At 37.6% G+C, this 144,179-nt stretch overlaps 1 long non-coding RNA gene across 2 annotated transcripts; it reads right to left on the reverse strand.

Moving 5' to 3' along the window:
* Window positions 1-11,741: 11,741 nt before the first annotated feature.
* On the reverse strand, window positions 11,742-112,345 carry LOC117979096 (uncharacterized). Of its 2 annotated transcripts, XR_004669740.3 has the most exons (8): window positions 111,768-112,345; window positions 51,174-51,235; window positions 50,886-51,036; window positions 49,722-49,861; window positions 27,706-27,805; window positions 22,827-23,019; window positions 17,081-17,201; window positions 11,742-14,440 (listed from the first exon to the last, which is right to left on the reverse strand). It is a non-coding gene; the product is annotated as an uncharacterized LOC117979096 (long non-coding RNA). The 2 variants fall into 2 exon arrangements; XR_008624411.2 differs by lacking the exons at window positions 11,742-14,440; window positions 17,081-17,201 and adding an exon at window positions 17,226-18,512 and having other exon boundaries at window positions 111,768-112,340.
* Window positions 112,346-144,179: the final 31,834 nt, after the last annotated feature.

Consider the following 144,179-nt stretch of genomic DNA (forward strand, 5'->3'; position numbering starts at 1 on the left):
TACTCATTAAGGTGTGGTAGAAATAGAACTGAGTTCACTGGAAGTTACCAAGAATTATATTGACATGCTTTAGTTCATTGAAAAGTTAGTTCTAGGAATTTAAGGAGATTTTCCTAAGCTACTCATGTGGCTTCTAGAGACTCTGTAATAACAAATACGACAGCCCCAGCTAGTTTATTTGAGTCTTTAGTTGCTATTCCATCCCTGGGTTGCATGGTATAGAGGGTTAAGGAGCAGCTGCTTTGATTTGTGTTAGGAAACTGAGGGGGCATAGGAAACAGACACTTCCTGCCTCAGGAGGGCTTATGTCAAGAATACACACTGGAGTGGATAGTTTATTCTCATGAATTGAACAGTGTACCTAGCTGTACTGTGAACTCCAGGATAATGGAAACTTTAATCTGTTATTCCCCCACATTTCTCACAGAGCTGACCAAGAGAAGGGTCAGTAGATAATTGATAGCTGCATTTGTTGGTTGGCTCATTAGTTGGGTAATTGAAAAAGCCAGTGAAATAAACAAAAGAAAGCAACCCAGACTGGCGACAGCACTTTTTTTTTTTTTTTGTATTACTTAGATCTCAGAGTTTGAATCTGGAGTTTCTGAAACCTAAATTAAGTAGTTATTAAACTTTCCCTGGTCTAGACTCTGAGACCAACTAGTAGGTAATGTATCTATTTGCAGATACAATAAATTAACTCTGGATGATGTGAGCACAAAAGACAGATGGGTGGAGAGCCAGAGTTAGGGACATGCTGAAGTCACCTGCAAACTTGCTATAGTGAGGACACCACCACCAGCGAGGACCCTGGGCACTAAGCACTAAGCCCTACAGCTGACACCATCTGTACCCCCAGCCCTGGGCACTGGCAGTCACCAACAGCAGCTACCACTGCTGCCCAGGAGGCTGTTTTCGCTATACCCTCTTCCTCTCAAAGCCTGTTATTAAGATTTCTTGTGTGCCCTTTATAGCTAATCTTCTAAAAATAGTGTATTTCATTTGCTGGATTAATTTGTTCACCTCACCTTCACTTTGCAACCCAAAGCAACTGGCTTCTTTCTCCACCACTCCACTGCTGCTGCCTTTTGGCTAAGATATCAGTGACTTTCCAATTGGTAAATGCAAAGCACATTTTATTCAACTGAGCTCTGATAAGTGTAATACTCTTGATCACTCCCTTTTTCATTGGCACCTATTTTTCTGTTCATGCCTTAAGTGCTAGGATCCCAAGGGCATAATCCTTGATGCATAAATCCATTCACTCTGCACTTCCCAGGGATCTAATCCACTCTTGTGATTTTAACTGCTACCTACATGGTTAATGACACTTATATCTTTATAGCCATAACTTGTCTTCTGAGCTTCATATGTGTATGTACAAACTGCTGGTAAAATCTGTAATTAAATATATCACAGGAACTTTGAAATTACATATTTTAAACTCAACTTATCCTACACCCCAAATGTGTTGTCTTTTTATGTTCCCTGGATCACTGAATTTCATAATTTTTCACCCGGTTTCCCCGCCAGGAAGTTGGTAGTCATCCTTAAATTTTTCATCTTGCTTAGCCCCAAAATGAAATCTAACAAGTCTCATATATTGGAACTTTGTACATTCTTTTGAATCTATTCAATTATAACTAATAATCTCTTAATTCAGGATTTCACAGTAATTTTCAAGTACTTTTTGACATAGTCCCAAGTCTAAACAGTCATCTCTGGCTCTCTGTTCTTCAGGGTCTTTCCTCCCACCTTTTTTTTTTTTTTTTTTTTTTTTCTGGAGATGGAGTTTCACTCTTGCTGCCCAGGCTGGAGCGAAGTGGCACGATCTCGGCTGACGGCAACCTCTGCCTCCTGGGTTCAAGCGATTCTCCTGCCTCAGCCTCCCTAGTAGCTGGGATTACAGGCATGCGTCACCACCCCTGGCAAATTTTGTATTTTTAGTAGAGATGGTGTTTCTCCATGTTGGTCAGGTTGGTCTCGAGCTTCTGACCTCAAGTGATCCATCCACTTTGGCCTTCCAAAGTGCTGGGATTATAGGCGGGAGCCAACGCACCCAGCCTCCCACCTCCTTTTATCAAGTTCCTGACTCCGTTCCTCTACACACATCCCAAGATGAAAGATGATGTCATTAAAAATGAAGTCACATAAACTTTATCGCATTTTTAGCCATTCAGGGGGTCCTGTATCTTCAGGCACACAGGCGTGCCCCTTCTTTTCCCACTGCACCCTGACAATATGAAGCCAGCATAGTTGCCTGCACATTCCATGTGGTTTCAACTCTCTCGCCATGTTGTTCTGATGCCTTGAACGAACTCTTCTTTGATATAAGCTCTATTTAACCTAATTTACTGTTGTTCATTTTTCAAGACATAGCTCAAGTATTACTTCCTCCAAGAAGTCTTCCTGGAACTCTCCAAAGTGGGGAGATTTTTTCTGTCCTTGTTTATCTGTATCAAACTATGTATATGCTCTGATAACACTTACGTTTACTCACAAGTATTCGCCACCTGACATCTACTCACTGAAGAAAAAGTAGTTATTTAAAGACAGTGCACCCACATACCCTAGTGTGAATCATATTCCAGTCTTTATCTTTTGTTGTTGTTGTTGTTGTTCTGGGTACTTGTTCCATTTTCTGGCCTCTGAATATAGAAACCAGCAGCTAGGATAAGGTCAGAGAGCCCCTCCTGGTAACCCCTAAGTTTGGATTGTTTGTACATTTTCCTGGATAGAAAATCTAATACAAATAACAGTTGTTTGTTAGAATTCCCATGGAGTCCATAAGTAGATTATGATAAATAGGCAAACAAATGAAAAGTTTGACAGCAGGATACCAGGGCTTCTGGGAACAAGGGCCCCAAATAAGGTGGGTGGCTGAGGATGTTCTATTTCTATCTGTAAGTAGGTTGTTCATAGCTCCTTACTCTCCTTTCATCCACTTCATTTTTCTCTCTTGCCATCAGATCATTTTTCCCTGCTCCTCAGTCCACATGGAGAAACCGAATGTCATAAGCGTGCAAATTTGAATGACCTTTGTTTCAGCTAGTCAGAGCAGAATACACTTCCGTTTAATCTTTGTTCCAAAATCCTAGAGAAGAACATTGGCATATTATGAGTTAAGTACCTCCCCTGGGAAAAAATAGCTCAGGAGGAATGGTAAGTTATACTATCGTGGCAGGTCAGAGGCAACATTGGGTGTTGAATTGAGAGATTTATTTACTAGATTAAAGAGGAAGGAAGTTGTGCAGGGCTAAAGAATAATAGCTATCCCCTGCACTGGTAATCCTTCATATATGTGCAGTATCCTTCATAGCTTACAAAGTTATTTTTATAAAATAAATTCACAGCTATTTTCGTATTTATTTCCTGCACAACTCCTGTGATTTAAGGATACCATCCTTATTTTATAGATGAGGAAACTAAGAGTCAAAGAGAATAAGAAATCTAATTTGACTTAAATAGCCAGTAATGCTAGAGATAAGGCATGAATCATTGCCTTCATTCTTGAATACAAGTGCCTCAAAATATTGACTAACTTGTTGTGGACATTGAAGACCTCCAAAACTCAGGGGTGACTCTCAGAGTCAAGGCTGTACACCCTACTAGGTGAGACATATCTTGCCTAATGGAGTACCACTTTCTCTGCTTCTTAAAGAGGAGATATGGTTGAAATCTTTGCCTCTGTAAAACTGACATTTCTGTCTTTGACTCTAGGTTTGTTTCTAAGACAGGCAATCCATGTTTATTAATTTTTATAGAAAAGTCATACCTCTGGAATGATTCATTCATTTGGCAGGTGTTTTTTGAGCAATTACAATGAAAACGGCTGTTCCTACTCTACAATTGAGAGAAAAATAAGACACTATTCTGGCCATCAAATAATTTACAAAAAGTTGGGCCAGAGGTGGATATATGTAACTATAAAAATATTTACATGTGATAAATGTCATAAAAGAAGTGCAAACAAAATATTATGGGGATTATGAAAAAGGGACATCACTGTAATAGAAGGTTAAGAAATGTATCACTGTGAAAGTGTCCCTTAGGGTGTAGGAAAGTGGAATTGAGTTAGTTACATGATTTAGTGAGAAACGGGCATAATTGTACAGAGCAGACTTAACAAAGCTGGGCTTTAACTTGAGCCTCACCTAGTTCCACCAGCTGAAGGCTTTAAGTTTATCCCCACCATGTCTGTGTATTCACAACTGCATTGATTGTTCCCATTCCCACTCTCTGATCCATTTGTCCTCCTGGAAATGTCCATAAATCCTATGCTATCAATACACGTCTACAGTCCTGTTTTTTTCACCAAGTATAATCACATGCATACACCAAGGTTTGGCATTTGTTATTATAAGTGCTAGAGTATCATAACTTATTCTTCTTTGCACTAGTAAAAATATTTCTTTTTAAATAAGAAAATGATTAAATTTTTAGTGCAATAGGATACTGTTATGGAGTTGTATATAAAAAAACTAAAAAGAGGGATGCATAAGTCTACAAAATGGTCTGATTTTTCACACTGTTTTTCCAGTCATCGATGCTTCTCAAGGACAAAGTGGAGGTGCAGCAGGCTGCCTGAATCTGGCTCAGGCCAAGCTGAAGCTGGGGTGAAAGGCTGCAGTTGCAGAAGTGCCTTGTGAATATCTATATCTATATATTAATAAGTATATGAAGTTTTAAATACGTAAAATTATTTAATTTAGACAACAAATATATTTAGAGCAGTGACTATGTACTTAATCCTGGGGATCAGAAGAAAACCAGAAAAAAAGTCTGTGGTCAAACTTGCGTTGTAATGGGAAATAGACATTAAATAAATAATATAATTTCAAAAATTAATACTTGCTGTCAGAAATATAATGTGTGAAGAAAGGTGATTTTAGGTAAAGGAGGTTAGGAGACACCCAGGGGTAATATTTGAGAGGAGCTGTGAATGAAGGAGTGCAGGGAACGATGTGGCATCTGAGGGAAAACACATTAGGTAAAAGGGAGGGCAAGAGAAAATGACCTAAAACTGGAATAACCTCAGTGCTTTGGAGAAACAGCAAGAAGAAGGTGATATGATTAGGCTTTGTGTACCCCCAACCAAATCTCACATTGAATTATAGTTTCCATAATCCCCGCATGTCATGGAAAGGACCCGGTGGGAGGTAATTTAATCATAGGGATGGTTACCCCCATGCAGTTCTCATGGTAGTGAGTGAGTTCTCAAAAAATCTGATGGTTTTATAGGGGGTTTTTCCTCTTTGCTCAGCTCATTCTCTCTCCTGCTGCCATGTGAAGATGTGCCTTCCACGATGATTGTAAGTTTCCTGAGGCCTCCCTAGCCATGTGGAACTCTGAGCCAATTAAACCTCTTTCCTTTATAAATTACCCAAATCTCAGGTATTTCTTCACAGCAGCGTGAGAACAGGCTAATATAGTAAATTGGTACCAGGAGTAGGGTGCTGTCATAAGGTGTCTGAAAATGTGGAAGTGACTTTGGAACTGGGTAACATGCAGAAAGTAGAACAGTTTGCGGAGGCTCAAAAGAAGACAGGAAAATGTGGGAAAGTTTAGAACTTCCTAGAGACTTGGGGGGCTCAGGAGATAGGAAGATGTAGGAAAGTTTGGAACTTCCTAGATATTTGTTGAATGGCTTTGACCAAAATGTTGATATTGATATGGACAATGAAGTCCAGGCTGAGGTGGTCTCAGATGGACATGAAGAAATTTTCAGATGGACATGAGGAATTTGTTGGGAACAAGAGCAAAGGTCACTCTTGTTATGCTTTAGCAAACAGACTAGCGGCATTTTGCTCCTGCCCTAGAAATCTATGGAACTTTGAAATTGAGAGAGATGATTTAGGGCATCTGATGGAAGAAATTTCTAAGCAGCAAAACATTCAAGAGGTGTGAAGAGCATGAAAATGGAAAATTTGCAGCCTTATTCAGTAGAAAAGAAAAACCCATTTTCTGGGGAGAAATTCAAGTTGGCTGCAAAAATTTGTATATCTAATGAGCCAAATGCTAATCGCCAAGACAATGGGCACGATGTCTCCAGGACATGTCATAGACCTTCAGGGCAGCACCTCCCATCACAGGCCTGGAGGCCTAGGAGGGGAAATTGTTTTCCTGGGCCTGGTCCAGGTCCCCCACTGCTGTGTGCAGTCCTTGATGCCCTGCATCACAGCCACTCTAGCTGTGGCTAAAAGGAGTCAATATACAGCTCAGACCATTGCTTCAAAGGGTACAAGCCCCAAGCCTTGGCAGCTGCGACATGGTATCGATCCTGTGGGTGTGCAGAAGACTAGAATTAAGATTTGGCAACCTCCACCTAGATTTCAGAGGATGTATTGAAACATGTAGATGTTCAGGCAGATGTCTGCTGCAGGGGTGAAGCCCTCATGGAGAATCTTTGTGAGGGCAGTGTGGAGGGAAATATGGGGTCCTAGCCTCCACACAGAGTCCCCAGTGGGACACTGCCTGGTGGAGCTGTGATTAGACAGCCACCATTCTCCAGAACCTAGAATGGTAGATCCACCAATAGCTCACACCATGCACTTGGAAATGCTGCAGACACTCCATGCCAGCTGTGAAAGCAGCTGGGAGTGGGGCTGTACCCTGCAAAGCTACAGAGGCAGAACTTCCCAAGGCCATAGGAGCCCACCTCTTACATCAGCATGACCTGGATGTGAAACCTGGAGTCAAAGGAAATCATTTCAGAACTTTAAGGTTTGATGACTGCCCTTTGAATTTTAGACTTGCATGGGGCCTGTAGCTCTTTTGTTTTGGCCATGTTTTCCCATTTGGAATAGCTGTATTTTCCCAATGCCTGTGCCCCCATTGTGTCTCAGAAGTAACTAACTTGCTTTTGATTTTATGGGCTCATAGGCAGAAGGGACTTGCCTTGTCTCCTATGAGACTTTGGTATTAGACATTTGGGTTAATGCTAGAATGAGATAAGATTTGGGGGGACTGTTGGAAAGGCATAATTGTGTCTTGAAATACTAGGACATGAGATTTGGAAGGGGCCATGGGTGGAATGATGTGGTTAGGCTTTGTGTCCCCACCCATATCTCATCTTGAATTTTAGTTCCCATAATCCCCTTGTATGGTAAGGACCCAATGGAGGTAATTGGATCATTTGGGCAGTTACCTCCATGCTGTTCTCATAATAATGAGTTCTCACAAGAGCTGATAGTTTTATAAGGGGCTTTTTCCTCTTTGCTCAACTCATTCTCTCTCCTGCCACCCTGTGAAGAGGTGCCTTCCGCCATGATTGTAAGTTTCCTGAGGCATCCACAGCTATGCAGAACTATGAGTCAATTAAACTCTTTCCTTTATAAGTTACCCAGTCTCAGGTATTTCTTCATAGCAGCATGAGAACGGACTAATACAGAAGGCTCCTGGAGCTGGAGAAGAATAAGTACAGTGAAAAGTAAAGAGATAAGGTATATGAACAGGAAAAGGCAAACTTATGGGAGCCCTTGTAGGCACAGAATTAGGAGTTTATAATGGATTCTGAATGTGATAGGAAGCCATGGGGTCTTACAAAGGACAATTGTAGTTACTGATACATGAAGTGATAACTGTGTTGGGTGTGAAAGGGAGCAAGAGTGGAGTATAAGAGAAGTTTGCTGGCATTTTTGAGGATTAGGCTTGAACTAAAGTAGTAGTTATACAGGAGGGAAGACAAAAAATTAGGATGTATTATGAACGTGAACTTGAAAATAAATGGGAAGTGGGAAGTGAGAGAAATAAAGAATCTCTAAAGATAATTCAGTGATTTTTAACCAAGCAACTGCAAAAATTACATTATCACTTAATGATATGGGGAACATGAGAGAAAAAGTTGGGTATTGTGAGTACATGGGAGGGGCATTGATTAAGATCTCTAGGAGGAGGTGGTGGCATTTGAGACATCCTCATGGAAATGTGAATTTCACAATTGGAGTGCAGGGAAGGTTAGGAAAAACTTGGAAGTCATCAGAATATAGATGGTCTTGAAAGCCATGGGATTTGATGAAATAATCTAGGGAGTGTAGAAAAAGAATTTCAAGGACTGAGATTTGAGACAATCACAGAAGAATTGTTTCATTTATAAAGTCAGCCAGGTTTAATCAAGCCTTCCAAACACCTTTGGGATTTGTGTGCTGTGTATCCTCAGAGTGCCCTTCTTTACTCTCTTCTTTCCCAATCTTAACACCAGGAGGCTGACATTGAAGGAATGGTTGAACTAGAGCCTCCTTGCTCTCTTGCTTCTGTTTTGAATTGTTTTGAATTAACCATTAGGAGGAACCAGCATGAGGTTGGAGAGCAAGAGGAGAAAAGTATTGGGATTTATTTCCCCTTTTATTTTTACCTAAAATCTTGGGATTTATTTCCCCTACTCCCTTAATAAAGGGCTGTTGTCTATGGTGAATGTCTATTCAGAACTAGAAGAACTAGAAGTAACTTTATATTTCCCATATGCTTGTTATGATATTAATCCCATGCAATGCAACAGGCATGTGTGAAAACACTTTCAAAAATCAGATCTACCGTTTTTCCCTGCCTAAAAGTTGAAGGGGAGGAATAAATGTGGCTTTCTCACTAGCCTAACAGCTTTATATCAGCAGTCCCTAATCTTTTTGGCACCAGGGACTGGTTTCCTGTAAGAATATTTTCATAGACCAGGGCAGCGGGGCATGGTGGTTTTGAGATAATTTAAGCACATTGCATTTATTGTGCACTTTATTTCTATTATTATTACATTGTAATATGTATTGAAATACTTATACAACTCACCATAATGTAGAATAAGCATGAGCCCTGAGCTTGTTTTCCTGCAACTAGACAGTCCCATCTGGGGGTGATGGGAGACAGTGAGAGATCATCAGGCATTAGATTCTCGTAAGGATTGTGCAACCTAGATCCCTCGCATGTACAGTTCACAATAGAGTTTGGACTTCTCTGAGAATCTAATGCCACCGCTGATTTGACAGGTGGTAGTGCTGAGGCAGTAATGTGAGCAATGGGAAGTGGCTGTAAATGTAGATGAAGCTTTGCTCCCTTGCCGTTCACCTCCTGCTGTGCAGACCTGGTTCGTAAAAGGATACAGACTAGTATGGACTTGTGGCCCAGGGATTGGGGACCCTGGCTCTATATTCTCTGATGCTTAGTATATGTGATGCAAGAATGACTGGGTGTTTTTAGTATTTTCCAGAAGACCAGATGTAATACTGTGTGGATGAAAAAGCAAATGAGACCAGGGACCTGGGTGGAGCAATTCCCAGGAAAGAGAGAAGAAAAGATGGGGGAAATAATATCTCCTTGAAAACATCTCACTGAAGGAATTAATCTGTGGAGGGGGAAATGACTCAGGGTGACAACACAGTCTATCTTGATTAACTTGGGCTTCTACCTACTACCAGATTCTTCAGTGTCTTACAGGAAAATATCACTAGAATTTGTTTTATTTTGAATCGGTTATGTAAGATAAAAACACTCTAAGGTCATGGACTTGGATTTCTTCTGCTGTCTATAATGTTTAAACAATCTTCCATGTTCATGTGGTAGGTAAGAAGTGTTATCTGAACTGATAAAACCAGTTAAAGCAAGAGAACCTCCAGAGGGAAGAAATAGTCTCCTTCCTGTCTAGTCTCATACACTGTCCTCCTGACAGGGTGATGCAAACTTGACCAAGTGGGAAAGTGCCATAGATATTTCCTTCTGTGTTATACATTAAATCTTGTGCTGGAATAGCTTTGCACCTCTCGAATATCCAGTGATAGTGATAGTGATCGACACCATTTCTGGGAGTGCTGAAGTATCTCTGATTCAACCACTAATGCATTCATGCTGATGGGCCCTGGACTTCAGGGCAGAAGCTCTCCAAAGCTACACTGACTTCACTCTACTTCCTGACAGCTCCAAGGGGTGGTACTAAATGGACCCATACTTAATTTCACATGACAATTATCCAGCCGTATTTATTTTGGTCAGAAGCTGATGTTCTTATTCACCATGGCTGTGTTAAATTTTCAGTATCATAGAAGATGCTGTCTGGCTGAATGCAGGATTGATGTTGAATTTTTGAAATTAAATCAGTTAGCAAAATAGATGCTTAGAAAGACTGTAAAAACTGGATGTATTGTCAGCTACATGTTTGCTCCAGGCCATCTCTCAGAGATGTTACTGTCTAGTAAAGTGAGTGAGGTGACATTGACCTGTGTATAAAATCCCTTTTATAGAAGTTTTGGCATATATAGTATCTGCATTAACCTGGCAGGTCTTTGTTTACCTGTAATATATCTGTGTTGAATATCCAATCTGTGCTAAACCATGAGGATTATTATTTTAACTTAAATTTCTATTTGATTAAAGCATTAGCCAAAACAGCTGCTGGCCCATCAGAAAAACAGAGTGAAGGTGCCAGGGTTGGATTTGAGTTCTGCCTCTTCCATTGACTGGCAATGAAGCTTGGTCAAATGACCCCACCGTCTTCATATATCAACATGATTATAACAACAATATGTGTTACTTACAAAAATTCCTGCTATTGTGAATATTAAATGATGTAGTTCATGGGAGAATACTTTTTAAGTACTTTTTTAGAAATGATGAACTTTATATATTTTTTAAAAACATGAAGACAGTAACATTTTAGATAAGACATTTGACCACAAAATACCAGAAGGCCTCTTTTGTACAATATTCAGAACAGAGTAATATGTAAATAGAGGGAAGTTAAAGGAATTTGATGTTGATGAACTAGAGAAAATAAACACACCTTTTTGTGGCAGCAGTTGGATAGAAGGAATTTAATTTTTCCTCACATTCCAAGATTCAGTAAGAATTCAGCAGGGGAGAGGCTACTTACACCAGCCTCATATTTTGAGGTCAGCAAAGAGGGAATTTAAGACATCTTTTTTTAAGTTTGATATTTAATCTGACAGAAATGTTACAAGATGGGCAACTTTTATGTTGCCTTTGTGTCTCTACTGGATGATGGTGGCCTTATGGGCAGGGATCATTTCATCTCTCCTAAAGCAAAGAGCACAGAAGAACACACAGTTAGGTGTTTGGTAACAGCTGGTTAATGAACTTGCTTGCTTCATTTCCATTTCAACCCTAAATAGAATGTAAAATGCCATTTTATGCTTGAAACATAGCAGCACAAATATTTTTATGGATTTAGTTCAATGTATCTCATGAAATGAGAGCCAAGTAAATTGCTTGAAGGACACCCTCCCATAGCGTGACAGTGGCTCTGTCCTGCTTTGTTCAGCTCACGTTAGCACAGACCTCATTCTCCAGCACCTACATTTATGAAAGATGGATGAAATAACTCCTGGTGCTTTCACCCAATCCTAAAATTGCTGCTGCACTACACAATAACTGTCTAGAGTTGCTTATTCCTTTTCTTCTATTAATAATACATTAAACCTCCGTTTAAAAAAAAAACTCAGAGAAGAAAAGGGAAAAGAAGATGATAATGACTTCTTGACAGATCTTGAATGAAAGGCTTTAATACAGCTTTAACTGAGCTTGACACACCATTTTTAATGTGCAAGTTCCTTCTGTTTCCCAATCTCTTCATACTTAATTGAGAAGTCCCACTTAGGGATGAGCGAAGAGTCTAATGAACCTCTTCTCCAAAATCATTAATTCAAAATATCTGATGTTGATTATGCATTTTTTTGGTGATAACGACTCTCCCTGTTGATGTCTGCATAGAAATAGGCTGAATAACCATGTTTTGCGAATAGAACCCACGCTGTTCAAATTGGAATGTTTTATTAATCACAGTTCTTAAAGATATTGAACATTGGAGGGGGTAGATCAGGAAATAAATAATACATACTTTTGAAATGTCCCTGAGATGAGTAGCTGTTCTCTTTATAAATATTACAAACCTCACATAATCCCTTAGGTAAAGACACAATATTCAACACACATAATGATGAACAACAACAAAACAGCATTTTAATTTGAACCACAGTAGCCCTGACTACGGTTTGCTTATCTTGTTAATTCATATCCCCTTGAGTTGCGTGAACTAGGCGATTAGTAGCCCCAAATAATAGATCATTATCCTGAGATAAAACAATCGACCCACATTTGGTCACTATCAGTGATTAATGATATAGAGATAAGCCTTATGCATGGAGGATTTGGGTATCATTTTAGTATCATGTCTAATACTTGCCGCACATCTAACCTAACATTTAAACTTATTTTGGGCATACATGGTTGTGTAGGCTTGTTAGTCATTTACCTATAAAAATAAAAACTAGGTATTTCTGAAATTTGGAAAATATTTTGTATTGCATTTATTCTTTAGTTAGAATTATGGCATACATTAGCACTGTAAAATTAATTGCTCTAATTAGCAAATGTTATCAGTGACAAACTAACATAGAACATTTTATTTGCTGCAGCTGTCATTAATATCAAAAAAAAAGTGAAGGAAAAAGATTTTTAAATAGTCATGTATGAGCCAATCAGGTCATATTGGAGTAGCCAACATCCCTTTTCCTCTGACTTTTGAATCCAGTTACAGAGATCAGGGATTAGCACTGGGGTACCTCGAGTCCCTGGAAGCCCCTCACATCTCAGCTGCTCTTATACGGCTGCTACTTTCCCACTGATTACCCACTACTTCTATAGCTAATTATCTGTTGGCATATTTCAAGCTTGTCTTTTCAAGCAGAAATGTGGCTGGAAACTGTCTTATTTATCTCTGACCCAAATCTGAGCCTGGGCTAGTGTCTTTATACAATCATAGGTTCAGAAAAAAGACATGTTGATTGATTGATTGGTATTTGAGTGGTAAATCAATTTCAGAACATGGCTTCTTTTTTAACTTATTCTCTGCAAAGTCAAAAAAAGCCACATCTGCTTAAGTAAAAAGGATGCATCATATATTTTCAATTCCTAACCTTGTTCAGATGGCAATAAAAGCAAATAGCCTTATATCTTTCTCTTCTAGATACTCATGAGAAGACATATTTTGCTTCATTTTACTAAACATTTTCAGCACCTATGATCAAGTCACTGAGGATGAAAAAATATGAGGGCACTGTCATCATGGTATAATTTTGGAGAAAACAGATGTTGATACATGATAGAATGGAAACAGATATAAGATAGAATTAAAGGAATTTTAAATAAATTCACAATAAACTATTGTCTGAAATGTAGGGTTGTTACACACTTTGTTGAACACCCAAAGCTCCTTGAGTACAAGATCTATGTTTCTATTTTCTGTTATATCCCAATTACTAACAAGTCCTACAAAGAAACTCATATTATTGAATATTTATCAATAAAGGAATGCTCAAGAAATAATTTTATTCTGATATTTTTCCTCTAGTTTTACAAGCCAGTGACTAGCACATACAGCCAAACTATATGGCAGGATTAACAGTTATATTCATATTTTTCTTCTCATTGTGTGACTGGTGCTGGAGTGAGAATAATACATGGAGGTCAAGAAGCAAATGTTCTCCTACAAATTGCTTAGCCTGTTCAAAATGAATACGGTATTTAGAAAAGGAAGAAGTCAATTCAGCAATTTAATGGTACTCTGAATATTTTATATCTTCAAATACTTTATTTTCACATAAATTGAGAGTTCCACAAAAGTAAAAATATCAACGTGTGTTGAATGAGTGGTTAAAAAATGGACATCCCATTTTGTGTATTACAGCCAACGATAGCAATAGGCTTGTAATGATTGCAATTCGTGGACTTTTGTTTAATTTCCTGTTAAATTTGCATATTTGTCTTGCTCTTTTATGGGGGCAGGAGAAAGAGAGGTGTGTGTGTGGGTTTTTATGAAACCAGTCATGTTTCCCTGTTTACTAAGGTTGTTCCTACACCACCATTTCCAAGCACTTCATGTTGAGTATTGTGTATGATATGGTTAAAATTATTCCCCCATCCCGTGTGTGTGTCTGTACATGTATGTGTTTATGTGAATGTGATTTAAGGTACATAAATCCTTCCCAGGAACTAGGCCAGAAGAATTGAGAGCTATGTCAGGCCTCTGGAAGGTATGCTGTTTCACAGTGAGTAAAACTCTATGTAGGTAACAACACTAAATGGATCCCCAGTGATTTGCCCTTTTAGAAAGTGAGCGCTCTCTGAGAATCAGCAAAATCATCCCTGAGTCTTTTGTTAAACTCTTCTTGAATTGTGCTTAAAGTGCTTGATTTGGTGTATGAGTGTGATTTTGCGTGGTATGTGCATTGTGCCAAAAAAAACAGGTGATCTGGGCAGTTCCTTGTCTCCCTTGCATTGTGACTTGTTATGTTCTGCCACTTCAGACAGCACGCACATTCTCTCCCACCTCACAAAAACCTTTTTCATCTTCAGGATGAATTTTCTCTGGTACCTCCTCAGCAAAGAGGTCAAAGAATGGAACTCTGACCTTGTGTGGATTCATGAATCTGCAGTATCCAGGCATCTTAAAAGAAAAAAAAAACAATTTTCTGCTGACCATGGCATTGCAGTTAGCATAGTGGGCAAGTTATAAAACCTCCTTGTATCTCAGTTTACTGAGGTATAAAATGATGCCAATGATGTACCTCCCTTCCATGATTGTTGTAAAGATTAAATGAGTAATAAAAAGTCTAAGGTAAATTCTGAGAACACTCCCTGATCAATATGTACCATCTAGAATATCTAAGCTATGCTGTTGATACTGCCAACTGAGATTCTGGTGTGGAGTTTGTAGGAGACTGATATGGTTTGGCTCTGTGTCCCCACCCGAATCTCATCTTGAATTGTACTCCCATAAATCCCACCTGTTGTGGGAGGGACCCAGTGGGAATACTTTGAATCATGGGTACGGTTTCCCCCATACTGTTCTTGTGGTAGTGAACAAGTCTTATGAGATCTGATGGTTTATCAGGGGTTTCCACTTTTGTATCTTCCTTCTTTTTCTCTTTGCCACCACCATGTAAAAAGTGCCTTTCACCTCCCACCATGATTCTGAGGCCTCCCAGCCACATGAAACTGTAAGTCAAATTAAACCTCTTTTTCTTCCCAGTCTTAGGCATGTCTTTATCGGCAGCATGAAAACGGACTAGTACAGTAAATTGGTACCAGTAGAGTGAGGTGTTGCTGAAAAAATACCCCAAACTGTGGAAATGACTTTGGAACTGGGTAGTAGGCAAAGCTTGGAAGAGTTTCCTGTCAGAAGATGACAGGAAAATGTGGGAAAGTTTGGAACCTTCTAGAAATTTTTTGAATGACTTTGACAAAAATGCTGATAGTGATATGAACAATAAGGTCCAACCTGAGGTGGTCTCAGATGGAGATGAGGAACTTGTTGAGAACTGGCGCAAAGGTGACTCTTGTTATGTTTTATCAAAGAGACTGGAAGTGGTTTGCCCCTTCCACAAAGATTTGTGAAACTCTGAACATAAGAGAGATGATTCAGAGTATCTGGTAGAAGAAATTTTTAAGCAGAAAAGTATTCAGGAGGCGACTTGGGTGTTGTTAAAAACATTCCATTTTAAAAGGGAAACAGAGCATGAAAGTTTGGAAAACTTGCAGCCTGATAATGCAGTAGAAAAGAAAAACCCATTTTTTGCGGATAAATTCAAGCTGGCTGCAGAAATTTGCCTACATAACAGGGATCCAAATGTTAATCCCCAAGACAATGGGGAAAATGTCTCCAGGGCATGCCATAGGTCTTCATGGCAGGCCCTCCCATCACAGACTCCAAAGCCTAGGAGGAAAAAATGGTTTTGTGGGCCAGGCTCTGTGTCCCAGTGCCGTGTGAAGCCTAGGAACTTGGTACTCTGTGTCCCAGCCACTCCAGCTGTTGCTATAAGGTGCCAAGGTACAGCACTGGCCATGGTTTCAGAGGGTGCAAGCCCCAAATCTTGGCAGTTTCCATGTGTGTTGAGCCTGCAGGTTCACAGAAGTCAAAAATTGATCTTTAGGAACCTCCACCTAGATTTCAGAAGATGTATGGAAAAGCCTGGATGCCCAGGCCAAAGTTTGCTGCAGGGGCGGGGCCCTCATGGAGAACCTCTGCTAGGGCAGTATGGAAGGGAAATGTGGGATTTGAGCCCCCACACCAATTCCCTACTGGGACACCATCTAGTGGAGCTGTGAGAAGAGGGCCACCGTTCTCCAGACTCCAGAATGGTAGACCCACCCACAGATTGTCCCATGCACCTGGAAAAGCCACAGTCACTCAACCCCAGCCCGTGAAAACTGCCAGGACGGGGGCTATAACCTGCAAAGCCACAGGGGTGGGGCAGAGCTGCCCAAGACTACGGCAACTTACCTCTTGCGTCAGTGTGACCTGGATGTGAAACATGGAGTCAAAGGAGATCATTTTGGAACTTTAAAATTTGACTGCCCCACTGGATTTCAGACTCACATACGCCCTCTAACCCCTTTTCTTTGGTCAATTTCTTCCATTTGAAATGGCTGTAGTTACCCAATTCCTGTACCCCCATTATATCTAGGAAGTAACTAGCTTGCTTTTGGTTTTACAGGCTCATAGGCAGAAGGGACTTGCCTTGTCTCAGATGAGACTAGACCATGGACTTTTGGGTTAATGCTGAAATGAGTTAAGATTTTGGAGGACTGTTGGGAAGGCATGATTGGTTTTGAAATGTGGGGACATGAGATTTGAAGGGGCCAGGGGTGGAATGATATGGTTTGGCTCTGTGTCCCCACCCATATCTCATCTTGAATTGTACGCCAAGAATTTCTACATGTTGTGGGAGGGACCCAGAGGGAGATAATTTGAATCATGGGGGTGGTTTCCCCCATACTGTTCTTGTGCTAGTGAATAAGCCTCACGAGATCTGACGGTTTTATCAGGGGTTTCCGCTTTTGCATCTTCCTCCTTCTTCTCTTGCCACTGCCACATGAGAAGTGCCTTTCACCTCTCGCCATGATTCTGAGGCCTCCCCAGCTATGTGGAACTGTAAGTTCAATTAACCTTCTTTTTCTTCCCAAGCATGTCTTTATCAGCAGTATGAAAACGGGCTAATACAGAGACCCACTGTATCATTATAGTAATGGTGACTGAGAAATCCCTGAATCCACGAAGACCCCCAGGAGCTTGACAAGTGCTTACCTGGATCCTGCTTTAGTAAGCAGAATCACTCCCTTCTCTAGGGTCATCTACCGCATGAATGTGTTTCTTCTTGAAGCCTTTTCTGACGACTTGAGCCAACATTGATCTTCTTTCTCCCACTCTGTAATGCAGACAATGTGCACAACACAGCTTACCATATGATGTCTTAATTGTTGGGGTGCTTCTGTGCTGCTGGCATGCCTAGGTGATGAGTTTCAGCCAGTTGTTTTGTTATATTTGCCTGAACTCTTTTTAACCTTGTGACTCATCCACACAGGGTGGAGTAAGACTTGTTAAAGTAGTATTTGAAGATATGTGTGTGTTTGGGGTGGGGGGTATTGGAGTGAGGATATCAACTCTCTTTACCAATCCGGGCATTACAATTTGACTATGATTGCACCATGTTATTCTCCTTACCCTAAAATCTATATTCAGTAATCATTTCAGGGGTTCTCAGAACTGTATATAAGAGCAATAAATATTCAATAACAATGGCTAAACCCAATTCGTAGAAATAACTCTACATAGTTTAATTTTTAAATTTTTTTTTTTTCTGGGACAGAGTCTTGCTCTGTCACCCAGGCTGTAATGCAGTGGCATGATCTTGGCTCACTGTAACCCCCGCCTCCCAGGTTCAAGCAATTCTCCTGCCTCAGTGTCCCAACTAGCTGGGATTACAGGCGCCTGCCACCACACCCGGCTAATTTTTGTATTTTTAGTAGAGACGGGGTTCCACCATGTTGGCCAGGCTGTTCCCAAATTCCTGACCTAGTGATCTGCCCGCCTCAGCTCTACATAGTCTTCTAACTTAATCAATTATGTATTTAGCAAACTACAAAAAGTGTGCATAGATACTTCTTTCATTGTTAAAGCACTGCAGAGACTTCCAAAAAAAATTTATTTTTGATATATTATTTCTTATTTTACCAACATGCCTCTTTCTTCTAACAAAATCTTACATTGAGAACCAAGTACATGAACAGAAATGAGATGAGGAGGAGTATGTGTGAGAGATTGGTGATAGCATCTCTAAAGACAGAACATTGGGTGGTAGTCCTAAGGCTCCTCAGACATCCCCTCTCCACCTCCGAGCCCGTTTTGTAGGTATTTAGATATGAGTGGCATCTATTGACTTCAAGGAAAATGAGTTGTGGAATGAGACAGGTCTGAGTTCAAATCTTGGTTCTGCTATGATCCACAATAAAATTATGAGCTAGTCTTTTGACATCTATGAGCTACAAAATAAGATAATATTCTAGTTATGATTATCTTTAAAGGGCTGTAAGAATTATCAGATATGTGGTCCAGAATATAGTATGTCTTCCTATAAGGTAGATGCTATTATTCTCTTCCGTGTTTCATGTCACGGGCACCTGATGTCAGTCTGTGTCAGAATAACTGCACTCTTAGATAATACGATTTTTCTCGGGTCCTAATGGAGAAAACAGAAATAGATCCATCACCATTTACACCTGATATTCATTGTTCCCAAGTCCCCAACTGCTTTGCTACAAAATCCAAGCTTTTATAAGGTTACCTCCCCACAAGACTTTCAAGTATTCTCCAAAGCAAAGATGTGCCCTCTGGTTATTATCTACTGCTGTAACTTAAGCTTCATATCTTAAGCGGACTTCCAAAGTACTGCTGTGGGTTTGTACCTCACATTATTTTTGTACTTTCACATTTCCCAAAAAATATCCTAAGTTGATAATGAAGACACACTACAAATGAACATTGGTATAAGATAAAACTTTGACTACCCAGGCAAAGGGGAAAAAAATAGTCTTTCATTATTACTTGTAGCTAGGGTTCCATAGAAGAGTTGCCTAAACTGAAGAGAATTGTAGTGGTGGCATCGTGTTCATGTCTGATGATCCCAGCAAGCTAGGGACACCAAGTCATGCTGGGGACACTCAGGTAGGTCAGAATTCTGCATTCCTCATCATTGCTGCCTCTAGACACCCACATGCCCTGCCACACTTCATTATAGAACTGATTTCAGGAAGTGAGTAGAATAGTGTGTTTTGGCTAAGCTCAGATGTGAATCAGAGCGAAGTTCCTTGCACTCCAAAGTATCACAGCATTAAGAAACACAGCTTTTCCAATGGCCACACCTAGCTCCCTCCTCCTGGGTACACACAGCTCACTGAAGAGATCAGAATAAGTTCTAGTATGAGGTAATAAATTTACAATGCATGGCTTTGTTACTCAGTTTGGCCCAAGAGATTTGGTCTTCCTGACTTCCTTGGTAATGAGTTTCCTTTTGGGACCTGCATTGTTGCTCCCTGAAATCTGGTCCCCAGTGCCCCCAGATAACCTCAATCGATGGTATAAATGATTTAAGTGGCATAGTCCTACTTCACTTGTCAGAAGTATCTGATCTTAGATTTTGCCCAGCCAAGATACGATTTTATATAATAGATCTGAGTGGATATATATACTAATTGTGGATAATTCTCCATCTCTATATGCACGTGGTCAAAATTTACCCTTTAGACATAAGATGCTTCACCTATGATGTTCACTTTTTTACTGTTACACAGATTCATGCAAAAACTATGTGATAATATTCATAGGTATATGTACATTAAACACAAACTATACCTTTAAGTGTATTTACATTTTCACCCTCAAAACAATCCTATAATGGAAACACTTTGATTATGAGTACAGTATAGATAAGGAAACCTGAGACTGGAAAAAGGTAAGAAACATGTCCACAGTCACAGTGTCATGGCAAGCCTGGGATTTAATCCCTGGTCTTTTTCTGAAAGACTATCAATTTGCAATAAATTAATTACTACATAAAGGTGACTTCTTTTTTGTAGTTGCATTATTAGTGTTTGTAAATTTTTTTATGATGGTTGCTTCTAAGGCATTCTTTGATTTCACATTCATAGAAAATACAATGACATGTAAATGCACTGGAAATACAAAGAACGTAAGTGCAGATTCATAAATGCTCATCACTTAAACTTTAGTGTGTATCAGAATCCCCTGGAGGGCTTGCTAAAATACAGAAAACTGGGCTCCATCCTGAGTTTCTGATTCACATTCTCTGGGGTGGGGCCTAAGAATTTGTATTTCTAACAAGTTCCAAAGTGATGCTCATATTGCTGGTCCCAGGACCACACCTTGTGAATCATTTCTCAATACTAAATGGAAAATCAGTCACTGTTATGATGTGAGCCCTATCATTGTTCAATAATTTTCATAAATACAGCATACTTTAAAACCAGTGGTTTTTATGCTCACTGTTACACAATACATGAGCTCTGAGCAGAATGCACAGCAAATGCTCATTTAGGACTCAGGAATGGATGACCACTTTATATCTGACTCTCAAGTATGCATTGTCTGGAATTACCAATGCATCAGGTGAGGCTCCCCATCCCACTCTCTTAGGTCGCTAGCTGAAAGGGAATTTGGGATGGACCACAAATTGATTACCTCCTCTCTCCTGTTGCCTTCCATAGTCCTAAATGGAAGTTTTTGTACCTTTGGACCTATTCGTGTATCTGGAGCTCTCCCAGGAGGGAAAAGAGAAGGAGATTAGTCAACAAAGAGCTGTAGCTCCAGGTTCCTCCCCTAGAAACCCACAGAATTTTGCCCTTTCTCTGGTTTGCAGAGGAGAAAGGGTAGGCAGAAAGCCATCCTGTGCCCAGTAGTCCATCCTATTTCCATTGGGCCCTTCTCTTCTGACTGCAATTTGCACCTCACCCAGGTGTGAAAACCTTTCCTGGGGCATGGAAGATGCAAGCCCCTCTGTCAGCAGCAGGTTGAAGCCACTGTCCTCCTTGTTACTGAGAAAGTGAGTCTCTAGCTCGGCCTCTGATTTCCCTCAGACACTTGAACTATTCATACTCTATTAGACACATATGAAGGAAGGAAATTGGACTTTCTCAGGTTTCAGATGTATCAGCAGGGATGTATGACTGAAAATTAATTCCCTGACACAGACTGATGAAGCCAGCGTTTTCCTCAAATACTGGGATATATTTTATATTTTTCATCACATATGATCTCAATGTTACATGTCTTCCCTAGTTCAAAATGCTGATGTTTTGACAATGGGACACAGAATCTTCCATTTTTATAAACAACTTTCTTGTTAATTAGTCAAAATGTCAGAAATTGGTCAGTTTGTATAGTAATGAAAAACTCTAATAAAAATCTGCATATCTTCTAATGAGTGCAGAATGTCATTTAGCTATAAAGGACCAGATGAACTAATGCACTATTAGATCTGGAGTTTGGCAATAACTGAAAACAAAACATCTCTTCTCTTAGTGTTTTTTTTTTTTTTTTTAAATCCCCAAGGTCTGCTTTTTTCACGTGATATTTTTTCGTCTCTCCTAGCAGTACTAGTTTAAGTACTGCTAGTCATACAAGCTTCACCCATGGGGTATTGGTGAATATATTCTTAAACCAACTTTGTTTATTTTTACATATGATATTATATCATTTTCATTTGATGTGTATTCATTTTAGTTTACTATACTAAAGTCTCATATGTAAGCTCTGGAGGTTGCATTTTAAATGTCCCTTATTATCCATGGTTTCTAGAGCAAGTTCCTTTATTTTTCGGATCCTTTGTCTACTTACTTGAAGAAAAGTATCAACTGCTTTATCTCACATGGTTGTGCTGATGGAAAGATGCCTGATGTATGTTAAAGAACTTAAAAACCTAGGAAATGTCATGCAAATTTGTAAGACTTGTCATTACTGTGTGATTGTACTAACCCATATAGAACTTTGTAACGGAAGAATCATCTAACCAAGATGATTAAAATCTATAACAAGGATAGAATCTAGAGGAGGCTCAATATATTGACTAAAAGATAAGACTGAAGGATTTAATGAGAGTTGACAGGACTCTCTTGACTGTACATTGAAGCCAAATAATTGGGATCTCTCTGCTATGAACACTTGACATCAGAGAACACTTCTAGAAACCAAGAAATATATTAAGCAGAAAAAAAGGAAAAACAAATATTCAACAAGACAGAGATTACCGACATCCTGGAAGTGAACCCAAAAACAGATTCTCTTCAGCTCAGTCACAGCCCACCCAGAGATTAAAAGCAGCAGTCCTTTGTGTAACTTAAAATACTGAATAATATTGGAGCTGTAAGTCTTGTGGTCCCCGATCAACCAACCCCCTGAATCTCCCTGGGTTTTAAACAAATTGCTTTGTAGAGTAAGTATTGAAAGAACTTTGAGTAGATCAGTCAATCTTACTAAAAACACGTGAAGGAACTCATTGCACCCCCAGTGAATGGCTTTTCAGAACTCAGTTTGGGGTGCGTATGTGCATATGTAAGTGTCTCCTTTTGGTAAAGGAGAGACAGTATAAGTAGTGGCTAGTATTTCTGGAAGCAGTTATCTCTGCACTTTAATTCCTTTTGTTAAAATTAAAATCTAGAATAGCACTTAAATAAAGCAGCCTGTGGTTTCTGGAGAGATGAAAGATGACTTATTTGGGCTTATTTGCAGATGGCATCAGGAAAGAAACTGTGCGTTAGATAGTGCCAATGATAAAGAAGGGAGGAAGCTACTGATACCATTCACCTGATTCCACGGTGCATTACTGCTGGGTTGGAAGAATTATTAGGAGAGCCAGTAAAGAAGGAGGGTGGGTGGTTGTAGTGGAAACATGAGAAAAATGTCGCCTTTTGAAATATTTTCAGAAAATAGCGTACTTACTCATTCGGTAGAATATTAAGACTTGCAGCGCAATACTCACCAAAGACTTTCAGAGTCCAAGACCCTGTCAATCTTGAAAATGCATTTGCCTTGAGCTTTGAGTGTGCTAGTGGTGGGGGGTTAAGTATTCCCAGGTCTTTTGTAGAAAGGAGCCATTTGAAAGTTCTCAAAGGAATCTCTTACATATAGGCAGCTTCTTGAGTGTTATCTTTTTCTCTGTTTAGCTTGCTAATCTGAAAATAGATTTAAAAAACAGCATTTATTTTTTTCCTATATTGAAACATCATCAAATAAGTTTTCTTGAGCCGATCCATCTCTGTTTTGTGCTAGGCATTGTGCCACTATATGTGGAAACATATACTACAATAATGGAAGAATGCACTTTACACCTTGAGCTTGAGGAATTAATGTTATGTTAAGATGTTTGCATGTACCATATAAATAAAAGGGAATGCCACATTATTTACCAAAGATGTGCACTGTAAATTGTTAGTAATACTTAATATTTAAGGGGTAGCCTGACAGGGGAGACTTTAATTTAGTAAATATTTATCAAATATCTTTACTTATCTCTTCTTGATGACTTAGAACATAGAGATAAGTCAGCCACAGTCTTTGTTCTCTGGTTTCTTAAAAATCTTTACAGAGGTATTGCCAAATAGGACAATGAACATAAAAGTATAGGTTAGTAGTCAGTCTGTTATTTTTATATGGGAAGGTTGGAAATGAGTTAAAGTTAACTCAATTCTGGAAATAGCCTGCCTGCTACATTTTAATCCTAGTGCCACTGCTTTCCTAAATGAAAGCCCCAAATTGCCCATCATTTCTATATAATTTCATATTGAAAGTTGGGAAATAGCTAGGCTGAGTTAGCTTGATCTGATAACTCACTCGGTTTTCTCTCCAAGGCGCTAAAGCCTTTTTTGAGATCTCATTCCTCTTGATAAAGACATTCTGAAGTGATGCTTTTTCTGTCCTCTATTATGCAACAGACCGTTTGTTCACAAAGAGTGAGAATTGGAAAGAAAGAGTTTAGAAATCTCGCCGTTGTGGAAACTAAGACCTACTGTTACTCTTCATTTTCCTCTACTTGACATGCCCACAAAGTGCTATTAGTGCTGTTTCTCAGAGAAGTAAGAAATCCTGCTTGGTTGGTGTATCAGCAAAGGCTTCATGAAATGATTGGAATTTGAAAAGAAGTCTCAAAGCAGATTAATATTTTGATGGCGGTGACAGTGGAGACAGGACATTCCACTTGAAGTGGAGAATATGAGTGCAGGTACAAATATAAAACAGTGTGGGACACGACAATGGCAGTGCATAGTTATAATCTGTGAGAACTTATCACACATTGATGTAAAAGTACTAGGTAAATTCTGGAATGTAGGTGTCAATGACATTTTGGAAAGTGTTAAATGCTAAGATGTATGTTTCCAGTACACAGTGAGAGAGTCATGGAATGTTTGATTGGAATGTGGTTGAAATTAATCTCAGCAAAATGTATATGGCTGTCCATCTGTGAAATTATTTGGAATAAGGCAAGCAAATAATGGGCTATGAAAATAGTCAAGGCAAAATATCTGAGTCTGAATTAGTTAAATGGCAATTGCCGTGGAGAAGCATGAGCACATAAGACCAATATTGTGAAGGGAAAATTCTGATTGACTCACATATATGAGTTGGAATATAGTGAGTGGCTCTGATGATTGTGAGGAGAAATGGGAAGGTGAATGAAGATGACTCCAAGGGTAGGTGTCTGGTTGATCAGGAACATGAGGGTAACATTGCTGGCAACTGGATAATCAGAACGAGAAGTGGGTTGTTCCAGATGAGGGATGCATAGCCACTGGAGGTTTAGATGTTTCAGATGCAGGTGTGTATACATTTGCAAAGCTATATTTTAGAATGATGAATCTGCTGGGAGTAAGAGGGTATCTTGAAGGGGATAAATCCTTTGAACATCAGGTTGGTCATTGTTAAAAGCTTCACAAGGGCTAGGCACGGTGGCTCATCCCTGTAATCCCAGCACTTTGGGAGGGTGAGGCAGGTGGATCACCTGAGGTCAGGCATTCGAGACCAGCCTGGCCAACATGGTGAAACCTTGTCTCTACTAAAGGCGGATCACCCGAGGTCAGGAGTTCGAGACCAGCCTGGCCAACATGGTGAAACCCTGTCTCTACTAAAAATACAAAAATTAGCCAGGTGGGGTGGCATGTGCCTGTAATTCCAGCTATTTGGGAGGCTGAGGCAGGAGAATCGCTTGAATTTGGGAGGTGGGTGTTGCAGTGAGCTGAGATCGCACCATTGAACTCTAGGCTGGATAACAAAGCAACACTTCATCTCAAAAAAAAAAAAAAAAAAAAAAAAAGCTTCAAAACGCTCATTCCCAAATGGCAGGATACATAGTTAGGAAATAGTGAGGCATCATGGTGAATAATGCTGACTTGTGATTGTATAACTACAAGGGCTTGTGTCTAGCAAATGGTCATGCATATAGATTTTTAAGAACAATTTTTGGGAGCATGGAACCTACAGAATTTAAATACAGAAGTCAGTTTTAGAATTTAAATACAGAAGTCAGTTTTTACCAAAAAAAAGAAAAAAAAAAACGGTCCTTACTACTTCTTCAGGAAGGCATGCACCCATCCACAGGCAAGGAGGGGAGAACTCCATGTATTTCCATTGAGGGCCCCCCATAGTCAAAGGATTAAGACAAGAAAGACACATATTGATAAAGAAATTTTAATAACTGGAAGGAAAGGATAACACTTTTCAGCTTACAGAACTTGAGTACAATTACCTGACATCTATTTTTAAGAAAGAGAAGGAAATTTAATTGAATGCACAGTTAGACATCTATCAAAATGAATTTTCTTTAAAAACGTCATATAACAATATCCCATTTCTCTCTCAGCATAATGATTTCTTACCAACAAAGCCTGTCAGTGTTTCCTAGAAGCAATATTGAAGTGACTTCTTGCTGGAAATTCAGCAAATGAACTTTTTTTGCTCCCAGAATCTCTCTCCTCATTAGGCTAGTTAGAAATTCGCCCGGGGCTCCCAGCCTGTCTTCTCTCTGATGGATGCTAAGTGTAGAGAAGCTAATGGACACTTTAACCATTAGGGGGCTTTCGATTCAATCCCTTGTAGCCTGGCAGCTCACTCCCAAGTCCCTTCAGCAGAGCTGCAATCATATGCACAAATATGATGGTTAAATATGGGCTAGAAGGAAAATCACATTTTTTTTTTCTCATGATAAGGGAGATACTTGTTAAAAATGGGAAATAATCTGTGAAGGTATTCAACAGGCTGGGACTTTCACCCCTTCAAGAGGCCCCTCCCACTGGACTGTCCCTACAGCAATTTGCTCCTTGCAAGGAACAAATGGGAAAGGAATCCCTTTTACCATTTCCAGGTGTGCTGATAACAGCCTCCTCCTATGGACCATCATATAATTGTTCTTTAAGTTACCATCTAATAGCAATTACTAATAGAATATAACAGGCTTACAATAGTTTGAATTTCAAATGAAAAAAACCTGGTGAGTAGCCTCTAAATGTGAAACATGTTTTATGTAAATATGTGTTATCTGTGAATAGGTTTAATTAGCCCTATTCCAATTACATTAACTTTCTTAGACTTTCCCTTTCCCTCCTTTGTACTCTTCCTGCCCTAATATCAGCATCAATAAATTGGTCAGTGATTGTTCTCTGATTGTCTATGGCCCGTTTTTTTTTTTTTTTCTCCATCATGTCAGAAGGTTTTTAAGTGATCATTTATTTTGTTTCTACTTCTCAGTTCTCCTCCAACAAGCCTGGCCCCGAAGCTCTGACTTTACAATTCATAATTGTGTTCTTAATCTACAAGTTAAATTTGGTTGGGGAAAACATGGGCCTGGTGTTTTAGACGGTTTAGATTCAATAATCCACAAATGTCTAGACATTCAAATAAGGTCAGAAAAATAATCTATTCTTTGAAATTTATTTAGCAATTCCAGACATTGATTTGGAGAAATGTGTCTTCCACAGACAACCGAAAGACAAATCCGTTCTGATTCTAAATATGAATCAAAGTGGCGAGACCCAGACCATCTTATCTATTTAAATGGAAGATCGTTTTGAAAGGTATAAAGATGCTCCTTCAAATCTGTCTGGTGCCACAGCATCAAGGCACAATTTATCCCAAATGACTGCCATTGCTGTGAGGCAAGAGCTGAATGTAAAGAGGCACTGGAGCTCAGAATTCAACACTGATGGGGTTGTTTTCCCCAGGATACTAGCCTCATGATTTCTTCAAGTCTATTGACTTTTTTTTTTTTTTTTTGGAAAAAATAAGATGCATATTTTGTTCGGTGGCGCAGGACTTTCTGCTACAAGATCCAGCTCATGTGTCTCTGGTGACTATATAAGAACCAGGGCTTTCTGAATCTATGGCAACAATGTGTTGCTGTTCTAGTAATAGCATGTCTTATTGTTATCTCTGATGGCATGACCTAACATAATATGACACATACTAGAAGAAGTAGTATGACAAAGTGGATCAGGCAGGCAATGCTGCACATGACAAATATGACATCTCACCTGAAACCAGTCCTGCTTTTAGCAGATACTAACTCAAAGGGCGTATCACTCTTGTCCATATCCTTCAAGCTTTTTGGTGATAAGAAGGCCACGTAAAGGCTACATCTGTTATAGGCATAGAAGTAAGCAGTATCAGGGTCGTAACAAAAGCAATGTTTGAGAGGTTATGTGCCCAAGAAATCAGTTGAAGGAGGTGTAATTAGGTGGTGAGAGTGAAGATAAGCTATCTATCCCCTCTACCACTTGGTCTCTAGGACTGACAGCTACAACAAAGCAGTTAAGTTGTGCTTCAAGAAGATCAAGTGGAATGGACTCTGCTGAGAAAGCTTTGATCTGTACCTTTAATATTTCACTGCAGAGACCTTCACAATTTGGTTCAAGTTCATTTCCTTGTTCAACTAGTATAGTTCATGCCTTCATTATATCCATCAGCCAGGATCTGGTCAAAAACATAGAAACCACTTTAAGTATTTCAAACAGAAGAAAATTTGGTACAGAAATATATCTAAAAATTGTTAGAAAGGGTTACAGGAAACACTAGGAAATGGTACAATCCAGAGATCAGAAAGTGGGGCAAGTATCTGAAACCCTTCTTCTAGGACTAGAGAAGCAAAAGAGAGAAAATAGAACTAGTGCATCAACCCTACCTACAAATGCTTTTTGAGCCCCAATTTTTCCATCCTTTTTCTGCTGCTTCTGCTGATGGGGACTAATCAGAATCTGACTGGAAAAGGAGTCCAAAGAACGTCATTTTTATTTTTCCAACCTCCTCAATACAGAACAGAGAACAAGGGGTAGAAATGGAGTTTAGTACAGACAGACACTATTTGGCCTATTATGCTTACTTTAATGAAAGGTGAACAAGGCAAGGATACATTTACATGTGTATAATGTATATATACATTTACATGTGTATAATGTATATATACATATACATGCATATACATGTACACAAGTAACTACAATATGTAGTGACAATGTGCTAAGCTTAAGTGTCAGGTAAGGGTGTGCTTATTCCTAGTTGTCTTTATATATCTGGGACCGAACAATAACACCTGCTATGTGCTTTCATTATTGGGAGGCAGAGGATGCAACATTTTCTATAGATATGGTATATTTAGCTACAGTACACATCAAATGCTTTAATATGGTTTACACTTTAATCTTATTTGGCAAAGGTTTTGCAAATAATATTAGCACTGTAGTTCTTCTCACTTTGGAATGGATGTAAAATACTGTATGAGAACTGATATTTTGCTACTTACTGTCTCTTCAATTGTGGCACAATAAATGCTTCATATTTAAATTAAAGGTTGACCCTCATACCCAGGGAAGAGAGTCACACACAGTTACTATGTTATTAGAAATGTTTTTTTTTTTTTAACCCACAGTTCAGTTCCTTTTTAAGAGTAGCATAGAGTAGGAGAAAAACAAAGTGTAAAAAATTAAATAATTTACAATGTGAGTCTCAAAAGGAATTTTCTACAAGTTGTTGTTTTTTCATGGCACAGAAATGCCTCATTATATTGATCATCACTGAGAAGTGAGCTGTTCTACTTAGCTGTTTTTTTTTAACATGACTACCTTCTTAATTTATTTTTAATTATTGCTATATTTTAAGAGTAACATTTATTGTTTTCTTGCATATAAAACTAACATACAACAGAGGAGTTGGATCAAGACTGTAAACTGAGCCCTTTTTTTTTTTTTTTTTTACTTTTCTCTGCACTAAAAGTTAACTGAAATTGCAGAAATAATACTTTTATATAAATAATAGAAAGTAAGAAAGGGTACAAAGCAGAAACTTTTAGGGAATTCTGGAAGAGAGAGAGTGGTTGGGATAAACTTTCAGAGGGATCAAAACATAGAAAATTGCCAAATACCAACAAGAACACTCTTTTTTATATAAAGTTGAGAAAATCCAAGCTTTATAACAACTTCAAACCCAGTAGAGGCCTATAGTAGAGTCAAATTACTGAATTTGGATAAACTGGGCAATATGGATGCTTTCAGCTCTCCTACTTATATGATTTTGTTTATCGTGTATGTGCGTGCATGTATGTGTGTGTGCGTGTGTGTGTATATGTGTATGTAAGCGTATGTGTGTGTGCGTATGTGTGTTTACACAGGTACATGTTTTAGTTTTATTGAGAAACTAACATGATGCTAAGATTCCTTTGCTTCCTTGAGTAAAGATTTTTAAGGCCAGATTATCCTTTAGAATCTCAGTATAATTTTATGTTGTCAAATATTTTCTTAGGTACTTATTTTTAAATTTAGTCATTTAATTGAAAGAGGTAAATCTGTGGTTAATATTTGGCGGTACATGGTTAAGTAGGGGCATGGATTTGACTCAGTCTTTTTATCTTGTCCAGCTTCTAAGATCATTGTCTGGAGGGTCAGTGGATAGGTATAACAGTTTAGCAAATTTGCAGTGTCTTGTAATCCTGATGGAAACCGCTCTCACTATCTGGTTTTGTTTGTATGCTTAAAAAAAATTAGTGTACATAAGTAAACCTAAAGAATATGTATTTAGAAGTCCTTTTCTAGAAGTAACATGTCAAAATCTAAAACCAATAGAATTCATCACTTTTTACAAATCATTTAAGGGCCGCCACCTAGCCATTTTAGCCATTTGCCATGATTTTAACTTGGAATTTCGGTTCCAGACTAAATGTATAAGTTGACGTTCATGTTAGAGGGTAGGAGGAAGAGGTTTTCGGGAATGAAATGGCCCTGGAAACTTCGGAAATTACTCCCATGTAGTAAGGGATCTCTGGGGGTAAAAATAGAGAGTTTTATGACCTGCCAACTTGTTTACGAACGTATCAAGTCATGGTGAAAATGTCTACTTCTTTTCTGTCTAGATGAATTATTCTTTCCCAGGATCACAACTGTGCTGTGAATGTTTAAATTTCATCCTAAATTTTTAACAATAATTTCCTAAATTCCAAGACAGTTGAAACCCAGCATCCCTTGTGTATCTTCACATTTATTTCAATCAAGTAGTGCTATATAATCACCTTCTTAACTCAAGTTCAAGGTAGATATTGCCCTCATTTTGAATATAAGGAATTTGTTCCCCACAGAGCAATATCACAGTTTTAAGCAATTTCTCAGTAATCACATGGCATGAAAAGTGGTAGATCTAAAATTTAATCCAAGTCTCAATGTTTCTAAAAACCATGCTCTTTATTTCCCTTTTAAAATTTATTTTTCACCATAGTATATAATCCTTAATAGTATGTGATTTAAAGTAGGGCCTAAAAGGTGGAAAGGTGGAAATTTTAATACCCAGAATGATAGTGGTAAGCACACTGAAGGAGGAGAATAGGTAAAGATAAAATCAGAAGCAAGAACTCACATAGCAATCAGGAAGACCTCTACTTTCTCTGGAATGTAGAACGTATGTATAGCAGTAGTGTAAATAAGACAAAGATGGTAAAGGTATTGCACCCCAAGCTATTGTACCCCACACTGAGGGATCTACAAGAGCTTCTGTAGGAGTGGAGTGTCATTACAGTTGACTCATCTTTGTAATCTAGCCATATATGCTGTACATCTTGCAGTGGAAGAGATTATAACAATGATAAAGCAAGTTAAGAGCACTTTGTGGTTGGTGTAAGTCACATGTGAAATAAAATTGTTTTACTTAAGTAGATTTTTGAAGAAATATTTAAACACAACATGATTTGTACACTGCTTGCTTAAATAATGTTCATCGCCTTCACCTAAGAAGTTGATAGGCCCTTATTTTTAAAGTGAAAGGATAAATTTAATTGTAGAAGTGCTGAGAATGGGGATATGACAAGTCACCCAGGAGATGATGTTCAATAAACAATTGTGGATTAGATCCATCACAGAGCAGAGGACTGAATTTTAGAGCATTCCAAATAGAGGTGGTGACTGTATCCAGTACATAGCAATTGTTCAAATATTTATTAATTAAACTGGATTGAATTGCATTGAACTGAATGCAGTTGAACGGGAGCATCAAATACAACAGAGAAAAAGTAAACAATTAGAAAGACACAAAGATAGCTAAGTTGTAGTTTGTAGAAGTACAGGAGGAGCAAGAAGTAATCACACAGGACAAGGCAGAGCAATGCCTGAAAGGAAGACTCTGGAAATGGTCACACAATGGTCAGTATGAGATCCAGAGGTCAAGGAATTCTGAAATATGTGAGTGGTGAAAAAGTAGAACCAATTAATTATAGAAATATGAGAAAGACATGAAATAACAATCTTGCATTAATGTTTATTGAATATATACTCTAAGAAATACAAAAAATATATAATTAATAGTCAAATGTCTTTAATGGGTGCAGGTGTTTGTGGCTTGCAAGGCAGGGATCTGGGCCAGGAGCTAAGATAATAATGAAATGGATCCAATATAGCAGGGGTACCCAACCCCAGGGCCACAGATTGGTACTGGTTTGTGGCCTGTTAGGAACCGGGCCGTACTGCAGGAGGTGAGCAAGCATTACTGCCTGCCTGAGCTCTGCCTCCTGTCAGAGCAGCTGCAGCATTAGAATCTCACAGGAGCATGAACCGTATTGTGAACTGCGCATGTGAGGGATCTAGGTTGCATGCTCCTTAGGACAATCTAATGCCTGGGGATCTAAGGTGCGACAGTTTCATCCTGAAACCATCCACCCCCACCTCCCTGCCATGCTACCAGCCAGTCCATGGAAAACTTGTCTTCCATGAGATTGTTCCCTGGTGCCAAAAAGGTTGGGGACTGCTGCAATGCAGAACCTATTCTTGAGGAGCTCCCATTTTTTCTATGAAAGATAAAACAAGTACACAAGTAGAAAAATGAAAGTGCCCTCAGAGAAGCCAACAATTTTGCCTTTTCCCCAAAGACATTCCCATTCTAGTGACATCTGGTGCTTCCTTATTAATTCCTGGGGAATGAGACGACCGGATACATTCTTTCTTTATTCGCTGGACACTATGAGCTCAGGGACTTTATCTGCCTTGTTCCTGCTGCTTGCTCAGTTCCTAAAACAAAGGTTGGTTAATAAAACACTTAAAAAAATGAAGTAATGGATGGATTAGTAAAAGAATGGATCCCTAACCATTGTTCAGATGAAATGCTGTTTTACTTGACCTTCTTTTTCCAGTTGCATTTACCAGTCTATGTATTTCTCCTACTATGTCAACCCTTGGGGAAAAAAAAAAAAAAAGTAACACTGTACTCAGCTGTCCTGTTTGAAATCTGCCACATTGTATCTCTCAACCTTGTGTTCTTAATTTGTTCCTTTAACATCATAGCAGCACGGCCCAGATAACTTACAAATACAATAAATGATACTGTTAGATTCTTTTGAAAGATAGAAAAATGCGATTTTCTTCACTTTCTCAAAATGATACAGCTTTTGAAAATATTAGACTTTTTACCAACTTCTGAATTCAGAGCTAAAGAGTTACCTTTCAATTACTTTCCACATGAACATAATGTGATTTGATATTGTCACCAGGTTCAGATAAATGGAAAATTATTTGTAGTTAGTCTGAGAGGTACTGAAGAACTCTGTAAAGCTGATCAGGTTTTGCTAGACTTTGAAATTCTTGGGGCCTCCGCAACCACCAGATACATCCAATTATTTGAAAGGGTGATGAAAAAAGTTGGTCTGATTAAACTGAGACCATTCTCTGACTTCCTAAGCTCTCAGACAACTTAGGAACAAATACACACTGCACATGTCTCTTTCTGAAATGTTCTCCGCCTTAGTTTTTATGAGAGAGTGAAAGCACAGTTCTGTAATATATGAAGAAATCTGTGGATTCTGTAGAGACAGGAACAGTGTGACATAAATCTCAGGAAGGCATCTTATTTTACAAATTTCCCATTTGATTCCTGCTATTGCGTGAGGCTGGGCTCTTCATCTCTATCAAAATCAGTCTGGAAGCCTTCTGAGATTGCCTCTAGAAAAGCCAATACTCCCGCGGATTGGACCACAGATGCTATAAGTCTGAATGTACATTTAAGTATTGGTGTGCTTTAAATTTAAATGCATGGCTAATTTTGTATCTATCATATCTTTGTAGAGTACTAAGAGGATTCCTGAGAGAAGCAGCATTAAATCCACTCTTGGGGACTTTTTTGGGGGAGTAGGGGAATCAGATAGTCATATCTCTAAGGAAAATATGTTGTAAAGACCAGGGGATATGGCATAGAATTTAATGTCGGACTTAAAAAAAAATCTCATGAGCTGGAGAGGGGAGAGAAATATTTATACAAAAAGCATGACTTATGAGTGTTAAAGGCCAGGTGTAGAACAGATAAGGCAAGGAAGGACATAGGTAGTCTAGTGATAAGAACAGCTTTGGGCACAGATCCAAGAAAGACAAGGGAGTGGAGGATCCATGTCTAGCAGGACTGCCTGGGAGAGGTGCCACAGGAGAGCCAGAAGCATCTGAATGTGTCCATACACAAGGAATTTTCTGTTTACTCTTTACAATAGGGTGGGTTTTCTGCTTAGTGGAAGCATTTAGGTTCAATATCTATACGTTTAGAAGCCACTCTATGTCCTTGATATAGAAGAAGGTTATGATAAAAAATGTTTTAAATTAGATCTACAATATTTATTGATAACATCAAATATTGTAAGGACTTAGTGCATATGGGACACTGTTCCTCTATATCTATGAACTAGTTTATCCCTCAAAACAATTTAATGAGACTGCTACCATTATTTCTGTTTCAGATAACCAAACTGAGAATCAGAAACGCTAAGTAACTTGCCCAAGAATGCATAATAATAAAAGGTAGGATTGGGAAAAAAAACTTAGGCATTTGGGCTCCAGAGCCTGCTAAATCCTAAGCTAAAAGCTATGCTAAGCTTTTTGTTTGCTATATATTTTTAGATAATAAAGTTTTTACAATAAAATAACTTTTAATAGTTTTATATTATTGGTTAGTAGGGATATATCAGAAGGTACTCAGTTCTCTTTTGGGTAAACAGTTTGTTTTCATTTTTTTAATGCTATGATAAGCAAAGCTTCATGAATTTTTATCTTTGCAAACACACCTCCAGGAAAAATCAGTTCTTAGCAGTGAAATGACTGGATCAAAGGATATGCATATTTTTAAGGATTTTGACATAGGCTGTCCTAAATCACTTTCCAGAAAAATTTTTCCCAATTTGCATTGCCCCATCAGATACTGAGATGGTAACTTTCTCTAAATTCTCACCAGAAATGATTATCTTTTTTTATTTTTGACAGTTTAACAATTTCCATGTTAATCATTATAGATTCAATTGGAATTTTTGATTATAAAAGTTAAACAATTTCATATGTTTAATTCTAATTTATATCTCTTCTGTGATTAAGTGATCTTAATAGTGTTTTGTAAGAGTACAGTTAACACTCCCATTGTTATAGCAAATATTTTCCTTAGATATTTAATTTTAGAGGTTTTAGTTGTAAAAATGCTTTTAAATTAATAGTCCAATTTATCAATATTTTTCTCTAGCACATTGACATTCAGTTTGATGCTCAGAAATACTTTGTGTCGTCTCAAGATTATATAATTATTTGCTCTTATTTTGTAGTATGATTTTAATTTTTTAAAATTGATTTATTTGGATGAATTATCTAAAGTAGAGGGATTGCTTTTGTTTTTTCTCAAATAATTAGCTGCTTGTCCCAAATTAATCAAGTGACTTTTCAGCCACTAGTGTCAGTATGACCATCATTTTTTTCTTTAAGCCGTTAACATAAAGCATAACAGTAATTCATGGTATTGAGTAATGTTGAATTAATAATTACTTTATATCCTAATATGTTAGCTCTTTCCCCTGAGACCTTTATCTTAATCATCAGAATGTTTTTTGTTTTCTTATTGGTAAATAACTTGAATTTAATTACAAAAATACTACAAACTTATTGCAGAAACAAATCAAACAGTAGGAAAAACAGAAGAAAGGTAATAATCAGTATTTGGTTTTAAAGTTCTATCCTTCCATCTCTGTTGGTTGCTGCTTGTAACACGCATTTTTCAAGATAGTGTACATATTGCTTTGTAATTGATAATTTATTTTATTTAATATATTTTTAGAGTTACTTTAGGTTTATAGCAAAATGTAAATTACAAGGAAGACAAATTTAAATTAGAAGGAACATTTGTTACAACTGATGAACCTACATTGATGCATCATAACACAATGCACACAATTTATATTAGGGTTCATTTCTGGTGTTGTACAGTCTATGAGTTTCAACAAATGTTTAATGATATGTATCAACAATTACAGTCTCATACAGAGTATTTTCCCTGCTAAAAAAATCCTCTGTGCTCTGCCCGTTCATTCCTTCACATTCCACTCCGGATCCCATGGCCACCACTGATCTTTGTACTATCTATCTCCGTAGTTTTGCCTTTTCCAGACCCTCATATGATTGGAATCATATAGTATGTCACCTTTTAGGATTGGCTTCTTCCACTTAGCAATAAGCATTTAATTTTTCTCCATCTCTTTTAATGGCTTGATAATTTCTTTCTAGTGCTGAATAAGCCTCCATTGCCTGGATGTACCGCAGTTTATCCATTCACCTACTGCCATACATCTTGGTTGCCTCCAAGTTTTGGCAATTATGACTAAAGCTGCTATAAATATCCATGTGCAGGATTTTGTGTGGGCATAAGTTTCTAATTGTTTTGGGTAAATACTAAACAACATGATTGCTGGATCATATGGTAGGAGTATGTTCGTAATAAATATTTAAACCAACAATATAGATTTTTTATAGCTAAATATACATCTATAGCATCAAGTGTAATAACTGTATAGTTTGGCACCAGGAAACGTGTCACAATTTATTCAACTAATCACATATTGTTTCATTTTCCGGCGTTTTTCAAATGTTGGGTCTATTAAAATAATATAACATTCTTATATACAAATCTTTGGGGAAAGACGTTGTATTGCAAGATATTGAAGCATATGTTTTCTGGGGAGTGTTCATGCTCTTCCCCTTCATTCTGCATAAAATACCCATACCAAAGTCCTCTTCCTACAAGTATTGTTTTACAGTAAGGAATAACTTGAGTGCAATGAGATGTATGAATCTTAAGTGTACAGCTTTTAAGATTTTATTTAACTATAACCCCGTGTCATAACTACCGCAAAGGAGGCACCTTCCTATCTACCCAGCAGGTTTGTCCCTCAGCTTCCATGATCTGTCCTAATGTTTTTTTTTAGCCAAAAGCCTGAAATGCCAGGTTGGGAATGTTTCTAGGTCTTTCTGCCCCATCTTTGGCCTGGAAGCCCAGAGGGCTCATGTTGAGTTCCTCTTAGTTTCCTTAATCTGTCCCTCACCCCCGTTACTGGGGAAGGAGAATCCCTCTCAGTACTCTTGTTTTAACTGCCTTCAAACTCTGGCCTGCTCTCCAGATGCCCTTTGAAGGGACCCGAGAATGAGTTGGAAAGGTGTTTCCAGAGTCTTGCCATGTCAGCTCACACGTGGTCAATTGACAGCCTGAGGGATGTTCCATTGGGTTACCTCTTCCTCTTCTGCATTTCTTCTGCATTGCCAAGGATGACAGCAGCAGTCTCTTCCTCTTTATGAAAGGCTCCTCAGTTTCTGTCATGTAGTTGATTTCAATTTCTTTGTGTCCTCAATCCTCTAATCGGTTTTCAAAAACTATATTATAGTTTCCCAGTTTCCTTTTGGTGTTTGGGATGAATGTTACAGTCTATTGAAACTTTCTACAACAGAAGCAAGTGCAGGACTCCTAGGGTTTTTGATTTTGTGCCCCCCATCTATTTATATCTCTTTATAGATATAGATAGAATCTATGTCATAGTTAAAGAGACAACTATCATCTATCTATCTTATTTATAATTCTAGAAACAGTATATTTTCCCTCTTATTTCACTGATGATGCTCTGTGTGGATCTTTTAAAAATTTTACTTATTGAGTAAATCACTTACGCTACAATTACTTCCGCTAATTTTATTAATCATAATTCTACCTTTCTTAAGCTCATTTTTCCAGATTCATAAGATTTACCATGTTGTTCTTTTATGATCTTACTTAAGCTTCCATATTTTTATAATGAACTTTGGGGACTCATGGGGAAAGGTTGGGAGGGGGGTAACAGATAAAAGACTACATATTGGGTACAGTGTACACTGCTCAGGTGATAGGTGTGCTGCAATCTCAGAAATCAACACTAAAGAACTTATCTGGATAATCAAAAGCAGCTATACCCCAAAAACTATTGAAATAAAAAAAGAGCAAAAGAATCTTAATGGAAAATAAAAGCATGTAAGGCTACAAAATTTCCCCAGTTATACTTTTGTTCTCATGTAAAACATTTTAAAATAAAATTTTTCATAGTTCTTATCGATAGTATTGCAATAACTGTTTTAATTACTTTCCATGAAATTATTATTTAGCAAAACAAGTTTTTGTCATTTCCTACTGACATATTCCTAGTACTGGAATATCCACTAGTACATACTAGTATTTCGTTGTGTATAAAATATTTACTGTGTATAGTTTAAGAGTTCTTTCTTGAGTAGAATATAGTATTATTCCTAAATCCTCTAGAAGCATTCAAAAAGCATGTTGATGCTTTGTTTATAGAACACAGAGTTCAATATCTACCAATTAAGTCTAGTAATTGATTCAAATTTTCCATATCTTTACTCTTTCTCCAATTTTGTTGAGGCATAGTTGGCAAGTAAAAATAGTATGTACTCTAAGTTGTACAACTTGATTCAATATATGTATCCCTCGTGAAATATTCACCACAATCAAGCCAATGAACATATCCATCACCTCACATGGTTACTTTGTAATTTTGTATTTTCGTATGTATGTAGTGAGAACAGTTAAGACCTATCTTCTTAGAAAACTAAATTTCTAAAAAATGGAAATTCTGATAAATATTAACCTGTGTGAATTACAGACTACTGATAATGCAGGTAGAGGTAGCACTTAGATCTCTGCCGCAAAATATGATAGAATTTATTTCTATAAGAGAGTAGTGGCAATGGAAACATGGCTCAATCAATCATCACACTCAAAAATATAACATGAATCTTCTATTGATATGGTGCTTTACATTTTCAAACGTATTTTGTATGCATTCTCTCCTTTATTTGAAACAACTAAATGTTTGGGTAATGTTCCTAATTCATAGATGTAGCGACTTACAGAAATTAAGTAGTTTCCCTAGTATCACACAACTTTTTTTTTTATACTTTAAGTTTTAGGGTACATGTGCACATTGTGCAGGTTAGTTACATATGTATACATGTGCCATGCTGGTGCGCTGCACCCACTAACTCGTCATCTAGCATTAGGTATCTCTCCCAATGCTATCCCTCCCCCCACCCCCCACCCCACAACAGTCCCCAGAGTGTGATATTCCCCTTCCTGTGTCCACGTGATCTCATTGTTCAATTCCCACCTATGAGTGAGAATATGCGGTGTTTGGTTTTTTGTTCTTGAGATAGTTTACTGAGAATGATGATTTCCAATTTCATCCATGTCCCTACAAAGGACATGAACTCATCATTTTTTATGGCTGCATAGTATTCCATGGTGTATATGTGCCACATTTTCTTAATCTGGTCTATCATTGTTGGACATTTGGGTTGGTTCCAAGTCTTTGCTATCGTGAATAATGCCGCAAGAAACATACGTGTGCATGTGTCTTTATAGCAGCATGATTTATAGTCCTTTGGGTATATACCCAGTAATGGGATGGCTGGGTCAAATGGTATTTCCAGTTCTAGATCCCTGAGGAATCGCCACACTGACTTCCGCAATGGTTGAACTAGTTTACAGTCCCACCAACAGTGTAAAAGTGTTCCTATTTCTCTACATCCTCTCCAGCACCTGTTGTTTCCTGACTTTTTAATGATTGCCATTCTAACTGGTGTGAGATGGTATCTCATTGTGGTTTTGATTTGCATTTCTCTGATGGCCAGTGATGGTGAGCATTTTTTCATGTGTTTTTTGGCTGCATAAATCTCTTCTTTTGAGAAGTGTCTTTCTTTTCATGTCCTTCGCCCACTTTTTGATGGGGTTGTTTGTTTTTTTCTTGTAAATTTGTTGGAGTTCATTGTAGATTCTGGATATTAGCCCTTTGTCAGATGAGTAGGTTGCGAAAATTTTCTCCCATTTTGTAGGTTGCCTGTTCACTCTGATGGTAGTTTCTTTTGCTGTGCAGAAGCTCTTTAGTTTAGTTAGATCCCATTTGTCAATTTTGTCTTTTGTTGCCATTGCTTTTGGTGTTTTAGACATGAAGTCCTTGCCCATGCCTATGTCCTGAATGGTAATGCCTAGGTTTTCTTCTAGGGTTTTTATGGTGTTAGGTCTAACGTTTAAGTCTTTAATCCATCTTGAATTGATTTTTGTGTAAGGTGTAAGGAAGGGATCCAGTTTCAGCTTTCTACATATGGCTAGCCAGTTTTCCCAGCACCATTTATTAAATAGGGAATCCTTTCCCCATTGCTTGCTTTTCTCAGGTTTGTCAAAGATCAGATAGTTGTAGATATGCAGCATTATTTCTGAGGGCTCTGTTCTGTTCCATTGATCTATATCTCTCTTTTGGTACCAGTACCATGCTGTTTTGGTTACTGTAGCCTTGTAGTATAGTTTGAAGTCAGGTAGTGTGATGCCTCCAGCTTTGTTCTTTTGGCTTAGGATTGACTTGGCGATGCGGGCTCTTTTTTGGTTCCATATGAACTTTAAAGTAGTTTTTTCCAATTCTGTGAAGAAAGGCATTGGTAGCTTGATGGGGATGGCATTGAATCTGTAAATAACCTTGGGCAGTATGGCCATTTTCACAATATTGATTCTTCCTACCCATGAGCATGGAATGTTCTTCCATTTGTTTGTATCCTCTTTTATTTCCTTGAGCAGTGGTTTGTAGTTCTCCTTGAAGAGGTCCTTCACATCCCTTGTAAGTTGGATTCCTAGGTATTTTATTCTCTTTGAAGCAATTGTGAATGGGAGTTCACTCATGATTTGGCTCTCTGTTTGTCTGTTGTTGGTGTATAAGAATGCTTGTGATTTTTGTACATTGATTTCGTATCCTGAGACTTTGCTGAAGTTGCTTATCAGCTTAAGGAGATTTGGGGCTGAGACAATGGGGTTTTCTAGATATACAATCATGTCATCTGCAAACAGGGACAATTTGACTTCCTCTTTTCCTAATTGAATACCCTTTATTTCCTTCTCCTGCCTAATTGCCCTGGCCAGAACTTCCAACACTATGTTGAATAGGAGCGGTGAGAGAGGGGCATCCCTGTCTTGTGCCAGTTTTCAAAGGGAATGCTTCCAGTTTTTGCCCATTCAGTATGATATTGGCTGTGGGTTTGTCATAGATAGCTCTTATTATTTTGAAATACATCCCGTCAATACCTAATTTATTGAGAGTTTTTAGCATGAAGGGTTGTTGAATTTTGTCAAAGGCTTTTTCTGCATCTATTGAGATAATCATGTGGTTTTTGTCTTTGGCTCTGTTTATATGCTGGATTACATTTTTTGATTTGTGTATATTGAACCAGCCTTGCATCCCAGGGATGAAGCCCACTTCATCATGGTGGATAAGCTTTTTGATGTGCTGCTGGATTCGGTTTGCCAGTATTTTATTGAGGACTTTTGCATCAATGTTCATCAAGGATATTGGTCTAAAATTCTCTTTTTTGTTGTGTCTCTGCCTGGCTTTGGTATCAGAATGATGCTGGCCTCATAAAATGAGTTAGGGAGGATTCCCTCTTTTTCTATTGATTGGAATAGTTTCAGAAGGAATGGTACCAGTTCCTGCTTGTACCTCTGGTAGAATTCGGCTGTGAATCCATCTGGTCCTGGACTCTTGACTCTTTTTGGTTGGTAAGCTATTGATTATTGCCACAATTTCAGATCCTGTTATTGGTCTATTCAGAGATTCAACTTCTTCCTGGTTTAGTCTTGGGAGAGTGTATGTGTCGAGGAATTTATCCATTTCTTCTAGATTTTCTAGTTTATTTGCATAGAGGTGTTTGTAGTACTCTCTGATGGTAGTTTGTATTTCTGTGGGATCAGTGATGATATCCCCTTTATCATTTTTTATTGCGTCTATTTGATTCTTCTCTCTTTTTTTCTTTATTAGTCTTGCTAGTGGTCTATCAATTTTGTTGATCCTTTCAAAAAACCAGCTCCTGGATTCATTAATTTTTTGAAGGGTTTTTTGTGTCTCTATTTCCTTCAGTTCTGCTCTGATTTTAGTTATATCTTGCCTTCTGCTAGCTTTTGAATGTGTTTGCTCTTGCTTTTCTACTTCTTTTAATTGTGATGTTAGGGTGTCAGTTTTGGATCTTTCCTGCTTTCTCTTGTGGGCATTTAGTGCTATAAATTTCCCTCTACACACTGCTTTGAATGCGTCCCAGAGATTCTGGTATGTTGTGTCTTTGTTCTCGTTGGTTTCAAAGAACATCTTTATTTCTGCCTTCATTTCGTTATGTACCCAGTAGTCATTCAGGAGCAGGTTGTTCAGTTTCCATGTAGTTGAGCAGTTTTGAGTGAGATTCTTAAACCTGAGTTCTAGTTTGATTGCACTGTGGTCTGAGAGATAGTTTGTTATAATTTCTGTTCTTTTACATTTGCTGAGGAGAGCTTTACTTCCAAGTATGTGGTCAGTTTTGGAATAGGTGTGGTGTGGTGCTGAAAAAAATGTATATTCTGTTGACTTGGGATGGAGAGTTCTATAGATGTCTATTAGGTCCACTTGGTGCAGAGCTGAGTTCAATTCCTTGGTATCCTTGTTGACTGTCTCGTTGATCTGTCTAATGTTGACAGTGGGGTGTTAAAGTCTCCCATTATTAATGTGTGGGAGTCTAAGTCTCTTTGTAGGTCACTCAGGACTTGCTTTATGAATCGTGGTGCTCCTGTATTGGGTGCATATATATTTAGGATAGTTAGCTTTTCTTGTTGAATTGATCCCTTTACCATTATGTAATGGCCTTCTTTGTCTCTTTTGATCTTTGTTGGTTTAAAGTCTGTTTTATCAGAGACTAGGATTGCAACCCCTGCCTTCTTTTGCTTTCCATTTGCTTGGTAGATCTTCCTCCATCCTTTTATTTTGAGCCTATATGTGTCTCTGCATGTGAGATGGGTTTCCTGAATACAGCACACTGATGGGTCTTGACTCTTTATCCAATTTGCCAGTCTGTGTCTTTTAATTGGAGCATTTAGTCCATTTACATTTAAAGTTAATATTGTTATGGTATCACACAACTTTTAAGTGGCCAAGCCAAGGCTTGAACTAAATTTTTATGACTAGTAATTGTCTTCCCACAGCATTGAAATTGTCTACATAGCAGTTAAAGGTCTTTCTACTCAATTAATTTAAAAACCCAGATCAAAAAGGTATAGAAGTCCATGGCTTAGGTTAATTCAGCAGCTGATCCAGAGCCCTGGTTATTTTTATTTTTCTCCTTATGATGCTCAGCAAGTTCACTCTTGTCTTCAGGCTTATCCTCTTATAGTCTCAAGATGGGTGTGGTGGCTACAAGCATCACATCCTTACACTAAAGTATGTGGGGTGTGATGGTGCCTAGCATCCCAACTCCTTGGAAGAATGAAGCAAGAGGACTGCTAGATTCCAGGAATTCAAGACTGCAGTGAACTTGATCATGCCATTGCACTCCAACCTGGACAACAAAGAGAGACCCCCATTTCCAAAATACATACACACACACATGTATATATATGTATGTGCATACACACCCACACACACAAAGAGACATTCCTTTTTTGGTGGAGGGGAAGTGCTATATATGTATGTTTGTGTGTGTGTGTGATACATATAAATATATATACACATATACCTATAAAGCATATGTATATAAATGTATATATATATATACACACACACATATATAGTACATCCCCTTCACCCAAAAAAAAAAAAGTCCCTTCCTTATGTCACTTTTTAAGAATGAAGAAAATTTTCCTAGAAGACTCCTCAGCAGAGATCCTTCAGAACTCAGTGGCCAAATTATACAGCATGTTCAACCCTAATCAATCATGGGCAAGAAAAGTAAAATTACTGTTACTATGTTATAATTATCAAGATTTAGACCTCGAGACTGACACACTGGCCTCCGATAATGAAAAAAATAAAACCACAAATTTTTATTGTCAAGAAGCAAATTTCTATTGTCAAGAATAAGGCAGGGAAGTGGCTCTGGGTAGGCAACAAACAGTGTCTGTGATACAGATACGGAGATTGAAGATAAGAGCAAGAGAAGATGAGTCAAAAACTATTACAGACCATGCATCCTGGGAAATGGGGAAATAGATTATTATAGAGAGAAATAGGAAAAGAACAAAGAGGTGTCAGTCATGATGGAAAGATGATAGCTTTGGTTTGGCACAAGTTGGTCTGGGAGATGATGGGATTTTCAAAAGGAATTGCAGGCACATAGTTACAAAGTTTGAAGCACGCAAGAGCAACCAGAGTACAGATTGAGTCTTAAAAACTTCTTCATAGAAGAAGCAATGTCAGTGTCATGGAAGCAAGTAAGATTACTGAGAGAGACACTGGAAAAGAACAAAAACCGAGTATTAAGAATCATTCCTAATTAAGACTACAGAGTTAGTTAGAAATATGAATAAATGAAGAAGGCACAAATGGAAACAGAGTAGATATCATTAAAAAAAGGGATATGTCATTCCATTGCAAATGTAGACTATTAGACTCAACATTGAATAATTAACATCTCCATCTTTTTTCTTCTTTATAAGCAAACACTTAAAAATCTTTAAATATTTCACCAAGTGGTTGTACCACAATTTATTTAATCTTTCTTCAGTTTTCAGATATTTTCTTACTTCCAGTTATTTTAAAAATTCATCTCCTTAATCCAGTCTCAGCCTTCCACCTCAGAATCTGAGTCAAGCAGTATATAGACCCAGAAGAGGAGAATAAAGATGTTTTTAGCAAGAAAATTGGTTTAAAAACAATGTTTACTATAGAAAGAAACTGCTTGAAATTATTTTGGTGTAATATGTAATAAGCTTAGCCAGCAATATATTTTTTTCGTTTAGTTCAGAGATGATATTTACCCTCGCAAAGGCTTAACCACAAGGCTGGATTCAGGAAGGGGAAGAAGAATGTGAAGTAGAGAAGATAAACTTACACTTGTGTTGGATGACTGTGGAAAGAGAAGAAAGGAAGGCAATGGAAAGAGAAGTAGTCAGATGGGTGTCTCAACAGTTATTTTTTTAGACTTTAACCCAAATAGGTCAAAATGTGTCATGATTGAAAACAAACAAAAGAACATTTTGAGTTCAGGAGTCAGCTCTTCTTCATCTGGTTCTTTACAGACATTTAGGAGCCCTGCATAATTAATGGATGACATTGTGCAGTTAGAGAGAATTCTAGTTTGCTTTTCTTAGCTTTCCTGAATTCTTCTGTGGCCTGGATCCTGCATGGCAGGGGCAAGGTGATCCTACAACAAAGCTGGAAGACTGATTTGGTAGGTTGCCTGATGGAGATGACACAGAGTCAGAAAGATCTAGAATTTGAACTAGAACTTAGCATCAGTTGAGTAAGTGGGGGAGAGATCATTAAGCTTCATTAGAAATCAGAGGAATTTATTTATATTTTATAAAACTGAAGATATCAATGCCAGCAGAATGACAATTAATAATGTGGTAGCTTGTTTCCAAAGTGGCCACCATCTTTATCTCTTTTTCCTTTAACACAAGGCATTCTTCTGTCAAGAGATAGAGGCTGTGCCTCTACTCTGCTTGAATCTGGGCTTCCCTTTGGAATTCACTTTACCAGTGGAATTTGGTAAAAGTAATGTTCCGGGATTTCTCGAGGTTAAGTCATTAGAAGTCTTCAAGCTTCTACGCAGGTGTCTGAGAATACCAGTCCCCATGTTATGAGAAACCCAAAACATGGAGAGGTCATGAGTGGGCTCTCCATTTGACAACTTAAAGCAAGTTTTTATCCATGGACAGCATCCGTTATCAGCCATGTGACTGAGAGATCTTGGACATTAAGCTTCGTCAAGTCAAGATGATTCTAGCACTATAGCTGCAATCCCGAAAGATGTGAGGCTGGAACCACTCAGCTGAGCCCAATGCACCCAGAGAACTGTGAAAGTTTCGACTTTGTTTTAATGTAGCAAAAGATGAGATTAGTCCAAACATATCCCAATAGATGACTCTGCATCCAAGCCCAAAGTGGATCTGAGGGCATCTTGGTCTGAGGACTCTTTCACCATATAGGCAAGAGGTCATGTAAACCACGTTCCCAAATGCATCTTAGAGCAGAGCAGGAGTAAGAAATAGGCATAATAAAGACTGAACATTTTTTGCCTAAATACTAATCATTACCTGAAATAATTTAAAAATTATTATACTAAGCTAAATGTTAAAACAATGAATATAGTAAGTGGAGGCTTATGAGGAAGACTATTATTTTCTACAGAAAAATAAATTTCATTTTTATATAGGTTACATTGTAATTTATATAGGTTACATTGTAATTAAACAGAGCACAGACCAGTTCATCACAGGCTGCTTTTGTAAATAAAATACTGTTGGTATTGGAACACGGCAACACCCATTTGTTTCTCATTATCTGTAGCTGTTTTTGTGCTACCACATTTGCCACAGACATTGTGTGGCCTAAACTGTTTTCTATCTGGCACCTTAAAGCAAAAGTTTGCTGATCTCTACATAAAGTAAAATTTGGAACCATGACTCATTAATCATAAAAAAATTGCAATTATATTTTCAGGGTAAATTTCTAGAAGTGGAATTGCCAGCTACAGAGTCTGTGCAACATTAAAGACTTTCATACACTTTGGTCCTAATTTATCTTCAAACTGTATCAGTTTACATACGATCATATCCAACATGAGATGGCTAAATTCCCTATATTCTAGGCAATCCAAGATTCAACTGGTTAGTCTATATTCTGTTGTTTATAAAAAAGGACATTTTGTACACAATTTTAAATCTTTATTTATGATCATTATCTAGAATACTTTTAAGAAGCAGAATTAGAGGATCAAAGGACAGTGTATTAAAATGATATCCCTTGCTATATATTGCCAAATTAATTGCCAGAAAAGTTGTACCAAAATACTTCCCCTTACATATGAAATTGATATATTTCACTTAATAAATGTCAAAGAAATTGACATACATATTTTATTTAGTAGTCTCAAGTTGTTGACATGTTAGACCAAAATTATATTCCATCCAAAATTATATTCCATTTTTGTTTTAATTCACTTTTTATTCCTCAGGAAATTCAAATATTACCTATAAACTTATTAACTATTTTTATCAATATAAAAGGCATCTCACAGCTTTTATTTTTGCCAATTATTTTTGTTTTCCTACTTGTGTTTATATTATGTGAATTCAATAATACATTTAAAAAAATGTGCTCATGAGTGAGTCTGCTATTGGACTGTCAGTCCCATTTCTGCATTGATCTACTGCTATACTAGTGCTTTTCAGAAATAATTATTTTAGATAATAATACCTTTTGGCATCTGATAGGGATCAGATATATTTATTGTTCTTTAACTTTTGTTTATTCGTATGCATTTTCTCCCTAAGTTTGTTTTAGAAACAGCCTGTCAAAAGCCACAAAAGTCCTTTTGAAATTTGCATTGAGATTGACTTGGTATGCTTGAAATGCCATTTAATTTTCTTCTAAGATGTTTGTCACTAAAAATTTTTCTGAGTTGATTATAAATTAAATGGTTTTAATGTCAGGACTGTAACTATCTGTTCATTTTAATAATAGTTTTGGCACATATTTTCGTTTTTATTGTTTCATTATATTGATCTTTCTCGTTGTGGTTTAATTCCTTCACTGACTATTTTAAATGACATTCTTTATTGTGTAAATAGTTAAGTAAAAATTTTGCCATGAGAGGAGAAAAAAATGGTAATTTTTTAATAATGTGAATACAAACTATAAATACAAACTATAATGTAGTTTAGAAGCTCTTGATATTTTTAAATAATAATAGTTTGGGTATAAATGGGGCCTTTAATTGGAGGATTCAAAGAGTGCACATAAATCATTTTAATGTTTAAGATATAATTGTTTCAGGCTTAAACTTCATGGCACTCAGGGCTCATTGATACTTGGCACTGGGGATAGGATGGGTTCATGGTGTTTCTGACTTATTTACATATCAACCCAATAGTATTCTTAGAATGAAAATAGGTTCAGTTCCTTGGTCCTACTAAGTTTTTGATATCTATGCTATGGCTAAATATTCCAGTCTTTTCTATATATCAGCTGCCGTATTTTTATCTTTACTGTATACTAAGTTTTTGATATCTATGCTATGGCTAAATATTCCAGTCTTTTCTATATATCAGCTGCCGTATTTTTATCTTTACTGTATATGATGTTTCTATGATGTCTTCAGCTGAAATGATTATATCAAAATTATTTTGATTTTAGCTCTGTCTTCTGTTGCTTCTTCCATAGTCTGATCAAAAATTTATTTCACTTCAGTAGCCTGGAGACATGGGCTAGTCTAGAGGTCTCTCTCGTGACCAGGAGAATAGGATGCTGCAAAACTCTGAGTAACATCTGATTCTCAGAGTAACAGCCAATCTGAGAACTGCTAATGGAAATATGACAGCAATAATGGGGCCCTCAGTAGGCATTCTAGGGACTGGGCCATCAACCAGAAGTGCTCATCATAATTCTTAATTCCTTTTAAGATGGGACAACCAATAAAGATGATATCAGGATCCTTAAAGAGGTTCTTTGGAGAGAACCCAAAAGTAAGCACGACTTAATACTAGATGTTATATTAACCAAAACACAACAGACTAGATTCATAGGATGTGCAGCTTGGGATGCAGGGATCTATGCCCACCAACCCAGGGGCTGCTGCTTGACTGCTTTTTTCTTACTGGCATCCCCTCTCCTACCCCTACCATGGATGGAAGGCAGTCATCTTTGAGGACAGATTTGGTACCATATTATAGGTCCCAAGTATAAAACATGTTTTTACCCACGATGCCAGGATAATTTGCCTCTCCACCATAATTTTTATATCCCAATATACTTAGTCCCTGAGCATTGAAAAAGCCTATTGAAGAAAAGTAGAACATCACTAGTTCTTCCAATTTTAGATAAAAATTAGTGCCCTATCCTGACTCCAAAATAGGTGCCTTACAGTCTTTGTTTTTGAAGCGTCAGAGCGTGTGTAGACTGTCAGACAGGCCCTGGCCTACACTCAGGAGCATTCAAGCGGCCATGTCCTTCCCTCTGACATCTCTCTCCACAGCTTTCTTCTCTTGACTTCTTGCATTGTCTTTCTAACTTGTTTTTCAGTTTGGCTATAGTCTCATTCCCTCAGCTTTTTCTCAGCTTCTGATTCCCAGTTATTTGGCTCTAGTTTTGCTTCTCCCCAGGCATAGCACATCTACCATGACGACCATCTTCTTTAGTGAGCTCATCAGCTCAATAGTGGAGGTACAGGCATGAAACCGTCTTATTTTTCTCCAATAGCTGTTCCCAACTATGCTGTGGAAGTCTCTCCTTCCTAATGGGAAATACATATTCTAATAATACTTTCAGCAGATTCCATAACTATCTTGTCACTTAAGAGTCATTAAAAGTCAATACAATCCAGCTTAAAACTAAAATTGCATGTCTACATCAAAACTGTCCCTCGTCCATGGTTTGACAGATCTGAAGTGAGGAAGGAGTGGAGTGTGGTGTGACTCTGGTTTACATTCATTCAATAATATTTATTGAATACCTACTGGATGAAAGGTTCATATCTAGGCAATTAAAATCTAGGCAATTAAAATCCATCCGTTACTGTCAGAGTAGGACCTGCTATATAATTTGTGGGGCTCAGTGAAAAACAAAATTGCAGGACTTTGGCCAGAATCTTCCTCTTTCAGGAACCCACTGAGCTAATTTCCCACAGACAGCCAGACCATGGACTTTAAATGCCTGTGCAGGAACATTACTGCTCAGCACCTACATTGGGGATGGGTAAGAAATCCCCACTTAGCCACCTAAAGAACATATGTCAATTGCCAACCCAAGGCAAGAGACACTGCTGCATTACCACCTTGAGACTTCTCTGAACTTGCATCCACATTCTCCTGCTACCCAGGTCCCTGTAGGGATGGAGGGCATTGGTGAAATATAGACTCAGTGTCACCACAACTTCAAGGGGAAAGAAAGATGAAGCATTCCCAGCACACCGGGAGACTGAAACAGGAATATTCCTAGAGGCCAGGAGTTTGAGACCAGCCTGGGCAGTGTAACAAGACCTTATCTTTACAGAAAATTTTTAAAAAATTATCTAGACATGATGATGCTTACTTGTAGTCTCAGCTACTCCGGAGGCTGAGGTGGAAGGATCAGGTCGCTTGAATCTAGGAGTTTGATGTTGCAGTGAGCTATGATCGCACCACTGCACTCCAGCGTGAAGTGCGAGTGACAAAGACAGACAGACCCTGTCTCTAAAAAAAAAAAAAAAAAAAAAGAAAGGTCAGGCAGGACCCAGGAAGCCAGGAATTTTGAAGTATGCAGCCAAAAAATTATCCCAGAGAGGTAGCAAAAGTCAGGACAGAGTATGAAATAAGGCATAGAGGCCCCTCCCAGCTCATGTTACACTGTCCTGACAGACTTCACTGACAAAACACATAAATGTACTAAGGATTCCAAGACATAAACCACAGAGTGTTAAGCTTCAAATGTATGTAGGGCCCTTATAAGCTCAGGGCCCTATGCCAGTGCCCTAGCATATGTCGATGGAGCTGGCCCTGTTTCCTGGTCAAGGACATTTGTCCTATGGGCTTTTCACTTCTGCCATAGGGAACAGAAAATAACTGACAGACATAGTGAAAAAGGAAGAATATTGCATATTACAAGGTGAGAAGTTGTAAGAAAAAAGGCAGCAGCATAACTGGGTGACAGTGATAAGGAGTTTTGGGAAAGGAAGCATTAACTTGGATAGGTGAGCTGGGCCTCCTTGAAGTAAGAGCTGAACCCAGGCTTGTGGGACATGACACCAGTGTTTGATCAAGCTAAGGGAGAAACAGAGCTAAAGACCCTAAAGTGCCTAATGTGCTTGACGAATGGTAAGGAGGCCAGTGTGACTGCAGCAGGATAAGAGAGGGCCAGGATGGTGGCACATGAAGTCACTGAAATAACAGAACCTAAATCACGTAGCATCTTCTAAGTTACATAAGAACACTGATTTGCATCACTGCAAAATGTTGAACAGATGAGTGAAATGTTCTGATTGAGGTTTTATATGCATTGCTTCTAGCTATATATTGAAAGGGGACCTTGAAAACTCGACCCTCTATTCAGATCAGGGAGGTATCACTGGGGAGTCAGAAGTGGTAGGACTAAAGGTATATATTGATGGAAAAGCCAAGAATGTTTTCCTGTTAAATAGGATATGGGTTATGAGAGAAGGGGAAGTGTTAAAGACGATTCCCAAGTTAATTTTCTGAATAACTGGAAGAATGAACTTACCAGTAACTGAGATAGGGAGGCTTCAGATAGAACAGATTTGGGGTCACGGAAAAATCAGGACTTGGTTTTGTACATGTTGAGAAATCACCCAAATGGAGAATGAAGTTGGCAGTTTGACTTAAATGTTTGGAACTCAGGTGAGGGCTCTGGGCTGCAATGAGATAATTGTTCATTCACCATTACTAAGGATCCCTTACCTCTTTCCCCCTTGTGCATGTCAATTTCTTCACAGCAATAAACAGTCTCTTACTCCATATGCCCAAATTTAACCCATCCATTTTTATTTACCTCATTGTCCACTTCCTCCTTCCTTCCTTCCATCCTTTCTTTCTCTCTTCATCACCTCCTTCCTGCAATAAATGTATAGTGATCATTTACTGAAGGCGTCAGTATAATCTAGAGGTTAAGAACATGAACTCCAAATGCAAACAACTTGCAGTTTGAATGTGAAACCTCATGTACCAGGTGAGTGGCTATGGGCAAGTCACACAGCCCCTCTTCGTGTTACATGAGGATGAAAATAATACTATGATCACATTAGGAGCATTAAGGAGCTGTTGTACAAATGAAGTGAGCTTACATAATAAGGGGTTAATACAGCACCTGGAATAGAATAAGCACTATACAAATGTTATCACCCTATTATAATTACCTTTATTATTACTAGTCACCTGTTATATATTTCCTAATGTCGTAGTGATTTATCAAGGTTTGATTACCTTAAACTTCTTGAAGGAAAACATCATGTCTCACATTTGAATAATTACAACAATCCATTTATGCAATAAATGTTTACTTGGGAGTGTATTAGGCTCTGCAGAAGCAATGATGAGCAAGATAGACTTTATCTCTACTTCATGGAGCATACAGTCCCTGAGAAGGATGTTTAAATAAGTAATTATAACGAGTACTGAGAAATCTAATGGGAAACACAGCATACTATAAAGGCACATAGCAATGGTCATCCAGAGGAAGGGGGGGGGGGTGGTAATTCAAGAATGCTTCTCATGGAAAGTAATATTTAAACTTAAATAAGTAAGAAGGTGGAAGTTCATTACAAGGCACTCATTTTTCTTCAGTTAATAATGTAAAAAAGACTGCAATTACAGGGTTAAATTGCCAGGACCCTCAGTTCCTTATTGATGGGCCAAATGGCTGGTATCATTGCTTCCAAAAGTGAATTGAACTTGATGGAGCTCATGATGAGAAATAAAGTTTGTGTTTTTATTTTTATCTTTTAATTCCCTTTATTCAGGAACGTTTTGAAGTCCTCTCATATGTAGGATGGATAAATCCAGAGATCTAATTAATACACAGTGTGAGGACTATAGTTAACAATATTGTACTGTGTGCTGGAAATTTGTTAAGAGAGTAGGTTTCAAGGGTTTTTACCACACAAAAAAGAAAGAAAAGAGAAAAAAGCAATTACATGAATAAATGGATTGTTAATTTTCTTGAATGTTGTAATCATTTCAATTTCACTATGCATATGTATACCGAAACATCACGTTGCATAACTCAAATATATACAATAAAAATAAATAAATAACACTGGTTTCTACGAAAGTACAAAGAGAGGAAACAAAGAGTTATACAGAAAGAGATAAAGAAAAGGAGGAGGCTGGGCACGGTGGCTCACACCTGTAATCCCAGCACTTTGGGAGGCTGAGGTGGGCGGATCACGAGGTCAAGAGATCGAGACCATCCTAGCCAACATGGTGATACCCCATCTCTATGAAAAATACAAAAATTTAGCTGGGCATGGTGGTGCGCGCCTGTAGTCCCAGCTACTCAGGAGACTGAGGCAGGAGAATCACTCGAATCCCGGAGGCAGAGGTCGCAGTGAGCCGAGATCACGCCTCTGCACTCCAGCCTGGAGACAGAGCAAGACTACGTCTCAAAAAAATAAAAAAGGAAGGGAAAAGAAAGAGAAGGAGACAGGAAAGACCCTTAATCCCTTATTTCCTGTCCAGGACTCTTGATCCTGCAACTCTTAATCTTTCAGTCCGTGCTACATAAGAGCTTGAAGAATGGATAAGTTTTAATTATTTATTTGTATAGAATTCAATGGACTAGTTTACCATATATATTGCACAAGGTTATTTGCAGCTATTGAAGGATGAAGTGAGCAGACCATAAAAAAAATTATAGAGGACCTGAAAATAAAACTTCTACATCATTGAAAAGGCACCTCCATCATTTAGTTTTAAGTACATTTTATTCTTTGAGAATGGGTGTCAGTGCAATAAGATCTAAAATTGCATTTTTATGCTGTAGATGGAATGCTGCTTTAAAAAGTGCTGATTGCAAATTAATCAACATTATTTACAAGTAATTCCTGGGGGTAGGCAAAGAGGTGCAGAAATAATATTTTCTGAATTATTGGCCTACTATCATCACAGAAATGACATCCCATATAAAGTTATCACAAAGAGCACATTTCCAAAATAAATTATAAAGAAGATTAAATGAAATGGCAGAAAGGAAAATAGGGGTGGGGTGTCTATGGCATAAGAGACAGAAAAATGAAAAATTATAAATGATTGCACATAACAATTGTAGGTTCGAACTGAGAAACTATTTGAATTTAGAGAAACAAGATTGGAAAATGGATGAGAAATAAATCCCAGGCAGAGACAGAAGAAAGCTGTAGTATTAAATGTGCAGTCTGACTTCCTTCTGAAAAAAGTTGGGTCCTCCATGACCCAACAGACACATTTCACTGCAGAGGATATTTACAGTCCTTAGCCTACAATCTGGATTAATCCAAGACCCAATGACTAGAATATAAATGTGTGACTTAGATGGAGAAGTAACAACCATTGGCTGAATTTTTATGATGAGCTTTGAAAATAGCTCCTTGATAATTTCTCCTACTTTTCAGAGAGCTAAGAAAGCCGCTCAGTCTTATAACTGGCAGCCGCTGCCTCTAGCTAATCACAGCAACCCCCAAAATTGGCATCATTGTTCTCTCTAAGGAAAGGCACAAGGTGCTCTACAAAACCTGAGAATGTTTCCCACAGAACCCATTCAGAGCCCTGGTAACAAGTCACTTTTTTTTTTTTTTTTTTTTTTTTTAAGCTCTAGATATAGTGGAGGGACATCAAAGTCCAGGGAATAGATAACAAAAGATGTGTCTATTTGTGGCTGCAAAATTCTGACTCTAAGGAGCTCTTTGATTTCACATTGATAGAACACGCAATGACCTGTATATGCAGTGCAAATACAAAGAACATGAGTGCAGACTCCTCAATTCTCAACACTTTAGTGTGGTTCTCAAACTTCAGTGAGCATCAGAATCACATGGAGAATTTATTCGTTCAAACATTTTTCCGGGCCCCACCCCAGCATGCTTAATTGGTAGGTTTAGGGTTTTTTGTTTTGTTTTGTTTTTTTAAATTAGTATTTCTAACACAATTTCCGGTGATGCTAATGCTGCTGGTTCAGAACCACCCTTTGAGAGCCACTGCTCTGTACTGCACAGTGATGAATGACAGTGCCAGAACTAAAGCTGGGACAACCTCTCAGACAGCACAGAGGTCTCTCCACCACAGTGTTCCCCTTCCTCTACATGCTACATTGCCCAGTGAATGCCCAGTGAAATATCTACGTGTTTATTTGTTCCAGCATATCCTACTTTGGCTTAATTAAGCAATTATTCAACAAGACAGAGGAGGCCCTGTGACCTCTTGCCAATTCTATTTGTCTGATATTCAGCATCACAATGTTCAAATAAACCACACACACCCACACACACACACACACAGACACACCATTTAAGCTGATTAAAGTTTCACAAGCAGATTACTCTTAAATTGCCTGACCTGTGAGGTCAGAGAGGTTCAAAGGTGCAGACTAAGGTCTACCCTTTTACACACTCCTGATCTATCCCCCACCACCCATACCTAGGAACAAGGCAGCATCAAACTGTCATTGCATGCCGTCATTTCCACAATGCATCCAGGAAGTTTTCACTCCATCTGCCTTGTTACTCCTGGACCTCATCTTTTTATATTTTAGTTGCCTTTACTCTGCATTTTGACCTCATGTATGCTCTTGTTTCTTGTACTTGCCCAGTTCAGAAAGTTTTTGAGTTGACTTCCTCTTCCAACAGGGTTTTAGGATTCTTGAGCCACCCACTGACACAGGGGTAACAAAAGTAACAACAGGCAGGGTGCAGTGCTGGTCATCCACTGCTGCACCTGTCCTCCAAGAGATGGGTGCAGGTTATGGGGAGGGGCAGAGAGAAACAGCAGTTCATTACCCCCAGAGCTAAAGACAAGATTCCCTTGAGAATCTAGCTCCTTACTGCTGTTACCATTTTTAAAACGTCAAAATATGCAGGTACATCTTGGTTCCTGACGCTGCTCTCTATTTGCCATTTGCAGGAATCTTCCCCAAAGCACCATAACTCAGAGATGTTTCATCTGAACTCCTAATAAAATTTGTAATAGCTGCCAATGGTTGACCACTTGCTAAGCCCTAGGTGAAGCACTTTACTTGTGTTATGCCATTTAATAATTGCAATGTCTCTGTCACAAAAGTGCTGTGTGCTCCACATGTCACGTGTGAGGAAATTAAAGCTTAGGGATTTTAAGTAACCTGTCCAAAGTTACTTCTAATCTGTGTCGGAGCTAGTATTTCAACCCTGTCAGTCGGTTGCCAGACTTGGCACTTGTGCTGGTGTGATTTCTGCTTTCCTATGGCACAGACAGCCTCAGCCAATCACACAGCACTTTCACAGTTTTTGTTTGACAGATTTGAGATGAATATCTTGTGAGCAAATGAACCTCAATTCAACACAGACATGTGGAGCACCAATTGGGTTTTCAGCCGGCTGTGTGCAAGGATCCACCACGATGGGGTGGGAGGTGGGAAAAGGAAAGCATTCAATTTGGTCTCTACCTAGGGAGAATTTAGATATGCATGTAAGCTGTGGAGAATTGGACAGGAGAACATATGGGGAAGTGGCCAAATGTGTGAGAGGCAAGCTATAAAATATGTGTTTTAGCTAAAACCGAGAACTAAAAGAAGAGGCTAAATAGGCTAAATAGTATAAAGGAACATCTTCCAAAATCAGTGGCAGAGCTACCCTCAGCTCAGATGGTGACAGACTGGCTGCCTAACGTCCTAAAAACTCAGGCATGTAACCGTTGCACTGGGGGTATTTACAGTGCCCTCTCATTTTAATATTTATTTAGAAGTTCATTACCGTCACTGTCAACTCTTTTATCTCAACAACATTTCAGAGAATGTATTCAGGCATTATGTGACTTGTAAGTAAGATTATCAAGGAAGTTCACAGAAGTGCCATAATCAAGGGATTTGGCTGTTAATAAAGAACTTACTGAAAAACAAATGAGTTAACACTACACAGAATTTGAATTTGGCTAAAGCAAATTCTAGAATTGCATATAGTATAACACTTTTCTTTCTTTCGAGATGGAGTTTCACTCTTGTTGCCTGGACTGGAGTGCAATGGCGTGATCTCGGCTCACGGCCCACGGAATTACTGGGTTCAAGTGATTCTCCTGCCTCAGCCTCCCGAGTAACTGGGATTACAGGAATGCACCACCACCCCCAGCTAATTTTGTATTTTTAGTAGAGATGGGATTTCTCCATGTTGGTCAGGCTGGTCTCAAACTCCTGACCTCAGGTGATCCACCTGCTTCGGCCTCCCAAAGTGCTGGGATTAAGCATATGTCATCATAAAGCTAGAATAAAAATTAAAGACCAATGACCACAGTTATGTGCAAAATGGGCAATGAGACTATCTAGCTTTGAGAGTTAGACTAGACTCAAAAGCCACACTTTTGCCCTGTATTATTTAAATCTTTAAATAAACACAAATATGCTTTCGGGTGGGCTTCATTGGATGTAATATCTGCATTATGCTGGTGCACTCACACAAAGACACACATAACTGATGAGCTGATAGAGTGTATTACCCCTGCTTTACAGATGGCTAAATGGATTAAGCAAATATCATTGCTGCAGCATGAAGCTGAGCCTTTGTATTCACTTATAAAGTTAGGAAAATCACTGAAGAGAAAGAGAAATCGTGCAACTGGAATGGAGAAGAAAAGCTCCAATTATAGTTCCAGAATTGGCTGCCACCTTTAGTGTTAACAGAGTGTGCACGTTTCTCAGAAGTGACACCTGCATTGTCTATTGGGAAACATTTAATCCCTGGCGCTGCATTAAGGAGGCTGGTGAACATACAACTGAATAGAAATGATGTCAGTTCCTTCTGAGATAGAAGAAGCTTCACTAATTGAAGTAGGAGCATATCAGAGGGTTCTGTGGACCTCTCTTAATTTGATTCCACTTGCAGTGTACCGTTCTGCCCCTGCAGAATACCTGGAAATTGAATAAACATATGACTATTTGAATGTAGATGTGGTTCTGATGTTCCCACTGCCCTCTGCATAAGCTTTATCTAGGATTTGATTAGCTGTGTCTCTCCTGCTAAAAGGAAAGGCATTTTGTTTCATTTAATGTAGGATTACCAGTGACTAAAGTGTGCTATGCATGTGGTTGGCTCCTAAGGAATGATCATGGCAGTGTATTTACAAAAACAACTCTTTTATCTTGGGGTCACTTCTCCAACAGCCTAACCTATCAGCACCAGAGCCAAGAATCAGAGAGAAAAGACAAAGCTCTTTGGAACAGTCGGAATGGTTGTTAACACTGAGGTCTGTGAATTAACATCTGTGCTTTATCCAAAGGAAATACTCTTGAGTGTTCGCATAACATCTATTTTTTTAATCTTTATTTTTGTCTTCAGTAGTTGTCATTGGAACACAGTTAGTGCTCAGTGAACAAGTGCTGCATCAAGAAAGCATTTTGTGCATATTGAGGTTTTTGATCTGAAAAATGTGAATGTGCTTAATGCTCGGGTACTTAAAAGCATAAGTTTTAGTTATCTGACAAAGATGCTCATGGTGGGAATTGATTCTCTTGTGATTCCAGAATAATAAAGTGTTGTATTGACTATTTCCAGGTGACATCACTGACTTGTCCTGATCTGGAGAGGCTCTGGCTTGCTCAGCCTGCTGTTGAGTTTGCAATGAGAGTGTAAAGTCAAGACAGCTACAGATGCTAACAGGACATGGACACCTTTTCAGATAACTGACTTCATCTGTCTGCCTGTTTATGTGGAGAGCTGATTATCAGCCATGTGCAAATACTGGGGAACCGATCTGATCTCTGTGATGTTTTACACTACAGGCGGAGCAGAGCCATCTTTCTATCCAACATTCACTCAGCGAGGCAGGAAATATAATTAAGCTTTCATGCATATTCCCATGGCACCCTGCACAATCATTAAAAAAAAGTCAGTGCCACAAGAGCTTGTTTGTTTGAAGACATCACCTAAGAACTTAAGAGCTCTGAGAGGCAGGAGAAGGGATGTAAGCCATGTGAGGCATGGGTAGGAGTGGTGGGTTCCTTAGGGGCGTGAAAGCTGGGCTCAAGGTGATTGTGGGCAATTATTCTGCAATGCACATAAAGTATATTTAGTCCAATAAGCACAATCCAGAGAGTTTTTCATGGGAAAATTTCACTCCAACATTGCAGTGCCTAAAAGAATGAAAATTACTTGAAAATGGTCAGTATTGCTAGAGTATAATAATTGCTTGTTAGGCCAAATCTATTGTGCAGAGGACTTTACAGAAAATATTTATAGACACTTTTAATACAAAGAAATGTTATAGGACCAAGAATTATAATATCTAATTTGAATTCCAGCTTTGTCAATTATTGTGTAAACTTGAGCAAATTACTGAACCACTAAAACATCAATTTCTTCATCCATAAAATAGGTATGGTAAGATATAATCATACTATTGTTCTGTGGCTCAAACTAAACAATGTAATATATTTAAAGTAACTCATAGACTACCTAGACCTCAATAAGCTGTGATTGGTTTTATTAATCTTTTTGTTGTTATTCATGAAACACTAGTTCAAATACATATAGTGAATGCATTTAGAAAGCTATACATACTAGACTCTCTTTTTGATAGTTACAGTGCATGTACGAATTTTAAAGGCTCTGAAATGGTCTAAGTTAAAAACAATAACAAAATAGCAATAGGAAAAAAAAAAAGGACACCTGTGTGGTTAACCCAGTATTTTGCAAATGTATTTGAAAATAAGCCCTGTTTTTTTTCTTTTATTTTTTTTTGCAGAGTCTCACTCTGTTGCTCAGGCTGGAGTGCAGTGTCATGATCTTGGCTCGCTGCAACCTCCACCTTCCAGGATCAAGTGATTCTCATGCCTCAGCCTCCCAAGTAGCTGGGATTACAGGTGTGTGTCACCACGCCCAGCTAATTTTTGTATTTTTAGTAGGGACAGCATTCGACAATGTTGGCCAGGCTGGTCTCAAACTCCTGACCTCAAATGATTCTCCCAACGCGGCCTTCCAAAGTGCTGGGATTATAGGCATGAGCCATTGTGCCCAGCTAGGCCCTATTTTTTTCTATATTTAATTCTTACTACTATGTCATAGAACTAGGATTTCACATACTTTGGTAAAAGTCAACTTTGTCCAAATTCTTTAGTTTTCAGATCCCCAAACAAGTCTCTACCCAATATGAGGTTATAGCCCTTACCACAGGACACTCCATACCATGCGCTATGGTGAAAGACAGAGATCTATTACAATCTCAAAGTTGGTTCCATATTGGAATCACCTAGAGTACTTTAAAAATTACTGGTGTTTGGGTCCCACTGAGATTTCTATATAATTGGAATAGATTAAGGCCTGGTCTCAAAATCTGTTTGAAACAGCCTAGATAATTCCAAAAGGCAGCCAAGTTTAAGAACTAGTGCAAATGATAACCCTAGGGCTACTTTTTTTTTAACACCATTGCCATATTTTTCATTCAGATTTGAGGGTAAGCCTGCAATGTTTTTTACAAAGCTCAAGAATTTGGTAAATACCCAATGATCATGATCAGGTATCTCTCTGTAATCATTCTTTTATTAACTCATTTAATAATCATATACTGATCACAAACGAAACAGCTATGTTCAATAGGTTCTGTTCAACCCTCCTAACTCCTTGCCCACCCACTTCCCAAAGCCCTCCCGTGTTTCTCAGTACTACTCACTTGGATTATTTTACCATGCAGAATACCACATGGGGTGTTCTGCCCAGCTAATAATTACCTTTTTCTTTGTGCCTAATTCATGAAGCATCCCTCCCCCTGCCCTCCAGCTGAACCATAAGGTCCTAAACTCGTATATCAGCAATGGAGATAGGAAGGCAGAGAGAGCCTCATACAGAATAAAGGACAAAAGCTTTAGAGTAAAATATACATGAGTGTAAACACTGATTCTACCTCTTATAATCTGCATGGTCTTAGAAATTTTAATTTCTCTGAGCTCAGTTTTCTTATTTATAAAATAGGGGTGATAATATTAACCTCACATAGTGTGAAGATTCAATGAGATAAACCACGTGAAATTTATAGATCCAGGCATAACACACTAGAGATGATCAAACAACAAAGTGCTTATTTATCCATGTTGACCATTTTGAGACCTTAGCTTATTGCACCACACTTGTACTGAGCAGGATGTAGACTCCTCAAAGGGTAATCTTGGAAAATAGACATTTCAAGAGCCAGGAGAAAGAAAGACTTATGGTACTTTAAGCAAAGTTAGTTTTCTTGAACTCATTGTTTTTCTGCTATAAATAAAAAATTGAAGAAAAAATAATATGGTCATATTGATACATGAATGTAGAGAGGGAATATATTACTATTCTGGATAACTAATATCCTTAAATAGAAATAAATCTGATGAAATTCTATTATTTCGGTTGGACTTGAAGATATTTTCACTAAATACCTTTTGAGACCAAGTCAGAGAAAACATGAAACAGATTGCATAAAGGATATAAGAAACACATGAGTGAGTTATTATCCATGCTAATAAAAACTACAAAGAAACCAGGGATGCCCCAGAGCATGTGGGGAACGGTATGTGGTTTCAGGATGGCCTCCTAGGTTTGGGGCTCTGGCTGTGTGTCTGTACCAGACCAAAGAACATAGTCATTTGTTACGCTGTATCAATTAATACATTCTTTTCTGTTGGTGGCCACTCAACATCAACAAACATGATCCATTTCTGTTTTCTTTATGCCCTGTCGATTCACCCTGGGACTATCTGTATGGCACTTGCTCCCTGGAATGCAAATGAAGTTTCATGGAAACTGTTGCCATTATGGTCTTAGCTTCCCCTGTTCTTTGTGTAGTCACAGGAACTCAGAGCAAAGGTCATCAAACAGAGAAGCAGAATGGGGGAGGAAGACAGGCAGATACCACATAAGTCTGAGGCCATGGGTGTTTCACAGCATTCCTGTGTCCTTTATTGCCTGATAAGTTAGTCCCTATTTCTCCGAGGACTTTATTGGGGGTCTCTTCCATCTACCCAATGCCATCCTGCAAGGAGTAAGATCAGAGCCTCAGTATCAGCCGGCAGGGTTTGGGATCAGCGGTACCTGTGTTAGTCTAACAACTTGAAATCCGTTCGCTATGAAGAAATACCTGAGACTAAGTAATTTATAAAGAAAAGGAGGTTTCATAGACTTACAGTTCCACATGGCTGGCGAGGCCTCACAATCATGGCAGAAGGTGAAGGAGTCAAGGCATGTCTTACATGGCAACAGGCAAGAGGATGTGTGCAGGGGAACAACTGCCCTTTATAAAACCATCAGATCTCATGAGACTTTTATTCACTGTCATGAGAACAGCACAGGAAAGACCTGCCCCCATGATCCAATTACCTCTCACTGGTTTCCTCCCACCACACACTGGGGTTATGGGAGCTACAGTTCAAGATGACATCTGGGTGGGGACACAGACAAACCATCTCAGTACTCTTTAACAGGATCTCTGGGAAACTGAGGGGGTCCCCAGGTACACAAAGCCCCATATGGACTCTTCACTGAACTCCCACCATAGAATATACGTGCCCTAGCCTGTTGACCAAGAAATTTGACAAATTTGCATTTCTGAACAAAAAGAGGAGTGTTAATGCATATTTAGTAGCATACTTCCTGGTAAATATTTAATAATAATATTAGCTATAATTCTATTATTATGATTATCATAAATCAAAAAGAGGAAGGCATAGTATCAAGTGGTACAAGAAAGTCCAGTAAGATAAGGAATGTTAAAAGTTTATTGGCTTTAGCAATCTGAAGATCATCTGTAACCTTGCAAGGTACACTGAGCAGTGAGTGGAAGGAGGGGAAACTGGAAAGAGGGTAGAAGACCTTTCAAGAAATTAGCATGGGAAGAATTGGCAAGAGACTAGCTGCAGTTAGAGAGAGAACCTGGGTCAGTCACACAGTTTTTTATGATTCATTCTTCACCTAGAAAGGGGAGCATATGGTAGTGCTGAAGTGTGAGTGATTCCCAACCCTCCTGCATCTCCCACCTTCATGGTCCTTGCCTGCTCTAGATCCTTGCACCATTCATGGATTCCCTGGTGTCTTTTGCACCCTCCAGGAGTATGACCTTACAAGACAAGTGAAAATTCTTAAATTGCTAAGCCTCAGGAAGGATGTAAGAAATCAATAGAATAATAGAATTCTGCCCCCCATAATTTACACATGGTTATGACTTCAAGCTGAAATATTGGCACTCATTTTAAAATTAAAATGACTCATTTAGTGATTCCTCTATGGATCCAGAGGGAGTGGAGGACTCTTTTAGCAGGAGCCAATGGCCACTGCATGAATAAAGTTCCAGAGCTGTTTATAGAGCCTCTGATGCAAGGGGTGACTCAACAGAGAATTGCCTGACTCTAGAGAGATCAAATTCTTTTTCCTGGAGAATGACTCAATTCTACAGTCTTCCATTTATAATTGGCCATTTCTGAGGCTGCCTGGTCTTCAGTCTTCTAAAAATAAAATTCCAAGAACTTTAAATCTCTGATACCGAAGGCACTGAGTCACCAAATGATTTCTACTCTGTGTTGTAGATTTGATTTTGTCTATTATTTAGAGTATTACAAATTGACAATAAGTCAGTAAAACCAATCCTTGAGAATCCCTAATTCCTAAAATTTTTTCAACACTTTCATGTTTGGCATTTCCTTCATTTCCTAAAAATTCTCTCCTTAATTGTGTTACTGATTATTTTCCCTCTCATTGGTCATATTTGCACTATTTTCTTATTGACAAAATAACTGTCGAGGGAAATTCAGCAGTTGGGCTCAAAGTCATATATGTGAATCCTTGCATTCTTCGATTATTCAGGCCCGGATGGTTGAGACGACTGACAGTGTTCATTGTGTTAAATTATCTGTCTCTGTTTCCAGAAGATGACATGACCTAGACTTGAGAAACTGCAGACATGTTGACAAAAGAATGAACTCTATGGAAAGCTTATTTGCTTTTAAGTAAAATGCGTGTTGTTTTAAGCCCTACTAGCTCCCTGTTGCCTATAGGATAACTACAAAACTCTCTTGCATAGCAAGAAAATATCTTACAACCAAATCCTAACATGCTTTTCTAGAATCACCTTTTGAGGTTTTTAAGTCTTTGCTCTAAGCTATGGCTATACGTATTTTCCATGCATTGGTATATGCTATTTCTTCTACCTAGAGGTTCCCAGTTCCACATCTACATCTAATTTGAAAATACTTCTGATAATTTAATATCTAATTCAAGCATTAGCTCTTTTTCTAAAATTTCTGGCAAGTCCTTACAGAGAAATCTCAAAGCACTTTATGCATACCTGTACCACGGATCTTATTCATTACTTTCATTGTTGAATCTCACTCACTGTGGGTCTCTTACAGTAATATATGATTTTAAATGTCTTGCTCAAATTCTTATAATTAGTAACTCAGTATATAAATAAAATGTTTACATTGTGTATTGCCTCCCCAAAATAAATTGCTCATATGATTTCCAAATTTCCAGGGTAATTTAAAATATAACATTCACTAATTAATCCCTGATGAGCTGCAAGTACCTGACATCCTCCCCTAGAAATTGCATCTCCTGAATTTTAGTCTTTGATTCCTGTTACAACATACCCACTGCCTTCAGATAAATCAGAGTGTGAAAGGATTGATTTCAGTTTCTGGGTATGATATATGTTCCTAAATGCAAATTTGAAAGAAAAATCAAACGAGGTACTCGTCTACTTCAGACTATTCTTGTTCAAGATGGAAAGAATCATAGACTGGGTAAGTGATTAGTCCAAAGCCAGGGAGTGATCTAGAATCAGATCCAGAACTAGAATGTAAGTCTCCTAATCATTTCTGGGATTACTGAGAATAACATTAGATTAAGAATCGAAATATCTGAGTCTCATTTTTGGCTTTGTCATCAATAAGCTGAGTTATTTAAAGCATATCCCCTACACTTTGAGTTTTACTTGCTTTACCTGCAAAATAAGTAAAACCATACTTATAAGGTGCTGTAAGGATTAAGTATGATAAGAAAAGCAAGGAACACTTTGAAAATTACTACACAATGTGTTCATAATAATTTTTATTACAAAATTAATTCTAGTTTGTGGCAGATAAGGAACCCTGCAGGTCACAGCTCTGACTGAACTCATCCTGGTCTTTGTTGCCTCTGTAAAGAGAAATTTTTTCATAGAGTAACTTGGTAGCTTGTTAAGAATATGCCTTATTGTTCCTCTTGTTGCACAATGTACCACTCAAAGAAAGCTATTTTAATGATCGAATTTCAGGCATTTGGGGGAAAGAGAAGGAAAGAACCTGGGTGCAAGGGCGAAGGTCTTCTCAGGGACTTTATCATTCACTAGGATCTCACTTCATCTCAGAAAGCCGTCATCCTTTCTAACGTGTGTGTAGTCTAGGTTATGCCCCACATACCCAATTAAGCCTCCATTCTAACTACAAGGAAGGTTAAACTTTACCTTCAGCTAATCTGTGGCTGATAGATACTTGTGCAAAGATAGCACCAAGGGTAGGCCGCAGATGGCTTTACAACTTCCTGTGTTCTACAGGAATGGTGGCGGTGGGATGCTTGATAGGCGAGGACTAAAAAATATGTCCATCAGGGAGGGGAACATCACACACTGGGGACTGTCGGGGGTGAGGGGCTAGGGGACGGATAGCATTAAGAGAAATACCTAATGTAGATGACGGGTTGATGGGTGCAGCCAATAACCATGGCACGTGTATACCTATGTAACAAACCTGCATGTTCTACACATGTATCCCAGAACTTAAAGTATAATAATAATAATAATGTGTCCATGCACAAAACCTAGTATTTGAACCTACCTGCAAAACCCATGCCTCTTCTTCCTCTTCACAGTAAGTATCGCGTGTACTGTATATAGAGTGTGTCTGTGTGTATGGGGCATGTGTGTGTATTTGTGTATATGTGTATCAGGGTAGAGGAAAGATGGTCTCCTACAAGGGCAACGTTGTATTTGCCTTAGCACCCTCTAGGCCAAGTTGGACAACACCTGTATACTCTGGAGACTGCAGCCTTTAATCACTCCTTCACCAGATTGCTAATATTCCAAATTATATGTTCTATGGGAGTGTGCATGTATTAGTAAAGCCTCCAGAGACATTGCCTTGCCTGATAAATAGATAAAGTTGCTTGGTGGATACCTTCTTATCTTCTTATTAATGATATGCCCAAAGCTCAGATTAACTCCCTACGACTTTGAAGATTGCCTCAATAGGCTTTTCTGAAAAATCAGAGCATTATAATCACTGCTTACCCTTTAGCCACCCATTTTGAAATTTGGATAGAAAAATGATCCCATTTTCTTGCCCTGCTTTTTCCCCCGCTGTGGCTCTATTATCACCAAGGGACACCCAGATTTATCTGCCTTAATAGTATATTTCATTGTTTTCCATAGGACTAAAAATAATAGACTTTTAAAGAGAAATAGAATTGAATTTTTCTCCTTCTTTAGATAACTTAGTAGGAATTCCAAAATTATTACTTGGGAGATTTTCCTCACTGCAAATAGATTATTGTCTGTGCTACATTTTAATTTCTCTTGCCTATATCTTTTTTTTAAAAAAAAAACAATATATTACTATTTAAGGGTACATTGTTCACTCTCTTTAAATCTGAAGAAAAAAAGGCGGACTAGCTTCTGGTAATTAAAAGTGTGTGCTGGAGGGCGTGAGATACCTGTGGGTCACTCTTTTGGTTGTTAATTTTGTGGTTAAGTAAGCTGTGCCCTGTAGCACTTTGTGTCTGATTCACTATCACTTTGGACATTTAAATGTTAATTATCTTGGTTTTCTAAATTATTGTATCTGACTTTTCCATGCCTAGTGCCCTGGATATTACAAGCCATCACTAAGCTGGTGTTTGTGAAGATATCACAGCTTCTATCTCTTGCCTGATGGTAGAATGCATACTTCATGCTGAATTATGAAGACCCAATTAAGAGTGCATTTCAATCTGCTGGCTTATTATAAAAAGAGGATATAGAACAAAGAGATGGGGGGATTTGGAGCCTTTATGTGACCAGGCAGGGGAATTGTGGTCAGAAATGGGCATGGAGAGGCCGTAATGGAGTCCAATAAAGGTTGGCATGTTAGATTCCATCTAAGATGGCTGGGCACACAAGGGCAAGAAATTAGCTGGAAAGCTAGCTGGCAAAGCAAATTGTTCACACAAAATTACCTTCTTAATAATGAATCTTAGCAGACTTTCCCTGTGTGGGGGTGTGTGTGTGTCTGCACGCGCGCATGTGCGTATGTGTTTCATGATTTATTAAATAGATTAACTACATTGATTTTTACTTTGAGATTTCCAGGCAATCACACAATACTTGAATTTTTCAAACTTGTTGCTACATTATATGTTAATAAAAGCCAATAGCAAACATTTAAAAAGTTTTCCTAGATTAGGGCCCTTTCAGGAATCGATAATCTCATTGTCACGGTTCAAAAAGCTATCAATTCTATGAGGACCACTAATGGCTGCAGAAAGAATGCATGTAAACACCACCAGAAAAAAATCAATGTCCTCTCTAAGTCATCGATAATTCTTGATGGCAATTGGAATTATGAAAAACATTACATGTACCTCGTGTCTTAAGCATTTGGAAGGGATCCACATCAGGTAGCTGGAATCCTGGTATCCAGGACAACGCAGCTATCATTTAGGCTTTGTTGATCTGTCAACTGGTGCTTGGATAATACCTTATGGTTCCTAAGATAGAGTGTCATACACGTGACTCATTTGGCAGCCACAGCAACCCTGTGAAATGAACACTGAAGTAAAACTAGCCTCCTTGTTGTAGATGAAGTGCCAGTGAAGAGGTGGCACATTGGCCAAGCCAATCACAGGAGAGTTGAGAATGACGTGTAGCTCTTTTGACTCCTGTTCTTCCCCCTTGGTGGTGATGGGTGCCTCCACCAATATAACTGTGGATGCAATGTTTACTTATTCAGCAATTCTCAATAGGCTATAATTAAGCAGTTTAGTGAGAAATCTGGATATTAGTAAATAATCCAGAGGTTCAACTGCATAGTACATCTCATCTAGGTTTACAGAGTTACTACAAATGAGTATTCACTCAAGGATAAGGGCTATCCTTTTTTCATGCTCTTCAATTTTCTCAGGGGTTGCTGGAGTATCTCTACTCTCTCAAGTATGGTATTTGACATTTATTCCCATACTTCCCCATTTTAAAGGGACATGATAACAAATAGAGCTGTGCCTACTGAGGTCACTCAGCTCTTAGCCTTAGCACTGCATAGCAATGAACACATTTTTTATCCTCTAACATCGTAATTTTTTTAGGTAGCTGTCTCTGCCTTTGGTTAAGGCTTATTTTAAAATACAAATTTATGTTAAAATTTAAAAAATGTTTACAGATTTTGTTTTTAGTTTGAGGCTTAACCTCAAAGAAACAGAATTAATAGAAGAAGGAAATGATCCTGGGAGATCCTCAATGCAGTAATGAATTCAACATTCTTCAATCAAATTTAAAATTTAATTATAGGTAATTTTTCCTTTTTTAATGAAGTACTTTTAACATAATGCTCCATTATTCACATTCCAACTTATTTTTCTCCATGTTTTCTCTAAATATTTATATACTGTGACCACTTTTACAGCCACTATGCTCACTGTAATCAGAAGTGTAAGTCAGGGTAGACAGAAGATCTTGGTGAAGAAAATTCAGTGTTGTTTCTCCACGTGTGCCTCCCATGCTCCTTGATTTAGCAGAAAATTGTTTTCAATGTATCTTTCACATTTTCAAATCTATAAAAGGCATTCAACATTTTATCTGCCATTTTCTGACCGCTTAATATGCCCCACTCAGACACTTTGCTAGGCCTGGATTCGGTGGAAAGGGAAGGCGAAAGATGACTAGGCATATTCTTTGATCTAAAGGAGCTCATAATTTAATGATGAAAAATGTATGAAAGATGCTCATGGCTCCTTCTCTTAAAGAGCTCATAGTGCAAAATAAGAAGTCAAGTGCAAGACCTGTCACAGATATGAGACACTACTAGATTTAGTGCACCAGTGATGGTGGAGGGGCATGGGGTAGGTGAGTCTGGCTGCATTCAGTCTTTTTCTGGTGACCTTGACTTGGTCATATTTTACATGTTGAATTAAATTTGCACCACACATGAGTCCTTGCAAGTCTGTATTAAATAGCTCATGTCCTAGCTCATATTCTTAATTCTCACTTGATATAGCAGGAAATGATATTCTTTCCATGTTTGCACATAACCAAATAATTATTTTCAAACTGTATTTATTTAGCCCAGGGACAGATATCTAACCTAGCTCTGTAGTCTTACATGTATTCCACTGTGTATTCTTGGGCAAGTACTCAACCTTGCCGTGTCTGTTTCCTTACTTATAAAATGGAATATATATTACATACAAAATTTTTAAAGTTAGTAAATATAAATCACTCAGAATCATTCTTAGCACCCAGTAAAAATACAAAGTGATAGATAGTACTTCTATAATTCTATTTTACTTTGATTTTTCTGTTTTTATTAGCTAGAGATGCAGTGAAAACTGACTCTACCAATGCCCTCTTTCTTGTCCAAAACTTCTATGTGAATATCCATGAATGATTTCCATGAGAGTGGTTGAAGTTTGTGTATATTATAAACTTTTTTATTTTTAGAAAGAAAAGGAAACCCATTTTCAATGACTGTTGTCTTACAGTACCTTCTCTATTATTTTGATGTTCTAATGGTTACTTTCAATGGGTATTGCACTAATGGACATTATCAAGGCTAAAGCAGCAGTCTTAAAAGACTTTAATAAGCAGAAAAGAAAAATGAAAAGGAAGAGCTAGAAAACAGGAAAGTAATCTTCCTTTATCACTGATTTTACTGATTCCTTCACATTATTATGCGTTTCAGCCTACTTACCTGTGGTGACCCTGGATTCTGTACAACTGATTTGTTGATACAGAAGAGAGTCATGCAAACTACAGAAATCCACCCAAAACCGAGAGAAGGAGAGTATCTGTTTTCAGAGGAGCTGTCTGCTTTGGGAGGAAGTTCCAGAAGTGAGCCTCAGGAATTACAACATTAATTGAGAAACTGAATGATTAAAATTGTAGTAACAAATAGCTTTCCTTGGAACTGTCCCAGAATCTATTTTTTTTTTCCCTTTTCTGTCATTAACAAAAACACCAACAAAAAACATCATGTGTGAAAGAGGTACTATAATAAAAACCCTAGCAGTGTCTACTGCATGCTTCGTGCAAGGTATCCATGATGGTCTTAACTCACCACAGAAGAACTTGGGGGAGTGTGGTCAATGCCAGGGGTTCACGGGGAAAAATGAAGTTGTCCACAGGTTGACCTCCTTTTTGCACCACTGGGAATTACTCTTTGCATAAGAAAATACTGCCTATTGGAAATGGGAGGTGAAATTACATATTGGACAAATGGGGCAGAAATTGACCCAAAGGTTTTTATTTTTCTGTGTTGCTCCTTGTCCCTAAATACACTGAAAATTCTTGACATTCATACAGTATTTTCTCTTTCCTCCAAGCACCCAGTTCACTGGTGATGCACAGGAAAGAATTGTTGATGTTCACTGGGCTTGTGTGGGAACTAAGGTGATAGATACTTGTATTTAATGAATGATGAGTCTGTGGCAAATGCCTTGGAAAGTGCTACATATACATCACCTATTTAATCCTCAGAACCATTCTCTGGGGCCAAAATTATTGGTCCCAATTTACAGCTGGGAATGCCGAGGCTCTGGTGTGCTAAATAAATTTGCCATAATCAAAATTATGTAAGCCAGTTTGTTACTTCTTCCCTAGTTAATCACTACTATTAGAACATGAACCCTTGGTTAAATTATCTATCTGAAAATTAACTTCAGGAATATAGGTTATTTTCAATATCTTTCCTTTGTGTTTGTCACCTGTTAGTAGGAATTCTCTTTACTTGATTTTGGAACTGATGGGTCTTAAGCAGAATATCTTTTGCATACAATTATTCACGAAGGTAGCAGGATTTTTTGAGAGGTTTTAATAAAAGATGAAGGGCTAAAATTTGACTTGAGAGTCAAAAGCCTAAGAAAATATCCAGAGACAAAAACATACACACAGTAATCTGGATATATTCTTCCAGCAGATAGCTTAACCAAAAATGAATTCACCATGAAGTCTAGGTGTGGGAAATGCTCAATGATGTTAAATTAACTCCACTGGTAACAACAGGTATTCAAGTACATCCACTGATGCTTTTTTCTTTTTTTTTTTTCTTTTGTTATAGTTTAAGTTATAGGGTACATGTACACAACTTGCAGGCTTGTTACATAGGTATACATGTGCCATGTTGGTTTGCTGCACCCATCAACTCATCATTTACATTAGGTATTTCTCCTAATGCTATCCTAGCCCCCCACCCCTCGACAGGCCCTGGTGTGTGATGTTCCCTGCCCTATGTCCAAGTGTTCTAATTGTTCAATTCCCAACTATGAGTGAGAACATGCAGTGTTTGGTTTTCTGGGGCCAATATTCAACATTCTTAAAGAAAAGAATTTTCAACCCAGAATTTCATATCCAGCCAAACTAAGCTTCGTAAGTGAAGAAGAAATAACATCCTTTACAGACAAGCAAATTCTGAGAGATTTTTGCCACCACCAGGCCTGCCTTACAAGAGCTCATGAAGGAAGCACTAAACATGGAAAGGAACAACTGGTAACAGACACTGCAAAAACATGCCAAATGGTAAAGACCATCGACACTATGAAGAAATTGCATCAACTAACGCATAAAACAACCAGCTAGCATCATAACAACGGGATCAAATTCACACATAACAATATTAACCTTAAATGTAAATGGGCTAAATGCTCCAATTAAAAGAGACACATACACTGATGCTCTTCAAATGGCATGATGACCCAAGGGACTTCTTGGTAGATGGGGAAAAATGTGAGTGGTCATTAAAAATATTTATAACTCAGGCAGGTGATTGAATGCAGACCTTGAATTGACTGAATAAGATAAACAGAAGCTACAGAAAATAGATACCTCCGCTTTATAGGCAATTATAATCTAACCAAACACTCCTAAGACTCAACTCCTAAGACTCAGAAGCAAAACTAATCTCTCTGAACCTCAGTTTCAAAACCTGTAAAATAGGAAAGCAAACACTCCTCTCCCTCTTGTCAAAAGAAGAAAGTGTGTGTGGCAGTCCCAGGTTCTAGCTTGTCTAGCTTTCATCTTCACTTTTGCAGCCTCAGAGCATCCAGTCCTCTTCTTTCCCCCTCTGGATTTCATTCCCTGTCCCCTGGTTGAGTTGCTATATGCAAGGCAATGCTGATTGTTTAAGATGTTTGCTCTGTCAAACAACCTATTTCCTCTTTGTACTCTATGAAAGAGCAAAGCAAGGCTTTTTAAATCCAAAGCACCGATGATGTTTAAAAAGCAGCATTCACAAATGGCCCACCCAGGGGGTCTCTTAGCAAGGTGCTTGAGCCTCAGATGCAGGGGAGGCTCAGTGGACCAGGACTGTTTAGGCAAACCCTTCAGGAGTCTGGGGATTTGTGAAGCTCTACCTGGTATTTAATAAGGAAGTCTAAATGTCTTTCAGGTAGTCCTGTCCTGGCTGTGTTGGTGCATACCAGGGGGGACAGTTCTATCATACCAGTCAGTTGATGAGAAGGAGAAAGTTAGTGATGGCAAAGGCCATTCTCCCTGCATGAGATGGATTCAAGTGCACAGAAAATACCAGGTCAAAAGTTCAAAGTGGTGCTTGTTCATTCTTGTGGCAGAAGTAGGATCACAAGGGAGAAGTTATACTTTGCAAGAACTGAAGAGAGGGAGGATTTTGAAGACATATGAACCAGCTTCAGTCAAAAGGCAGCTGCACTACACTAGACTCCTAAGACTACAAAAAGTTTCAGGCTGACAGTGTGTCTTCATTCTGATGGGGAAAAATAAAAGTGTTTCCTCTAGTTCTGGCAGCTCTGCAAGGAAAAAGAGGTATTAGCAGAAGTCTGAGCCTTCAGGGGTCTGGCCCACATCCCAGCCATATCCTGAGATAATGGCAGGACTTCCAAAAATTCTTGTGGCAGGGATCCGCATTTCCTGTCCTAAATGGTTAGGCCATCTGGAATGTCTATTATGGAAGCATTAAACTTATGGAACTGTCCTCGCAGGCTCTCAAAACTACTTCAAGTATTCTACAGAATAAAAATAAGTTGAATAGAAACAAACTGTGCAGATTATCAACTCTTCTAGTGGAAGAGGCACAAATGTACCAGAGTCATATGGAAAATACCAAAATATAAAAACTAAGAATTTAAAAAGTACATTTCACAGACTGATTTCAAGAAGAAATTTAGGATATAAATTTGAATCTAAAGTCAGGGCATTTTGGCCATGGACTTCTGGAATTTTTATAGCTACCTCCATTATGTACATTAATTACAGTTTCCATAGAAGCAAGACAAAGAGAGGCAGGTGGATTGTGCAGTAACTCCCACCTCCCAAAATGCAGTCAATGTGCTTTGATGGGGAGGCAGGAGTATCATCTATCCATACACAAGACAGAACTGCTCTTCTTTAGACATAGTTGTAATTTTGGAATACACATGTAAAGAAACTGACAAGCAAAAATATATAATAAAAAAGCTAGTCATAGTGAAAACATGCTCACGCCTAAAATATTAGTTTTCTATTGCTGCATAATGTGTTACCACAAACTCAGTAACTTTAAACAATAACCATTTATTATCTCCCAGTTATGTAAGTATGTATTGGGTTTTCTACTTTGGCTATCACATGGCCAAAAACAAGGTGTCTGCCAGGCTGTGCTCTAACCTAAGACTCTGGTGAAGAATCCACTTCCAAGCTTGCTCTGGTTGTAATCCTTTATAATTAACGAGTAAGTGTAAGTAAGTGTTTCCCTGAGTTTTGTGAGCCATTCTTGCAAATGATCAAACCCAAAGAGGAGGTAATGAAAACACCTGATTTATAGCTGGTAGATCAAAAGCACAGGTGACAATTTGAGACTTGCAATTGGCATCTGAGGTGAGGGGGTTCATGTGGGACTGAGTCCGTAACATGTGGGGTCTGCACTAACTACAGCTTGTGTCAAAATTTAACTGAAGGTTAGAACACCCAGTTGCTGTCTGCTGGAGAATTGATGTGTGGGAAACAAAACAAAGCAAAATGCACATCTGGTGTCAGAAGTGCTCTGGGTTGTGTTGAGTGAGAGAATATTAGGAAAAGAAACAGTTTGTTTTTACTACTGTATACACTGGAGCAGCCAACTGAGAGAGGGAGTGGGGTAAAACTGTTAGGACATTGAATCCTAAATGATCTGTCAATGAAAGATCTCTGTGATAGGCTACCTAGCCCCTAAGTAGACTGCACCTTTGCACTTCCAATAGATTAAGTATTGGACAGATGTTCCAAGGAATCAAAGACAAGGACCAGATCTGGATTCTCAGAAAATATTATCCCCCCTCTCAATGGCCTTACTGACACCTCAGGTAGGTCATTGATGGCAATGTTAGTATTTTAACACTCTCATGGAATATACCCTGTCTATACACTGGTTAAGCACCTGAGTACACTAGGATAGAATGTAAAGAAAATAAATGAGCTATATATAAACTGGGGCTCTAAGGAAAAATTAGAATATGTACATGACTATAAAGATGATGTCTTTGTTTACCATATATTGTAAGTTACATTATATTATAAGATAATTTTTAAACAATAATCTCCCCTGTCCTTATGCTTAAAAGTTACAAACTAAATCACTGGTCTTCTTGATACTTCAGCATAAGGCCCTCTACATACGGTTAAAAAACTGTTCAGAATATATTGCAAGTATGCTTTTCAATGAATAAATAGATCAGTGAAGTTGTTCTAAACATACTAAGATTTATTTAACAGACTAAGATATTTTGGTTGAGATTTTTTTTTTCAGGGGAGCCCTCTTGTGGGTGATAGGCATATTACCAAAACGTAGATTTTCATTGACTTGGTTGGGGATAGGCTGAGAAGAAGACTTCATATTTTAATAATAATAAAGTTGAATATGTATGCACTTTGTGCCTCCACATAGTTTCTTCCTTTTTAACTTCTCTAATTCAAGTATAGAACTCTAGACTCCAAAGCTTTCAGAGGACATAAAAGGTCATCTAGTCCAGCAGTTCCCAAACTGGCTAGTCACCAACGTCATCCAGGGAGCATTTTAAAAGTGCATATTCTTGGGCAATACTCTGAGATATCTGGGGTTGGTAAGTGTATTAGTCATATGGCTATAAAGATACTACCTGAGACTGGGTAATTTATAAAGGAAGGAGGTTTAATTGACTCACAGTTCTGCATGGCTGGGAAGGCCTCAGGAAACTTACAATCATGGTGGAAAGGGAAGTAGGCACATCTTACATGGTGGCAGGAGAGAGAGGAGAAAGCAAAGGGGAAAGCATCCCTTATAAAACCAACAGATCTTGTGATAACTCCCTCACAGTAATGAGAACAGTATGGGGGAACCACTCCCATGATTCAATCACCTCCCTCCCTTGACAGGTGGTGATTACAATTCGTGATGAGATTTGGGTGGCGACACAAAGCCAAACCATATCAGTAAGTCTAAAGCAGAGTCAGCAATCTCTATTGTGTTAAACCTCCCCAAGTGATTCTGAATATGAATTGGACTCACCACTGTGGTTTTCTGAATTCCCTTTAGGTTATATTTGCTGCAACCCAAGGGATATTAATATTTTAAGGTTATTCATTCAATCTCTAACTCAACTGTGAACTTGACAGGGACAGGGCCCTGTTGCCTTTCTATTCCTCTAGCACCTACTGCAGTGATGAGTAAAGAGTGGGTACTCAATAAATGCATATCAGATTGATTTAGGTATTTCTAATATACTAACCTATATTGTTAATAATATGTAAATTATAGGCTCAATGGATTTACATTCTGGAAAACTTTAAACTAGGAGATTACAGTGTAAAACTTCACAATAGTCAATCAATACAAATGACCTTAAACAATCCAGGAGCATTCAAACAAGTACCGTATATATCTGTAAGGCTTACATTGAATAGTGGAATAAAGTTGATATTTATCTTCCCCCACTTGCATTTAGAAAGAATGTGCTGTTATATTTAAGTTACAGTTAATAAAGTTTTTCAGCCTTTCTCACCATTCAATGTAATGTACTTGGTATGAGAGCAGTAATGGAAAAAAACAATCTGCAAGAAATTGTGTAAGAGGGATACTCTCATTTATATGCACAATTTTGAATTCCAAGAAAATAAGAAGCACGTTACCATGCATTTACCTTTACAAATGCTGGGCCAAGGCAAGATTGGATGGATATAAGCAATCGGATCTGACGATAATATATTCCATTTGCAATTGTTAGAGATTTATGCAAGATAGCAGGTAACACCTTTCTTTTGAATTTCAAATGCTGTGTAACCTTTTGAAGATAACAAGGGATATTCATCTGAAATAATGGTGGGAAATTTATAACGGAGACCACATAATTAGTTGTTATATTTTGCAAGTACCACACACTCTGATAGGAACATGGCTAGAAAAAAAAAAATTCCTCAGTAAGAAGTCAGTTTCTTTTTTTTTTCCTTTTCTTTCTTGCAGTTGAACAGCTTTGTACATACGATACTTAGAAGAATATAAATAAAATGTAAGACAGCATCCTGAAAGGCTTATGTGCTCTATTGGATTTTCAAGTTTATTTCTAATGTGTATCCTTATCAAAACAGCAAATTATGTGAGTCTGGGTTAAATTATTTACCACAACAGGGATCCTTCAGTCCAGAACCTAGCAATTCAATGTAGGAAGGAAAAAAAAAACAACATAGATTAAATGTTCTTAGGGTGGTCCTTTTTACACGTTATTTTCCAGCAGAATTCAATACTCCAACTTCAATTCTGAGTAAAAATACATCTAAATTTCCTGGCATGATGCCTTACAGCATATTTGGATGTACATTAACAATAGTCATAAGAAGCTCAACATAACTGAGCATCAAATTTAGTACTACCTATTTGCTTTCTCCTAAGGGGTTGGGGGAACACATGTAGATATTATTCACATTTGTTTTCAAACCCTTTCAATTGTGGGGATGATGGCCAGATTCCTGGTTTGACTTGCCAAAGTCAGCGTCTACTGAAGCACTTATTCTTAAAATACTGTGGTTGTGCATTTTGACCTGTCTGGTCATTCCCTGAGGGACTGACACAGAGGCTGACTTTTGTTTTGCACTCCCCTACATCAACTTGCACCCTGGGCTAAAGTGGCATTCTGGGTGGCAAAAAGACTTAAAGACATACATACTTTGTGCTCACCTGGGGCAAGAGATATGAATGGGATGAGAGGCAGACAGAACCCAGGATCCCAGGAAGAAATAATTCAAGGAAGAAGATTACTGGGGGGAAATAATGACTTAGAAGGGCCATGCTATATACTGGAAAGGCAAAGTGCAATGTGTACAACTAAGACCAGATTCATGCCCAGAAAAACACTTGAAAGTACTAGAGGCTTCTACCTTTGATAGGTCTACGGGCTTCACATATTAGGGCAAGGTCACACATGGTCTGGATTAGCAATGGAGTCCCTAGCCCAGAGCCAAGTCCCTAGCTCAGAGCAAAGAGGCAAAAACTAGCCTATTTTTATTTTTTTACTTGACTCCACACATTTAAGGAAATCTCTGTCAGGTCACTGACTGACCACTGAAATAACAGAACAGAGACATTACTGACCACACACAACAAGGAATATAGTCCTTGATAAAATAGCTTGAACACATCACTAAACAAATGGACCATTGCACCCATCAAACATCAAAAACAAACCCTGGAGAAAAGAGAACCTGATTTCTAAAGTTACAATGCTAAAATATTCAAAATGCTCAGTTTTCAACAAACTACAAAGCACATGTTTACCTCTGTAACAAACCTGCACATCCTGTACATGTACTCCAGAACTAAAAAATAAAAAAAGTACAGGGCAGACAAAGAATCAGAAAAGTGTGGCCTATTTATGGGGTGGGGGATGGGGGTTGGAAATCAATAGAACCTATCCTTGAGAAAGGCCAGACATTGGTCTTACTAGACGAACACTTTAAATTAGCTGTCTTCAGTAAATCAAAAGAGCTAAGAGAAGCCATGGACAAAGTATTTAAAGAAAACCAGGAAAATGGTGTAGGAGCAAAATGAGGTATCAATAAATAGAAATTATGAAAACTAAAAATAAAACAATTAAAATTCTGGAGCTGAAAAGCACAACTGAAGAGAAAAATATCCAGTCTCAGGATCAAAAAGTTTTATCTCTTTTCTTTTGTATAAAGAAAAGGGAAGTGAGCCTAAGAGACCTGTGGGACAGCATCAAGTACATAAACATATGCATTATGGGAGTCCCAGAGAAGAAGGGAAAGAGAGTAAGGGACAGAAACAATATTTAAAGAAATAATGGTCCCAAATCTGACATACTTGAGGAAATACATGAATCTACACATACAAGAAGCTTCACAAACTTCAGAAAAGATAACTTTAAGAGAACTACACTGAGACACACTATAATCAAACTGAAACTACAAAGAGAAGATCTTGAAAACAGCAAGAAAGAAATGACTCATCATGCACAAACGATTCTCAAGATTAGCAGCTGGTTTCTCTTTGGGAACCAACTACTGTAGGAAAAAGTGAATGGAATGATATAAAGTTCTGAAAGAAAATTTTTAAAAGGATGTCAACCAAGAATTCTATATTCAGTAGTAGTATTTTTCAGTGCGTATCTGATAAGAAACTTGCATCTGGAATATGTAAAGAACACTTACAACCCAACGACAAAAAGCAACCAAACTGATTAAAAATCAGAAAAGAACTTGAATAGACATTTCTCCAGAAAAGTTATGCAAATAGCACATAATCAATGTTCCAAATCATTAGTCATTAGAAAAGTGTAAATCAGAACCACAATCAGGTACCACTTCATACTCACAGGAGTAGCTATAATATTTTTAAATGGAAAATAAGTAGTGTTAATGAGAATGTGGAGAAATTAGAACCTTCCTATATTGTTGGTAGAAATGCAAAACTATTTACCCAGTATAAAAAAAATTTGGCAATTCCTCAAAAGTTAAAATATGGAATTACTCTATTGCCCCACAATTCTACATCTAAGTATATATCCATGTAATTGAAAACTGTTACTCAAATGAATATGTGTACACTCATATTCATAGCCACACCATTCATAGCAACCAAAAGGAGAAACAACCTAAATGTCCATCAACAGATGCATAAATATAAAAATATAGTATATACAGTGAACTATTATCCAGCAATGAACAGGAATGAAATATTGAAAAATACTACAATATGGATGAACCACAAAACCCCTGTGCTAAGTAAAAGAAACCAGGTATCTTGTATGACTCCATTAGATAGACTATCCAGAACAGATAAATCTACAGAGATAAAGCACAGATTGGAGGATTCTATGGGCTGGGGGCAAGGAGAAATGGGGAACAACTATTTAATTGGCATAGAGTTTCCTTTCGGGATGATGAAAACGTTTTTAAAAAGTGGATAAATATAGTGGGAACACAATTTTTTGAGCTTACTAATTGCCATTAAACAGCTCACTTTAAAATGGTTAATTTGATGTTGTGTGAACATTGTCTCATTAAAAAAAATCTCACAGGGAAAACATTGCAAGGTAAAACATATGTCATTACATGTCTACCACCTTCTCCAGAAACTTTAAAGGTTGGAGTTCAAAGGAGAGGAGTATCATTCTAGCCTATTAGCTTGGGACAGCTTTTACAGACCACAGACACTAAAGCTAGTGGTTGGGATAACTCAATAGGTGTTCTCCTAGAAGCCTGCTCTGATAATTCCATTCATCTAGGCTGATAATTTAAAGCCTGCATTTCCAGCTATGACCATTAATTCCCTGAGAGGTTGAAATGGCCTACTGTAGAATCAGTTATTAAATTACTCTTCACAAATATAAAGAAAATTCTCCAATGTGTAACAGCAGCTGCTACTAAGTGATACACAATTAAGTACTGTGTTCATCTTTGCCCTTTTAACTCTGGTCTGGTAGTCCAAAGAGAGAACCATTCTATTAATACTTCTTAAAAAAAAATGTTTTACAGGATATCACTATGTTGCCCCAGTCTCGAGTGCAGTGGCTATTCCCAGACACCATCCCACTACTGATCAGCATGGGAGTTCAGACCTGCTTCACTGCTGACCTGGGCCAGTTCACGCTTCCTTATGCAATCCAGCAGTCCCCTGCTTCCAGGAGGTCACATATTGATGCTGAACTTAGTGAGGACACATGATGAGCATAGCACACTACAATCCTGGACCCCTGGACCCAAGGGATCCACCCTGCCTCAGCCTCCTGAGTAGCTGGAACTGCAAGCACGTACCACCATGTCCGGCTCTACCTCTTCCTACAGAACTCTTGATCTCTCCCTTGTGCTCCTTAGGTGACTCGTTCAGTTCCATGTGCTGAACTGAGACAGTAGTTTTTATAGGCACTTTTTGTTTGCACTAGACTCACCACACAATTTCAGAGGCCAACTCTGACTCCTCATCTATTCGTCTATCGCCTGTCTCCCACTTATATTCAGCCAGAGAAAACACTTTGCTACACATCATGCCATTTTCTTCTCTTTCCGTTCATCCAGTGACTTCTTATCCATCCCTTATTTTAAGCTTTCTTCTCTGCTAAACATTAAATAAGGCATGCCCTCCTCCATCCAAAATAAAACAAATAACTTGCCTTCTCTGAGAAGACCAGTAATAATAGTAAGAAGAAGAAGAATGTGTTAATAAAATAACCAAAAAGTAATGTAACTAATAGTACTTATGGCAATTCTGTACATAAAATGATAACATGGTTCACAATAGCTTAGGAAGGCTTCAGGGAGAAAATGGGATGTGTGTCAGAACTTGGATAAGTAGATTTTGATAACAGGAAGGAGGAGGGCTTGGAGGGGGAGCATTTGTATACTCTGTGTCCGTGGAAAATGTTGCCTTTTCAAGCAAGAGAGGGCCCAATCTACATGACTCTTTTTAAAGGTACTGATTTCTGGGCTGCTCAATATTGGAATATACATTGTAATTACAGTTTTCTGTTGGGCACGCTTGGTCTTATGTCTCTCCTTAAATTAGAACCTAAATACCAATATTAAGATGGCAAAGTTTTAGTTGAAAATGGGTAAGCACACACTACTGAATGTGATGTAAATCATACACGGTTTGCCAAATACATAACTTGAGAGTATACAGGCATTTTCAAAGTCAAGTGACATCCAGAAATAATTGCATTGTGAATCTTGTATTAACTATATGAAGTAGTTTATACTTGGATTTTTACTCCTGTTTCCCAGTCCTGATTCTGTAATTCTCCTTTTATCACTACTCCACTCAGAAGATCACTTATTTTTATAAAAGATCTTTTTTGTTTTGTTACAGAGTATTTTGTTACCAAACCCAGGATTTAAAGTACAGAGAATTTTAGTTTTCATAAGAGAACTCATTGGTACTATTTCCATTGTTTGGGCCACTTCTGGCATCATCACTTCTGTTTGGAAGAAAAAAATCAGTGAGGGCCTCACTTGTCCAGTGCGAGCATTCTGCTAATGCCCTCTGCAAATTGCATGTGCATAGGTTTATACAAAATGCTTTATGTTGCAATAGTACGAAAGGTATTGAAAGGTGGCACAAAATAATACGTCTAGACTGAGTACCCAAGGGAAAATTTATTTTTCTCTTTGTAATAATTAGGCTCTTGAAATTTGCGAGGACAAAATACTCCTGAGTTACACTAGTAAAGAGATTATTTTATAGATACAATGGAATAGTTTATGTCAGGAGAATGTATATCCTCAGTAAAAAAAAAAAAAATAGAGGTATCAACTAAGAAATAGTATGATATTGAGTGTTCTGTCATGAGTCACCTAATATTCAGACCTTCAAAGAAAGGATCTTTTGGGATCCATTTGTCACTTTTCAGTATTGATCACCCTATTGATAAGAATTTTTCACACGAAGTGGTTTTTTTTTTCTGTAATAATTCAACAACCTATCATGTGTGAAACACTGTCCTCAATTCTGAGTTTACTTTGTTTTTTGAACTACACTGTACCTTCTTTTAGCTTACATTATAGTAATCTTTCATTTAAAAGAAATTTAGCCTTTTTGTAGCCAGCCCAAACACAACTGGCTTTGGTTCAGGAAATAATAGCTAGGATAGGGCAATTGCTTTCACTTGACCCAAGTAGCAGTAGCTACTGCAATGTTATACAGACAAGGCCTCCTAGAGATTCTTTATTGGAAGGGGTTTTAACTTTATGAGCTCTATGAAAGTAGCCGCAGGACACATTGCACCTTGGAACGATTTCCTCTGTGGTCTATCTTGCCCTCAGCCTTAAATGACAATCTAAGTGGACTTGGGAGTGCATACAGCCCTTTTCTTAAAAATAATTGTGTCATTTCTTTTATGCCTTGTTCTGACTTTTGTATTGGTCACAAACATCAGGTAACCTAAAAATACACAGTAAAAGTATAAAATAAGCAGATTTAGTAATGGCAATCATGATTCATATTATTTTGCTGAAAAGAAAGGAAGACACACATTTTTTTAAAAATTAGAAAGTAAACTTGTATGCATTTAATTTCACCTTAACAGTTCTGTGTGATGGTTTCTGGAGGCATTACTGCTCCCATTTTACAGATGAATAAACAAGGTCACATATTTTGAAAGTGAGAGAGTAGAATTTAAACTCCAATTGTCTGGCTAGAAGCCTAGCTTTATTTCCATGTTACCTTCCGTCTCTCCTGAAACTGCCAATTTGATTCAGCAAATATTTATTAAATGCATGACTGAGTTTTATTTTCCCCATGCTACTTGATTGACTAGTGGTTGGAATTGATTGACATTAGTGGCAAATTCTACCAGGCAGCTTTCACAATAGAGAGGGCATAATTGTAAGTGATGCTGTTTAAGCAACAACAGGCTTGCCAACCTTGCTCAAAACCCAGGGATAAGCACCCCTTTATAAAATCACACTCTAAATTATTTGAATAAATGACTTAATTATTACAGACATAATTTCTCTTCTCTTTTTAAATTTTATGGATACATAATAGTTTTATGGGCTATATATTTTGATACAAGCATACAATGTGTCATGACCAAGTCTGAGTAATTGAGATATCCATCACCTCAAACATTTATCATTACTTTGTTTTGGAAAAATTTCAATGCTTGAAACAACCGGAGGTAGCATAGATTAAAATATCCAGGAGGCTGGAGATAGCACTAATACAGTATGTCTCTGAAACCTCTAATCTTCACTTCTTCTCTTTCCACTAAGATCCTGAATTCTGTTGTATTCACTATTTGCCCCAGTGAAATTTCTTATTATCTATATCGTACATTTTAATTCACTCATTATTCTTTTAAATCACACTGCATTTAAATGATTTTTGAATATGCAATATATCTTACACACAGCATGACTTATGATGGAGTGCTTTTCTACACCTCAAAGGCAACCCCCTTAGTTTTTCGCACAGTACTAGCACTCACTACATTTTAATAATAAAATTAAAACATCTCCAAGCAACAGAAATGCCCATTTTTGAAGTAATATAAAAAGGCCAAAATCTTAGTTCTCAATTCCCTTCTTTGCCACCGGAGTCTATTAATTTGGCTGATTAGATTCTAAACATGCGCACCCATGTTTCTAAGGAAAAAAAACATGGAAAGAATTTGTAACCCTTTTAAAGAAAACATTCTACTTATTGATTCACTAAAATACTCCTTTTCCCAGAACACTTTCCCATGTTTGTTCTAAAGGAGAAACGCGGTACAAAGTCTTCAGGCAGAAATTAGAGAAAAATATGCTTCCACTGGGATCCATTGACTACACATTTGAATAATTCTGAAATGGGAAGAAAAGTGTTCATTATTATCCTAATGCTCAAGCGTTATGTTTCTTTCCTTCAGGGTTATAATAAGAGCTGTATCTTATGGGTCATGAAACAGTAGCCTGGGTCTCAGAAATAGGCTTTCACAGGCTCGAGGCTGCATGTCCTTGAGGTAGAATTAGAGAAATTTTACACTTGACATAAAGAGAAAAATCTGGGAAAGCCAGTGGGTGTGGGTATTAAATGGGCACTATCCATCGAGCATTTTCTATGTCAGGCACAATCCCAATTGCTGAATATCCACTATATTATACAACCTACAAAAACCCTTGTGAGTTAGTTATTGTGCTCCTATTTTACGACTGAAGAAAATGTATCTTGATAGTTTCAGTTATTGGGACATGAATATGGTCGCTCATTATAAGCTGTGTTCTACAAACTGTCTTAACACAAACTTTCCTCTCTGCCTGACCCACTGACCAAAGTTTATTCATCCCTTAGTTCACTTTCCTATTTGCATCTCTTCTCAGAAGTGCTGTAACTCATCCACATATTTGAAGTATTTAATCTCTTACTGTAATGGAACTGACTCAGAAACACAATGTACCTAATTTTTCTAATTTTTAATTTTGATATAATTTCAAACTTACAGAAAAGTTGCAAGTTGTTACCATCAGGGAAAACTGGGTGAAGAATATGCAAGATCTGGCTGTATTATTTCTTATAATTGCATACGCATCTACAACGCTTTCAAAATTAAAAGATTTTTAAAGTCATACATATATCCTCTGTATGTACATCTAACCCACAATCTACATTCAAATATTATCAATTTCACATATATTCTATGTATGGCTTTAAAATGTGTATATTTAATATGTATATATTATACATATATATGTATGACATTTAAAACTTTTAATATATACATATATTTTAATATATGTAATAACTTTTAACAATACATATATAATATATACATGATATATACATATAAACTTAATATGTACGTATATACGTATTCTGATAAAAAATTGTATAAGGAGCTCATGTATAGATTTTGATCAGATTGACCAGTCATTTATATTCTGACCCACTGGTTTTATTCCCTATCCTTGTCTCGCATATGTATATTATTTCTAATCTGTTTGACAGTAAGTTCAAAACATAATGTCTATTTACTTCTAAATACTTCAGTATCTGCAAACAATAAAAAGATACTCTTAAGTAATCATGGTACAGTTATCAAACTCAGAAAACTAAGAATTGATGCAATACTCTTATCTAACCCACAGTCTACATTTAAATATCATCAATTTCACTATGGATCTTTATTGATCTTCTTAATTATGTTTCTCTGGTCACAGCCTAATCCAGGATTATACATGACTTTCACTTCGTTTTCTTTAATCTGGGACAGTTACGTAGCTTTTTTTTTTTTTCTGACCTGGGCTATTTTGACAAACACATGTCAATTATTTAGTAGAATTGCCCTTGGTTTTGGTCTGATATTTACTTGTAATGAGATTTGGATTATACATTTTGACAGAAGTATGACATAAGTGAATTTGTGTCTAACTCAATGTGACATAGTAGTAGGTACATGATGTTCATTTATCCCTATATTGGTATATTGGTGATATTAGTTTTAATCACTTGGTTAATTGGTGTCCTTCACTATAAGACCACTATTTTCCCTTTGTAATTAATGTAATGTATGAAGAGATATTAATTTGTGGTTGAGATGATGTAAATACATCTGTCTCTCCTCAAACTCATACGCTAATTTTAGCATCAATGACTAATTTTCTAATTCCATACTTTCTTCTATAACTATTAGATTGATAGCACTCCACTGTAAGAGAACATTTTTCCTTCTTCATTTATTTATTATTCAGTTATTTGTTTATATTTTTATGGACTCAGGAATTGTTGTTTTATTCATTAGATTATAATCCTTTACTAGCATTATTTTGAGGGCCCAATTGTCTCAGATTTAATCAATGCAAGTGCCTACAAGCTGGCTCCTGTTTCCTCTCAACATGCCCAGGATTCTTCAAGTGTCTGTCACTTTCTGGTTCAAGAAGCTAAAGTGCACTGTCTTTTAATGGGCTCTGTCAGACTTCCTCTAGTTACCCTGGAAATACCATCTCTCTATTGCCCTCTTGTCTCATTTTGCTACTTAATGGACACTTTGGAAAAGCACCCACCCCCTGGACTCGTCTCTCTCTCAGTATTTGAATTTAAATATACTCCCAGGTGACTAAATCATGTGAAATGGCAGACTAGTTACCGAATCAAATCTTCTCTGTTCTGTGTGCACTCTAAAAATGGGAATGTCAGCATTTGGACAGTTCCTCAAATGTCTAATGTGCGTGCTTGCTTCCATAGCCTCCCCTGGTGACAGATGTGGTGCTGTTTGGCTGAGAAATGAGTTATAAAACGAGAAATGAGTGGAGTAGAGCCTGCACACCTCCAGCAACATACAGGTAGAAGGAAACTTGAGCAGCTTCAGACGACAACATCGTAAAGCCAAAGTGTTAAGAAGGTCCTAAGGACTCCCACACAACCAGTCACTGATTTAAGGGCAGTAAGAAAAGTGTATCCTTATATCTGACATTTGTCTCTTAATCACTATGACTTTAGGAAAGTCATTCAACATCTCTGATTTTCAGGTTTTTTAATTTTATTATTATTATTATCATTATTATTTGTTGAGATAGAGTCTCACTCAGTATCCCAAGCTGGAGTTCAGTGGCGTGATCTTGGTTCACTGCAACCTCTGCCTCCTGGGCTCAATTGATTCTCATGCCTCAGCCTACCGAGTAGCTGGGACTACAGGCACACACCACCACGCCCAGCTAATTTTTTGTATTTTAGTGGACACGGGGTTTCACCATGTTGCCCACGTTGGTCTCAAACTCCTGAGATCAGGTGATCCACCCACCTCGGCCTCCCAAAGTGCTGAGATTACAGGCGTGAGCCAACACGCCCGGCTGATTTTCAGTTTTTTCATCTGCAAAAAAATGGCAAATGTGACACTGCCCTGTCCAATTTAAAGAGGTTTTAATGGGAATGTGATTCTAAAGATAAATAGTATCTTGCTAAAACACATGTTCAATTATTTGAGTTTCTGTTAATATTCACTTTGCTGAGTTAAATGTACAACATACACATTGTGTAGGCTTGTCTAGAAAAATGTGCAACAAAATGGCATAGCTATCAACTGTACGTAACTTGCAAAAATGTATCAATTTCTTTATATGACAGAGGAGATCACCACAATGATATGCAGAATAAAACTATGTCAGCATCTCTTCCAGCACCCAGAACCCAGTGTTTTAAGACTGCAGCCAGAAGAGGAACTCAGTACTGCTATGCTTCATGATTATTGTTCTGCCTCCTGGCTGTTTATCTACAACTGTTTTCATCAAGAGAAGAGTTGACTGGAATTGGATTCTCACAGGCCAATATAAAGGAAGCTTATTGAGTAGAATTCAGTCCCTGATGCCTCAGACATTGATGCTGTCTACCTTGTCCAGGATACATCATACACATGGTGACCAGGATGGAAGGGGTGGTTTTACTCAGTCATTGTAGCAGGGGCCATATAACCTATGCAGTAACAACTTTTTGGATTCACTTTTCTCATAGGGAAACAGAGCACAAATGGAGCATTATGGTGTGTGAAAAACATCAGGGTGTCATTCTATGTTGGTTCATCAGCATAGAAAAATATTTCCCAGAAGACAACAGATAGAATCCACTATCCTGCCAAGCTCCTTGGCTCTGATTTGTGCCTTATTTTAATTATCTCCTCTCTCACAACTCTCTTCTTGAAACTGAAATAACTTTACTGCTGGATATTGCACCATCAGGTTAGTTGATTATGAATTGTTAATAACACAGCAACGGGAGGACCAATAACAAGTGCATTTACCGTGCCTACTAAATATTTACTGTTGGATGTAACCAGCTATCTCAACTCATGCCATATAGCAGGTGCTCAATAGATACAGGATTATTTTATCTCTTTAATACATCTAGTTTTACATATGTGCCTTAACTAAGATGATGTTTTCTAGAATCTGAAAAAAGTCAAGTTAGCAGAAATAATTTGATTCTGATACAGTATGGGTTTCCTGAATTGATCTTGTGATGTGAATTAAGAAAGCCAGAATTCTGAAAATTATTTTCTACAGCCAACTACTTACTGCAAAATGTTGTTGACAATCTCATTAAATGATACAAAGATTCCCTAAAGGTGCACTGAAGGATTCCTGCTATCTGACCTCAATTGTGAGCAGCAGAAGTAAAACATAGCTGTAATTCATTTGCTACGTATTCCAAGTTAATGAGAATAATGACCAAAAGGAAGTATTTAAGTCAAGCAGCATGCCAATGGCCAAGTTCCAGGGCAACATGCATCCCCATCACTGGATTAGTCTCGAATCATGAAGAGCCATACATAAACTCTGGAAGCTAATAAGCTACCCACCTTTCACCTCAAACATCATTAATCCCTCGGTTTTATCCACTTTTAAGAACAGCATTTGAAATAGAATGCCTGCAGTAAGAAAGCACATGTTTGTCTACGTAAGGTAGAAAATAATATGTTGATACAAATTTTTATTAAATTATTAAGATTAATTATAACATGTGAATGATATAAAGTAATAACATTCATATTTTTGAAATGTCAAGCGAAGTTTTGTCCATAAATGAACCTGCTACTCAAGGATATAATCTTCACATTTATGATCTTCTTTCATTAGTAAAAATAAATATATGTATAAAGTGTTAACATTCTTATACATAGTTACATATGAGGGAATGTGACATATCATATAATGAATGATTTGTCAACATTAGATTTAAATCTCCCTACTGATGGTGATATGGTAAGCTAAATCTTTTTCATGGTATGTAGGTCAAAGCCCATAATGTCTAAAGTCAAAGCAATGTATCAAAGTAAAATTGAAGAAACTAAGTTTAGTCGTTTATTACCAATACATTGAAGACTTATAGAAAATAACATCTTTGTGAAAGCAGAATAACATCACTTTTGCTTTATTACATTTCTGTTTAAGATTTCTAAGCTTACAGCTAATTCATTGCAACTGATTTTTACGCAAATGATATCTATTTTTAGATATTTCCATCAAGCTGCAATGAGACTTTATATTGGGGAAGTGATGATTAAAACAGTATATATATACACACATACATATATATACATTATATATATGTGTACGCATATGTATACGTACATATATGTATATATGTGTACGTATAAGTACATATATGTATATATGTGTACGTATAAGTACATATATATAATTTTCAAATATAACCTAAATTTGCTAATTTTTATGCAAGTGCTAACAGTAGCTAATGTGTTTTCTCTGTTTTTACCATTCTGCCATTTAAATGAAGAAGGCATATGCTTGCTCTCCATAAGAAAATGGGCATGAATGTAGTTTTTATGTCCTTACCCAAGGCTTTTTAGTTGGAAAGGGTAAATGTCTTCAGGCATTCTCTTAATTAAAACAAAAAATCGGCTTTCCACAAATGCCAAAAAGCTGTATCAGTGGCAAGGTTGTCTTGATGATCCTTGGAAAAGCTGAGATTTAACTCTTGGCAACGGGAGGAAGGTCATGCTAGAGTTACCCTTTTCATGTAGAAATACAAACAACAAGTGTAGAGCAACCAATGCAGTTTCCAGTAAGCACTGCAAGATTCAACCATTGAAGGCTCAACACTATCAAATTGAAGTGTTCGTGTTCCCAAAACAAAATATTGTCATTGAGCTTTAAGGCTTAACATTGAGATAACATACATGGAACATATGCATTCCTGAGAATGGATTATAGTGCATAGATAAGAAAAATGCATTCTACTTAAGTGCCAAGATGATAATGAACATTCGGGACTTAGAATAGCTTTGAATCAGAGAGCTAAAGATGCATTGTCTCCTAATGGTGCCTTTGCTTCTGTCTTGCTTTTCCGCACTAGTGCATTATTCACACAGAAGCCAGATAAACCATTTTAAGACAAGAATCAGTGCATGTCATTACATTTGCTTTGGAATTTTTTTATGAGTGATTTCTTCTGCATGGGACCCTCTTCCCAAGTCACTCATGGAGTTTACCCTCTCATGCCATTCTAGTCTCTGCTCTGATGTCACCTCCTTTAAAAGGCTGTCCCAGAACACCTTAAGAGCAAATATACCTGTTTACTCTATTCTTCTTAGCACTTTTCAGTCCCAGATACTTTAGTATTTGTTTGCTTATTTGCATGAAAATAAGCACTTTGTCCATCTTGGTCACTGCATTCCCGAACACAGAACAGGAGCTAGCACATCCTGGATAATTAATACAAAATTGTTGAATAAATGAATAAATAGATGGTCACAATAGACTGATCTGAAAACATAAAACTCGCTAATGGCTCAAGTCAATCTAAAGTTGAAACAGTTCATGAATGCTTGGATTTGACAGATAATTGGAAAATACTTCCAATTTGTTAGACCAGTTCATGCTATTAAGGAAACAAAAATCTCTGCAAACTTTTCTTTTCCCTAGTCATCCTTTTCAGTGTATTTTTTAAAAGAAAACAAAGAACATAAATATGTGAAGACCAGAACTATCTCATGAAAAATAACTAACTTTTCAAGGGTTTTTTTCCCCTGTTGTTGCTGTTTATTGTTTGTTTTTCTGTTTTCATGGTTTCCTTCTCATTCCTGAGCCAGAATGCCTTTATAACAGAAGTAAATTTATGAACATTGAGTTTCTTTTCCTAAGGATTGCTTGCATTTTGAACATGATCTCTTACTGCAGAAAAGAAAGGTTTTCTCCCTTGTCAAAGAATTCCTTGTCATAATTAGACAGCAATCTTCTTGTATATTTCATTCCTCCCTGTATATCCCCTTGTTGGAGCACACTGCCTCATACAGAATCCTTGCTCAAGAAATACGAGCTTTTGATGTTGTTGAATGAATTATTCAAGACTTAGGTGCAAGGCATATATGCTAGCAGTTTCTGGGATGAGAAGAGGAGAAGGAGGGAGAACCTGGAAAAACACCTTGCCACCAACACAATGTAGGGCCATGAAAACTCATTAGGTCAAAAAATTTTGACTCCAGAAGTGTAACGGGAGGGGAGTTTCAGGGTTCAAGGGAATTCTTAAAGTAAGGTACTTTCTAGGCATCAACATAAATGCTTGCAAAATTGGAGGTTTCAGTATTGAGATTCGGCCTCATTGGAAAAGATATTCTTTGAAGGAAGCCAGAAGAAACAGCTTCATATTAAGAATATAAACTGTACAGAATGAGGGAAGACAAAGTTAGAACAAGAAACTTTATTCATGAGTATCAGGTCCAAAGATAAGGCAATTCCATGTTTGGAAGAAATGAGAGTTTCAGATTAGGCTTGGCCATGGCAGTGAGATAATGGATGGTGGAAAGATGATGGGTTTCCTAGAAAGTGGCACTAGAGATCTGAAGAAGGGAGAGGCCAGAATGTTTTAAAGGCCTGTACATGGCAGACTTAGCCACAGTTCGGTAATTAGTACCTGTTTGACCCACAAGTTGGGAAGAACATATGTAAAATATGGACTGTGTGAGTCTCAGAACCCTAGGCACTCCATCAGTGGCCATGGAAAGTATTCCATTAACAAGCAGAAGACTGGGGATATCTGGAGAAGAGTCTAGATCTGAAAAAGAAGGCCTAGACAAGCAGATCTGGAAACATAGGTTGGGAGTTAAGAAAGTTTATATTAAATACAAATACCTGGGCATCGTGGCTCACACCTGTAATCCCAGAACTTTGGGAGGCCAAGGTGGGTGGATAACTTGAGGTCAGGAGTTCGAGACCAGCCTGACCAACATGGTGAAACATCAGCTCTACTACAAATACAAAAATCAGCCAGGTGTGGTAGCGCATGCCTATAATCCCAGCTTCTTGGGAGGGTGAGGCATGAGAATCACTTGAACCCGGGAGGCAGAGGTTGCAATGAGCCAAGATCGCACCACAGCACTCCAGCCCATGCAACAGAGCAAGATCCTGTCTCAGTAATAAGGATCCCAATAAAACTATGGAGCAGAGATGCCCAATATACCTTTCCCAATGAAGCAAATATTCTATATCTGTATTCACCACATGTGACTGGTGTAACAGCCACACGTGGTTAGTGGCTACCACATGCAACATCACGGCTATGGTGACTTTAGGTCCATGAGCTGATTAGACAGACCACATCTGGGGTATGAATGGGGCAAAGCATTGTAGGATTGGTTAGGAGAATGCTTCAATTTTCAGCAATACATATGTGTTTACTCATATTAGTATTATTTTATGTCTAGGTTAATCTGGGAACTTGAAAGGAGCTAAGCCTTTAGGGACACCACTGCATAAGTGTTTTGGAGATCTGGGGTGGAGTCAGAAGGGGGAAATGGTAACCAACAACACACTAGACTATGAGCTCTCTGAAATCAGAAACTTTGTTTTGATTTTGTTTTTGTTTTTCACTGCTATATTTGCAGCATCTACAAGCTAGGCACTTAATCGATCTTTATTTAAATAATGAACGAAAAGGCATCGTGTCTGATATCCAGCATCAATGACCTGGTGGAGATGGAGTGTTGGAATCTGTGATGACTTTCTGTTGGCCCTACAAAAACTTGGACCACCAATGGGGGCATCCGTTTTCTCTTTGCATAAACTTGATTCTGGTTACTCTGGTATTTTATTATTACTAAGGAAAAATAACAATAATTGCTATTGCATGGGGAAGATTTGACAGTCTTGACAAGATTGATAAAGGAGGGCTTGCTTTCAAAGGAATAATACGCTTCCTTACCTACTTTACAGAGGTGTGGTGAGAATTTATAAATATTTGGTCCTTAAAGGCTCACAAAATTCCTTGTTAAATGCCACTAGACTCTGTCACAGAAGATGATTCTTTGACTGTTTAGTGGATGTAGTTCTGTCAGCAAAGAGGCAGATACTCACTGTGGAAAGGTCATTTGTACTTTTTGTGTCTTTTTAATGATCGTTTCCTTTTTTCTGACTACAAAAAACGTGGATGTTAATTAAAAGAAATCTTTTAAAGCAGAAAAGTTTCATGGGAAAATAAACAGAAACTTCAAATCAATTCCATATAATTATATATATGGATATGTATCTATAATCTGTATCTTCCTATCTCCAGGTCTCCACAGACTCATACACACATTCACATGAATTTTTAACATTTTTTTCTATTTTCTATGAGTATTTTTGAGCGTTTTGTGTGCATTCAACAAAATAAAAATGTTTTAACAGTTTTGTATCCCACTTTTTTGCCTGTTATCATAATGGTGGATAATCTTCTAAAACATGAGAATTAGTTGGTGCACATCAATTCCTTATAGGAATATTCTATATTTTGGGTTGTCTTTATTTTTCACACTATGATAAATTTTGATGCAATAGTCATCATTTTACACCAGTATTTGTCCGTCTCTCTTCTTTTTCAAATTTAAGATAAATTTCTAAAAAGTGAAACTGTTGGAGCAAAGGGTAAATTTCTATCAAGGTTTTTGGTAAATTTTGCAAACCATTATATAGTAAGGTTACCCCATTTACACTCTCATTAAAAATGTATAAAACTGTTATAAAAGTCATTCCTTCTAGTATTGAATTATATTTTTAAAATCTATTGCAATGTGATAAGTGAAAACTCGATATTGCTTTAATTTGCATTACTGATTACTTGTAATGCTGATCTTTTCAACACATTTTCTGGCCTCTGTAAATTGTTCATATTGAATGCTCACTTCTATATTGAGGCATTTTTGCAAAATTCTTAAGAACTTTTTACAAGGTGAAAATATATACTACAAAAATGTCTTAGTTTACTCTTTGCTTCATATATTTATTTTTGTTTTTAGTCAATACATTTTGTATCATATATCTAATACAGTGATCTTTGTATGCTTACCATTGGTTTATTTTAATTTTTGTCCTTAAATTTTTCTTGTACAAAAAAATTATTTCTATCACTGTAAAATACTGAAAAACAAAAAAAAGCAGAAATCCACCTTGACTTTCACTTAATTCTTCTTACCATAGCCACCTTCAAAAAATATATTTTTGTTAGCTCTTAAGGTATCATTGCAGATATGATCTACCTATTTAAAAATTTATGGGGGAGGAGCCAAGATGGCCGAATAGGAACAGCTCTGGTCTACAGCTCCCAGCATGAGCGACGCAGAAGACGGGTGATTTCTGCATTTCCATCTGAGGTACCGGGTTCATCTCACTAGGGAGTGCCAGACAGTGGGCGCAGGTCAGTGGGTGTGCGCACCGTGCGCAAGCCGAAGCAGGGCGAGGCATTGCCTCACTCGGGAAGCGCAAGGCATCAGGGAGTTCCCTTTCCTAGTCAAAGAAAGGGGTGATGGACGCACCTGGGAAATTGGGTCACCACCACCTGAATACTGCGCTATTCCGACGGGCTTAAAAAACGGTGCACCACGAGATTATATCCCGCACCTGGCTCAGAGGGTCCTACGCCCACGGAGTCTTGCTGATTGCTAGCACAGCAGTCTGAGATCAAACTGCAAGGCGGCAGCGAGGCTGGGGGAGGGGCGGCCACCATTGCCCAGGCTTGCTTAGGTAAACAAAGCAGCTTGGAAGCTCAAACTGGGTGGAGCCCACCACAGCTCAAGGAGGCCTACCTGCCTCTGTAGGCTCCACCTCTGGGGGCAGGGCACAGACAAACAAAAAGACAGCAGTAACCTCTGCAGACTTAAATGTCCCTGTCTGACAGCTTTGAAGAGAGCAGTGGTTCTCCTAGCACGCAGCTGGAGATCTGAGAACGGGCAGACTGCCTCCTCAAGTGGGTCCCAGACCCCTGACCCCCGAGCAGCCTAACTGGGAGGCACCCCCCAGCAGGGGCACACTGACACCTCACACGGCAGGGTATTCCCACAGACCTGCAGCTGAGGGTCCTATCTGTTAGAAGGAAAACTAGCAAACAGAAAGGACATCCACACCAAAAACCCATCTGTACATCACCATCATCAAAGACCAAAATTAGATAAAACCACAAAGATGGGAAAAAAACAGAACAGAAAAACTGGAAACTCTAAAAAGCAGAGCGCCTCTCCTCCTCCAAAGGAACGCAGTTCCTCACCAGCAACGGAACAAAGCTGGATGGAGAATGACTTTGACGAGCTGAGAGAAGAAGGCTTCAGACGATCAAATTACTCTGAGCTACGGGAGGACATTCAAACCAAAGGCAAAGAAGTTGAAAACTTTGAAAAAAATTTAGAAGAATGTATAACTAGAATAACCAATACAGAGAAGTGCTTAAAGGAGCTGATGGAGCTGAAAACCAAGGCTCGAGAACTACGTGAAGAATACAGAAGCCTCAGGAGCCGATGCGATCAACTGGAAGAAAGGGTATCAGCAATGGAAGATGAAATGAATGAAATGAAGCGAGAAGGGAAGTTTAGAGAAAAAAGAATAAAAAGAAATGAGCAAAGCCTCCAAGAAATATGGGACTACGTGAAAAGACCAAATCTACGTCTGACTGGTGTACCTGAAAGTGACGGGGAGAATGGAACCAAGTTGGAAGACACTCTTCGGGATATTATCCAGGAGAACTTCCCCAATCTAGCAAGGCACGCCAACGTTCAGATTCAGGAAATACAGAGAACACCACAAAGATACTCCTCGAGAAGAGCAACTCCAAGACACATAATTGTCAGATTCACCAAAGTTGAAATGAGGAAAAAATGTTAAGGGCAGCCAGAGAGAAAGGTCGGGTTACCCTCAAAGGGAAGCCCATCAGACTAACAGCGGATCTCTCGGCAGAAACCCTACAAGCCAGAAGAGAGTGGGGGCCAATATTCAGCATTCTTAAAGAAAAGAATTTTCAACCCAGAATTTCATATCCAGCCAAACTAAGCTTCATAAGCGAAGGAGAAATAAAATACTTTACAGACAAGCAAATGCTGAGAGATTTTATCACCACCAGGCCTGCCCTAAAAGAGCTCCTGAAGGAAGTGCTAAACATGGAAAGGAACAACTGGTACCAGCCACTGCAAAATCATGCCAAAATGTAAACACCATTGAGACTAGGAAGAAACTGCATCAATTAACGAGCAAAATCACCAGCTAACATCGTAATGACAGGATCAAATTCACACATGACAATATTAACTTTAAATGGAAATGGACTAAATGCTCCAATTAAAAGACACAGACTGGTAAATTGGATAAAGAGTCAAGACCCATCAGTGTGCTGTATTCAGGAAACCCATCTCACATGCAGAGACACACATAGGCTCAAAATAAAGGGATGGAGGAAGATCTACCAAGCAAATGGAAAACAAAAAAAGGCAGGGGTTGCAATCCTAGTCTCTGATAAAACAGACTTTAAACCAACAAAGATCAAAAGAGACAAAGAAGGCCATTACATAATGGTAAAGGGATCAATTCAACAAGAAGAGCTAACTATCCTAAATATATATGCACCCAATACAGGAGCACCCAGATTCATAAAGCAAGTCCTGAGTGACCTACAAAGAGACTTAGACTCCCACACATTAATAATGGGAGACTTTAACACCCCACTGTCAACATTAGACAGATCAACGAGACAGAAAGTCAACAAGGGTACCCAGGAATTGAACTCAGCTGTGCACCAAGCAGACCTAATAGACATCTACAGAACTCTCCACCCCAAATCAACAGAATATACATTTTTTTTGGCACCACACCACACCTATTCCAAAACTGACCACATACTTGGAAGTAAAGCTCTCCTCAGCAAATGTAAAAGAACAGAAATTATAACAAACTATCTCTCAGACCACAGTGCAATCAAACTAGAACTCAGGATTAAGAATCTCACTCAAAACCGCTCAACTACATGAAAACTGAACAACCTGCTCCTGAATGACTACTGAGTACATAACAAAATGAAGGCAGAAATAAAGATGTTCTTTGAAACCAACGAGAACAAAGACACAACATACCAGAATCTCTGGGACACATTCAAAGCAGTGTGTAGAGGGAAATTTATAGCACTAAATGCCCACAAGAGAAAGTAGGAAAGATCTAAAATTGACACCCTAACATCACAATTAAAAGAACTAGAAAAGCAAGAGCAAACACATTCAAAAGCTAGCAGAAGGCAAGAAATAACTAAAATCAGAGCAGAACTGAAGGAAATAGAGACACAAAAAACCCTTCAAAAAGTTAATGAATCCAGGAGCTGGTTTTTTGAAAGGATCAACAAAATTGATAGACCACTAGCAAGACTAATAAAGAAAAAAAGAGAGAAGAATCAAATAGACGCAATAAAAAATGATAAAGGGGATATCACCACCGATCCCACAGAAATACAAACTACCATCAGAGAATACTACAAACACCTCTATGCAAATAAACTAGAAAAGCTAGAAGAAATGGATAAATTCCTTGACACATACACTCTCCCAAGACTAAACCAGGAAGAAGTTGAATCTCTGAATAGACCAATAACAGGATCTGAAATTGGGGCAATAATCAATAGCTTACCAACCAAAAAGAGTCCAGGACAAGATGGATTCACAGCCGAATTCTACCAGAGGTACAAGCAGGAACTGGTACCATTCCTTCTGAAACTATTCCAATCAACAGAAAAAGAGGGAATCCTCCCTAACTCATTTTATGAGGCCAGCATCATTCTGATACCAAAGCCGCGCAGAGACACACAAAAAAAGAGAATTTTAGACCAATATCCTTGATGAACATTGATGCAAAAATCCTCAATAAAATACTGGCAAAACGAATCCAGCAGCACATCGAAAAGCTTATCCACCATGATCAAGTGGGCTTCATCCCTGGGATGCAAGGCTGGTTCAATATACGCAAATCAATAAATGTAATCCAGCATATAAACAGAACCAAAAACAAAAAACACATGATTATCTCAATAGACGCAGAAAAAGCCTTTGACAAAATTCAACAACCCTTCATGCTAAAAACTCTCAATAAATTACATATTGATGGGTGTATTTCAAAATAATAAGAGTTATCTATGACAAACCCACAGCCAATATCATACTGAATGGGCAAAAACTGGAAGCATTCCCTTTGAAAACTGGCACAAGACAGGGATGCCCTCTCTCACCACTCCTATTCAACATAGTGTTGGAAGTTCGGGCCAGGGCAATTAGGCAGGAGAAGGAAATAAAGGGTATTCAATTAGGAAAAGATGAAGTCAAATTGTCCCTGTTTGCAGATAACATGATTGTATATCTAGAAAACCCCATTGTCTCAGCCCAAAATCTCCTTAAGCTGATAAGCAACTTCAGCAAAGTCTCAGGATACAAAGTGAATGTACAAAAATCACAAGCATTCTTATACACCAAAAACAGACAAATAGAGAGCCAAACCATGAGTGAACTCCCATTCACAATTGCTTCAAAAAGAATAAAATACCTAGGAATCCAACTTACAAGGGATGTGAAGGACCGCTTCAAGGAGAACTACAAACCACTGCTCAATGAAATAAAAGAGGATACAAACAAATGGAAGAATATTCCATGCTCATGGGTAGGAAGAATCAATATCGTGAAAATGGCCATACTGCCCAAGGTAATTTATAGATTCAATGCCATCCCCATCAAGCTACCAATGCCTTTCTTCACAGAATTGGAAAAAACTTTAAAGTTCATATGGAACCAAAAAAGAGCCCGCATCGCCAAGTCAATCCTAAGCCAAAAGAACAAAGCTGGAGGCATCACACTACCTGACTTCAAATTATACTACAAGGCTACAGTAACCAAAACAGCATGGTACTGGTACCAAAACAGAGATATAAGATCAATGGAACAGAACAGAGCCCTCAGAAATAATGTCGCATATCTACAACTATCTGATCTTTGATAAACCTGAGAAAAACAAGCAATGGGGAAAGGATTCCCTATTTAATAAATGGTGCTGGGAAAACTGGCTAGCCATATGTAGAAAGCTGAAACTGGATCCCTTCCTTACACATTATACAAAAATCAGTTCAAGATGGATTAAAGACTTAAACGTTAGACCTAAAACCATAAAAACCCTACAAGAAAACCTAGGCATTACCATTCAGGACATAGGCATGGGCAAGGACTTCATGTCTAAAACACCAAAAGCAATGGCAACAAAAGACAAAATTGACAAATGGGATCTAATTAAACTAAAGAGCTTCTGCACAGCAAAAGAAACTACCATCAGAGTGAACAGGCAATCTACAAAATGGGAGAAAATTTTCACAACCTACTCATCTGAAAAAGGACTAATATCCAGAATCTACAATGAACTCAAACAAATTTACAAGAAAAAAACAACCCCATCAAAAAGTGGGTGAAGGACATGAACAGACACTTCTCAAAAGAAGACATTTATGCAGCCAAAAAACACATGAAAAAATGCTCATCATCACTGGTCATCAGAGAAATGCAAATCAAAACCACAATGAGATATCATCTCACACCAGTTAGAATGGCAATCATTAAAAAGTCAGGAAACAACAGGTGCTGGAGAGGATGTGGAGACATAGGAACACTTTTACACTGTTGTTGGGACTGTAAACTAGTTCAACCACTGTGGAAGTCAGTGTGGCGATTCCTCAGGGATCTAGAACTGGAAATACCATTTGACCCAGCCATCCCATTACTGGGTATATACCCAAAGGACTATAAATCATGCTGCTATAAAGACACATGCACACGTATGTTTATTGCGGCATTATTCACAATAGCAAAGACTTGGAACCAACCCAAATGTCCAACAATGATAGACTGGATTAAGAAAATGTGGCACATATACACCATGGAATACTATGCAGCCATAAAAAAGGATGAGTTCATGTCCTTTGTAGGGACATGGATGAAATTGGAAATCATCATTCTCAGTAAACTATCGCAAGAAGAAAAAACCAAACACCGCATATTCTCACTCATAGGTGGGAATTGAACAATGAGATCACATGGACACAGGAAGGGGAATATCACACTCTGGGGATTGTTGTGGGGTGAGGGGAGGGGGGAGGGATAGCATTGGGAGACATACCTAATGCTAGATGATGAGTTAGTGGGTGCAGTGCACCAGCATGGCACATGTATACATATGTAACTAAACTGCACAATGTGCACATGTACCCTAAAACTTACAGTATAATAATAAAAATAAATAAATAAATAAAAATAAAAATTTATATATACAATGCATATTTCCTTTTTTTACATTTTAAAATAATTTTAATCGTATATCTACTTTGCAACTTATATTTTACCAAACTCATGTCTTGGATATCTTTTGGCTGACTTATATTTTGAAAACCTATGGTCTATACACATACACACACACACACGAGTATTTTTGGTAGATTTTTTGGAGGCTATCTTTAATTAATTGCACGGGAAAAAAATCTAATGTTATTACTAGCTTATATACATAACAATTTTTTTTCAACATTTTATCCTGAATAATTAACTGATTCCCCACTGGTGTGTGCTGCTTTCTTTTCATACTTAGATTCGAATAAACTCTGTATTGTAGTTTAAGGCTAACTAACATATTCAGTTAACATGTGTTTTAATTGTTGAACCAATTAAACTATCTTTTAGTTGCAGTTTTGTAATTACATATCCATAAAAACTTCGGTAACTTTTTTTATCACTCATTGTTGCTTTCTGTTTTAAAATTATCCGTGTTTTCTTCCAACTACACTTTCAAACCACTTTTTAAAGCCTCCCTTGTCCCTGTCAGAACAAATGAAACAATCTAATTTAAATCTTGATTGAGATTATCTTAAATCTCTGTATTGACTTAGGAAGACATTCATTCTATAATGTTTGATATTCCCATCTGTAAACATGGTATATATCTCATCATGTTTTATATGCCTAGTAATTTTTTCTTTGTTTCATTTCCATAAGTTATCCACATTTCTTATCAAGTTGTTTCGTGTATTCTATGTGTTGTTGCATTATGAATAGCATATTTTTCATTCCAGTGTCCAATTTTTTATTGCTGGTATATTGGAAAGGTTTCGATTAACTTCATAATAATTTGAATCATATTTCAGGTAATTATCTTGTGTTTCCACAGAAACAAGTCATATATATTGATACTTGTCTTCTCATTACCAATAGCTGAAGATTTTATTTGTGTTTAAGTCTCTTTATCTTGATCAGTGTTTAAAACAACATGAGATAGTAATAGGGATATTAGGCAATTTTCTCATAAGCAACATTGAAGTTAAAATGCCTTCAGTATTTTCCAGTAACCATGATATTATCCTTAATAACTGAGAATTAACATCATGTAAGTTTAAAATAGATGTCATGTCGAAAATTGCATCTATCCATGCTCTTTTTAAAAATAATTTATTTCCTAATATCAATAATGAAATAATCCTACTTGGCTGTCATAAATTATTCTACTAATGTACTGTTTATAAATAATTTATTTAGAATTTTTGCAACTGCATTCATAAGTTTTATTGGTCTATAAGGTATATTAATTATAGTTTGCTTTTTCAGTGATTTTAGCTTCCTAATTTGTTAATCTTTCTATATTTTGCCAAGTAGTCAAATATTTTACATGATATTAGGGTTACTTTATAAAATAATAATCTAAAAGGAATCCTTAGTAAAACTGTCTGACCCTAATAAGTCTTTAATTATTTTTCATTCTTTCTAATAGATATTAGACATTTTTGTTTTCTAACATTTCCTGAATCACTTTTTTATCATTTAAGAAATTCCTGTAAAAGTAACATTTTCATTCAAGGTTCTTGTATTCATTAGCCTAGATTTTTACATAATAGTTTTTACTACTTTTTAATGATCACTGTATCTGTTGAAATATAGCTTTTCATTCTAATGCTATATATCCATGGGTTTGCTACATTGTTCTTAATGAAAACAGCAAGCTATGTGTCTATTTAATTCATTATACTCTTTATTATTCCACAGAATCATCTCTTCAACTTATTTTTCAAATGTCCTTTCCGCATATATCAAATCAACTAATTTTGGTATTTTTTCTTTCTCTGATGCTCTTAGGCTTGTGTTATTTCATAGAAGTGAAAATCTTAGATTAGTGACATTTATTTTTGTTAATGAATAATAAAAGCATTTAGGGCTGTACATTTGCCTCTGAGCATAGCTTTGGAAATATTGTACAAATTTTGATAAAAAGAATTTTTATGGTAGCTGCACAGTAACTGAATAGTTTCTCCCTCATTTATCCAAGAGTTATTCATAATAAATATTGCATTTTTTTCTGCATTTGTTTTGTTCTTTAAACTTTTATGTATACTTTACAGTAATAGGCCTCAGTGGCATTGAGGCCAGAGAGACTTTTATGTTCATTTTCATATTTTTGTAACATTGTAGTGTTTTATCCCTGGTCTAAAAAGTGATTGTTAAAGTGACTATTTCATCAGTCCTTAAAAAGATATACTCTGTGTTTATAGGGCATATATTTCTGTATAAAGACTTTAACTGTACTTTAATAACAATTGTGTTCTGTTTATAAAACTCCAATTTTTAAATATTTTATTCTTTCCTAGTATATGAATTTATTTCTTTTAATACTACTTATTCATTCAAAAGCTGAGTGTTTCTATCAACTTAGCCTTGTATTCATAATAGGCTTTGTTTTATTTATTTGAGAAAAAATATTTCATGCATAATGATTTTTCACCATGGGGTTATTATAATTTTTCAGTGAAAAACTTCTTTATTTATCCAGTGTAGTCTGAAGGTTAAAAAATATTGTTGAATTTGGTCTTATTTCTGTCACATTGTTTTTTGATTCTTTGTTTAAAATTTTGTGCATTTGTTCTGTTCCTTTTTTTCTCTTGCTACATATACTAAGTTGTTAATTTTATAAAAACATACTAATGATTTTGAAAGAAAAAAGTGTCTTAAGTAGAACTAATAGTGACAGTTTGATTTGCAAAAACTAATTCCCAATATTTCTAAGATTATAAAAGTTAGGAATAAAATATTGATCTGTTGTCTTCATTATTTCAGGTAAGTCACTTTTTTCTTTGCTATTTCATTTTGAAGTTTTAGATGTAGATCTCCATTCATAAGAGATGTGGTTATCATTTGAATTTCAAGAATAAGTTTAATATTTAAATTTTAATTTGTTACCAAAATTTAAATAATTATAAAGGTATCTTTATCTCTCTTTAGTTCTCAAGACTAGGCTTTTCATATCATGACTTTCTAAATTAAGTTAGTATTTCTCAATTTTTTTCTTTGCTGGCTGAGATTATTACTATTTTTTTAGTTGAAACCATGGGATTATATTACCTCTCTTTGGGCCTCTAGAAATAGCTATTTTATTGGGTACATATTTATTTTGTTGAAGCCTTTCTCCTTAAATTTATATTCACATTGCCCTAGGAATCTTTGTTTGTTTGTCTGTGTGGTATGTTTTGACATTTTACCATGGGCAGGAGAAATCTGAAACCACCTTGCTTTTTGTTCATTTGAAATCTATCCCTTTTTTTATAGCTGAATTTTTAAGGACTTTTTGTTGCAAACAGGAACATCCTTTTTTTTTTTTTTCACCCATAGACCCCATTGGTCTTTCTGTTCAAGTAATTTTTTATCCATTATATGCCTCATTATTTCTTTCTTTATTTTCTTCTCTGTGTATACCTATTTTTCATAGGTTGGATCTCATTTCTTCTATTTTATATGTAATGTCTGCTTTCTAGCTATTTTGATATTTTTGTTTTTCCTTTGAATGAACGGAGAGCCTTTTATTCTCCTCCTCTGCATGATTCAATTTCCTGAAGGGTCAATTCTAAAGATTAATACCTCTGATTTTTACTATTAACCTGTCTTCAGAGCAGAGTTTCTCAACCCCAGCATTATTGACATTGGGGCCAGATAATTATTTTTGTGAAGGGCCATCCTGTGCATTGTGTAAAATTTAGGCGCATCCCTAGCCTATACCTCCTGGAGGCCAGTAGTATCCTTGCAGTTGTGACTGTCAAAAATATCCCCAGACATTGTCCGACATTTGGGGGGAAGGAGAGGGAATTGTAAAATATCCTCAGTTGAGGACCATTTATTAAGACTTTGACAGTATTTTTATATCTTACCTTCTCTTTATATGAATCTTCATCTGAGACTTTGCTTTCTCTGACTCCCTGTTCTTGTTTCATTGATGCTTTAATTACATGCTTGTTTGGACATTTGCCTCTAAGCATAGCTTTGGAAATATTGTACAAATTTTGATAAAAAGAATTTTATGGTAGCTGCATAGTAACTGAAGAATTTCTCCGTCATTTATCCGAGAGTTATTCATAATAAATATTGCATTTTGTTTGTCTGTTGCCCACCAATATTTCTATAGTGGGCTTTTCTTAGGATTTCTCATCCATTCATATCCATTTCTTTCCATGGAAACGGGTAAGGAGACACGTTCAATCTGTAATCCATTTATACTATACAAAAGAGAGCAACCACAGCATTCAATACTTCCAGCTTTTCTAAGAACAGCTCTCGCTTTGCATTGCTGTTAAGGAGAAGAGGATAAGAACATGCCCAGGAGCACAGTGCCCCGCTTTTCAGATCACAGGCTACTTTCCCATCCCTTCGGTTTAATGGCAGAGCAGATCATCTCTACCTCCTCTCTTTCCCTTTCTTCTCTCCCTTCCTCTCCTTCTGCCTTTCCCTGTCTTTTTTCTTGTCTTTCATCTTTCCTCTCTCTCTATGCATGTGTGAGATGGTAGCACAAAACTTTATAGTAATATTTGATAGCTGATGAGTAAGCAGAGCTGTGGAATGCTTCGGCTAATTCTGCCACATGTACTGCCTCATTTAAACATCACAACTCTTTGACATGAGCTCTGTTATTTTGTCCATTTTACAGATAGAAGATGTATACTAAGAAAGATTAAGTTAAGGGATTTAGCTGATATTATAAATGGTGGAGCTAGTATTTAACTCAGGTTCCTCTGACCTCCAGATACCAGGCCACTGGCCACCATATTACTCCGCACAATGATTTCCTTAGCCCAGGAAATAGTCACCATCAGATGCAAGTCAGGTAAGGATGAGGAGTTGTAATAGTCACCATCAGATGCAAGTCAGGTAAGGATGAGGAGTTGTGGCTACTTAGCTTTCTACTTAAATGGCCTTCTCTGTCCTCCAGCAAGGGGCTAAACCACGCAATGAAGCAAAGGCTTTCACTAACTTTTTCCTCAATAAATGCATGTTTTTGTTCGGGCAGCAGCCCATACACAAAGCATGATTTTTTTTCAAGCCTAACATAGTCCTATTATTAGTGAATATCCTTCTAATATTTTGACCTGAGTTCTCATTTGCTCCTAAATTCTAGGGGTTTATAAGGTTTTCATAAATTATGTAATTTTGTTGGTACTTTTATGGGAACATGGAAGAGGTTCTATCAGTCACTGATAACATATATTTAAAATTTTAATAAAAATATTGTATTTAAATTTCTCGACAATTAATCTTTTTGAATACTAAGAAATATATTATTACTCCATGAAAACAGTACCTGTTTTTCATGTATGTATTGCATTAAATTAAATTTTTATTAAATTAAGCATGCCGTATTTTAATAAAATAATGAATGGTTTTTAAAAGGGGCCTAAAACCATGTACAAGTGCTTTTTGTGAATCCAGTTGAAGAATTCTGGTGTCTAAGGCTAACACATTGTCACAGGACAGCCCTTATATCCTACTTTGGCTCAAAAGTTATAAATATACATGGGAAACTGAATAAAGATTTTCAACTTCTCATCCTCTGACTGAGTGACATTTTTATTTAAAAATGTCTCTTTTCTTATTTTTAACAAGATATTCAACTTGTAAAAATAATTCTTCAACTTTGTATCCATGCAATAGACTTACATTTTTCCAGAGAACAAAATCTTTCACAGAATTGCATAAAGAAAGCTCCCTGAGCTCTAGTGGGATGAAGGATCAGTAAGATCCCAATCCTGGAATACTAGCTTTTTATTCTCTGGTATGGGGTTAACGCTAGGGCATATCTCTGCACCTGAGCTACTAATAGGAAACCACATCAGAAAGTCCATAGGGTACTAGTCTGTCTATGCCCAGAAATTGTGTTAAATCCCATTTAGTCTCCTGAGTAGCCAGTGCCCACTCCCTCTTCTTCATGGCTAATGAAACCTTGTTTTTTTTCTGGGATAGCAACATGCCCAGCCCAGCCTATGGATTATAATTAATCTGAATCAGTCTTCAATGGCCATATCGTATATTTTTGTCTGAGATCTATGGAGAAGTCACTGGAATGACTAATTTCTCATTTCTGAGAAAAATGTTTCTTCCTTGATTCTGAGAGGACAGGATAGACTTTAGAGATATAATGCCTTACCCTTACTCCCTTTCCTACCTTCTCACAGTCAGGCACTGGTGCAGCTGTCTCCTGTATATGAGACAAATACACGATGGTGCAAACCATCCACTGAGGATGACAGAGGAGAAAATAGTAGGAGCCTTGGTTTCTACCCCCAGCACCCAAGCAAATACTAAAACCTCACAACTCAAACCTCTAAGTATGTGAGAATAACAAATACCTGTGTTCAAGCCCTATCACTCAGATTTGTAATACTTGCAGCAAAACAAGTTCTTTAATTGGTATGGTTCCAAAGATTTCTTCTCTATCTCTGTCTTACTTTTGAACTTTAGAAATGACTTCTACATACAATAATGGATTATTAATAAAGAAAGAAATTTGAAGAGAGTTGTGGCCATTTTGTAGGATAAAATATCAATGGAAACTTCAGCTGTTCTATGAGGAAAGCTTCCCCTCCCCTCCTCTCACAGTCAACGATCTCAAGAATAGACACTTAATTCTCATCATTCATGGTAGCTATTTTCTATGCAGTGCCCCATGAAAAAATGAACTAGTGAATACTGAAACAGTGCTTCTGGGAGTTTTAAAAATATTTTTATATTATACATTTATAGTTTTATAGATTTAATATATTTATATAATATCCTCCCAGATTTAACTCCAAACGTAATACATCCTGGGAGATTCTATTTTCTGTATCTTACAAAAGAGAAACAAAGTTCAGGATGTTGAAGTGACTTTCCTGAAGCTGTACCACTAACAGGTGCCAGAATTGGATTCAAATCCCCTTTAACTGGCTCTGAGCTGGAGCTTCTTGCACTGCATTGCACTGCCCCCAACCTTCCCCCTCCCCAGGTCATCTCTCCGTCAAGGCTGAAACAAGAAGGCAGAGTGTTGTCTTGATTCACCTCAGCTGGGAACATAGTGGGTGAGTGAAAATTAAATTTTTCACTGCTTTGAGCATGTCTGTGAATGACTGCAATCTGCAAGTATTGATTCTGGAGTTATAAATAAATGTTAATTGAGTAGGCAAATTGCAAATAGAGAATTCCCAAATAATGAGAATCCACTGTAATTGTATTTTTGTTCTTTTCTCAGTGAAATGCATCTGGTGGTACCCATCTTGAATATCCCTTCCTACAGCTTTGCTATCAAAGGGTAAGCTGACTTCCAACCTCTGCTTCTCTGCATGGATGATTTCTTGCATTTTCTTTCAACCTATGTGCCTCGATGCATGCACACAAATGCTCATACACATACACACAGAAGTAGCCATATAATACCCATACTATATTATGTTCTCCAACGCATAACTGTGCCATTTAATTCCTCATTGACTCAGTACACAAAGCAGTGAGTGTATGGAAGAGTCAATATCATCTCTACTCAAATGTAGTAAAAATGAAGCCTTCTGGTGCTTGCCCAGAGCTGAGGGGTTCTGCAAATAGGGAGTCACTGTAAATTGGCCAAGGTTATTTTGGGGGATGACAAAAATGTTCTGAGTTAGATTGTAATGATGGTTGCACCACTCTGTAAATGTACTAAAAATTATTGAATGGTGCACATTAAATGGGTGGATTTTATGCTATGTAAATTATACCTCAATAAATGTGTTAATAAAAAAAAAACCATGATGCATCCGCTACGCATGCACAGGCCTGCAGAACAATGGGAGGACATATCTTCACTGGTCAGGAATTTACACTCGCTGAGGGTTTTCCATGTACAGTTGCCACATTCTTGTGCAGCTTTATTATTCACCTGTCACAAGAAAGCTGCAAAACTCTATGTGCTGGCATGAGTTGGAAATGTCTATTAACTTGTCAGCAAATGGAAAGGGTGAAGGATTTTCATCTCTGCAGATGAATTGGAACAGGTGCAGCATGTCTCCAAGATCGCTAATTAAAACTACTCAGGACTTATATTTATTTTACATGAAAAAGAGTTTTACATGTGTTTGAAAACTGTATGGAAATACAGCTTTTAAAAGTTTGACTATCCAGTCAAGATTTATTTCTGCTTTATATCAGTTCATGAATGAAACCCTTGCTAGGGCATGTTTCACATTCACTTTCATACACTGGCTTATTTTATATTTCACATACCCATATAGCAAATGTAAGCTATATTTATTACCAAGAGGATTTGAGTTAGTTTGGGCATGTGCATATACTTTCAATTTGTGCCACTTCCATTTGACTCCATGGAATGATACTGATATTGTTTTTTATATAATCTTTGGAGAATTTGAGGTTCTTGCCCTCCCAAATTTTGTGCATTTGTTTGTAGTTCAGGGAAAGGGAAATAAGGTGCATGGAAAGAAAAGGAACAATTAGATGGGTCTATGCTACACATTCTTGAAAAGTGTCTGAATCTAAGCATAAGAAAACCTGTATTTAAAGAACTTATGAAATTTTAAACAAGCCAGTAAGCCTATCCGTTCCTTAGATACTTAGTCTGTTAAGGCCTAGCTCAAATGTCACTTCTTTCACAAAGCTTCTAGAGATCTCTTTAGCTGAAATCAACATTTCCTTCTTCTATCCTCCCATAAAACTCTGCACCCCTAATACATTTTATAGCACATTGGAGGAGGCATGCAGGGGTTGGCAAGTTGAGAGACAGTGTAGTATTATGCTGAAGATTTGGATCCTGAAGTCAAAGAGTATCTGGGATGAAATCCCAGTCTTACCACTTACTAGCTGTATAACCTTGGACAAGACTCTAAATTTCTCGTCTACAAAATTAGAATAATAATGGTGTTTGCCTCACTTAGTTCTGTGATGAAGGTTAAGTGGAAGAAGCCAAGTAAAAGACTTCAAATACTGACTAGGACAGGTTAATTGCTCCAGAAAGGATGGTTGTTGGTATTATTTACCAGGAAGGCAGTGCAACATAGTAAAAGGAATTTGAAAAAGAAAAACTGGGTTGAGTTCTAATTCTACCAGTTGCTGGCCCTGTGATCTGGGAAAATCAGTTAATGATTTGACCATTAAGTCTTTCATCTATAATGTTGCCTAGGTCAAACAGAGGTGCTAAGAGCCAAATGCTATTGAGGGTATGAACACGTTTTATAAGGGAAAAGGCATTGTGTAAGTCTTAGATATTATTTGGGGAAAACTGCATATATCAAGAAAATATATAATTTGTAGACCATTAGACCCATACTTAAGTTCTGGAATTATCATTTGCTAACTTTGTGGCCTTAATAAATTACTTGTCTCTGTGTGTCAGTTTTGTCACATTAATGAAAAGATAAAACTGCTATTGTAAACCTAAAATAAAACAATATCTAAGCACAGAATTCACCATCAAGTACATAGCAGGTCTCAAACTGCTGGGCTCAAGCGATCTGCCGACCTCAGCCTCCCAAAGTGCTCGGACAACCTGGGCAATACCATTCTGGATGTAGCAATGAGCAAAGATTTCACAGTGAAAACGCCAAAGCAATCACGATAGAAACAAAATTTGACAAATGGGATCTAATGAAACTAAAGAGCTTCTGCACAGCAAAAGAAACTATCAACAGAGTAAACAGACAACCCACAGAATGGGAGATTTTTGCAAACTATGCATCTATAACCAGCTACCTATAACGAACTTAAATTTACAAAAAAAAATTAAAAAGTGTACAAAGGACACGAACAGACACTTTGCAAAAGAAGACATACCTGCGGCAAACAAGCATATAAAGAAAGCTCAACATCACTGATCAGTAGAGGGATGCAAATCAAAACCGCAATGAGATACCATCTCACACCAGTCAGAATAGCTATTATTAAAACGTCAAAAAATAACAGATGTTGGTGAGATTGCAGAGAAAAAGGAATGCTTAAACACTGTTGGAGGGAGTGTAAATTAGTTCAACTATTGTAGAGAACAGAGTGGTGGTCCACAGTGTGGGATTCATCCCAGACATCCCATTTCTGGGTATATACCCAAAGCAATATAAGTCATCCTATCATAAATACACATGCATGTGTATGTTCATTGCAGCGCTATTCACAACCACAAAGACATGGAATCAACCCAAATACTCATCAATGGTAGAGTGGATAAAGGAAATGTACACATACACCATGGAATACTATGCGGCAATAATAATAATACCAAAAAAAACTGAGAGTATGTCCTTTTCGGGAACGTGGATGAAGCTGGAAGCCATTACCCTTAGCAAACTAACACAGGAACAGAAAACCAAATACTGCATGTTCTCACCTGTAAGTGGGAGCCAAAAGGTGAGAACACATGATCACATGGAGGGAAACAACAGACACTGGGGCCTGCCTCAGGGTAGAAAGTGAGAGGAGGGAGTAGATCAGGAAAAATAACTAATGAGTACTAGGCTTAGCAGCTGGGTCACAAAATAATCTGTATAACAAACCCCTGTGATACGAGTTTACCTATGTAACAAAACTGCACATTAACCCTGAACTTAAAGTTAAAATAGAAAGAAAAAATAAAAGGTAAAATGTTTAACCAAAAAAAGTACATGGCAGAAATCAAATCATGTTTTCTCACTCCTTATCACAGTTTATTTTGTTATATATGCATATGTCTGTCACTGATTTCCTGGAGTCAAAAGTAGACAGTGCTCTGCTTTGCACATTCCAAAACCCCGGGAATGAATTCACACAATACAGAAAGATTTCAGCCCCGGTTGTGAGTTGCTAGATAAGTACGGGGGCTGCAGCTCAACTTCCAGGCTTTAGACAGAAAACCGATAGGTTCTGGGATAGGTTTCCTTTGTCATATCTGAGGTTTTATTCAGGACTGAAATGAATTGCCAAATACAAAAGTACTCTGACAATTTCCAAGCCCTTTAATATAAAGATATGTGATTGCACAATGGCTGTCGCTATGTCAGGACAGAGAGCCCTCCGCCTGTTATCAGGCTTGCCCTGCACTTTTCTTTAGACTGGCCACCAGTTGGAGTGACACGTGGCATCATAAACAGAATTCCCTGGCACCGTGTGGGTTGTGGCAGGAACCAGCAGTCAGCCTCCTCTGATGGTACCCTATCTTGAAGAAAAAAGGGCATATGCATCCCAGCTAGCTTGCTCCAATGTAACCACTAGCCCACAAGCTTCTAGGGAGTTGGGAGCTTATGGTTATCAGCACTACTCTTTCCTTTCACTCCTCAGCCCCAATGGTTGAGAATTCATGAGGGTAGAGGACAAGCCTTGCCTGAAATGGTTTCTATCTGGCTAGATAGATTCTTTCCTGGTGCCTGTCTGCTCTTAGCAGGCTTAGGAAGCAGGGCACAATGTGGAAAGAAAGATCACAAGACTTGAAACTTGATTTTGGATGGAGTAATAAGAAAAATATGTGAATCATATCAATCAAAAAAACAGTTTCTCTAAATAATTGTCATGACAACAGGCAGCAGCTGTGAGGTCTCAACTGACAGCGGCACAGTTCTGGACCCAACACCAAGTAACCACTGGTGGCCTCCAAAACGTAGCTCAGCAAAACCAAAGATCAGTTCTGCCTGCCTTTCTGACATCTGTCACGGGTTAACTTGTTCTTGTAAAACCTTTTCCATGCCAGATCAGCCAGTTACCCGCAGTCACAGCTCCCAACAGTCAGCAAAAATAGAAAGCAAATGGAAGAATCATTAACATGGCAGAAACTATCTAATGCCAGTGGCTTCTTATGACAGTACCTTGATCCCAGCCAAGTGGACCACTGGCTGATATTAGCAGAACTAAACAATGAAATGTGAGGATCAAATGGACAGAAGCTGAGGAAAGGGAAGTGAAAGTGAGCCCGGGAGGGAGGGAGAGGGGCTCCTCCCGCACAGCAAGTTCTCCAGGGAGAACAGGGCCTTGACTCTCGACCCACTGTTTGTCAAGTCAAAAAGTAAGAAAAGAAAAAAAAAAAAGAAAGAAGGAAAATAAGAAAAACTGCTATACTTAGTAACATGCAAGAATCATGCAGTCAATTCAAACTCAACTAGTAAACCCACATCTTTCCGGAGAAAGAGACTTGGGCCATTTTCAAAGTCTTGCTTACGTGTGGCCACAGGAAGCAATATTATAAATATCCCCTTATGTACCTTTTTTTGAGCAGCTGGCCAGGCCCAGGGAGTATCAAGCATTAAACATTAATTTCTCCACCTTCTGGCTCTTTCCTACTCTGTGTCTTCTCCTTTCTTTCACTCTCAAGGCAGAAAGAAACTGGAGTCTGAGTTCCACTGTGAAAAGACAAGAGTTTCTGCAGCTTGCAGCTTATTCCATCCAGGCAAGCAGCATCGACTTCAGGTGCTTGGGGAAGCCATCTGTAGCTCTTGAGGCGATGAAACAGCACTGAGATTGCGGTGCTTTCTGGACGCTCTGCTTCCAGCTGGAAAGACCACTGAGGAAGCCGCTCTTAAAGCACTTTCTGCAAAATTGCCTCCATCCATTCCATCTGGTGTTCTCCAGTGATGGAGAGCTGCCTGGATTGTCCCAGAAACTGAGGCAAGGGCTGCCAGGGTTCCCTCCAGAGAGGCACAGAAATGAGGAAGAAGTGGGGACTTGTGTTTTCCAGGTGAATCACAGAATGCTGGCCTCATACCTGTCACGCACAGGCGGCCTGAGCCTGGGGTGGGAGCTCAGTGTACCAGGGGAAGAGAAGCTGAAACACAGAGCTTCTGAAATACACAAACCATAGACTAAATTCTGCTTGATGAAATAAAACACACACATGCACACAGAAACTTTTAGCTAAAAACCTGAATGTATCAGGGCCGAGATGAAATAGAAATATCAAAGGTGTATGAAAAAGGAAGAAAGTATAATACTTTGGAGAATGTGAAAAACAAATGCGGAGAGCTGAGGAGAGAGAAAGGAAAGTGAGCCAGGGAGGGAGAGGTGCTCCTCCTGCACAGCAAGTTATCCAGGGAACAGGGCCTTCATCTCTCTGCCCACTGTTTATCAAGACACGTGGGGAATGAAGGCACAGTGTGCTCTTTATGCGTTTTTTCATCATTTTTCCAGTGTGTGCCGACTGAACCAAAGCTGCTGTGTGGCACGCTGACAATGCCCTTTACCCTCCTTTTATCTGGCCTGTTCTCTAGACTTGTCATTATTTTTCAGGCCCCACATGTTGGATTCCTTTCATCTTTTCTCAGACATGATTACCTTCAGACCTGTTAAGTGAAAAGCTATGACATGGCACATAACATCTGAGCCATTTCAAATGGACCTCCTTGAAAGATTCATTTTAATACTAGAAAGGGACCTTCTTAACTAATCTTTGTTGTATATTATTATCACAAGATGAATAGGGAGGTACCTCGTACCTCTAGGGATACCTACCTGTGAGGCCCCAGGGAAAAGAAGAAGAGGGAAAGGGGTTCAGTGAATGTGAAATTACCATATACTCTGGTTTATGCATTTTTAGAGAGTAAAATAATCTATGTTTCTAGTCAATTATTTATATATAATCTAGTTTTAATAATTTGAGGTTTCTTACCAAAAAAAAGACCTTATTCAGTAATAGGCACAGCTAATTAGACTAACATTGGTGGAGAAGGGGATATATATATATATATCTCCTTCATTCTGTTTCACTGAAGTATGAAATATTCTAGTATGGACAACATTGCCCTGACCTCAATAATTTTTTTTCTGAAATATGCATCTCTAGTTTGACTCAAAATGTTCATATTCTAAAGAATCAGAGTGTTTCTTCTTTCTTGAAGTGGTTCTTCAAGGTAAGTCCTCTTCCTTCTCATAACTGAAGTGTAGGATTGGGTGATGCTCCATCTTGTCACTACAAGTCAGTACGAGGCTTTTAGCAAAGCTCTGAAAACCTAATCCTGGAATGTGGAACCCCTCAGCAAAGATGCAGCAACAGCCATTCAAGCCAAAATGTAATAATGACTATCATTTGTTGATGTTTAGTAAGGGCCAAGAATATGTAATCTCACGAACAATCTCTAAGAGACCAGTATCATTTTACTTGTTTTAGAGACGAGTAAATGAGTTAAGGAGAGGAGAAGCAATTTTATCACGTATCATGCATGTACAAATTGGCTGACAGTACACTTTGGTCACAGGCTCGTCACCAAATCTGTTCTTAGAACCCTTGCACTACCCAGATTTCAGGCTTTCAGGGATATTCTTGAGTTAGCCATAGATCTGTCCAGCAGTTATTATGCTAAACTTGGGTTGCTCCGTGAATCACTATTGAAAGTCATGGTCCGTTCTATCACCTTCAGGATTTCACACAAGGTAGAATCTATTTTGGAAAGAACTTTAAAGCAAGGTCAAGGGCATTAACAAATTTGAGACCATATTCTAAGAATGTCTACACTGATCATCAAGGAAAACAGGGCCCTACTCATGGAGTTCATTTATCAACTTGAGCCTATCTATAAGTAGATTGTAGTTTTCTTCTGAAGAAGCATGAACCCTGGAGTCAGAATGTCTGTGTCCAAACCCGGCTCTGCCACTTATCAACTGTGTGACCTTATCCAAGTTACTTAATAATAGCTCCATGCCTGAGTTTCCTTTTCTATGAAAAGACAATGACAATAGTGCCCATCTTGGATATTTCTGGTGAGGACTGAATGTGCTCTTGTAGAAAGGTGTTTAGGAAGTATGCAACCCAGAGTAAGCACTTAATAAGCTGAAGTTATCACTGTTTTTAGTTGAAATTAATCCATTTGTCACCTTCTTTGGACATCACATTCATCACGTTCTTTTTCTTGTAAACATGTATTTTAGGGAAGGCTAGTGTGTCCAGTGATACTTGAGGTGACTTCAAAGAGGACCCCTTCCAGGGGTCATAAAATGCAAACTTTTACCACCCTACAAAGAAAAACTCCACCTTTGTTCTTCTCCTTCAAGCATTGTTGCGCCTTCTGGCTCATAACTCAAGAGCATCTGAATGAGGGAAACTTTCTCTCTGGCTCAATCTCTCTTTTTCTTTCACTCTCTCAAACAAACACACATAATTTCTTAAGAGATTTTTTTCCACATCACAGTCTTTTTTATGTATCCCAATTTTAAATTTAAAAGACTACCTATGCTGAGAATTGTTCAGTGATGTTGATTTATGAGACTTATGCAAAAAAGGACAGTCTTACCGATGCACATATCTATTTGGCAAGGCAGCAGTGATTTATAAAATGACAAGCTGGTGACACTCATATAAAGGCAGCTTTCACGTAGCAAGTGTAAAGGCAAAAAGAAAATCTGCTACCAGTTGAATGACAAACTCCTTTGCTATTTTAAGAAGAGTATAAATGCCACCCTAGCTTCCATTTCATGTCCACCTAGTGGAGGGTGTGCCATCTTAGAAGGGGTGCGCAAGGTGACCTTTTTTTCCTGTTCTGGATCTCTGAAGCTCAAAGTTGGTCTGTCTTTCTCTAGTCACTGTTTATTGGTGTGTCATCCATGAACTTTTCTAAGCTTCATTAAAGCTCGATACATTTTGTACATTTTTCCATCCAGATGACCTGCTGGAAAAATATGGCATATGATATCAAGCCTCTTTTACTTATCCTAGCAGAATGTATTTGACATTTGAACATGTGTTATAGGAAAACTAAACTGGAGAAATTAGACTATGCTTATTAGATTTTTAAGACTACTATCCAGTCCCTTAGGCTCAATCATTATTGGTTTGGTTTGATATTGAAACTCTTAATTTCTTCCCTCAATTCAGCTATCATTCCACAGTAGTCTTTCTTTCTTGAGACTTAGTGTAGCACACCACAGACAAGAGTCCCACTAGGCCTCTAGGCCCTCCCCTGATAATGCCCGAACCATCAGAAAAGATGGCTACAGCAGAAAATTGATCAAACACTGTCTGTAGTGAATTATCATGGCCTTTCCCTGACTACAGAAAAATATACACATATTGAATGGAAATGCACTGCACAATTGTTTCCATTTGTCACATCAGCTAAAAGTGCATTCTTGCATTCTTCCTACCTGTATTTGTCAGGATAGGCTTGGTTATAGCCACAATACCAGTGGCTTACATTAGCACAGGTTATTTTTTGCTCACGCTGCATGCTTGTAATGGGTTAGTTGGGGTTTTGTTCCATGTCATCTTCACTTCTAGGAGCATGTTAATGGACCAATCTCTGTCTTGACTCTTGCTAGTCTTATGTCAGAAGAAAAAGGGATCATGGCAAACTAGGAAAATACCTACTCAGAAGAGACACACATCACTCTTCTCACATATTTTTAGCCAAAGCAAGACACATGGAAAATATAATTTTCCTCTAAGGAGGGGCACCAATAGGAGGAAAAATAACATCTTTTCTATGACAGAGGACTTTTGAAAAATAATCCCGCATACTATATTGAAAACTCAAAGAAGCAGAAGACGGTCACTGTAAAATCATAAAACTGTCCCACAGGGTAAGATGTGTCTGTGTGAGGGGTTGATTGGGAAAAAACTATTTTGCAATGAACAGAAACATTGGAAATTTCTAGAAAGAAGGAACAAAGCAGTAGTACCTATTTACCACATCTTCATTAGGTCTCCAGGTCATGAATTTTGGCAGAACATGAAAGAGATAAGGACGAGGTCATATCGTTAGATCCTCTGAGAATCTTCCTAGAATAGTTTTATGAAGGTGACAGATAACAGTAAAATCAGAGAAACTGGGGTCTGATTGAAATCAACTCTTCCCCACCCTGAGGATCAGCAAATAACAGGACAATGTCCCTCTTGAGAAGGAAACTGTCCTACCTGGTGAGTGGAAGATATGTCTGTGGCGGGACTAATAGGAAAGTATGTATTGCAGTCATCAGAAGCACTGGACATTTCTACATAGAATGCAAATTTTCTTTTTTCTCAAAAAAGAAAGTAGCAACTGAGAGTAAGTGAACATAAATTATAGAAGGAGAAGAACAAAGAGCACTAAAAAATGAGAAAATGAAGAAAGCTGAGGAGCTGAAGGTGAGGAAAGAAAATGGGATTCCAATCAGGATAAGACAGGCAGGCAGACAAAAGCCTGGAGAAGAACTGGCAGATCGTAAGGAACCAAGAGTGACAATATATTTTTACTGATAAAGCTTAGCAGTGTTAAAAAGGGTTTATGAGAAGTGGTGAGATAAGTAACATTAATTTCTCAAATCAACAAACATTTTGAAATTTGTCTATGGCAGGCACTGTGCCAGGTTGTGGAAATCGAAATTTGAATGATACACAGGCCTTGATCTCCAGTGGCTTATATTCTGGTAGGAGTGATAGTTAATATACAGGACATTCCACAATATGGGATTAAGCACAAAGAGAACTAAATTCAGGGTGCTAATAGGAGGAGCATGACACCTAAGACAAACAGAGGGAGAGAAGTCCTGGAGGAGGATCAAGGAAGGTTTTCTGAAATGATAATTCTTGAGTTTCATGTTAAAGGATAACTGAGACCTAAGTATCTAAGGGAAAGTTGGGAACATTGCACCTGACAGGGCAAAGAGCAGATGCTAGTGTATAGAAACAACAGAGCCATAAAATAAAAGGTCATAATTAGGGTGCTCATCCCAGACTTGTGTGGCCAAAGATGAGGGAAATGGGAAAGGAGATGCAGTGACAGGAAGGAATTCGAGTGTGAATCATAGACCAGGCTCCTGGTGTCAACTGCACCACTGTTCCACCAGATATTGAGCCAAGACTTAACTTCTCTGGGCCTCTGTTTTCTTTCTATTAAAAATGCTGGTGTTGAATTAATGATGTCTAAGACTTATTTCACACCGGAAATTATAAGTGGTATAAATAAAGAGTTATTAGTGAAGAGCTAGAGCTCTGGCAGCACTTTTAAAATTAGCTGTTACAGCAAAGGGATTAAGAAGAGAGATGCTATGTCCTGAAGAAGAAAGATGCTCAAAGATATCTCAGGTCATGTTTTACCAACTTCCCAGACTCAGCATCCCTTTTAGTCCCTTCCTGAAGGGACTACGATTGGGAGCTCATTACCACTTAAGAAAGCCGTTTTCAATGACAGGTCATTTTAATGTTTGGAAAATGCTCCCCTGGACTATGGTTAAAGCTCATGGATGATGAGTCAAAGTCACTGCAGCATCCTGAAACTGCTCCACAGGGGAGTGAGGGATTTGACTGCATGAGAGACTATTGGAGAAAACAGAAGCAAAGGACATTTCCATGCCAGAAGAAGAAAGATGAAGTTGAGAGTGAATGACCATGAATCACAGAGCGAGGAGAGGAGAACACATTAAAAAATTGAAAGAGAAGCTAAGTTGAGAATTTGAGGTTGAGGAAAGAAGAGGGAATGCCATCGGGGTAAGGGTAGCAGACAGAATGCAACCTAGAGAAGAACTGGCAGTTGGTAAGGGACCAAGGTGAAGGAGAATGTATTTTTCACCCATAAAGTTCAGTAGTGCTTTTAGAATTGCAAATATGCATTTAAATTTAATAATACAATTATGGTATATTAAATGTCAAATGGCTGTTACAGAAAAGCACTTAAAATTAATACATATGCATGAGATAAATCCTGTCTGGTTGTCAAGGTCTGAATTCAAAGTTATATAAGCCAGGCTTTGCACTGAATTTTGTTACATCTTAAAGTTGCAAAGATCTTTGAATTTCATTGGTATTTAGCAAAGAAGCATGAGCAAAGCTTAGTTAGAACTGAGAGAAAGGTGAGATTTTCGGGCAGTCAGCAGCAAAACCCAAATGCTATTCAAATCCAAAGTAAAACTGAAAGCAATAGTCGTCTTCATTGCTGCTGTCATCATTGTCATCATTGCCATCATCATCATCATCATCACTATGGATGAAATGGCTGTTCAGTTACTTGAGTGTAGCTCTGTATTAACGAGGAGTCCTTGTTTCTTTCTGTCATTTCTACTTTACTTTCTCCTACCTTTTAGTGGGAAAAATATTGTTAAATTTATCTTTTTAATTATTTTAACCATATATATGCAGTTTTAATCATAAAGATATGCAATAAACATAAACATATACACAAGAAAGAGCAAAAGTTTCCTGTCACCACTAATATCCTTCCACCAATTACATTCTCAAAGGTAACCACGTGCTGTTCCAAACTTTTTCCTTCAAGGCAGTATTTTCTGAAATTTATTAGGCTACTTCTAGAGGGACAATCATTTTGGTAAGTGGCAAACAATGGACATACACAACAAGTATGCTTCACGTAAGTGTGTTATGTGCAGGAATTAGCTCTGAGAGACGGCTGCCATTTCTCTATGCTTGGAGACAAATATCTTGAGTCTCTGCACCCTAAATGTTGAGGTCAAACTTGTGGTTAAACTTGGTAGGTTGAACAAATGCATTTACCTTACCTCTGTCCTGAAATGCCAATACAGTGACAGTAAATGGATGTTCAACAACCCACAAAGATAATGACAAAGAAGCAGCAACACGGTTTTATAAATTGGAAAGCAGATACATAGGAATAACTGACACCCAGATGGGAGATACCTCAAATGTGAACAAGAGGCAGGCTGATTTATATGAAAGAACCCCAGAAAAACTAATAGTTAAGGTGCCAAATCGTTATAAAAGTCATGAAGCATTAATGACATTAAGTAGCCAAACTGTTTGAAAGTGGTGAGGGGTTTATTTTTGTCGTAGCAGGTTGAGCTAAAATAGTAATACAAGACTTAGAATTTCCCCTAAATTTGACCTGCCATATCACTCTGGTGTGGTTTGTAGTATCCAAACTTCACCCTTATACTGTGAGGTTCAATCAACATCTTAGTGATTTACACATAAATAAGAATGGAAAGCAAAATCATGAAGTATTTGAAAAAACTTTTGGCCGAGTGGCGGCTCATGCCTCTAATCCCAACAATTTGGGAGGCCGAGGCGAGTGGATCACTTGAGGTCAGGAGTTCCAGACCAGCCTGGCCAACATTGTGAAACCCCATCTCTACTAAAATACAAAAATTAGCCGGGTTTGGTATTGCGCACCTGTAATCCCAGCTACTAGGGAGGCTGAGGCAGGCGAATCGCTTGAACCTGGGAGGTGGAGGTTGCAGTGAGCTGAGATCACGCCACTGACTGACTGCACTCCAGCCTGGGTGACAGAGTGAGAAACCATCTCAAAAAAAAAAAAAAAAAAAAAAAAAAAAAATATATATATATATATATATATATATATATATATATATATGGAAGGAATTATCTAGGGACTTCCTATCATCTGGCCTAATATTTTCCTGTAGTAAGGTATCCAAAACGCAAGAAATGTAGCTCCTCATATCTTTTTTTTTTTTAACACTTCATGATAATCGGAGTAATTGCAGAGTCATATCCATTGATCCTCATTTACAGTTTGAGAGTATGTAATATATAAGTAATCATCAGTTACTGATAAATTCCTCTTTTCCACCATCAATCTGTACTTGGACAAAACAGCAATCCTGGGGAAGCACAGCCACTTGTAGACCCAAAACTGTGGACTGTAGAGGGAGCAGACAATATTAGTGAATCTTCTTGGCTGGAGATAAAAATAGTTTCTGGTTGGTTTTATCACCATTATAACTATCACTTTGATATTCATTTATCTGCCCCATGTATCTTATTTCTCAATTATTTCTAAATTTCTAGAAAATGAAAAAAAGATCTATATTGTCTTTCTAAATCCCCAAAATTTCTAAAGTAAAAGACAAAAAAAAAAGGAACTCAGAGAAAATTGAAAATATTAAGAGATCAAAAAAATACAATATAAAATGACGACAGCAACCAGCAAACAACTATGTATAATAACCTGGGGGAGTAAGAGGAAAAGATGGCATGCATATGAGGAGGTTTAGCATTCATGAAAAGTTAAATATTGTTGGAAATAAAAAATATATAAACAGAAATTTAAACAATAGTAATTTTAAAGGATAATGCTAAAAATATAATAAAAAGACAAAGTGTCAAGTAATTAAGAAGATAGACAAAAAGTAGAGAGTCAATAGAGAAAGAACAAACAGAAAAAATGGAGGGGAAATTATTAAGGAAATAAATCAAGAAAAATTTTCAGATCTAGGGAACTTTAAGTTCTAGATCAAAAGTGCTTTTCAATATGTACTGCAGTGGACTAAAAAAAAAAAAAAAAAAGTAAAAGGGTAAAAGCACTCTAGTATGCTCCAGCACTGGCAGGCCATATGTAATCCTGGTCACCTCACTGCTACACAACTGGATCCTGGATTCTGCAGAATCCCCTGCTCATTTTGGCTTCTGTTTTCAGATTGACCTGCCACACTATCCAATGTGCAGCTGTTGAAGAGGGCCATTGCAAGCCCAGTTGCCATCTTTCTCCTTCCTTGTTCCCAGATGCTGAAAGCTATGATTTTGTTCTTGCAAAACGTATATTTCTGGTTCACAGGGAGTTATCTTGTTACCTAGTTTGTCGTAAATTGTGTTCATGAGGTTTTGGTTTTACTGCCCTACTTCTTCATCTTTATGGGGGAATTTAAAGAGATTCAAAAATTAAGTTATGGTCTCTATTGTCCCAGAATCTTATTTTCGTAAATTGTTTAAATGTTTAAAAACTATACATGTGTAACACTCATTTATTAGCTCACAGTTCAGTAAATCAGAAGCCTAGCATGAATGACCGAGTTCTCTGCTTAAAGTATCACAAAGTTGAAATCAAGGTATGAGATTGTCTGAGTTCTTACATGGAAGATTTTGGGGAAAATCATCTTCTGAGCCCAATATTTATTTGGCATACCTCAGCTTCTTATGGTTGTGGAACTGAGGTCCCAGTTTTCTTGTTGGTTGCCCACTGATGGCTGCTATCAATTCCTAGATGCCATCTATATTGCTTGACACATGATCGCCTTCATCTTTAAGCCAGTGAGGGAACATTTAATCCTTCTGCTTTAAATCTCGGATTACCTGTTCTACTACCAGTTAGAAAAAAATACTTTATGCTTTCAAATGGTTCGTGTGATTAAATCATGCCCACATGGATAATCTTCCTATCTAAAGTAAACTGAATATTATAACATAATCTAATCATGGAAGGTAAAGCCCATCATATTCAAAGTCCCAGGCATGAATACCAGGGGAGTAAATAGGAATTCTTAGAGGTCATCTTAAAATTCTTCCCACAATACTTGCACTTCTGAATTGGGAATCAATGAAAAATAAAACATAGCAGATGGCTATTAAAATACCAGCTCCATTTCTCATGAAGCTGACCAGAGAATGTAGTTTTTGCCCAGTGGCTAAATGGGCTCACAGATCTCTCACTGAATCAGACCACTTTACTTTCCCCATGCTTAACATGGTATACGTCAGGCATCCCTGGTAAAGGAAGAACTTTACTTGATAAACTACCTCATGAAAGAAAAGAGTAAACTAGAATTCACTTTCTCTCCAGCCAAACAGATCTGAAAGCAAGAGACCGGAAACAAATCAAAATAAAACAAAATGGGAGAGTTGACAGTGAACCAGACTCATTTCTCTCTTTTTTTTTTTTCAAAACTTATCAACTAGATAATATACTTCTCCTGCCACAAGAAGAAATGTATAAGAGGCAAAGAGAGATTGTTTAATCCATGACAAGTACCCTCAAGTGAAAATACAATAGTAAGAAAATGCAATTCGCTACCTTTCTTCCAATGACTATCATTTATTTTCTGATTGGTGCTGTTATATTCTCACCTCAAATCTTCTCCTTTGGGGCATCAACATAATAAATTCCTGAATAATTTAAGTGAATTCAGAATACAATCATTGATATGCAACATTTTTTACACATTTTTATAGATATTTCTGGGTATACATAGTTAAATGAAACAGTGGTTTTGTCCTTTAATATGACAATAAATAAACACAAAAAACCCTTGATAACCCACTAGTGGGATTGATAAGCACATAAATAACAAGAATACAAGAAAAATAATGTGCATGCAATGATGAAGGTGTTAACAAAGAGCTTTCAGAATTCAGAGGAGAGAGTGGAAACTTTCAATTCAGGAGGGGAATTTGTGGGAATGTAGGAAATATGGGAAGTGGACTTAGTCAGAAGTGGGCATGAGAGTCATGAGAAATCAGAACAAAGGGATTGGGAGGCAAAGGTCCCTCATCTAGTCTTAGAGGACTGGAGGTGTGGGTGGAAAGGCAGCCAGAATGATCCGTATCATGCTTCTTCTAACCCCTGGTCTGCTTATCTCTACCCTTCAAAGGGACAATGTTCTACAGCTCAACTATAGAGTTTAGAATTTCTCTTTTATAACTATGTATTTTAAAAATTGAGGAGGCTTTTCAAACAGAAGTGGAGGGAATGTATTATGACTCATGATTATAATAGTCCTTCTCTTTTGTTTACAAAGGACCACACAGACATCACAATGTGAAGATCACGAAAGCTACAGTACATTATTCTGCAGGTGCTTCAAGCTCAGCATGTCACAAACTGAGAACATTATTCTACTTTTCCACTCAAACCCATTCATCCTCCTATGTTCCTCTATGTCAATAAGATCAAATGAAGTCAGTCCTAAAAACTAGAAATCTCAGAGTCATTCTTCATTCTACATTACCAATCAGTGAAAGAGTCCTTATTTAATAAAACTCTGGAAACTTTGTTGAAACTAACTCCACACTTTTATCCCCACACTCTTTTAATTAAGACTCTAATATATTTAATTAGTATTACTAAAATTTATTTCCCAAGTGACATTATTTACTTTTAGTCTTGCCAACTTTCTTATCAATTCTTCCTTCAACCTGATGGCAGAAGGAACTGTCTAAAATATCAAATAACACTGTCAATAATATCATGCTCAATGATAAATAATTCAGGTTACACACATCTACTGAAAGTTTTCTATGTGCCAAACAACACTGCACTATTAGTTGGAAGGGCCCTGGCTGTTGGTAATTTAGTGGAAAAATGAGATATATAAAAAGTATTTGTAGTATAGGATACTAAGTACTTAGAAAAATTAAAAAGAGTTATAGAAACATGTCAAATCATGTCTAAATTAGTCATGCAAAGATATTTAGATTGTATTATTCAGGTAAGAGTTTGTTAAAAAAGACTGTAACGTGTGTAATAAATTTAAGTTTATTGCAGTATATAGTAGAGATGGACTACATGCATAGTAATCTATTTCTTTTTCGTGGGCACAAGAATAAGCATTTCCCAGTCCATGGTTTGGATATTTCACCTCTCCAAATTTCATATTAAAATTTGATCCCCAGTGTTAGAGGTGGGGCCTAATGAGGGGTGTTTGTTTCATGGGGGCTGATCCATCATAAATGGCGTGGTGGCTTTCTTGCTATAATGAGTGAGTGATCCCTTTATTAGTTCCTGTGAGAGCAGGTTGTTTCAAAGAACCTAGAACCTGCCCCCCTCAACTCTTTTTGTCTCTCTCTTCATGTGATCTGTGAACATGCTGCCTCCCCTTTCCCTACCATCATGAGTACAAGCAGCCTGAAGCCTTCACCAGAAGGAGTTGATGGCATCATGCTTGTACAGCCTGCAGAACCTTAAGCCAAATGAACATAATTTCTTTATAAATTACCTAGTCTGAGATATTTCTTTATAACAACACAAATGAACTCAGACAACCAGCCTCTCTTGCAGTTAGTTTAAGATGATGTTATTGTGTTTTGGACAATGGGAAATATGTCAAAGAATATATGCCAGTACTACTCAAAGTGTGGTCTGTGTAATACTATCTTTCCATCTTTCTTGCTGGTCCAAAATGAAGTAAGTGTGGAAATTCAGAGTAGGTGTCACTAGGCAGGACCCTCCAGCTTGCACCCACAATGCAGTGATCCCACACTCGGCTGATTGCTCCAATTGTTATCAGCTATGCTTTTCTCTGGGGAGGAGCCACAGGAGACACAAAGGGTCCTCTGCTATTGCCACTGCCAAGGTCACTGCCCCTCCTGCCTCCAAGCTGAGGAGGAAAGATAAAGCCTCAGCTCACCTCACCACTGCAGTATGCAGGCCGGGAATGTCAAGCCAAGATCCGGAGCCAGAATTCAAGTGGAAGACAATCCCATGCCCTCAGGGCACTGGGAGAGAAAGCATGGCTACAAACATGAGAAAATATAGAGAAGCCACATGGCTGAGCAGGAGCCCACCTACTGGCCCTTACACCTAAATGTCATCCAGTAGATTGCAGCCCAAACTTCAATACCAAAAACCTTTGCTAATATACCCACCCCAGGAAACCAAAAACCTTTGCTAATATACCCATTCCATGAAACCAAGGACAAGAATTCAGCTCCAAATAAAGGCCTAGCGCAAAGCCTCTGCTCTCTGAAAAGATCCAGAAATGAAGTTCAACTGACTATGCTCAAATTAAACCACAGTTAAAGGACCATCAGCTCACAGAGATAAGAAAGAACCAGCACAAGAACTCTGGCAATTCAAAAATCCACAATGTTTTCATTCTTCCACATAACTACACTAGTTCCCCAGCAATGGTTCTTAACCAGGCTGAAATGGTTGGAATGACAGACATAGAATTTAGAATATGGATAGGGATAAATATGATTGAGATTCAGAAACAGGTCAAAACCCAATCCAAGTAATCTAAGGAGTACAATACAATGATAAAGGAGCTAAAGAATGAAATGGCCATTCTAAGGAAGAACCAAACTGATCTAATAAAGCTGAAAAACACACTATAAGTATTTCATAATATACTTGCAAGTATTAACAGCAGAACTGACCAAGCTGAGGAAAGAATCTCAGAGCTCAAAGACTGGTTCTCCAAACTAAATAAAGTTAGATGAAAATAATTTTTTACAATGAACAAATTCTCAAAGAAATATGAGACCATGTAAAGAGACTGAATCTAAGACTCATTGGCATCCCTAAAAGAAAGGGAGAGAAAACAACCAACTTGGAAAACATAGTTGAGGATATCATCCATGAAAATGTCTCCAACCTTGATAGAGAGGTTGACTTTCAAAATCCAGGAAATGTAGAGAGCTCCTACAAGATACTATACAAGATAACCATCCCCAAGATACACAGTCATCAGATTCTCCAAGGTTGGCATGAAATAAAAAAATCTTAAAGGCAGCTAGAAAGAAGGGTCAGATCATCTAAAAAGAGAACTTCATCAGGGTAACAGCTGATGTTTCAGTAGAAACCCTACAAGCCAGAAAAGATTTGAAGGCCTATATACAACATTCTTAGAGAAAAGAAATTCTAAACAAGAATTTCGTATCCAGCCAAACTAAGCTTTATAAGGAAAGAATTTTTTTTTCAGACAAGCAAATGCTAAGAAAATTTGTTACCACCAGACTTGCCTTAGGAAATGTCCTTAAGGGAGTGCTAAATACGGAAACAAAAGGCCATTACTAGCCACCACAAAAACAGAATTCAGTACATAGGCAATCGACACCATAAAGCAACTACACAATCAAATCTGCATAATAATGAGCTAACAACATGACACGATCAAATCTGCATATAACAATATTAACATTTAATGTAAATGGGTGAAATGCCTCAGTAAAAAGGCATAGAGTGGCAAGCTGTATAAAGAAGCAAGACCCAGTGGTATGCTGTCTTCAAGAGATCCATCTCACATGCAGTGACACCCACAGGCTCAAAGTAAAGTGATGGAGAAAATCTACCTATCAAATGGAAAACAAAAATAGTGCAGGGATTGCTATTCTAATTTCAGACAAAACAGAATTTAAACCAACAATGATAAAAAAGGACAAAAATGGTCATTATATAGTGGTAAAGGGTTTAATTCAACAAGAAGACTTAACTATTCTAAAAATATACACACTCAACACAGGATCAATCAGGTTCATAAAACAAGTTCTTAGACATCTGAAAAGAGACTTAGATACGCATGTAATAATAGTGGGGGATTTTAACACCACACTGACACTTGTAGACAGATTATTGAGGAAGAAAACTAACAGGGACCAGAACTCAATATTTAACCAAATAGACCTAATATATATCTACAGAACTTTCCATCCAACAGCAACAGAATACACATTTTTCTAATCTTCACATGGCACGTACTTTAAAATCAACCAATCAGCCATAAAACAATTCTTAGTACATTAGAAAAAGGAATGAAATCACGCTAACCCCATGCTTAGACCACAACACAATAAAAACAGAAATAGTAAGAAGATTGTTCAAAACCATACAATTACATAAAAATTAAACAACCTGCTCCTCAATGATTTCTGGGTAAACAATGAAATTAAGCTAGAATATCAGGAAATTCTTTGAAACTAATAAAAATAAAAATAAAACATACAGAATGTTTGGGACATGGCTAACGCAGTGTTAAGAGAAAATTTCATAGGCTAAACACCCATATCAAATTCTAGCACTTTGGGAGGCCGAGGCAGGTAGATCACCTGAGGTCAGGAGTTCAAGACCAGCCTCAGCAACATTGTGAAACTTCATCTCAACTACAAATACAAAAATTACCTCGGCATGGTGGCATGTGCCTGTAAACCCAGCTCCTTGGAAGGCTAAGTCACAAGAATCACTTGAACCTGAGAGACAGAGGTTGTAGTAAGCTGAGATTATGCCATTGCACTCCAGCCTGGGTGACAGAGTGAGAGTCTGTCTCAGAAAATAAAAAGAAGGAAGATCTCAAATTAACAACCTAACATCAAATCTTGAGTAGCTAGAAACAAAAAATAGCAAACCAACCTCAAAGCTAGCAGAAAACATAACCCAAATCAGAGCTGAACTGAATGAAATTCAGATGTGAAAAAAATACAAAAGATCAATGAAATCAGAGGTTTGTTCTTTGAAGGAATTAATAAGATAGATGGACCACTAGCTAGACTAAAAAAAAAAAAAAAGAGAGAGAGATCCAAATAAACATAATCAGAAATCACAAAGGAGACATCACCACAGATACCACAGAAATACAAAAAAAAAAAAAGAGAGAGAGACATTATGAGTACCTCTCTGCACAAAAACTAGAAAACTTAGAAGAAATGGATACATTCTCATAAACAAACAGCCTCCCAAGACTGAACCAGAAAGAAATCGAATCCCTAAACAGACCAATAACAAGTTCTGAAACTGAATCAGTACCAAAACCCTACTGACCAGAAATGGCCCAGATCTGGATGAATTTACAGCTGAATTCTGCAAAACATATAAAGAACAACTGGTAACATTTCTACTGAAACTATAGCAAAATATTGAAGCGGAGAGATTCCTCCCTAAGTCATTTTATGAGCCCAGCATCATCCTGATGCCCACAGCTGGCAATGACACAACAAAAAAAGAAAATGTCAGGCCAACACCTTTGATGAACATAGATGCAAAAATTCTCAACAAAATAATAGCAAACCATATTCAGCAGCATATCAACCACTGTGGAAGAAAGTGTGGTGATTCCTCAAGGATCTAGAACCAGAAATACCATTTGACCCAGCAATCCCATTACTGGGTATATACTCAAAGGATTATAAATCATTCTACTATAAAGACACATGCACACGTATGTTTATTGCAGCACTATTAACAATAGCAAAGACTTGGAACCAACCCAAATGCCCATCAATGATAGACTGGATAAAGAAAACGTGGCACATATACACCACGGAATACTGTGCATCCATAAAAAAGAGACGAGTTCGTGTCCTTTGCAGGGACATGGATGAAGCTGGAAACCATCATTCTCAGTAAACTAATACAGGAACAGAAAACCAAACACCACATGGTCTCACTCATAAGTGGGAGTTGAACAGTGAGACCATGTGGGCACAGGGAGGGGAACATCACACACTGGGGCCCGTCAGGGGGAGGGGGCTAAGGGAGGAATAACATTAGAGAAATATCTAATGTAGATGACGGGTTGATGGGTGCAGCAAACCACCATGGCATGTATATACCTATGTCACAAACCTGCACATTCTGCACATGTATCCCAGAACTTAAAGTATTAAAAAAAACAAAAAAAAGCTCATCCACCACAAATAAGTAGGTGTCACCCCTGGCCTGCAAGACTGGTTCAATATATGTAAATTAAGAAATGTGATTAATCACATAAACGACTAAAACCAAAAACCACATGAACATCTCAATTGATGCGGAAAAGGCTTTCAATAAAATTCAATATTCCTTCATGTTAAAAACCTCAACAAACTAGGTATTTAAGGAACATACTTCAAAATAATAAGAGCCATTTATGATAAACCCACAACCAACATCATATTGCATGTGCAAAAGCTGGAAGCATTCCCCTTTGAGACCTGAAATAAGACAAGCATGCCTACTCTCACCACTCCTATTCAACATAGTGTTGGAAGTCTTAGCCAGAGCCATCAGGCAAGAGAAAGAAATAAAAGACATCCAGAAAGAAAAAAAGGAATTCAAATTATCTTTTTTTGTATGAAACTCCAGAAAAGTTTCAGGATACAAAATCAATGTACAAAAATCAATAGCACTTATGTACACAAATAATGCCCAAGCTGATTGACAAATAAAGAATGCAGTCATTTTGAAAATAGCCACAAAAAGATAAAATACCTGTGAATACAGCTCATTAGGAAAGTAAAAGACCTCTACAATGAGAATTATAAAACACTGCTGAAAGAAATCAGAGATGACACAAACAAATGGAAAAACTTTCCATGCTCATGCATAGGCAGAATAAATATTGTTTAAAAGGCCACATTGCCCAAAGCAATTTATAGATTTGATACTATTCCTGTCAAACTACCAATGACATTTTTCACAGAATTAGAAAAACTATTTTGAAAACTATATGGCACCAAAAAAGAGCACGGATAGTTAATGCAATTCTAAACAAAATAACAAAGCTGGAGGCATCATATTATCCAATTTCAAACTATACTACAAGTCTACAGTAACCAAAACAGCATGGCACTGGTACAAAAACAGAGACTAGTGGAACAGAATAGACAGCACACCTACAGCCATCTATTCTTTGACAAAGCTGACCAAAACAAGCAATGGAGAAAGGACTTTATATTCAGTAAATTGCACTGAGATAACTGGATAGCCACGTGCAGAAGATTGAAGCTGGATCCTCCTTATTCTAACATATACAAAAATCAAGTCAAGATGGATTAAAGACTTAAATGTGAAACATAGAATTATAAAAAACCCTTCAAGAAAACCTAGGAAATACCATTTAAGACCTAGGCCCTGGCAAAGATTTTATAATGAAGATGCCAAAAGCAATGGAAACAAAAACAAAAATAGACAAATGAAACCAAATTAAACTAAGGAGCTTCTGTACAGCAAAAGAAGCTATCAACAATATAAACAGACAACCCACAAAATGGGAAAAAAATTTTTGCAAACCATGAATTTAATAAAGGTCACCTATCCAGAATCTGTAAGAAACTTAAATGAATTAACAAGCAAAAACCAAACAAGTCCATTAAAAAGTGAACAAAGGACATGAACAGACACTTTTCAAAAGAAGACATATATGTGGCCAATAAGCATATGAAAAAATGTTCAACATCATTAATCATTAGAGAAATGCAAGTCAAAACCACAAGGTGATAACATTTCACACCAGTCAGAATGGCTATTATTAAAATGTCAATAAATAACAAGTACTGGCAAGGCTGCAGATAAAAGAGAACACTTACACACTGCTGATAGAAATGTAAATTAATTCAGCCACTGTGGAAAGGAGTTTGGCAATTTCTCAAAAAACATAAAACAGAACTACCATTTGACCCAGCAATCCCATTATTAAGTATATACTCAAAGGAATACAAATTGTTCTCCTAGGAAGACACATGTGTACATATGTTCATCGCAGCACTATTCACAATAGCAAAGAAATGGAATAAACCTAAATGCCCATCAGTGGTGGACTGAGTAAAGAAAAATGTTTACATATACACCATGGAATACTATGCGGTAATAATAATGAAGAAAATCATGTCTTTTGCAGCCACATAGATGGAGGTGGAGGCCATCATTCTAAGCAAACTAATGCAGAAACAGAAAACCAAACCCCACATGTTCTTACTTATAAGTTGGAACAAAACACTCAGTACACACAGACACAAAGAATGAATCAATAGACACCCAGGCCTATTTCAAGGTGGAGGGTTGGAGAAGGGTGAGGACTGAAAAGCTCCTTGTTGAGTATCATGGTTGTTAACTGGGTGATGAAATAATATGTACACTAAACCCCCATATTTTGCAAATTATCTATAGAATCAACCTGCACATGTACCCCTGAAACTGAAAGTTAAAAAACAGTTGAGAGTAGCAATTTAAAAACTTTTATCACAATTTAATAAAGTAATTTTGTATCTATTAAATATAAAATATAAAAAATATAAAAGTGGATTTATATTGTATGTATCTTTAATTTCCTTCTATTATTTTTAGTAAATCATTAAGAATCAGAGTTTTATGCTTCATCAACACTTGCTCCTAAAATACCTCATCAACTCCCCCATGTTCTTGTTCCTTCACCATATCTGAGCAGTTGAAGGATGCTAAGAGAGTGAAATCAGATAATGGAAAGAATTTGGATTGTTAAATTCACTAATTATAGAGAACCCCAGGAAAGGCCATAGGAACCACAGTGAACTTTTCCTGAATAAGGATTCAACTTTTATTGTGTTAGGATGCTACAATTTGGGGTAATTTGCCAGTGTAACCAAGAGTGAGTTTACTGACAGAGAGCCAAATATGTTACTCACTCCTAATCTCAGCATACCTTTTTAATCTTATCTCTGGTAATAAAGTCCATGCATTTTTACACCGTATTTCTTTACTAATGTTTCCTTAATCAACACCTAAAAAAATAATTAGCCAACTACACTTGGAATATTGTGTCTCTTCATTCTTCTTGTTATCTTTTTATGAATATATCATTCTGAATCTAAATGTAATAATGCATTAATCTGTTCTCACACTGCTATACAGAGCTGTGTGAGACTGGGTAATTTATGAAGGAAAGGGGTTTAATTGACTTATAGTTCCTCATGTGTGGGGAGGCCTCAGGAAACTTACAATCATGGTGGAAGGTGAAAGGGAAGCAGGCACTTTCTTCACAAGGCAACAGGAGAGAGGGGGAGAGAGTGCAGGGGAAACTGACACTTTTAAGCCATCAAATCTCATGAGAACTCCCTTACTGTCATGAGAACAGCATGGGGGAAACCACCTCCACGGTCCCATCACTCTCACCAGGTTTCTCACTTGACACATGGGGATTACAATTTGAGATTAGATTTGTTTGGGAACGCAGAGCCAAACCATAAAAAATACCATCCAAAAGTCCTAATTTATTTTAATAACTAGGCCAAAAAGAGAAAATTAATATTTCTGGATACTAAAATATATCACAAATTGATAATTAAAATATATATTTTAAGATCCTGAAAAAAAAGAGAAATAAAAACAATAGGTTCCTTAATAACATGTGAGTACACATCTGAATTTAATACATGGTAAAAATAAAGGTATTTTAAATCAGTGAGTAAAAACATTCTTAAGACATTATGTTGGGATAATTAGCCATTTGAGTGAGGAGAGAAATCTGGATTATTATTATGATTTTGTATATAAACATGAGATTTAAACATAAAAGTTCCAGGAGTAAATACAGGTGCCTTACTTTTTAAATCTTAGCATTGAGAAGAACTTTCTAAGTGTAATCCCAATCAAAGTGGAGAAATAATAATTCATAAGACCTCACATGCATCATGAATCACAAAAAGTAAATGAACTAAAATTCCAGAATGGAGAGAACTATCTTGAAATAAAGTGATTATGACTAACATTTATTTTTTTTCTTCAGAGCATTTGACAGTTTGGGGCGTCTGCTAAGTATTGAGCCAAAGAGAGAGACTCTACTATGAAAAAGAGTAACTAGAAAAGTTTTTAGTAGCTCTACACAGGGATAGGAACCATGCTGAAAACTCAAGAGGCTTTAAATCCATGGCTAGTTTTCTCCACAAAATGTTTACTGAATGCCAGGGCTACATCAAGGCTGGGGAGAGAAGACTGATAGATTTTTAAAAACAGAATAGAAGTATCCGCATCTTCTTATTTAGAAAAAAAAAATCTTCCAAAAGAAGCAGTCTACCCCCAAAACACTGCTATTCTGCTCAAGATATTTACCAAATTTTGAAGACATTTTGGGGTAGGAGGCCAAAGATGTGAGCTGTAAACCCCTGAAGATGAGGAATGAATCTCTTCAGTTTTCATGGCCAAGGAGTTATTCACAAGACTTTCAATAAACAATTTGTGGAGAATAATTTCATAGAAACAGAAATCAACCAGAAATACTCTGAATCTTTTAAACTAAAATCAAACCAATACAGTGCAAACCTTGGCTGAACTGAGCACTCAGATCAACCCTCACTCTCTCTTCATAACAACAGAAAAATGAAGCAATCTCTGATTAAACATATCATCATGAAGGGCCTCTACAGTTATTTCACATGTAATGTGTGGCATATTATAAAAAATTACTTAATTACTAGACATGTGAAGAGACAGCCTTTCTAGGAACAGTATTATTGGTTGACAGTTTTTTGAGGGTTTTTTTGTTGTTTTGTTTTGGCATTTTGAGTATCTTCCCACTGTCCCATCATGCAAGATTTCTTCTGAGAATTCTGCTGATAGTGTTAAGGAGGGAGGGGGTGTTTCATGTAAGTGACAAGCTGCTTTTCTCGAGGGTTTCAAAATTATCTTTTTGCATTTGAATTTCTGTAATTTGTTTCTAATGTTTCTCAATGGAAATCTATTTATATTTAATCATTGTGGGATTCTTCAGCCTTTATGGATCTGTATGGTCATTTTTCTTTCCCAGTTTGGGAGGTTGTCATGTATTACATTTTAAAATAAACTGCCTTCCCTTTGTCTTTCTCTACTCTTTCTGATATTCCCATAATGTATATGTTGGTAGGCTTGGCAGTGTCTCATAGGTTCATAATCATTCTTTTCTCTTTTTTATTCTTTTTTGTTTGTTTTTAAAGTTTTTCTTCCCCTGGCAAGATAATTTCAAATACCTTGCTTTGAGATGACTGACTCTTTTGCTTAAGTCGGCTATTGAAACTCTCTATTGAATTTCTCACTTCAGTCATTGTGTTCTTCGTTTAAGAATTTTCCATTTGTTATGGGTTTTATCTTTTTATTGAACTTCTAATTCTGTTAATGTTCTTTTAAATGTATTTAATGTATTCATTTATATTGGTATATAAGCTTTGTAGATCTTTATGGGGTACATGTGGTATTTTGTTACATTCATAGACTGTAATATTCAAGTTAGAGTATTTAGGATATCTGTCACTTCAAATATTTATAATTTCTATGTGTTGAGAACATTTCAAGTCCTCTACCTGTTTGGAAATGTACTAAATACATTGTTAACTATAGTCACCCTACTCTGCTACTGAATGTTATAATTTATTCCTTCTATCTAACCATATGTTTGTACTAATTAACCAATTTGTCTTTTTCTTCTCACCCAGACACCCTTTCCAGTCTCTGGTATCCATCCATTAACTTTCTACCTCCATGAGATCAACGTTTTTAGCTCTCATATGTAAGTGAGAACATGCTATATTTGTCTTTCTGTGACTGGATTATTTCACTTAATATAATGCCTTCCAGTTTTATCCATGTTGTTGCAAATTACATTATTTTATTCTCTTTTTGTGGCCACATAGTATTATATTGTGTGTATATTTTTGTGTATATTGTATGCATTTTTTAATCTCTATGCACTGATGGAAACTTAGGTTGATTTTATATCTTTACTATTGTTAATAGTGTTTCAGTAAACATGGGGGTGCAGGTGTCCCTTCGATTTACTGATCTCTTTTTCTTTGGATAAATACCCAGTAGTGGGATTGCTGAATCATATGGTAGTTCTGTTTTCAGTTATTCGAGAGATATTCATACTGATTTCCATAGTGGCTGGAGTAATTCAAAATCACACCACAGTGTATGACAGCTCCCTTTTCTCTGTATCTTTATTAGTATCTATTATTTTTTGTCTTTTTAGTTATAGCTATTCTAACGGAGGTGAGATGATGTCTCATTGAGATTTTGATCTGCCTTCCCCTGATGATTACTGATGTTGAAAATATTTACATATACCTGTTGGCCAACTATATGTCTTTTTTTGAGAAATGTTTGTTCATGTCCTTTGCTCACATTTAAACGTAATTTTCTTCCAGTTAAGTTTATTGTATATTCTGAATATTAGCCCCTTGCTGAATACTTTGTTAAAGTTTTCTCCAATCCAACATGTGGTCTGATCAATCTGTCAACTGTTTCATTTGCTCTACAGAGACATTTTAGTTTAATATAGTCCCATTTGTCTATCTTCATTTTTGTTGCATGTGCTTTCGAGGTCTTAACCATAAAATCTTTGCCTAGACTGATGTCCTAAAGTGTCTTTCATGTTTTCTTCTAGTATTTTTATAGTTTGGGGTCTAATGTTTAAGTCTTTAATCCATCTTGAATATTTGTACATGGTGAGAGATAGGGGCCCACTTGTATTCTTCCGCACATGAGTATCTAATTTTTCCAGCATCATTTACTAGAGAAGGTGTCCTTTTCCCAATGCACATTCTTGGTGCCTTCATGAAAAATTAGTTGTCTGTAAATATGTGGATTCATTTCTTGTTTCTCTGTTTTCGCCCATTGGCCTACGTGTCTGTTTTTATAACAATGTTACGCTGTTTTTGTTACTATAGTATTTTAATATATTTTGAAACCAGGTAGTGTGATGCTTCCAGCTTTGTTCTTTTTTATCAGAAAGGTACGGCTATTCAGGGTTTTTTTGGTTAATTTCTCATTTATATATGGAACTGTTTTTTCTGATTTCTTTGTTACTTTTCTGTATTCTCTTATTTTTTCTATATTCTTTTGCATCTCACTGAGCTTCTTCAGTATAATAATTTAAATTATTTTCCAGGGTTTTGTAAATTTATTTTTCATTGGGATCTATTGCTGGATAATTATTTTGTTCTTTTAGAAGTATTATATTTCCTTGAATTTTCATCTTTCTTGTGTCTTTACATTGATATCTGTGCATCTGGTGTAACAGGCACTTATTCCAATTATTTTGAATTTGCTTTTGTAAAACAGGACTTTTTTTCTGAAGATGTATCTATGGTGTTTTTTTGAGTAAGGTACTTTGGCTTTGATTCTGGATGCATGCAGTAGTATAGACTTTTATGATTTTTTTCGGCTGTAAACAGCATCAGTGGTATCTGTAATTTCCTCAGTAACTTAGGGTGAAGTTGTTAGTGGAGACTTTGTTACAGCTTTCCTGGGAATAAGGATGCTAGGTGGGCCTGTCTGTGGGCCTCAGTGGTGCCAGAGTGTGCTCAGCATACCTGTTCTTGAGCCCCAGGGTGGCATAGACTGGCACTGGTGTCAGTGGGTTCATGCAGAGCAATTTTGGGGCTTCCAAGCAGCTTGCTCAGGTGCCAGTAGTGGCAACTGTGGGTCAGGTGGGTGGGCAGAATCTCAGGCCCCTGGGTAGCAGACATGTCATGTATCATGGCAATAACAGTGGCAGGACAACTCTATGACTCCCAAGTGATCCACACTGTTGTTGGTGGTTGTAATGGGCTGGGTGAGCCAGTCCCCAGTCCCACAGGTGGGCCAATGGTAGCAGACTAAGCTGGGTTGTCCCCAGGCCTCCAGCCAACTTGCTCAGGGACTCGGGGGATGACACTGGGCTGGGCAAACCAGTCCTTAGCTCCAACCACCAGCCCCCGATGCCCCCACCCTGCCCCGCAGTGTCGCAAGCAAGAGCTGGCTATTGTAAGCAGGATGGGGTAATACTTAACACCTTGGTAGAATGCTAGAGTTGGGGCAGCACGGGGTGGGATTGCTTTCAGTGGCCTTAGGCATATGCAGATGTCTGGAGAGCATGCATTTCATTTGTGCTTTGGCCCCAGCAGTGGAAGCCTGTAGCAACTGTTGCTGTAGGGAGCAGGGTTTGTTCTCAGTGCACATGAAAATACATGACAGCTTTGCTGTTGGGGGTAGCAGGATTGGTAATTCAGCCTTGACAGCAGCAGTCAACTGCATCAGTGGCTGAGGGCAGAAATGTCAATGGGGCTCCAGAAATATGGGGATATGGGGGCCACTGGGCACTGAAGCAGGATTTAGTCTGATGGGGACTGGGCTTTTAATATTATGCCTTGCTGTAGCTGCTTAAGACTCAGAGGCTATTTGACCCAGTGTGAGCTTCCCTCTCTGGAGTCATGCCTTTGTGTGGTCTCTTGGCAGCTCCCTATGTTAGTCTCAGAGCCTATGAAGGTCTATGCGCTCTCTCATGGCTAGGATTGGTGGAGTCTGCTGTGGGAAGGTAGATCACCAGGGTTCTCTCATTTACCCTTTACCTGCATGGGACCCAGGATCCCACCTGATCTCAACTAAGCAGGCTGCCTCACGTCTCTCTTCTTTTTTACTTAAGGTGTTTCCTGTCTTTTCTCTGTTAAATTACAGTGTTCTCTCTTACATGGTCTATTTGAAGTGTAATTATCTACTTGCTATTTTGGTCTTTCTGGAGGAGGCAAGTAACACATGCTTCTAGTCAGCCATCTTAATGCCCCCTCCAGATTTTCAGTCATTTTTAAAAAAAACTTTACTTAGTTGTCTATTTTTGTTCTCTTATAGCTCATTGAGCTTTCTGAACATTATTTTGAATTACTTCTCAAGCAATTTGTAGATCTCCATTTCTTCAAGATCAGTTACTGGTGCTTTATTTTGTTCCTTTGATGGTGTTATTTTCCCTGATTATTCACAGTCCTTGTGGCTTTGTGCTGGGATCTGCACATTTAGAGAAGAAGGCACTTCTTCCAGTCTTTATAGTCTGGCTATAGCAGGAAAAGCCCTATACCAGTCAGTCTACCCAGAGATCCTGAGCAAGTCATTTGGCAAGATATGAAGGCAGGCTTGCTATGTGAGTCACTGAGTGGGCAACATCAGTGCCTGAGCCAGTGGGTGTATGGGTCTGGTGCCCACAGAAATAAAAGAGACCATTAGTGACTACTATAAAAAATTATATACCAACAAACTGTGTAACCTAGAAGTAATGGATAAATTCCTAAAATCATACAACCTACCAAGATCGAACTATGAAGACACAGAAAATTTGAACAGAATAATCAGAATTAAAGATATTGAATCAGTTTCAGAAACCTCCCAACAAAGGAATTTCCAGGACCTGATTACTTTCCTGCTAAATCCTACCAAATATGTAAAGAATTAATGCCAATCCCTCTCAAAATCTTACATGTTTTTTTAAAGGAACACTTTCAAACTCATTTAATGAAGGCAGCCTTAATCTCATACCAAAGCCAAACAAGGACACTACAAGCAAAAAAAAAAAAAAAATTATTGACCAATATGCCTGATAAACATAGATGCAAAAATCCTCAACAAGATACTAGTAAACCAAACTCAACAACACATCAAAAAATATATCATTCACCATGATTATGTGTTCCTAGATTGCAAGGACGGTTTAACATACACACATTAATATATGTGATATGCCACATTAACGTAATGAAAGACAAAAACAATATAATTGTTTCAATAAATGTATGAAGTGAAAAAGAAACAAAAAAATGGAAAGATGCCCTGTGTTCATGGATTAAAAGGATTAATACTGTTATAACACACATACTATCCCAAGTGATCTACAGATTGAATGAAATCCCTGCCAAAATTTCCATGACTTTTTATACAGAAATAGAAAAATAGCCTAAAATTTATTTGGAACCACAATAGACCCTGAATAGTCAAATCATGAGCAAACTAAACAAGGTTGGAAGCATCATACTACCTGATTTTAAATATACTACAAAGCAATAATAATCAAATTAGCATGTTACTGGACTAAGAACAGCCATATCGACCAAGGAAAAGAATAAAGAACCCAGAAATAAATTTACATATGTATGGTCATATTTGTTCTTGACAAAGCTGTCAAGAACACATAACGGGGAAAGGGCAGTCTCTTTAATAAATGGTGTTGGGAAATCTGGATATCCACAGGCAGAAGAAGGCATTAGGCCTTCTTCTCACACTGTATACATAAATGAACTCAAAATGAATTAAAAACGTAAACATAACATCTGAAACTGTAAAACTAGAGAAAAAACGAAAAACATTGTTGATATTGTTTTTGGCAGTACCTTTTAAAAAATAGGTCTTCAAAAGCACAAGCAACAAACACAATGTTAGTAAATAGGATTACATCAAGCTACAAAGCTTCTGCACAGCCATGGAAAGCAATCAACAGAGGGAAGAGACAAAAAAAATAGGTCTTCAAAAGCACGAGTGACAAACACAAAGTTAGTAAATAGGATTACATCAAGCTACAAAGTTTCTGCACAGCCATGGAAAACAATCAACAGAGGGAAGAGACAATCTGTAAAATGTGAGAAAATAGTTGTGAACTATATATCTGAAAGGATTTAATATTCAATACATATAATAACTCAAACTCAATAGCAAAAACAATCAAATAATTCAATTTAAAAATAAGCTAAGTATCTGTGTAAACATTTCTCAGAATGATACATACAAATGGCCAACAGGTATATGAAAAAAATGTTCAACATTACTAATAATCACGTAAATGCAAACCATAATGAGATTATCACCTTATATCTGATAGAATTGCTATTATCTATAAGACAAAGGTAAGTGTTGGAGAGGAGGTGGAGGAAAGGGAACACTTGTACCTTGTTGGTGGTAATGCAAATTACTATAGCCACTGTGGAAAACAGTATGGAGGTTCCTCAAAAAATTTAAAATAGAATGACCATATGATCCAGTAGTTCCAGTCCTGGGCATATGTCCAAAGAGAATAAAATTAATTTTAAGTGAATATTGGATGCCCTCCCCATAAGAACAAAACTTTATAAAAAATTTGAGCTATAGTGGACAGGAGAGTGGAATAGAAGAGTTGCTAGATAAAGCTACCCTGAGAAAGTTCATAGGGTAGCATGAGACATGGTGCAAGCACTTAAGAGAACAGGGATAAAAATAATAATATGGAATTAAAATTGTGAAAAAAGAAACAGAAAAAGGTCTCATCTCCCAAAATATGGCAAATACATTGTGAGCAATAAGGATTCCTCACTTTGAAAGAATGCAAGCCAATCAGAAGGTGCAGGACAGAGTTACATTTTTGTTATAGTAGGAGGCAGAAAAGACATTTAGTAATACATTTAGGAATACAGAAAATGTCTTTTACCTTAAAAAAAAAATGCCAGAGAGCATGCTATATCTGAAAGATTTGATAAGGGGAGGAGTAAAAGGAAGTAGCATTAGAGGAGAAAAGTTAAGAACATAGGAAGAGTGAACATACAGAGTGACTAAAACCTCAGATACAGATTGAACATCCCAATCCAAAAGTCCAAAATCTAAAATCCTCAAAATCTGAAACTTTTTGAGTGCTGATTTGATGCCACAAGTTACCTTGAACACATTATTTTTCACTTACACGTGAATAACTGTAAGAATATGATTGTTTATCAGTAGCATAAATTTAGAGTCAGGCATGATGGCAGTGCCAAACATAGATTGTCCATATGGGTGGCTGAGAAAGTGACAACTTTGCTTTCTAATGGTTTAATGTACATGAACTTTAATGTACAAAGCTATTAAAAATATTGTATAAAATAACCTACAGCCTATGTGTATAAGGTATATGTGAAACATACATACGTTTTATGTTTAGACTTAGGTCGTACACCCAAGACAACTCATTATGTACATGCAAATATTCCAAAATCCAAAAAGCATCCAAAATCCAAAACATTTCTAGTTCCAAGCATTTCAGATGAGGGATACTCAACCTGTATAACCAAGGATAACTGAGCTTCTGAGGCTATCTCAGTCCATGTGAATGTACATGATTATTATCTTTGGGGGCCACATTTTTCAATGTACTTGAAAATAGTGGCACCATACTGACAGTGGTATACATGTGAAATGAGAGAGAAATAGGGAGAACTGTGGCCATCCTTTCATAATATAACTCCAATCTTACATCAACCTTAAAATACCTCAGTTACTTTGATCTGGAAGATGCATTGGAGATCACCTACTCCCAGCATGTATATAATGTAAGAACTCTTCTAAAACATGCTTGAAAGAAAATGGTTAAGTTTCTTCTTTAATGCCCCAAGCACTGGAGAACTGACTACTTCATGCAATTACCCTCTTCAATTTCAAACAATTCTGTTATTTTTTCTAAACTTGAGTCCACATCTGCCTCCATATAATTCACATATATTAGTCCTGGTTCTGCCTGCTGAAGCCAAACAGAACAAGCCTGCTTCCTGTTCCACATGACAGCACATCAAATATTTATTGACAGTTCACATGTCTTCAGTGTTTTCTCCAAGCCAAACTCCCTTAGGTCCCCACCATCTCAAAATCGATGGAGTATGGCAACATGGATGATGTATCCTTCATTTACAAAGCCACTAATACCTGTTTCACATACTAAATGGTAGTAAAATACATAAAATCCTGGTCAGAATTTACTCCTGGGGTTTCCTGGCATATAATAAGACAGATCTGCATATGGAGAAGCAGATGATTCATCTTTAAAGTCTTACCATTGTGCTGATGAACTCATACTCCACTTCTGCTGTTAAAACAGCAAATATACTTTATACTCTATGTATATAATGGTTTTGTCTGTTTGTATGTTTGTTATTTTTTATTTTATTTTATTTTTTTAGATGAGGTCTCACTAGGTTGCCCAGACTGGTTTCGAACTCCTGAGCTCAAGCAATCCTCCCACCTCTACCTCCCAAAGTATTGGGATTACAGACACGAGCCACTCAACCCATCCCTCATTTTAAATAATTATAATTACAGTTTCATAATTGGTAACTACCAGTTTAAAATTGATTTTATAAGCATTGTAGGCCAAGTGAACTGAACCGAGAAATAGCAAATGTGTCTAAAGATTATTCTGTCACAAAATTAAGTTACTTTTGTACTCCTAAATTCTATATTAGAAAACTCGGGAAGAAAGAATTGCTTTAGGGACCCACACAGTACCAAATTTCTCCAATTAAGTTCTGTTTGTTGTAGAAGTGGCCTCTGGACTCACTTGAAGCAGAAAAGGGAAACAATTCTTCTCAATAACATCCATGTGAGTTCAGCAATGTGGCTCTTACTGGTTGCTGCTGCTCCTCTTGCTTGTACTGTCAGCATTATTTATCACCACGTAATGCAACTCTTGTGCAACCAACTAGCTAACTCCGAGTACCTTCTCTGAGTAGTGTGAGCTATGTTCAATGCTAAGGTAGATTCACCGGGAACGTAGGCCACTGTCTCTTCTTTAAAGAGTTTCCAACATAATTGAGATGACACTAAAACTTCAGCATTATTAACCTAGAGAGATCAATCATAAAATGAATGGAGGAAGGAATACTGAATTAATCTAAGTATATACATTTAACAATAGAGCTTCATGTGAGTCCTGGATTTACTATGTATTAGTACCGTGGCTATTGATCAGTCACTAAACTTCTATTATCCTATAGCAGGGGAACAATAGTGAATTTTGTGTTGTAGTATTAAATGGCCACTTCTTCAATCTTTTTACTTAAAGTGTCATGGAATATCACTGATTTCTCCCTACTTCTTGAAACAGGTTTTTTTCTAAGTTTCCACCCCATGCTCTTCTGGTTCTTCTAGTCTATTGGCTGCCCCCTCACAGTGTATTTTGCTATTTTTTCCATGTATTCCAGATTTCTCAGAGTTGGACTTGGTGCTAGGACATCTTCCCTTCTCTAGTTACATTTCTTCTATAAGTAATCTTATCTGGTACCACAGATTTAAATATTATGTACATATCAGCAACTCCCAAAATTATATCTCCAGATCCCATCTCCTATGCTCCCGTCCCCTTAACTAATTTCCTTCTTTACATATTTTACTCAATGTCTAATAAGCGTCTCAAGCTAAATATATCCAACTCAGAAAAAAATACTTTCCCTCTTTAAGATCAGTTTTCTCCTGACTTTCTCACTTTAAGGAAATACATTGGTCTCTACAGGATTTCTAAAGCCAAAGACATGGCATAATCCTCGACTCTAAAACATATGCTACATCAGTTGTCTCCCTCCCACTCCCACCACTACCTTCCAGTCTAAGTACTGATTCCTCTTCTTCTGCCTGGACTTGATCTTCTATCCAATCTCCTTTCTTCTGCTCTTGTTCCAGACAACCCATTTCTAACACTTCAGACAGACTAATCTTTTAAAAAATTTAATTAGAATCAGGCTACTCTCCTACCAAAAAAAAATAATAATAATAACCAAAAACAAAACACTCTAGTTTGTATTTCATACTAAAAAAAAAAAACTAAAACAAACAGTTCCTAGGACCTGTAAGGGCCTACAATGTCTGGTCTCTGGCTACCTTCCTGACATCACCTCCTGCAGTTTTCCCCTCATTTGCTGTGTTGCAGCCACACTGACCTCCTTGAACATGGCTCATTTGTCCTTGGAACTTTTACAGCAGTGATTTCCTCTGCCTTCCACTGTGCCCTGCATCTCTTTATGGCAGGTTTCCTATCAGCTAGATCCATTCTTCTGAGAAAGCTTCCTTGAGTGTAAAATATATATGGCAGCCATGAGAATGCTCTTTTCAGACTTCCAACAATAAGGAGCAGAAGTGACCCAGTTGCTGCACTTTGGTACCCATCGTTGTGTTTGCACCAAAGCCATGCTGATCCTAGTTGATGCCCAAGTTTAGTGAAGATACTAAGGTAGAACTCATTTTTAAGATACACAGGAGTTCCTGAGAACCATCTTTGGTTTAAAGACTCCTGGTTAATTCTGCCAAATCATAGAGTGCACAGCAGTCTATGGTCCATTTCCTCAACTTTCCTCCCTCTCCCCTTCACTCAGGGTCCTGCTTGCATCAAGGTCTGTCAGCTCTCCCAGCCTCTTACAGATCCTCCTTATTTTCTCCTACACATCAATTTTCCACAGTAAAGCCTTTACACTGTTAAAATCTTATTCTTTTTCACTTCTTGAAGTGAAGGAGCCAGACTAAATAGTATAGAGATTTGATTCTGTAACATTCATAATTTTCAAAAATGTATAGACTGATCATAACTTTTAAATTTAAGAATGACATGCAATACTATAGAAATTATGGGATACAATGTGACATTTCCATACATATATACATTGATCAAATAAGGGTAGTTAGTATATTTAAATTGATTAAACATTAATCATTTCTTTGTGATAAGAACATTCAAAAATTCTAACTTTATGAAATATGCAATATATTATTATTAATTCTAGTCATCTTTCTATGCAATAGAATGCCAGAAGCCACTAACCAATCTCTCATCATTCCCTCTCCCTCTCCCTCTTCCCCTCATCATCCTCTGGTAACTATTATTTCACTTCTACTTTTTGTGAGAACAGCTTTTAAGATTCCACTTATGAGTAAGAACATGCAGTATTTGTGTTTCTGTGCCTGGCTTATTTTACATAAAAAGTCTTCCAGGTTCATCCATATTGCCGCCAATTATAGAATTTT

The sequence above is a fragment of the Pan paniscus genome, chromosome 12, assembly GCF_029289425.2.
Source record: "Pan paniscus chromosome 12, NHGRI_mPanPan1-v2.0_pri, whole genome shotgun sequence".
Lineage (NCBI taxonomy): Eukaryota > Metazoa > Chordata > Mammalia > Primates > Hominidae > Pan > Pan paniscus.